This window comes from Strigops habroptila, chromosome 13 (genome assembly GCF_004027225.2).
Source record: "Strigops habroptila isolate Jane chromosome 13, bStrHab1.2.pri, whole genome shotgun sequence".
Lineage (NCBI taxonomy): Eukaryota > Metazoa > Chordata > Aves > Psittaciformes > Psittacidae > Strigops > Strigops habroptila.
The window spans coordinates 12,714,531-12,853,234 of NC_044289.2; the positions used below are offsets into that span (position 1 = coordinate 12,714,531).

Sequence of the window (138,704 nt, forward strand, 5' to 3'; positions counted from 1 at the left end):
ACTAAAAGCTTTTAAAAGCTGAGGAAAATTATATGAAGGGCTGCCTGTGTACTTAAACCCATGTTATTTAAAACCAGGAGCTATAGTCTTGCAGATCTCTCCTAACTCCTGTGGCCTTTCCAGCATATTTCTAAGCTACAACCTCTAGTGAAGAGGGAGCACAAGGCAGAGCACGCTGTGTAATAGCTTTGATTTTTCAAACATGTCTTACCCCCAACTTGCTCCTGGAAGCAGCACCTGAAGGTCAGTTTGTTGCCAACTTACCTGCCCCAGCTTTGCAGACTCTGTGCTCAGTCACTGGAGGCCAGTGGGTGTTCACATTTAGACCAACACTTGTTACAGTTCAAGGAAGGCTCTGACAATGTTTTGGCCAAAAGTCAAAGTTGTTTCTTTCCACTTAATACCATTACACAGTTTAAAAGACAGTTTGGAGTTTACAAACAATTTAAATCTTCAAGTAAGTGTCATATATGGTGTCAAGTGAGTCCATCACTTTAGCAGCTAATCTGTGGTCTCCTCATGTGGCCCAAGCCAGTGCCGGCCTGAGCACCAGTTCAATAGCAGCGATTGGTGCCTGTAGATATATTTGTCTGTGTGCAAGAAATGATCAAATTAATGATTTTTCTATTAATTTAAGAGCAGGATTAGGCCCTCACCATTGTGAATTATTATTTAAATTGCCCATAAGAGAGGGGATTAAAAAAACCCAAACCAAAAGCTAAATATTCAGCACAGAGCATCACAAAGACACCTTCTCACATTTTCACATTAATAACCAAAATAGAGTCCCTGATTATATCCTTTTCTAGTTGTGCTCCAAAATCTGTGGTTTATGTCACACCTTCTGAAGCCATCATAGTTAACAGTGTTTGAGGGAGCAGGCTGCCCTCAAGGAGAGGGTGTTTTATTAAACCTTCACTAAACAAACCCAAAATACTTTCAAAATCTCCTCAGAAACTTAAAAAACCAAACAAACCAAACCCCCTCTCCATTGATCTTAGTCCAAGACCCCTCAGACAACAATGAAATGTCAAGATTCACAAAGTTACATATCCCCAAACTGACAAAACAATATAAAAACCCCCCAAAGTGCATCTTTAGGAAACAGCATCCCCTCAGGCAGACTGATCTTTTACTGTACCAAGAAAAATAAATCCAAGAGGAGAAAAGATTTAGAGAGAAAAATACATTAGCAAATACAGATAAATTTGTTTTTAATAAAGGAGTTAATTTTCTTTCAATCCTATATAAAACAATAGCAATTAAAAACTTCATTTTTGAAAGTAAAATATTTACATATGAACAAGTAACTGTGCAAAATTTACATGAAAAAAAAAGGAAAGACAGGATTTCCTAAAAGACAAAATAAAAGGGGTGTAACAGTTGTCAGGTGTTGATAAAAATACTGATCAGCATTCAGTTTACACGCAAGAGAGTTAAATTCTACCATGAGAGTTCACACAAAGAAAGCCAAAGTATTTACAGTCATAAAAGTACTATCAATAGACAATTTAATACAATAACCTCTGAAAATATAAAGAACCAATTAGTATATTTGTAATAAAAAAATAGGTACAAAGAAGGGACTTTGCTCTGGACATCTTTAAAGTAGGCCCACAGCTTGCATACAGTCTTTTAGCAAAATAATTATAGTTTACATAGCCATTTTTATGTTATGTGCCAAAAATTATGTACAATTACTGACAAAATACACCAACCATTTTTCGACACTTGATTCACACTGAGAAACAGTCTTTTTGATGATTCCTCTCAACTTTGATTTTATTTAATCTAAGCTTTCACTTTAGCTAAAAAACACAGTGCAAGTAAAATATATTTATGCTGAAAAGGTTTCTCTTTTTTTCCTTTTTTTCCTTTTTTAACTTTACAGCTTTACAAACTATAGCAAATAAAAATGCATTTTTACAGATGCTGCTAAAACATTCAGAAGTAACCCTCCTTTATGGGATTTCAGGGCCTCTAATAAGCAATAATGTGATTAAAATTGAGGTTATGTTTAAAATTAACTGTATATCCCTCTAGATTTTGAACGTTTGGGGGGGAAAAGATAAATATTCTTAAAAATAATCAGTTTGCTTTGCTAACTGACTGTATAAAAAAAAAAAGCTAAATGAAATGAGGTCATCTGCTGTAGACATATGCCTATATAGTTGATTTAGTTGAATAAAACTGAACTAAAATGCACAATTAATGTCGAAACTGCTACAGGGCTGACAAAGGGTAGCTAGTTATTTGCTAAACGATTCCATCAGTCTTTATATATGGCTTGTTTGGCAAGAAGGCCACTCAATCAAAGAGATGAGTTAAAATTTAATTGTCCTTTTATAGTCTCCACAGGCCTTGTAAGTATCCTCACTGTTACAGAAATGTATTTCTCTGATACTGAAGAGTTTATTTATAAACAGGAATATAAAACTGTTCCATGTAAAGAGGTGGTTGTTTTTTAAACAATATCCCATTTGCTTGTTACAAAAAGGCGTAATTTGTAAATATATTAAAAAATGTCCTCAGGCGTCTCTCCATCAAAAATACCTTGATCTTTTCCATTACTTAAGGAATGCTTTATATAGCAATAGTGAATGGCTTGTCTCTCGCTCATTTTCTAAACAAAATATGAGGTCCCTGAGGTTCACCCGCGTTATCCTTTGTCGCGTAAACTGTCTGGTTGTTCCGACTCCAGAGCTGCCTGGGACTGCTGCACTTGAACCAGATCCCTGCAAAGGAGGAGAACAGGTAAATCAGAACAGTAGTGACAGGACAAGGTAATGGGTTCAAACTTAAACAGGAAAAGTTCAGTTAGATATAAAGAAGTAGTTCTTTGCTGTGAGCATGGTGAGGCACTGGAACAGGTTGCCCAAAGAAGTAGCAAATGCTCCATTCCTGGTGGTGTTCAAGGCCAGGTTGGACAGAGCCTTGGGCGACATGGTCTAGTGTGAGGTGTCCCTGCCCATGACAGGGGGTTGGAACTGGATGATCTTAAGGTCCTTTCCAACCCAAACCATTCTGTGATTCTATGTCAGTGCCCCAGGTATTCCACAACTTTGCAGAAAAGGAATGCAAGGTAAGAACTAAGGAACTACGTACGTGAATCTATCAAGCAGTATGCTGTATGCTACCAGATCAGAGATTTCTTTTTAATACTTAGTTATAAACAGCAGCTGAACAATCAGAAGTTTTCAGTAACATTTAATATAGACCCAAAAAAAACCCAACCCCAAAGCACTGCTCTTATCTTTAGGAAGGCACTAATGATAAGCAATCCAAACAACTAAAACAAACAGAAAAGACAGCATTCCTCCCAACACCAGCAGACAGATCCCAAGGGTAGCCCTGGTGTTCTGAAGTGGGAAGCAGTCCTATCCCCTGGACCCTGTCTTGAATAACATAGTAGATCCTCCCCTACTCTTTATGGTAGGTGCTATGAGCTCTCCTTTCAGTGACAACAACTGTAGCTAATCTTAGGATTATATTAAGAGGCAGCTATTCTAGACACAGTCAGACATTCTCTAATGATCTCTGAACTCTTTTCCATCACTCAGCCATCTCTGGTACACACTGGTCGTTTTCCACACAAACTGGTAAGATAAGCAAGGAGTATATTATGATATTTGTCACTTGAAAAAAAATAATTTGATATCTTTAGAGATACCCACATCCTTCAGCTGTTTAGATGTGCACTGCCTGGTAAGGGAGTTACAAAGCTCTGCTGGGCTAATGCCAATGCACTCTCACTTACAGAAAACACAGTCCTGATAGGATAAATACAATTAACACAGCTCTCTCTGCTTGCTCTGCTTTCCTTTATACAAGCAAGGAATTCCTGGAGTGCTTTAAAGTCATCAGCCATTGGAATTGGCAAAACACTCTCCAGTGGCACGGTGCCTCTTCCACTGAAGACCTGGGTTTGATCACATCCTGTGCACTTGCACAGAAACGTTGCTAGTAAGAGGGCCGCAGTCTGGCTTGAGGCCGGCAGGAGGGCACTGTTCAGCAAGGACAGCCAAAAAGCAGCCTGGCTTAGAGCAGCAGCGCCCAAACCCATTGGGAAGCAGCATCCCTGCAGCAGTAAGGCGCAGGCACCAGCAGATGGCACGCAGAGACCGGGAAGCCAGCTCCCACCTCCCGTTTGAAAGCCGGGAATCGTTTTGGCAGTTGCCTGTTGCTGCTATCTTGCTCTTTCTGTATTTATGTAAATAATGAAGGTGTTCTGAGTTATTTGGAACAGGTTATAGTTCTGCGGATTATCCAGGGATTCTTTTTTCCTCCAATTTCATTTACTAGAATAATGTTTTCTTATTTAATGGAACTTCAATACTTGGTGACACCAGAAAGTCCAAATGCGCTCCACTAGTGAATAAAGATTTATCTGCCTGAGAGTTTGAAGAATTTTAAAAGGCTGTTTTAAATATGAATAGTCCAGACTTGAGAAGAGCCAAAATCTAGAGCAGTGCAGAAGCCATGTTGAATAAGCTGCTGAGGCTCACACCAGCACAAGTGTGAGAGTAGAAAATCTATCAGTGTACATTATTGATTAAAAACCAATCTAAACTCGTGCTGGAAATTATATTCTCTTGGTTAGTAGTGCACTGTGTTCAGTGCAGATGTTCTTGCTCTACCATGCTGCTAACACTGAAGTAAGACTTTGTTTCTCTAGTAAGTAACCTGTTGAACCAGCAGCATCAAATCATTGAAATCCTGTAGCTAAGAGCAGTTTAGAGGCTGGATTTTCAAAGAGATATTTTAAGGCACAACTTAGGTGCCTAATTTCCATCAACTTCAATGGAAGTTAGAAGATGCAGGAGGGCACTGGATGCTAACTAGTTATCTCAAATACATACATATGACTGCTAACAAGACAATAGAAAAAAAATGGTTGGAAGGGATTTAGAATTCTGGGGGTTTAAATATTCTTTAGTAGAAGCTCAAGCCTGATTTTATTATATAGACCATAATACTTTAAATGCAAAGATAAATTTCAGGAGTCTTTAGAGACACAGAACTATGCTGCTCCTGTAGGCACAGAATAAGTTAAGAAGCTTTTTGGTAACCTTCAATAAAGTCACATAGACATAAACCTCAAACTGACAGCAACCTGTTCTGTTGGATTTTGAAACAAAACAGTACAATTACTACTTAGAAGTGATTTTACATGCAATTAAGGTTTAGCATTCCTAGACATCAAAAGCTTCCATTTACAAATCTGTGTCTAAGTAATGACAAACCTTATTTTCCACACTTCTTGTAATACGCCTTAACGACAAACTGCGTACAAATGGTGACAAGTGGAGCTCAATTTCTAAATGTCAAGTGACACAGCAGCAGAGGCGCAGCTGTGAGTATGAGATCAAAAGCAGCTGGTTCTTAATTTAACAGACAAAAAGATGAGATTTCCAGGGAACCTGAAGTTATTTGGTTAACCAGTAAGTGATTAATCTGGGACAACTGAATTAGCCAGATTTAGATGAAATACAACCAAGTACTCACAGAGGATGTAAAATACATTCCATAACCTAAGTGACATGGAACAGACTATTAACTTTGTACGTGCACAAGGAAGCAATGCCAACGTTAATGCTGCATGAGATACTTCAGCGTGTTCCTCAGAGATGACTTCATTTATATCCACATCTATCTTTGTAAAGTGCCACATTCAGCAATTTTTATAATTTTAAACCAGAATTATAAACCTTTAACGCAGTAATTTATCAATTTTTTTATGTCTTCTTATCAGTAAGAAGCATTTTAATAAATTTCAAACCTCAAAATTACTTTAGAAGATGCTCCAGAGGCTTGATTGTTCTTTTTGTATTTGTTAATACAAATAACAGTTACTAGTAATCACATTGTTCTCTAACATGTAATATATCAAGGACATGTAAATCATCTTTTCTAGTAATTCAGTATAAACCAAGGTGAATTCTTCTGAAACAAAAGGCTTTTCCACAGTATAAATGCTTTAGCACTGAAAATTTGGAATGCCCAGGGAGTAACAGTCAGAATTATTAAACTATTACTATCCTGTCACTTGCTGTCAGAAACAGGGAAAAAAAATCCTCAAATTCTGAAGAGAGTTTTTGTCCCTGTAAATGACGAGTTTTGAGAAGATTTTGTTCTTTTTAAACACTAGAGAAATCCTACATTTCTTCCATGCAGAAAGCAATTCTACAGCATTTCAGGTTTAGTAACTTGTTTAGAAATACAGCAGGTAGTTTACCAGTTAACCAAATAATTAACATTAAACTAACCAGATATTGAGCACACATACTTGGTCTGCAGAGAAGTTTTTTAAAGACCATATTGAACAGTAGAATATACAAAGGATATGCAAAAGCACCATTATCAGATGGAAATGGTCAAACTGATCTGTTGTAGAGATACTAAAACTAAGGCAAATCAACAGCTAAAGAAAGAAATTAGGGAAGTTCCTATGACCTGAAGCTCCTGCTGTCAAATATAGCAGTGATTCAATTCTACCACTGCACCCACTTCAGCAACATTAATTACTCTGCACTCTTATTTAAGTAGATTGACTACAAGAACAATCTCTTCCCAAAACTTATGAGAGAACAGAGATGGCTTTTCTAACATTCTTCCAGTTCAGGAGGAACCAGAGAATGACAACTCAAATTTTATTCCCCATACCACTACACAGATGCCAGATGTTGGAGCAAATATGAACACAAAATACACTTCTGCTGTTCAAAGCATCCACAACTAGGGAAAAAACTCTGAAGACAAAGGTTTTTACAGAGACTGACACAGCAAACCCAAAGATTACAATTACACTGTACCTCTGTCCCTGATCCAGATCCCGGTGAATCTACTTTCCTTTTCTTCCTGGGACCAATGGCAGCTAATGCAGTCAAGTTGGCATCCCTCTGTCTCATCTGTGCTAGCTCTTGTTGCTGCATCTGTGTGTGCCAGAAAAAGTACAGTTAATTATTTTTCTCTCAATTTCCAAGATAAAAGTTCATGTTAAGGTGAGCACTCACCTCCTTGGCCTTCTGTTTCAACCTAAGCTGTTCTGGATCTTCTTGTCGAGATCGAGACTATGTTGATAAAAGGATGAACGCGGAATGGTAAGAGAAAAAGAAAGAAAAATTAATTTGGGTACAAAAGCAGTTAAAGATTGTAAGTTTTACAAAGCATATGAAAGTTTTACTGAAATTAAAGCAGAAAATGGAGAATACCTGCCACTGCCAGAGAGGGCAACAGGGGAAAATGACTTTAGGAATTAAAAGCAGTTTTCCCTTTCTTAGTTTCAGGTATCTATGTTTAAAAAAAGCATCCCCTTTTCCAGCTGTGTTGAAAATAGCAAAGGAATAGCTAAGCATTTATACCTTAAAACCATGACAAGACATGAATTACACAGATCTGTGAATTAAAATACGCACACTCTGCATATGAAAAAAGGAATCAGACCTGTACTTTCTGGAAAAATTCCTCCCCTTGCTGTGTAACCATGAACTTACTAAGAACATCTCTTTTTGCTACATTTACACATCAGACTCCTGTTTGAACAACCCGTAGACCAACAGACCATTTTCATCGCAACCGCCCATTTCACTTTATTGTCTAACACTATTAACACATATTTGCCAATTGATTTTTTTTTGCTAAATTGACACTGAATATGTCAATTCTCTTAGTTTCTTGCCTTTTCCAAGCAGTTAAACAGAAAACAGGAAAAACTTCAAGACAGTCTTCCATCCGTACTCACATAAAGCACGACTAACTATATTTAAACAAATCCTGACTGTTAAACCCATACACTCTTTAGACCAACTACAAATTAAATTTTAATTCAATGCTCAAGTTCCTTCAGAATATTAAGCTTTCCCTAATGATTAACCTATGCCTTCCCTCCTGCGCTTTAGGTGCAGCAAACAGGATTATATGAATATGCAGAACACATTCATGAAGAATTATGCCTCACCCCAGTCTTTTCTCTTCTGAAGTAAATGGATTTACTCTCTAATCTGACTTCATAGGTCACATTTCCTAGACCTCTGAATTAATTTCCTTCTGAAGTCTACTTAGTATAGGGCCCAAATCTGGATAGAGCATTCCAGCTCAAGTCTAACAGGAGCCAATTGAAGTGAAGATATTGGTTCACAACTTACGTGACCCAACAGAACCCTTATGTTGTTTTGTGAATTATTTCTAGAGTGCTCCTGCCTAGCTAAGTCGTGTTCATCCTACATTCATGTCACTGAATAAAACCACAAAGTCTAAAGCTTATATTTGTGCTCACATCAACTGCTTCCTATTTATTGTATTTCCCCAACTTGTAAAAATCTTTCTGAATTCCATTTCTGGTCTCCAAAATACCCATAATCTCTCTATTCCACTTAAGAGTACTACCAAGCTATAAAATTCATCCTTTTCACAAAGCAAAGTGCAAAAACTAAGGTTTAAGATCTACTTTAATTGGGAACATGTAATAAGACTGGCAAAGAAGCTGTCTCACATGCTTTGCCATGAAAAGCAGAACAGAACTCTAGCTAAAGAACATACTCATCAAGCTCCACCTTTGAAGATTAGTCTTCCCCTTCATTACAAGCACTTTAGAATGAAAAGAAACTGCAGTTCTGATGTCAAAACTGACACATTGCAAACATGTGTGAAATCCAAGCACTTGCCTTTGCTGCACGCATTAAAATTTCCCTTTCTTGTTCATCTTTACGCTGCTTTTCTATTTGATCAAGTTGTTCAAAGAACTTGAGCTGTGCCCGAACGTCACTTGCTTGTTCGTATCTTTCATCATCCTGAAAACATGGCAAATATGTTTCTCATTACATTTCTTAAAGCTGTTAGCTTGTACTGTACTGTAGAACTTACATATTTAAAGCTCAAATGTTCACTTTGTCCTCTTGAAGCAAATTGGAAGTGTGTATTTACACCAGTCAAACCAGCTAGAATTCTTAAAAGCATTTTGTTCTAGTCATGAATCATCAGATTTTGACTTCTAAACTAATATCATCACAGCTTTAACTTCCTGAACGTATTTCACAGAGCTGTGTGGTTTCTTTAAACACTGTTCAGGCATTTGCACCTATTAAGAACACCCATCTGTCAGCAGTCTCTTGAGAAATCGAAGCAGCGCTGTTATCTGCCTGATTGTACAATCACTCAGACTCTCAACTTTTGACATATTAAAGGGGAGGGCACAGTTTCTCTGCATTTGTTTTTAAAATATTTTGCACATACAAGCTGAAGAGTTCTAGTAATCCATGTGTATTAATATCTTAATGTAAGACGAATCAGTCGAGAGAATAAACAACCTAAATTTAGAGAACAAAATACCTGAGCTCAGGCATTACAGCCAACACGATACTCTCCTGAATTTGTGCAATCTTGCCATTTTCTTTGTGCAATTAAATACAGTTACCTTGTAAGAAATATTCTTTTGTTGAGCAGTCTCTGATAATTTTTCCACGAGGTTTTGTAGTCTTTGTTGTGTAGCATGTGATACGTAGCTAACTACATCAGGATGGATTTCTGTAATTCCATGTTTTTTACCTGTGATCAGGACAAAAGTCAGTTGTAAAGACTTATTTTACCACACAGCTAAACATGTGGCTAACCTCAGTCATGCTCCACTGTTAATTCTAAACTAGCAACTAAATATGATTGAAGTGTTTCTGGATTTATTTTATAAAAACAAATGTTATTTCTGTTACACCTTCTCAGTTTATACAGTGAGACTTTTAACCAGGTCCAGGAATTTTGATGTTAAATTGCCATCATTTTAGAAGGCAATGGTTTCTGTTGGTTTGCTATTCCTTAATGTTCTACTTCCATAAGCTGAATGATTGTCCACAAGCATCAGAACACACAAAAGGTAATGACTCCAGCAACTCCAATCTACTCAAATCTTTTTCCTATGGAAAATGCCTTCAATTAAACCCAAGACTAATGAAATTTATTTATAATAAAGTTCAAGACAAAATCAACATACCTATTTCTAATATCCTTCTTTGTAAAGGTGCTGGGAAAAGGAAGGTTTCATCTTTACAGGACCTTGTTAATGTGCCAACTAGTTCAGAGTTTGTTGCCAATATCCGAGCACTTTCTTCTGACAGGTTGACTCCAGCCATTGATGCAACATCATTAATGTCATCGTCATCCCTTAAGAAAGGAAAACTCATTATAATCATAACAGTGCTTATCTACATCCACTTCTACAATACCACAGCTGCATATAATGAATTCCAGTAAACCTGAATACTTTATCTCATTTTTGCATTGTATTTGCTTTTATTATGTAAAAAATAAAGCTAATAATTTAATTCCAAAGAGCACTAGAAGTAGTTTTCTACTTCCTAGCTGTTCTCTCAATGTTTCTTATGTTTGAGCAACTTGAGAAGCAAGAGATCAGACACATCACTACCACAAAACAGTAACAAACTGCATTCATCACTGTAAGATAGGCTGTGCATCCGGATAACCCAAGAAGAGTTGGGAGGAGTGAAGAAATTAATTCTATTTGCTTGTCCAGGCAGGAATTGTTTGTGAGGTTTGATATTTACCCTTAGTGACAGCTAAATGCTAAAACCAGGCTGGCACAAGTATGTCCACAGCTGGTTGTCAAAGTCTTTATTAAAGTGGCAAACCTGCCCACAGAAAATCCACCTCTAGCTCTTGAGCATTCACCCAGCCCAGTCCAGCACCGCTGCAGCACAGAGAAAGGTTCCCATTGAGTTCAGCAGGCTGACCAGGCAGCACAAGCACAGACAGGCACAGGGTTCCTCACCTAAAAGAGCCTCCCCCAGGTTCTTTCAGTTTATTCTTCTGAGCAGCAGCTAGTTGTGTCGAAACAGTGGCAATAGCTTTGTTTCCAGGTAATACTGCTGGTTTTACCACAGGTACTGCAAGAAGACGACAGATAAGATTTGTACTCCATCAACCTTGTATCACAGTTCAGATTTACAAGCAGTCACAGTTAGCAATGGCAATAAATCTGGTGCAAAGACTTTTTGTCAATAGTTTCTGTCAGCATTTCACCCATCTAAAACAGGACTCTCCCACACAAGTCTGGTTCCCAAACAATTTGGCTGTAAATGCTGCCCTCACAGATGTGTATCCCCAGCCACTACGGCACTAAGCTCTGAAGATTTTAACCATCATATAGCTACAGGGCACTTAGGAACTGACATTCACAAACCAGCCTTCAGTGAATGCTATCAAATATAGCATATATTACTGAGTATCTTAACCTCCTACCTGTCTGAAGTTGATTCAGTTGAATTTGGGGAGTAGTGAGCATAATACGACTATGTGGTTGCCGCAGTGCTACCATTGGCGTCTGTGTCAACGTTACCTGTGGAGGCCTTATCAATGCCCCTGCTTTTTGAGACTGTTGGATAACCTGCAGATTATAAGGAAAATAATGGTAAGCAATCTGAGTAACAACTAAGGCTAAGAATCAGGTGGTAAGAACAAACCCTAACAATCAACTTGTGAGTTGTGATCTTAATAATGCATCTATTCACTGATCTAGAAACAGCACGTTTTAAGGTATTGAAAAGTTTCTTTAGATAAATTATACCTTAAGGAAAACTAATATTCCACTTTCTGTGATACAAAAAAGAAATAAGCAACCTGCTGAAAAAAAAATCTATAATCATAAAGGTCCAGTTAAAACTTTCCACATGTGGTTTCTACATTAGAGATCCAGAGGGAAACTGGATCTGCCTGAACAAACCCTAGAACTAAGAAGCATAATAAAGATAATCCAGCTGGCTCTGCATATGCTATTTTATCCAGAACCAGCATAAGCTATAAACCCTGTAGCCTGGTACTATTGGATTGTTAGGTTAGACTCTCAGGCAACTGTAGCCACACCACTTCTGAACCTGAACTCAGTTACATCACAATGTTACGATCGGAGCAGCTTATGCAGACTTGTCTTCTGACCTCAACTGGTTTTCAGAAACTTACTTTCAAACTGCTGTAAAGAAATCTACCACCTCTGCCTATTTTGCAAGTTCCATCTCTATAACTCTGCAAGTATTTCTTTTGCTACTATTTCATGTATTTAAAGGCCAAAGTATTTTCTTGTAAGTCCAGCACCAATCAATGTTCAGATTTTATTCCTCCCTCAGTTCCTAACCTCTTTCTATAATACCCAGGTTATAAAGGCAGTAAGACCAACATAAGCACTAGGTTTTCTCTCAAGGTAAGCAAAAAAGTATTTGTGCATTGAAAAGAGCTCTCCTTTTTGTTTTATATGAAATTTCTGGACAGAGTAGCTCAGATGAATGCTGAACGTTCTACAGGGAACACTGAAATACTAAGTAGCAAAAAGCCCCTCGTAATTTAATAATGTATATTAATTAATACACATTCTAAAAAGAGCTTACACTCAGACACCGCTTCTCTATCAGAAAGGTAAAAAGGTGCTGTACATTATACTGTTCTTATCTGGTTTATGTCCAGGCCTGAGAAAATTATTCTTTCTCCTCTTTTGGGGTAATCTGTTGTTAGACTTATAGGATAGGAAATGAAGTATCCTCCAGAACACTGCTCTCATGGATATGCGGTGATTGAGAGAAATCTGCAAATATTTCATGCTAATATAGGAAATAATGTAGTACTTTAATTAAGAATGGACTTTAAATTACACTTTTTTTTCCTTAGTTTCTCTAAAGAAGTTGAAGATCTCTGATTGAGTTAAACCACCCATTTAAAAAGTTGCAACCCCCCTGTGCAATAACAGATGATACACTTCAGCTCACATACCAGTGGTGTAGACTGCCCTTGTTTACTGACACCGACTTGTGTAGGCTGAGTTAGGCTGATGACAGGTTGTTGGAGGGTACTCGTTACAGTTGCAGTTGCCTTCCCTGCTGTGCGCTGAACTGAGGAGCTGAGCAGCACCGCTGCGGATGGAATCGTTGCTATCGTTGCTTGCGTTGTTGGCTGCTGCTGTTGGCTTTGTTGAATGAAAGCTGCAGAGTCTGGTGTTAGCTGTCTCAAGGCAGGTAAACTCCTCTGAAAAGAGGAAAGGAAAGAATTGGCTTGAGTGTTTTAATCCTAGAGCACAGAATCACAGAATCATTAGGGTTGGAAGGGAGCTCTGGAGATCACTTAGTCCAACTGTCCTGCCAAGGCAGGGCCACCTAGAGCTGGTTACACAAGAAAATGTTAACTGTAAAAAGCAATGCATTTCATTTCAGTCCATTGTATCAGTCTGTGTGCACCTGAGAAAACATGAGAGAAGTGCACACGGGAATACCATGCTACTTCCCATTTAAAGCTAGACAGAGTGACAGTCCCTTTAGCTTGGATATCATGGGCATCTAGGTTATGCAAGCCTATCTGGAACCCTGGTATGCATTTAACAATCCAAGCCCATGCTGCCTTCTACCTCTGTTCCTACATATATACCAAGCTACGTGGCTTAAAACACATACTGGAACATTGGTGAAGATTTCAGAACAGACACCACAATGTTTCACTGCATTCTTACATTAGTTGTTTTCTTATGGTAATGATTTTTGTCCTTATTAACAGTTCAAGGTTGAACAAGCATTTAAGAACTCATAAAGATCAACACACATCTAAAGCTATATCCCTTAATCATACATTAGTCCATCAGAGTTATACTCTTACCATACAGCGCTGTTGTTCTTTCTCTCATTTTCAGATGGTAAATGTTTTGGAATAAGCATTACTTTGAGATGCATCAAATTGCTATAAAATTTATGACAAATGGGATTTATTATTGAGAGGTGACATATTTCCTCTTTATCCTTCAAACAGATATACAGCACAGGCAAAACAGTTTGAGTTTGCCCAGAAGGTAGTTTTCTGTTTCACTCAATCCCTTGTTTTCTTTCCAGAACTAAAAAGAGGATAATAAATCAATTCATAGGTTTGGTGCTATGGAAAGAAACTGCTTATAAAAGTCATCTCTCAGAAGAGCTATGATGTGACACTATGGTAGAAATTACATTATTGACTGTGCCCATGAATCATACTAACAAACTCTTGGAATCAAGAGACAGAAATATTTTTTAAGGGAGCAAAAGCATAACCAGGCACTGCTTAAAACTTCCATTTATACCACTTTGGAATTCCACCTATACTGATAAAAGATGTGCTTGTGTTCATTGCCGCTGATACATAAGCAGCAAACTATATAAAGACTAGTGAAGACAAATTACCTTCAGGAAAGGCACAAGGTAAGGTTGAGGTGAAGAATTCAGTTCTCTGTACAGCCTACTGGTGAAGTCTTCTGCTTCAATTTTTCCATCCTTCAAAACAGAAAATCCAAACGAATGAACTTGTACAGATTAACTGTTACAATATTCAACACACTCAAAAAATTAGACTTATTGTAAATAAGTGGGTTTATCACTCCTCACTGGTTTTAGTTACCAATAGCTTTACAGTAGCAACTAATTTTACTACAATTTCAACCAGTAAGACCTACAGTTCCATCTTTCCTTTTCTTCTTCCTGTCTTTCAGTCACTTTAAGTAACATCTTCAGTTCTCACCATTACAGGAATGTCCTGTCCCTAGATCAAAAGCCAGGTGGAATCTACAGGAATACTTCACATTATCTGCAATCAGCCAGCAATTGCTCGGGGCAGCCCTTTCTGTGGTTTCTCTTTTCCAAATGTACTATAGCTCCTCTCTTTCAAATAACTAAAGTTGTGGCCTTGTCTCCCACAAAAGGGAGATGTCTCTCACAAAACCAAATGTATATCCCTGATTGGAAGATAGACTTCAAATGTTGGTCTTGTGATAACCTCTGGTTATCATGTGAAACATGTGGAACACACAGATCTACCTTAACTTAAAGGTTACTAACAACTAGGCTAAGCAATACTAGTACTCCTTCTATAAATACTAATTATGTCAAGCTTTTACATTAGCTTCAGATATTACTTTGTTTTTGTACAACCTTGTGATTTCCTACACTCAGCTACTGCATTGTCTTCCCTCAAACACATAATTCACCTTTTTATTCATTGTTTTATTATTAAAAAAATGCAGAATTTAAAGAGTCACCACTGACATTACTCACACTTCAATTTAACTCACATTCTCATGCATTAATACGAGCAGTAATGTGTCATTTACAAGCTTAAAGGAAAATTATGCATATATTTTAATTCTGAAGCAGCAAAGTTTCAATTTGATTTCTCTCCGATACTGTTTCTTATAACTTCTAAAGAACTTTTCTTACCAGCAGGTTCTGTACCAATTCTTTCACGTTAGCTGCAGTCTCTGAAGACTGTTTTCCAGATGATGCCAGTTTTATTAACGTGGACAGAAAGTTTTTACATTTCTTCACATTTTCCATAGTTTCCTGTTATGGGAGGAGGAAGAGTAGAAGGAAACAGTCAGAGAAGGGGAGATAAACAGTTTATAATCCATGATCTGACTGTACACTCTGAGAAATAACTCTAGTTATTTCTAGTTTGTAACCGCAGAATATTATTTATAGATTTGTGTTCGTCACCACTTCAGACAGAATCAGACTGAAATTATTATTTTGCTTCATATATACATGTATTGTACTTTGTGTCATCAAGAACTTATCCCTTTTCATTTGATTCTACTCTGCAGTGCTGAACAATTTGCTTTCCTACAAGATACAGCTACTGTGTTTAAAAAAAAAGTGTTTGAGAACTGTTACAGAAATCAAAATGAATACTTTGACAGCCATCAATATTCAAGTGTGTGTTCACACTTTGTAAATTACATGATTCTACTAAAAGTTCACCTTTTCAAGACCAATAGTTCACAGAACTTCTGCATCTTCACTCTGATCTACGTTTTTGTGTGTGTAGTATGTACATACACACATACATACATGCGCACATGTGTATGTGAATGAACAAAGGAAGATCCCAAATGCACCCAGTATCTTACTGTGGCTGCAGTGGAGGTCGCCGTCGTTCCTTGCACTGTTCTCTGAGGAGTTCCAGTTTGTACAGCCGTTGCTGTCCCCAACGTAGTTGTTTGTGCAGTACCACCCAGAACAATCTGAGGCTGCAGAGAGAATACAAACATATCATTCTTTTACTTGGAACACACCAAACGCTGTTTTCCTGAGCCATCAAACAGCAAACTGAGCCACAGGACAGTAGAACACCTTTCACAGCTGCTATAAAAAGTAGTTACTCATCTTGCAGTGGAAAGGAAGAGCCACCAGATGGCGCAAAACACTACACAGTGAAACTGAAATCCTGAGAGTTGATTTAAGAACCGCACGATTTTTGGTTACTGAATCAAACGGCAAAGTAATACCACGAACATACCCTCACACATTGTGGTTTCAGACACAATTAAAACGAGTACTAAGTTTTTGTGAATGTAATAGCTTTTTTTTTAACCTGTTCCCTTACACGCCAAAGGGAGGAATCTCTAATAAAAGCCCAAGACGCACAAGCTCAGGTCTTTCCAAGATCTTTTTGATGAACAGTGGGACAAGAAGTTTTTCTAGTTTTGTACACAAATCGGTAATTCCAAGTAGGAATAACACTTTTAAAGAATCAACACTCTAACCAAGAGCTTTTCCATGCACACAGTTCATTCACGGACTTCCTCCACAATCTAATCATTAATGACAACCCTATCAGAGGGGCAGTGATTCTCACCAAGCTAAAGCTAACTCAGAATTTTAACAACTCATTTGTAAACTTGCTCTTTCTATGAAGATGCACAAGAAAAGAGGCCGCAGTGCTGCCAAAGCGAACTTGTGTCAGTATTTGGGGAGATAGAAAAGGAGGCAAGGATTTGATTTGTCTCATTTTTCGCAATCAGGATAAATGAAGTCCATGGTATGCTCATTACAGCACAAAATATGCAGATGGAATGATTTCTTTTTGTCCAGTAGAACAGCAGTGCAAATTAAGACGACTCAGGTAAATGAACTCTTAGATCTAGAAAGATCACTGGCATAGGCAAAAGCTCTCTGAGGGGAAAAGGGTTAACTGGATGCACAGCAAAACCTGCATGTTTTAAATTAAAACTCTCTAATCCTGTCTACTCAAAGGATGAAGAAAGCACAATGAAAACAATTAGGCGACAGCGATCATATTGTATCACTGTTGCCTGGAAGCCATGTGGAGAATTTCACACTTCTGCACTGTTTTAAACTCACACCACTTGTGACTTGTGGCTACCAGTGCACTCTAGTTCGTAACTGTACATTTTGCTGCACAATTCAGAGGACTACAGGGAATCGGTGTCACTTTCTTGAGGCAGAAAGCATGAAGTTGTTTTATTTTCGTCATTTTTGTGATTATAGGAACTAATAACAGGATACCTTTAAATATGTATCATATAGGTATAGTATGAAATAATAAACGGTAGTAATAAGAATGATCGTATACATCTAAAAGATACAGTAAATTGTGATCTGCAAATGTTTTAGAAAGGGTAAGCCAGAAGATACTTGTTCCATGCACTCAGCAACTGTATTTCCTGTATTTCTGGCAGTCTCAAGCAGGTTTTCTCAAGCTCATCTTAACAACTGAGGTCTCTCATGGATACATTACTTCTCTACAAACTCACTTGCACAACCGGAGGACGCTGTAGCGTTGTTGTGGGTTGCACTGTTGTTTGAGCCTGAGACACTTGCTTAATAATAGTAGTTGGTGTCACTTGTCGTGCAATAATCGGCGTTCCTGGAGCCTGGAGAAGAGATAAAAAGCCAAACACATTAGTTCCTATATTTAAGTGTAATCTACCTTATCTAGCATTTTGTCCCTGGCTAGTTGCCATTATTACAGATACAAAGGAACACATCTGGACCACTATAAAACTGAGAGAAGGATTTTTAGTCTTGAACTTCATGCAATTGTGATGATCTCAGTGTACATTTACCCATATCCACTATTTTATTTTATAGTCTTACAAAGAATAATGATTCCTTGGGGAAAAGAGTTGTACACGTTAACCATATATGGTCTTGAACAGTCTTTGTAACAAGTGGTTTTAAACTTAATGTAATTTGGATAGGTAGAAATAGTTTTGATGAATAACAGACAAACTATAACAGAATTAGGAACAAAATGCCTATGCCATGTGGAAAAGCCTGGATAGCACCAGTTTGATCAATGGTTTCTTCAACTCACTAACATCTTGCCTTCCTTTCTCGTATATTCTTCACAGGAACAAATATCTTACTGTCTTTAACACTACAAACGACTGCACTGACCTGCACTGTGGATATCTGCACCGGAGGAGCACTGGTAGGTGTAGCAGGACGAGGAGTCATAGTATTTTGAGGCTGAGACTGGGCATGTGCCTGTGCTTGCATCTGTGCCAAGGCTTGTTGAGGGATCATCAGCAACTGCCCGTTCTCACTACGCACAAGGACCATGCCTGTTAATAAAGAAATTGGTCAAGAAACACACATCCTTCTCAAATGTGAAAGAACATCTTTTTTCAGGTTTTTTTAATCAAAGTTGGATACATATGGAACTAATGTACTGTTAAAGAACTACACAGCTAACGACAGGAGTTTAGAATAAAAGCAAAATACCCAGCTGCACCATCATATTTTGTATAGAATAGCTTAATTACAGAAATACTCTATCTCAGTATCTATCTGATGCTCTATCTTAGCATCAGAACACACAATGAGTTGTATTCACCCCAACCAAAAAATTCCATGTGACTGGAGGTTAAAATTAGCAACCATGTAAAAATCCTACCTGCTCTTTACTAAGAAACTTGGTTTATGAAACACTGCAAATAGAGGAAAATCTTGCCATTAGGCAAGATGCCTATTAGTCTGTCTTTAAGGGGGGGATATAATCAAACACAGGCTTCACCATCAACGGGAACACAATTGTCTAAGTTCTAAATTAATTTCCCATAACAAATTTAGTAATGAAAGTGGCTATAAAATCATAATCTCCCTCATGTGCATCTGCAAGAGACTGCATCATGGCATGTTACACCCCAAAAGAAAAATGAAATGGAGAGGGAAATGAGGCAGTCGTTCCCTGCTCAGTCACTCACATCAATACATTTAACCCCACTGGGTAGCTATAGGGAAGCAGATTTTAACAGGCAGAGTTTCAGATGATAGTCTCTCTTCCCTGAAGGCACAGGAAGTGTTTTCATCCAGCACGCCTCAGTGAGTCCAAGAGAGACTCAGGACCTCATCAGCTCTGAAAAAGCCACTAAGGAAACAAACCGAGCACTCGAAATTAGCCTTTCTGAGCAACAAACTACAGGAGGAAACTTAACCGTGGAAAATCAAGAGGCACTACTGGAATCACAAAGTTTTGCTGAAGTGTTGTTCAGTGAATAAAAAGCTCTAACAATATCTGGAGATGTGTTCTATGCCATCTCGGAGCGTGACTACTACAAAAGCATCACGCTTTTATTTGCTTTCCTATTCAGATGAAGTGCTGAAACGTTTACAAACAACGCTTTCAACAGTTTTCTTGGATCATTTGAAAATGAACATGAAACTTCAAGAAGTCACATACTGGTTTCTACACAAATGAGTTCAAAAGAAAACCAGATTACAGTTGATTCACCCCTAATTTCTTCCTTACATTCTCTCTCTATTAATGAAGCAGAGGCACACGTGTTACAGAGTCACACAGACACGCTGAAGTAGTTTACATCAAAAACGTGACTTTCCATTGGGATTTATTTAGAAGTGTTAAGGTGGGACTGTGATGTGCTACAGGCAAGAGTTATATCTAGAAACAAATATTCCCAAACTGGGTTTCTGTAGGATAGAAGGAGTGGGGGAAAGCTTATTTATAATCCTGCAGGCTGTTGAAATAAATACTCTTGGTTTAGCTGTCAAGTCCAAAAAAATCCCCTTTTCCAAACTGTTCCACAAAGGTCTTTTCTCCTGTAATTTATGTAAGGGGAAGCATTTTCATTAAAACACCAGATATACACCATACATCAGTAGTGAATAGAGAGCTTGATCCTGTCAGCTGCTCATCAGAACCATCACTACTTTCTCACCATCAGCCTCACCCTACAGGGAGGGGGCTACTGACCAAAAGCAGAGAAATCCAATATTTTAAGGACTAGAAAGTAACCTGCTACTATATCGAGCTCATTCCTGCACAAACAGAACTTGGCATCTTCTTCCAATATGCAAACATAAAATCTTGGGAAATGAACTCATGTTACCCTCTTTGTCATCCCTCAGAATAATCAGCTGAAGAAGTTAAACACTGAATCAGTCGAAATCTTCGATATCATTATAACTGACAGCATCAGTGCAGTGGAAAGTCTGATTAGAGGAGCTGGTTTCAAGTCTATGTCAAATATTAAGGCTTGTTGATTACCATTTAGTTCCTAGCAACTGAAAAGGCCCAATGCCACTCTATGTGCCTGTGCTTTCAGAAGCCCTTAAACATCACAGAATTACATTGACATCCCATAAGAAACTTTTTCCTTAAAATTCACCATTTTGGGGGTTCCCTGGGATATTCTAGGGCTAATGCACCATCCCAATCCTTTAGCGAGTTACATATTTTTTCCTTCCAGAAGCAACAGAGATACCAACTCTAGTTTGGCGTTTAGGGAGAAGGGGGTGTTTGGTTTTATACTTCTCTCTCAGTGCAAAAGTGACTGAAGTTACGTGAAAGAGCCAACCCAAAGCAGCTCATGTGCATGTGAGAACCTTTATAGCACCAGGCACCGGCACATAGCTTAACTACTTGTTCAGTCTCCAGCTCAATACACACATCAGGCTCAAGAACAGGTCCACGCTTCACATCAGAGTCCTGCAACAGCACAACCACCCCCTGGAACACCAGTACTGTCAGCACGTTGTTTTGCTTGCCAAAACATGAATGGGAACAGGGAGAAAAGATTGGCTATAACCACAAAGTGCAGGTTGACTACCCCTGGAGTGCAAGCACAATGTCTGAACAATGAAACATTCTCCCCGAGCTACATGCAAAATTAGAACATGCCTACACATTAACATAGCACAACTGCAGAAACAGACAGTTGAAAAGCGTATTAATGGGAGCTTTAGAAAACATATCAAGAAAGTTCAATTTTTGGCAGCAGCCAGACAAAACAACCATTTGTAATTCAAACCCTGACTCCGAGCACTAACCTGTGAGATTTGTAACTATGGGAAGTCTGATCCTTCCCTCAAGTATCAAAGTCATAATAAAGAAGTAATTCGTCCAAAGCTACATTCATATGTGTCCTTATTTAAGTAGTTCTTTCATACTGCACTCATATTTGATACACAGTTATTATCAGTTTATACAGTTTCTAATATGTCTTTAAGTTAGGGGCTACCACTGATACAAATTGCTGTGCACACTTAATGGGCTATATACAAACATAGGGACAATTAGAAACAGCAGACTAGTCTTGCATAAACTTTAATCTTGGTGTGATGATACAAGACGTTTTACCTGCTTGAAATCTACCTTGTTACTATATGGGGGATTTCAGAAAAGGTGTAAAAAGATCATGAAGTTTGTTACTGAAATACCTGTGCAGAAGTTCACCAGCAGACAGGCAGTTTTGACTCTACACTTCACACCCCCCCAGCCTTGCTGAGAGCTCTTTAATAAGGGAGATGAAGCTTCTCTCTCAGCTTCTCTCCCTCCAGCCCAACTACAGACTCTTTTCCAACCCAATTAGCTAAAAAAGAAACTCCTTAACCCAAAACTGCACCCAAGTTGGCATTAAGTGGATTTTTAGTGAAGTTCAGAGAGTTCAGTGGAGCTCACTTGATTAAGAATTAAAAAGAAAGTCCCATTTATTTCCCACTTCTAAACAAAGTCAATGTAGGACTGTAACAGCCCCCTCTCTCCATACATACATTATCCATGTCTCAGTTGATTCATTCGTTGCAATGGAAAAAGGAGGGACTGACAGCTCTATGTGCAGGAAAAAAACCAAAACCAAACAAAACCAACCCATTTCTCTCTCTTGTATTCCAAAACTTGTATTTTAAATATTTAGAGTATCATAACTCCAAACTCCAATGCAGAAGGGTGCAAATGCTGTATGAACCATATCAGAAGTGACTATGAGGTACCAGAATGCGGCTAGAATTGTACCAAGGTATTTCACTTCTCTAACTAATTATGTTGCTGCATTTAAAGTAAGGATGAGAAATACCTTTCTGTTTCAAGTTTACCATCCAGGGTTTTGTTCCAAACACAGCTGAATTGCTATTTGTGACCAAACAGCTACCAAAGATCATTGGAAATGCTCAATTAGCAAAAGGCGACACTAAAACTTGGCCATTTAAAATCTCTGCCTTCTTTTTCCTAGGCCTGATCTCGTGTACTCTAAAATCAACTTCACTATTAAGAATGCAAACATTCAAACATTCTTTCCAAGTCCCTCATTAAAAAACCTAATTAAAATTAAAATTAAAATTAATTACCATTTTTGTTAGAAGTTAGAGGCTTAGAGAATCCTGAAAGAGATTCATATTGTAGTTTGAATTAAACAATTCATCACAGCTCCAAATGAAGGATTAACAAAATTGAGTTGGATTGCTCCTCATCCCAAAAAGACTTGTGCTCCTGACTAGTGCAGCAGTCATCTCATGTTCATGTTGTGGAGACCTTCCCAGATCTCTCCTGTTTTAGAGTGTTCGGATGGAAAAGTTCATTATTACATGATGGAGCTGCCTGATTCTACACTGTGTCATCTTTGCCTCTTGCTATTTGTATTTTCATTTGCTAAAGGCATTTCGATTTACAAAGTGGTGTACTTTGGGTTGGGGTTTTTGTTTGTTGGTTGGGGTTTTTTGGTTAATAAAACTTGTAAAATCATGCTCTGGAATACAAAAAAAATGAAGAGCTCTGCCCATATGACATGTCAGAAAAACACAAACCAGGCTCGTTTCTAATGCCTTCCTCTTCCTTCTTTCTTGGCTTACCAAAGGCTAAAGAAAAAAAAAATATGAGAATAATAAAGGCAGGAGAATAATATTTTATAGCCTTTGCAGAGCACTCTGATTATCTGGGTCACTCCTGAGGTATACAGCTTTCTTGCTAGAGAAACCCAAACCAAGTGTGTCCTGTTTTGTTCCCAGTCTTTGCTGGTAAACCAAGATTAATAATATTTCTAGGAGCTGGACAGATCCAGCAACAGCCTCAGATTACTGTTCTGAGGAAATACAGAGTCCAGCCACTTGACAGCCCCGACAAGCACATACAGCAGGAAGTCACTCAAAGAGCAATGTATCAACATGTCACCCTCTCTCGTAATAATTGCTCCATTTCTCAGGGACTCGATTCATACAATAGGTGACACACTGGAAGGCTTCATCCACAGTTAGCAAGGACCAAGGTTTTATGGTCCTTTCATTTATGAGGACCATAAAAAAAAGAATGCCCATGCTTGTCACTGGGCATACCAGCAAGAATGGAACTCTTGCACCTGTGAAAGACAAAATATACAGTATCCTACCCAGTCACACGTGACAACATCTCTCTTTCTGATACAGATACTGAAGACCAGAAGGTTCAAGCTCACACATTCTGCTCATTACCCACAATGTAGCTCATGGTCTAATCCACATAAGTCCAGAACCATTACTAAGGAACATAGATTTTTAATAAGTCCTCTTTTTTAGCAGCTGAGACATGACAGAAGACTTAATGGATGTATGATCTTGAAATCACATGAAGAATCCCTTTTCCAGTCTCCTGAGGCAATTCTCTTCTTAAAGTACAAAAGTAACTGAACTTTATTTCCAGAGAAAAAACAATCAGGGTCAGAGAGAACTGTTTGGCAGCAAAGAATCACCTTCAACACACACACATGTTCAGAAAGACTGTCCAAACCTAAAACAATAACTAAGGGATTGATGCTTCAGGTGTAGGAAATCAAAGTCCTTACAAACATCTCTAGAAAACAGTTATTGATCAGAGAGTCCACCGACATCTGACAAACGTTCAAATCCTAACTAGATTTTGCAGGGAAGTTCACTAAGCGGTTATCTTAACGTCAAAGCTGTTTCTGCCTTAAGCACGTAGTCATTTGTGGCAAGATGCTGCAAACACCTGACATGACAAAAACCCTGACAGCAATCATGAGCTGCTGTGCCATATTAGCAAAAGAAAGCTTTACAATCACATCCCTTCTGTATCATCAGAAGAGATCCTGTTGCCACAAAAAGGAAAGCAAGTGTGTGTAAGGTTATGCAAGTTGCTATCGTATACACCACAAAAACCAGATAAAGCAAAGGTGATGAGTCAGTGCTCTGTACATGATTGGATCAGGCTATACAGAGACACTGGAATGACAAAACCTTTATAAAAGGACAAAGTTTCTAAGATTTTGCCAATACAAAAAAGCTGGAATACTGAAGAGACAGCTAGAGAAAAGGATAACAGCCCCTACAAACCACAGGAAGAACTCAGCGGAAGTAATGGATACGATAGGGTCCCTTACTGCAGAAAAGGAAATTATAACCTGGTTCTCACAGCAATGATGTCTGACAATCACCATTCCTCCTCTTCTGATAACTGACCTGCCTGGAAAAGTTCTCACTCTATTGGAAGAAAAGGGAAGAACCTATCAAAGTACCAGTCCACTGCAGCTCCATGAAAATCTGGGCAGTTAAGGGAATCTTGCTTTGAGCAGATTTAGAATCATTTATGTCAAAGAAGAGCACCTGTAATAAACCAGCAGACATGTAGCAGCTCATGCAGGACAACCTATAGGCCGACTCACAAGAAACAGTTACATGTCAAGAGGAACAGCACAGAAGTTTAAATTGTAACAAAGGTGGGGATTAGATGTTACTAAAGACATTACTTTGTACCCGATGAGAGTTGTGCACCACCGCTTCAGCTAAACTAAGTTTGGATGCTCAGAACCTCAGGTGATGTGTGCTTCACAACAAATCCACACAAAAACCCCAAAACACGTTTACTTGAACTTTCTTGCCAAAGTCCTTGACACTGTCAGCAATCCCGGCTCTTGAGTTTCATGCACAAATGTGTTTTGTTTGTGACTTCTACAAAGATGTCACAGCTCCACAAGGATAACCATAGTACTTACAGAGAAGTCTACACAGTGCAGGTATCAGCTCCTGCACACCAACCAGCTGAAAATGAGCCCATGACTATGTGCAACTTCACCTGCTCCACAAGTGCCTGTCCTGCACTGCCACGGGTGAGGTCAGCCTGTGCAAACATGAGCAGTAGATACATTCCATGCTGAGTAGCAGGTCTGCAGGCCCTAAACCTGGCAGCAGTTGTAGAGCTGTCCAGCACCCCGGAGCAATCTGAGGCACTGTGCCAGATTCCCTCACATCTTGTTTCAGAGCAACGGGCACCCTAAAGCAAGGAACACTGAGGATTTGCACGCTATGGTATTGAGAGCACACAGGGCATACCATGCCCAACACATCTTACAGGTGCCTGCTGAACGCTCAGCACCTGCTGAGCTTAGGATGAGCTAAACTTGGCACGAAAAAACATGACTCTCAGGTGTTGCTTCAGAGCATCTCTAGTAAAAACCACTTGGAGCCTCTCCAGATAGGCACTAAATGTTACACCATAGTGAAGACTGGTGTGGTACGGAGTTTTGGACAGTAACTTACTACAGAGCTACAAAAGCACATCAGTCCTTGCACTTTTCAACTCCTGTCACTCTGGAATAAAAACAAATATTACTCATATGCAATGCCTAAAAGTTTTGGTACTGCATTAGTTTACTACAGCATTCCACACCATTTGCCCGCCCTCACTCTCCCAAGTGCCCGATCTTCACGCACAGATCACAACTAACAGTTATGGAATGTGAAACACTAATTCTTGAACAGCTGATTTATGATTATTGCTAGCACAGATGAAAGATAAGTCCTAAAAATCATCAAGAATTGTGCCTGCAGTGCATAGCAAATGTATTTCGTACAGACCAAACACACAACTTCACATGATGAAAAAGTGCCTTTGTTTTTTTCCTACTAAAGAGTCCAAGAAACTCAAAGCTTCAGTAAGCTTTTGCTTATTCTTACTATGAAAGAATTCAGTTTCAAACTACAGAACTCAACTGTACTGTCTAAAAAGCAAAGAAGTGAATCACTGGTAAAGTATTCATTCACAAGTCTTTTAAGAATATAGTTAAAGGAACAATGTCGTGCTAGAGTGCCAAAAAGCCGCTGTTTTTAAGTGATCCCATATGGAACAAATCTTACCTGCTCAGTTGAAAAGGTGTGTAGGAAGTGCTCTGGGAAATATGTCAATTTTATACAACAACAATTGATAAACACTTCAACAACAATGTGATTTGAAACCATTCTGACTTTTCTGGAAAGCTGGATTCCTTGAAAGTGCGTGTTAACATTCCTTTCTAGTCAAGCATACGAAGCCAAAACACCAGCGTGCTCTGTCAAACTGCAACCCAGCCACCACACAAAGCTCTCTTTGGTCTGATGCAGAAAGAATTAAGAAAAACACTACAAAGAGCTAAACCTTCATTACTGATCTCGAAGTGGTTCAGATTCAGCTCTACCATTAACATCAACATACTTACATAAAACAACGCTGCAGTTATAACCAAAATCAACTTTGGTTTTGAGAAAGGAAGACATAAAATGTCACTAATTCTTTTGCTCTGTTATTCTAAATAGGAGATTTTAAAACTCAACCAGTCTTCATTTCTGGCAAACAGTTTGCCTGTACCAAGGCATATCAACATTAGTGCTGTCCAAGCACTTGAAGAAATGGGAATGGGCAAGCTACTCTGCGTTTACTACAGCCTGCACACAATACCTAATGAGGAGTAATGCATTAAACCCACATTATCTTCCTTCAAAAAGCAACACCCTATAACAACTAAGTACATCAAAACCCCCTTTAAAAATGCATTTCTTTAACTAGTCCCCACTGTGAATACCCTACTCTAGGTGTATACACTTTGTAATTTCGGCAGGGACAAAACCCTTTGCTGATATCACCATTTCACCTGGAGCTGCAGAGACCAAATGTCAGCCAGTCCCACCAAGTGACAGGGACCCAGAGCACCATCAGTGCAAATGTTCCTTTCACATCCTCCTCTGCAGAAACAGTGATTTTACCACTCTCACTGCTGATATAGAAGTTTCTCTCCTTTAAGGATAAATCGAACACTATGGCTTTGAGTTCAAACACAAACTATCAGCATAGACATGATATTACATGTCATTTGGCTGATAGCAACATTGATTCAATAGCACAGCTTTGCCAGTGAATCTGAACACAGAAATAAAAGTATTTTCACACCTGTAAGCTTGAATTCAGAAATTCAAGTCTTGTTTTGATTTTTACTAACCATCAAATGCACAATCCTGAGTAATGACTAAGCTTAATGACTGGCTATGACTAACACTTATAAATAATTAGTGCCTTCTCTCCCATTCCCCCACAGAGGAGAGGGAAGGAAAGAAAACCAAATGATACCCTGGAAAAAGGGAAGAAGGAAAGGAAACAAGAGGTTGAAGTTCAAGGCATGCACACTTGTTTCTTCTTTCACTCCACCCCTAATACTACTGCAAACATGACTGCATGTATGTTCATTAAAAACTGAAAGCTCCTCATGCTTTTCTATAGACTTCTGCACAGTCCAGCTACTCTCAGCCTTCTTACTCTGAATCTCTTCTTCTAACCTCCTCCACTGATCCCTCAGCAAACTCTTTGGTCACCACCATTGACTCGTTTGCCACAGGTGCTGCAATTCCACAGCGCTGCTCCTTGGAGTTGGTACTTCTGACTCATGTGAGTACAACTGGTCCCACTTGCCACACCACCACTTACGCTGAACGCACCTGACGTTATTACACCCTGAGAGAGGCACTAAACCCAACCCTCCCGTACAGAAATAGTTGATTAATAAAACTGAGGAAAGGTGTAAAGACAGCTCAGTGAAGCCTCAGTGCCCCCTCAAAGCATTTAAGACAGACCAGAGCACTCACCACACCTCATTGCTTAGATTCTGTTTATACTCTGATATCTAGAGCATGCATTTTCCAACTGAATCTGCACCAGTTGTTGTACAGAGTTTATTCAGCATGTGCTTTATTCCATACTAAAGTACTCTGATGGCTTTTAGTAGTTCAACTACTCTCAGAAGTATATATTAATCAAGTTTAATGGTAAGTTAGACCATTTTTACTAGAGACTTGCTTGATTCAGTACAAACCTGAGAACATGCTAGCCATGTAAAATAACATCACATATCGAGGCGAGGTTTATGTTACTAGTTATCTAGGTGCTGCTTACAACACATAAATATTTTAGTAATGCATTTTAAGGGAAAAAAGCATCAAAATTAAAAGATACAAAATGTTCATATTTACAGTTCAAATTTAGAGTTCTTCACTGATAAAAAGGTACTCAATTTTTATCAATATTCTTTTCCAAACCCCCTCAGAAAAAGCTTGGCAACAGAGTCAAACCTTGCACTAAATCCTGTATAAATACCCAGTAAAAGCACTGTCCCTGGGTGAAAGGATTTACAGCTTATTTATGCACTTTGCTGAGAATCAGCCTTTTATGTTCAAAGTGTAACTTTCCGATCACTGGTACTACAAGTGCAGAAACTCATCTTTTTAACGTGTTATTTCTAGCCTGACAACAGTTACAGAGCCAAAGATTATCCACATTTGTGCAACGCCTTCAGACAGCTCTACTGAGGTGCTGAACAGCTCTCCCTGCACAAACAGGACATGGTTGTACCAACGCCTTATAACTATCACGTCTTTCTCGATTATTGCTAATCTATACCATTATATAGGGATGATAATCAAGGTTTTGTTCTCACCAAAAAATACTCAATATTTAACCGCCCCTTAGTCAATCACAGCCTGGTCTGTGTACAGTTTTTATGCTTCTCTCAATATTCAAGCTGGAAATGGGACCATTTTGCCACAATAATTTAGTGGTACAATTACCAGTGCTGACACAACTATATCGTTGTAAGAGATGCTTATTGTATAAGCTGTTTTCCTCCTCTCATGAGGAAACAGTGTGCAAGAGAGCTGATCCAGCAAAAACTACCCAGACAAGAAAGGTTTTGCAACTTACAAGAAACCTGTACGATTATAAATACACAACTTCCTGCATCGAGGCAAGACCTTCATCAGTTTAAAAACAAATTCAAGTTCATGCACTAACAAATTATAACAGCACAAAACCAAAGCTCAAGTATGCCCACAGCCAGTGCCTCTGTTAAACAACTGTGTGCAACCTGTCAATGGGATCAAGACCTTCTGAGGCTTCAGTCCCAGAAGGGCATCAGGGAACTTTGTCGATGTTCCTGGATCACACATCTATTTGTACAGAGGAACATCCCTGTGGCTGTGCACAGAGAAAGCCCTTTGTAACTCGTGAGCACCACATACTTGCTCTAGAGTTTGGCCTTCCTTCACATACAGCTTTACAGTTCATAATATAACACATAACTGCTTACTAAGTATGACCAAAAATCCCTTTCTATCATTGTCTTCAGTTGTGAGACACAATTTTCAGAATTCTCTTTATGCTTCTACCTCTTCAAATCTTCTTTCACAGGAGATCATATGCCTGAGATAAAAAAGTTAATCTTGCTAACACTTCCTGTCTTCCAACTGGCAAAAGCCTTCTTTTTAACATCGAATTCAACGAGCAGATTCAGACAGACAAATGGAGTTATAAAGATTTATAAAGTTTCACCACAGTGAATAATCCTGAATAGTTATTTTCAGGTAAAAATGCTGATTTCAGGGACTTCTGAGAAAAACTGAATATAGTCACAAAAAAAACCCAAATATTTAACATGTTGTGTTCTTACTAAGCAGACTCTTAGTATTTGATCACAGTTTTTATGAGAACAGAGAGCCTGAAATCAAGCTTTCCCCAAGCCAGCATCTTCTCTTTGCTAAACCCCAGTTAGGTTAATATCAGTATTTTCAACTGCGTTCCTCAACTACTTCCTACATTTCTTATTTTAGGATTCTATTTACACATCATTTCCCAAAACAGAGAAGACAAACAATAGTAAGAGTTTTCATGCACCAAGACATCTCATTTGAGGAGAGTTTGTGATACCTACTAAGTTGTGTCTTATTAGTGCCCCAAACTGTTGCGTTTTCACCTCAGACTGCTAATTTTGCTGCAGCATCCTGTCATAGCGACTCAAGTCCATCAAATTTGTGGTCCTCAAACCATGATGCTGCATTTTAGAAGCGACCCACATAGACTTCCAGAGCTGGAAAACTCGTTTAGCTCACTGACCATCAAAACACCATGTAACTCCTAGAGTAGCAGAGTGCAGAATGGCTCAAAAGAAAGGACTCGCACCAGTCATTGACCAACAACTTGATCGTAAGCCTAGTGATAACCAAAAAAACCAGGAAGATCACAATTTGAAGTGTAGACAGGCATATGAAACAAATCCATACATGCTCTTCCAAAGGTATTTTCCATAGCAGAACTGAACAATATGTAGCCAAAGTTAATAGCTTTCACAGCTTAACAGAATCGCCATTATATTTCCATCACTTAAAGAGACACTCAGACGTGCAAAACATCTCATAACACTCATTTTAACAACAACAACAACCCTATTGCACATCTCCAAGTCTGAAGTCCTTTGGGGTACCAAGCTAAGCACGCAGGATTCCTCAGTCACGAAAGCTGCGGCGAGAACAAACACAACTTTCAGTCTGGTGACATATGGCAGATATGAGGTAGCAGATTTCAAATAAAGCAGAATGTTCCTTTTGCTGATGCATGATTTGAACATGAAATCCACCCCTCACCCAGAAGAGTTGTGCAGAGGAGATGCACAGTTATCTTTCAGAAGGAGAGATACCTCTTTATGCGCCAAGTATAGGACTCCCAAGCTCTAATCTTGGCAAAATATCGATTCCCTCATGGCCTTGGGCAAGTCAGAACTTCTCTAATTTGCTCTTTCCCCCAGCTCTAAAGCAGAGTTCATACTACTTTATTTACCAACCACACGGGCATGTTACAAGGATTAAGTTTTGTGAAATCCTTTGAAAGTAAAACATATTATAAGTCCTGTAAGAAGTTTCTGTTATCACTGTGTAATACAGACATTATTTTTAACCAAATAGAGCCATGCCAACACAGTTAACAGGCATAATATTGGCAGCACATACAGGATACATACAGGAAAACTATAATCAGGATCTGTTTGAACTCGCTTACTAGTCAGTGAGAAATAGAAACAACTACATTCCACTACTTCATAGTATTTCTTCTGTTCCTTTCTGTATCTCTTACATGATGGAACTCTCTAGATTTCCTCTTCTGTTAATATTCCCAGTTACTTTAGGCATTTCTGGATACATGTTTCAAGTATAAAGTAACCCAAAGAACATTGCACCCCAGCTCCTCACTGAAGGAAACTAAACTACTCCTGCGGATGTTGTTTTTCAGTGACTCCAGCCCCCAAAAGTATGACTGCTCATGTGAAAAGGACCAGAACCCATGCTGTAAAGGCAGTGTGTGCTCAGGTAGTTTTCCCAGCTTAAAGCCACTATAATCAAGGCTTAAATTAAGAATCCTTCTGGGATAGGTAACACTATCCAAGCTAAAAATCAACAGTTTCTACAGAAGTTAAGCTTCCATTTAACACCAAGTGAAGTTTGCAGCATCTAAGGCCACGAATAAACCCTTGAACATGCAAACAGATACATGTCTGCACCAGTGGATTACAGCACCAATGTTATTCCAGGTACCCTTTGCTACTAGAAAGCCCCAACAGTAAGTTTAAACCAACTGTAGAGGTCACTTGCATTAGGACTGTTCAGAACTCTGGAACATTCAATCTTTAGAGGATCCCCACTGGTTTCACAGGTGAGAATGGAACATCCTGTAGTCACCACAGAAATGGCACACGAGATGCCCTCCAGAAAGTAAGTAATAAAGCAGTCCACTCTCTTGCTCTAGCATCAGCTACTGGCAGACCCAACTGAGTTTTGTGAAAGTAATAAAGAAGTTATTAGATACAAAGCAAAACGAATGTGCGATAGGAGCTCTACTACAGCTGCACAAGCACGTTACTGCTAACGAGAATACTGGTCATGGTCACAGAAGTAAAAGACATACATAAACTCTACAGACAACCTGTCCTACCTGCTACACTCAAACAGACTCAGAGTCACAGAATCCTGTTTCTTCAGAAAAAAGTGTCTTTAGCATCAAGCTAACAAATCTTTGTAAGTACTAGAAACTTCTAGTAGAAGGCAAAAGAAAAGAGGGGGACAGTGAAGTGAAGGTTTCTGGATTTCAGTTTCACTGTCCAGACCTACCCACTGTGTATTGTTCTCACTGTACACCTACAGCACTCCCTCCAATCTGCTCCCTTCCTTAGCAGGCGCCTGCTTATGATGAGATGCTGGTACATAAAAATAAAGCAGAAGAGAGTAACAACAGAAAGCATCAGCAAGAAGAGAAAGCAAAGATATGAACCTCTAAATTGACAATACTGCTAAAGTAAGCACAAGTTCACAGACACTGGTTTTGAAACTGTATTATAGCATTGCTGGGGAAGATAAGATGTTGAAGAGCACTTCTGAAGTACACAAGTTTGTCATTTTACATGATTCTATCATGTGTCAGTGACAGCCTCTAAACACTTCATGAACTCTCACATTGCAAAAGACTTATCTCAGGGCATAATGTCAGTTATGTTTTTCTGCAGACTTTCCTGAGTGCCTGTAACAGCAGAACACTGACTTCATGCTTTAACAAACTCACCAGTTTTCCTACCTCTTACCATATTACTGTACACAACACATTCCACCTTATTGCCTGAAGTACCTGGAACTTCATACAATTTATTTTCAGTCCCACTTTCAGAAGATGTTGCATCTTTAAAGCAGTGTTGTCTAAAGAGAAAGTTGTGCTCCTGCCCCCTACAAAATCATCTGACAACATTTTAATGTCTTTGCTAAGAAGCTATAAATAAGGTTATTTTTGGACCTTCATTACACAGATCTTTCCAACTGGACCACAAAGTTCCAAACACAGGCTCCTGAAGAGTAAACACAACAGTGTCTTCCACAAAGACATCAGTAGTGGAAAACCATTTCTAATACACAGATGCTCTGAATATTCCGGTTTCTTTGGGAAGCATTATGCCAGAATCTAGTAAGGGCACAACAACTACAGCCCATTAGCTCTTCAAACAGCTCCGATTTGGTCAATGTTTGTTGCACAATTGCTTTGATGCAATACAAAGCATTATTATAAAAGTAATATATTTTAAAGAGCATTGATCGAGTCTGTTTTCACAGGCTCATTTTAAGAGACCATCTGAAACCTTTCAAGGTTTATAATTTTCAAGCCCCTGGTTAATAACACTTACTGACATTTTATATTCTGCTCTCCATGCATGTGAAACTGTAACCGTGTTGTGGAGAGCTAGAAACAGTAATCCAGGGTAAGAAAATAACTATAAAACATGTGCTGCTTATTGGCCAAACCTTCTATAAGGATTTTCTTTCCAAGTGTTTGTAAATCTTCATGTGGAAAGCAATATGTGCAGTGCAGGATCAAGCCCTGAGCCTCTCAAACTCTCATCAGCACACAGCAGCTTTTATAAACCTAAACTTGTGATGTAAATTTGATGCATGCAGTGGATGCACAGCACCCAAGTGCTGCAGTTGCAGCCTCATACTACTAAACTGCCTTTAAAAATCCAGCCTAGGATGCTGTAATTTGAAATACAGTTTCAAAAGCAGAGCCATCCATTCTCCTTTCACTCGGAATGTATGTGGGCCCTATTAAAGATTACAGCAGTTGCAAGGGCTAAGCAACTCTGACAGTAGCCACACTCACCTGCGAGATGTTTGTAAGGGCTCAGCATCCATCAGTTCTTAAGTGTTCTAAAAGAAATGCTTTATGCAAAGCACTTTCAAAGTTGGCTACTTTGGCAAAGTATGAAAATGCAAACCAAAGCAATTACAAATATGATCTGTTCCACTAAAAAAATCCATTCCAATATTAAGTCTGCCTTAGCATGCAAGAACCCACTTCCCAATTCGTATGCATTCAGTTATATTTTTTTAAGAGTCATGCTATTCTGCTGAAGTTATAAATATTTTTAAAGTGTGGGACAGACAAGAAAAGTGCTTAATAAAAACCTTCCAGTGTTTAGAACCTGTATTGTTTTACTTTGATCTACTGAGACCTCCGAAGGTGCAATTTATGGCCCAATTATGCTTAAGAACTGGCAACGCTGCTTCTAAGAGTAACACATTTCAGTGTGCTCTGGCACTTTGAAAACATCAGCTACCTGGAAAAAAGGTCCCACTAGACTCCATAGTGGTATTTTTCCCATAATCAGGTTTATAATGCAGTATTAGTGAAAATGTAGATGTACGTGGCAACAGACTGGAATGTGAAAAACCCTTTGATACACTGTGGCAGTAAATAAATAAATAAGGCTTTTCCAGCCTGTCAATTCACAAGCTTCAAACCAAGCTCTGGGATTTTAAGGTCTGAGTTTTACTGCTGGGTTTTTGTTAAATTAGCAACATGTGTCATTCAAATTACTCATAGAGGGAATAATCTTCTCTAGAAAAAAAAGTGAGGAAGATTTATGCCAGTTAGAGACACAGAATGCTTGACAGACTTCATCAAACACGGTGGCATCACATACCATAAATAGTATATTACACAAAAAGATGGTGTGGAGTAACACCGTATGGTTTGTGATGTACCTCATGTGACAGGTGCCTTGCTTCGAGGTTGCTCAGGAGTTTCAATAGGTGTATTTTTACTAAGACCAATTGAAACAGATGATACACAGCCACCACTAATTTCACTCAGTAGTAACAGTGAAATTTAACCAGCTGTTCTTTGTACACTGCCCTGAAAACAGTCGATAGTAAGAACACAGCTATTGCTATATCCTATTAAAAAGACAGGAAACTATGCGCAGGTTCACGCAAGTATTTTCAGTTAAAAATAAATCTGGATACAACGACAAGCTTGGTTTCAAATAATAGCAAATATATAACCTTAAATCTCCAAATCTAGGATATTTAAGGAGGGACACAACAGTTCTCAGAACAGAAAGGCTTCTCATACTGCTTTTTACTCACCCACTGAGTTCAGGACTAGATTCCTTGTCCAGAGATGCTCAGCACTAAGCATGAGACTAGCTACTACAAAAGCTGCAACCCTAGACACAACAGGGTGAGGTAAGGACAGAGGAAGACTGCCTTTTGTATCAGAACTCCAGTGGCTAAAAAGACGATCATAAGCTTCAACTCTGTGAGTTTTTAAGTCAGACTTTGAAGGTATTTAAAGCAAAAGAAGGTAGTTTTCTCCTGTTCTATCTGCTGCTTCTCTATTCATGAGTGCTCTGTGGTGCTGGGGGCATGCAGGGACAGAGAGGGAACTGAACAGCACGTGAAGGTTACACGAACTACTGACAAAACCGCCTTAAAAGTCAAAATGCCTTAATGTGAAAATGAAATAGCAACTTTTCCTTTGATAACATGCCATGGTCAGGCTTTGCCAGTTTACAGCTTCACCTACACTCACTCCTTGACAAAGCTACCAGGCACAATTATTCTTGAATTATTACCACAGGAAAGACTTTTTGGTCACCCAAAATCATACACCAAGTAGTGGAATGCTACTACGCTACTACTCAAAGCCAGACAATTCTCATTGTTAAACATAATGCCCTTTCCACAGCTCACAACCGAACAGCAAGAAATCTTACTTGGACCCCTTCCTCCCTGCAAGAAATACACTTTCAAAGTAAACCCCCTCAATCCTCTTGCTTACCTGGTGGTAACTGAAAATTCTGAATGTTAGTTGGATTCTGAGGTGGCTGAGGCAAACGAGGTGCTAAAACTGTAGGAGTCAAAGTTGCTCTTATTCCACTCGTAGTTGCTGTTGGAGTCCTTGGCAGACTTTGTGCCACCGTATTGGCAGTGCCTTTAGCCATTCCCGTGGGGGTGCCAGGAGCTGCAGGAGGTATCCCACCAGGATTGGGAGCAACATTGGGGAGCCCGGCTTGCATAGTTTGCCCAATAATCATGTTACCCCCTGTAGTACTGGGCTGGCCACCAGTAGCCAGCGTCTGCTGTTGGGATACTGCTTGGACTATAGCTTTAGGAGACTCAGATTTGATGACCTGCGTGGTGGGAGCTGCTGGCACAGTGGAACCAGACTGGCTGTTCACAAGTGATGTCTGGAGGGAAGCTCCAGATCCCACAGTGGCTGTAGCAACAGCAGGAAAACTCCCCACACTGATGGTTGAATTGATCACAGTATTGCTCCCATTCTGAGTGGCTGCCCCAGCTGCAGCTACTGTGGGTCCTGCTGTGTGGATCGGCGGCCGCACGAGCGTCACCGTCGGCGCCCCAGTCCCAATGCTCGGTGGTGGCTGCGAGGAGATAACTGTGGGCGAGGAGGAAGATGCAGAGGACACAGCAGTGTTAAGGAAAGAAGTCTGGATGACAGTGTTGGAAGCCGATGGCAAAACAGCATTAACAGTATTTCCCTTCCCCACAGATCCAGGTCCATTGTTAACGAGAGGGGCAACAGCAGGGGCAGGAGCAGGGTTAGCGGTCACCGGAGTCCCAGGGAAAGCAGCACTTCCTGTATGGTGAGAGTTCATCACCACGTTACTCCCATTCAAAGTTTGCACTGTCGTGGTCCCAATCTTGCCATTCCTGGTGGACAAGGCAGTTGCCATGGTGCTGATAACCACCGATTTGCCCTGACTGAGGGTCCCTGGAGCAGCAGTGACTTCAGATGCTCCTGCTGCTGCAGTGGTGGTGCTGGTGCTCGTTGTGGTGGCTCCATCCAGAGCTGAAGTCTGGGACCTGGTGTTATGGTTAATAACACCCCCTTGCACTCCTCCTGCTCCTGCAAAACAACAACAAAGTTAAACAGAGAATAAGCAAGAGGAGAAGTCCAGAAGACAGAATGTTCTCCCTCATCACCAAGTCTTCTCCATCTCCCAGGATGCCTGCCCAGAGCCAAGAAAACGGGACAGAGCATGAGCTGAAGATGATTTTGAAGCCTCTGATTTCCCATCAAAGCCTGGCAGATTCAGTATTCATTTTAACATCCCTGCTTTCAACATTACAGTAAGACAAAACAGGGAAAGCAGATTTGATATGAACCAAGAGAAGGGAGGAGAAAGATCACCTTAGACCTCTTCCCCAACCTAGAGCCTGACGCGGCACTTAGCAACAGGACTGCAACTGCAAGGAGGGAAAAACAGCACTGGAAGACACATGAATAAGACATAGTCCCTCTGCCCAGCACACGTTACCTACAGATCAAGTCAGTTAGATCAGGAGGCTCAACCACAGCACAATATGAAAAAGTGAAAGGAAAACATCAGGCTGGCAAGATAAGAAGCACTGCAAGGCCCGGAGCAGGTTACTAGAAAACCCCTCTGCTTCGTCACAGAATTTGTTCTTCCAGACCTGAAGTTCCCACAGCCTGAGATCACTTAAAAATAAATAAATAAAAAGCAAAGCCGGTTTGAGAAGGGACAAGATGATGAAGCTTCTTGTCCTGAATAATCCTCATGCCTCTTGACGAGGCCTGGTGTTACCACAAGTACAATCACACACAGTCCAGGTCCTGGCCCTACAGAGACAGAAATAGGAAAAGAACAGTGACAGACAGACACTGAGAAGCGTGTTATAAAGGTTAAGGAGATCCTCCTAGAAAAGCTTCATTAATCAGAACAGAGGGTCTGTAACATCTTCTTACACTTCAGCAACAAGAAAGCAAGCAATAAAAAAAAATGGGGGGAGGGGAGGAACTGCAGAGATTCTGGGGAGACATTTATTTTAATTCCCTGAAAACCAGCTTCCCTCCATTCCCACGTAGTGAGCCCTTATCCCAGCCTTCACACTATCCCCCTACAACCTTCAGAGCTCGAAGAGGGGGAATATTCCCAGGTAGCTACAGGGGGTGGGCGAGTGGGTGGGAGAAGACATTGTACAAGGTGGGGTGTTGTGGCCTGAATTCCCCCCCTTCCTGGGACCTGGTGTTGTGACAACCCCCCCTTGAGGGCAGAGGAGGAATGAGAGGTGTTGAATGCCCCCTCCAAGCCCCTGGAACAAGGGAGGGGGTCGGGGGGAAGGAATATCCAGGCAGGCAGATATGGGGGGGAAGCATTTTGAGGGACTTCCTCCCCTTGAAATCCCCCCTCGCTTCCTCCTCTACAGGAAATAGGTGTCATGATTAATAACACCCCCTTCCACTTCAGTAACAGAGAAGGGGGAGGGGAAGAAGCATTTACACAGACAGCTAAGGCGGCATTATTAAGAGGGAATCCCCCCCATAACCTCCACCCCTGGAAAGGGAAGGGGAGCAGTCACAGACGGCATGAGAGGCACAGCCATTACCCAGGGGGTGGGCTCTGCCTCCCTCAGCCCCCGAGATGAAGAGAACCCTCTCAGACTCCAGCAACAAGGGCAAGAAAAGCAGAGGGAACCGGCAGAGTCACGGACGGGCACTGCCGGCTTGTTCTGCGGGGAAGCTGCCCCCACACATGATAAAACACCCTCTAGTAAGCAGAAGCGAGGAGGGAAAATAAAGGGGAGGGAGCAGAGGCGCGGATACACACCGAGGGGGCATGATGAGGGGAGGCTCTCCCCCATATGATCGATACCACCCTTTGCACTCCCGCTCCTGCCACAACGAGAAGGAGGAGAGAGGGAAAAGGGGGAAAAGCAGTGAGGGAAGGAGGCAGCCGGAGCTGGGGAGTGGGGGGAGGGGAGGGCCCCTCTCCCCTCAGAGCCCCCCACCCCTGCCCATGTTACCTGCTTTTGTGATCTCTGGGGCACTCAGTCCCATCTTGCTGCTGCTGCTGCTCTCTGTTTGGGCATTAGCATTGCCTCCTACTACTACTCCTCCAGGGCTAGGGCTAGGGCTGCTGCTGCTACTGCTGCTGCTCACAACATGGTTCCCCAGCAGCCCCCCAGCGGCCCTCAGGGGCTCCTGCGCCTTGTGGTGCTGGTGGTGGTGGCCGGAGGCCGCCAGCTGAGACTCCAGGGAGCCCACCAGGTCGCTCACCACCTTCTCATCCACCTCCGTGTTCAGGAAAACCTCATCCAGCAGATCCGAGCCCGCCGCCATCTTTTTTTTGGAGGGTTCCTGTGAGCGGCTCCCTCCTCCCCCCCCTCCCCTTCCACTCCTCCCTCCCTCCCCCCACCCCACACACACACACTCACACACACTTCAACCCGCCCGAGTGCGCAGGCGCAAGCGCCCAGCCTCACATCACCGGCCGGAGAGGGATTCCGCTCGCTGCCGATTGGCCGGTGCCCGCCTATAAAAGGCCGTGCAAATGGCTGCGACGGCCGAGTTAGGAGTCGGGCGGCAGCGGCTCGGCGGCGGCGCGGCAGCGGCGCAGGGGGGCGGGCGGAGCGGGGCGCCGCGGGGCGGCCGCGGGTAAAGCCGAGCCCCGGCCCGTGGCTCGGCGGAGCGGCGGGGGAGGCCTCGGTGGCTGCGGCTCTTTGTCTGCCTCGGCCCAAAATGGCTGCATGTTTCCCCGCTGCTCCCTGCGGCCGGGTCTCCCCCGCCGCCGCGAGTCTGAAGGGCGCCCCGCACCTGTGCCAGCTGCCTGTAACTGATCCACGGCCGGCGCGGGGGGGAACCGGGGGGCGGGCGGGCGGACGGGACCCACGCCCAGCCCCGGGCGGGGGCAGCGGGCGAGGAGGAGCGCGCCGGCCCCCGCGCCTCCTTCCCTCCGTCCCTCCCTCCCTGCCTCCGCCGCTGGCAGAGGCGGGCTGCCCCGGAGCGCCCTTCGGTGCGCCCGCAGCCGGTAGCAGCCCCGCCGGCCGGGCCGCGGTTGGGCCCCGCTGTCGCTGTGTGCCAGGCGCGGTGTCGCCAGGCTCCGCTCCGCGGCCTGGGCAGCCTGACTCAGCACGCCGGGCCGCGGCGGGGCCGGGGGGAGCCCCGGGAAAGCGCGCCCGGGGAGGGAGGGCGGGCGGCGGGGATTTCAGCGCTAGGAAGGGAAACAGGGGAGGGGATGGGAGGAAAGAGAGGGAGATCCCCGCTTTAAACGGTCCAGTCGCAGCTCCGAGCCCGGCACTGCGAGGCGGGGGCCCTGCCGCGCCGGGGACCATCCCCGCCCGGTGTCAGCGCGCGTTACACCCCCGCTGCCGCTTAACCCTTGTGGGGAGAGCCGTGTCTGCCGAGCCGCGCTCGGCGGGAGCCCTGCGCCGGCTGGGGAAGCCGCTCCCGGCCGCGGCCCGACACAGCGGGCTGGGCTCGGAGCCCCGGCGGGGTGCGGCGGGGCCGGGCCGGGCGCTGGCTGCAGGTGGACGCGTCTTGCTGAGCGCCAGCGTTACGGTAGAGAGCTGCACTTTGACCTCGTTGTGCAACCATCGTGAAGGAAGTAAATATAGTTAACGTAAAAATACAACCTGCCTTTGGATAAATGCTCTCTTGTGCCAGGCACTGTTTTCACAGGAAACTGAACTATTGGAACAATATTAACTGGCTGGGGAGTAGTGGGGGTGAGCCTGGAGGGGCTACGAGAAACCTGGAGAGGGGCTTTGGAGAAGGGCCTCTAGGGGCAAGGACAAGCGGAATGGCTTTATCTTGACAGGAGAGATTGAGACGAGCTCTTAGGTTGAAGTTGTTCCCTGTGAGGGTGCTGAGGCGCTGGCACAGGGTGCCCAGAAAAGCTGTGGCTGCCCCATCCCTGGCAGTGTTCAAGGCCAGGTTGGACACAGGGGCTTGGAGCAATCTGCTCTAGTGGAAGGTGTCCCTGCCCGTGGCAGGGGTTGGAACTGGATGAGCTTTAAGGTCCCTTCTAACCCAAACCATTCTAGGAGTCCATAAACTGAAAGACAAATCATAGCATGTGGTAAGTTTTTAAGGGACACAAAGCTTAATATAGCCCCTCTTCTTTCACCATTATAAAATAAGCTTTGCTCTTACGTATTGGGAAAGGGCGGAATTGGAGGCTGGACACATGTTACAGTGGGATTGACTCAGCACCTGCTCATGCCCTGGCTGACAATGCCCAGATCTGACGGGTCTGATAGCTGCCAGAAGGCTGCAAAGGTGAAAAATGAGAGCTCTGAGTTATCTAAGAGAAGGGATTGCTTTAAATAGGTCAGAGACAAAGTATTCCCCACTTAGGGTTGCCCAAACATGGGTGTCAACGCTTCCCGTGTTACATATTTGTGGTGATCACTTCACTTGTAGTACTGTGACATGAGCTGAATTGCTCAATACTTGGCCCTGTGAGTGATGGGAACAGCACTGGAATACCGTCCTGTGTCTTGCCTTGCCCCCAGATATGCAAGCGTGTCTACAAGGGAGAAGCTCTTTGCCAGAAGTTTGCAAGGGGAAACAAAAACTGGCAGGTATTTGTTCTTAACACACAGGCCTCGAATAAGAGGGTGAGTAAATATCTTCAGATCAAAAATGTTAGAAATTCACAGGGCTATTACTGGTCTAGGTTCTGATTTCCTCGTCTCACCTGCAGTAGTCTTTGGCTGCTGGCTAAGAATGACAACACTGAGCCTTTCCCAAAGCTCCACTTGCTTCACCAGGTGGCATCACTAGGAGGGAGCACCTCAGTCCTCTGAGGAGTTTTATATTCATCTTTTATTCCCCAACATTTTGTACTCTGCATCCTTCCTCAGTCATCATTTGAAACTCGAGGGAGAGAAAGAAAAGGCCCTTTCCCTCTCCATGATTTTGAACTTCATTTTCCCAATTTTTGCCCAGTGATGGGGCTGCACAGTAGCTGCCGTGTTACAGACATTGCTGGAAGTCATGTTGCCTGTTTCCTATGAGGCAGGAATGCTGCAGCAGGCAGGGGAGTCCCAGCCACACTCAAGCACATAGCTAGTTTTAGCTGTGGGGAAATTCTACAAGCAACATACCAGGGAACTATCTAGAATAAAAGTCTGGTCTTATTCCCTAGCCAGCTACACATTCCCTAACTTGGGTACCTGAAGAGTTAATCTACATCAGCTGCTCAAGTTATTTATTAAAGGTAAAAAAGCTCAACTTAAGCTAAACCAGCTCGACAGTGTGGCTGCAGGTCTGTCTCTTGTGGCATCTTGTGGCTGATGCTGGGCTGCAGCACCCGAGGGGCAATGGAGAGGGATGACATGCATCAAGCTGCAGCAGCAGGAAAGGTCAGAGCAGCCTCTCTTCCTCTACTGCTCGTGTTCTAGGACAGCTTGAGTGTAGTTTTCAGTTGCATACAAAACTAGAAATAAAAGCATAGAAATCTTTGTGTCCTTGTTCTAACGCTCTCTTTAGTGCACCATATGGTGTATCTGCCATATTAGGTAAACAACTTTACAAAATTACAAGAGCAACTGAGATTCATTACAACTTGTGCATTATAAGTGTGTACGATCCATTACTGAATAATTTATCTTTTCATACTCTCTGCCTCTTGTTTGACATTGGAAGTCGCTTTCTAGGCTGGATTCTTCAGGACTGGGATTCCAGCTCCTCTGTGCTCCACTGCTCACCTTCCATTTTAAATGGTATAAAAGAGCTACTTGGATAAGCATTCAGGGAATGGATTACTAGTAATTATTGGTGTTTGTGTAGAAACAGACTCAACATACAGTGAATGCTATTTCACCCATCAGCAATTACATCAAAAGATCTTGAACACTACAGGCACGTATGGATGCTCTCTACTGCCAAAGAGTAAAAGCTAGGAGGAGCTATACAGCAAAAATGTAGGGCTGATAGTTCCTTTAACCTGCTTCTTTAGTATATTGTTATTTAATACTTATTTCCCCCCCTGAGAGCTAGCCTATGTAGACCATAGCATAGAGACTGTCTCAAGGTACAAGTGGTAATGCAATTCTCTTTCTGTTTGTTTCCTATGGTTAGTCTAAAATTCAGTACAGGAACATCTGACAGAGCTGACAGGAGGACGGATTACAGTGATAAGGGATGTATCAGAGAAGCCTACAGATGGCTTGTGAGAAGGAGGGTCACTTTTGGTTGGCTCTACACAGCTCCTTTGAGTCTTAACTGGCCAGTGAGAATACTGAAGTCCCATCAATAAACAGATGAAAATTTGATATTATAGTTCTGACTGGTGAGTTTTTGCTCTCCTTCCCTGCCCCTTTCTCTGCTCCTCACCGACCACTGATTTAAAATGCTGAAAGTTGGGGTTTAACCAGTGATACCTTAAATCCACAAGGTAGGTCAAACAAGATGACAGAAACCACAGAGACTTTGGTTTTAGTCAGAAAGCTTTGCTGACCTTGTAGCCAGGTCCCACCCTTCCTTTCTGCCTGGTAGCCCATTTCCAATTATTTTTGAGGAGTACAAGAGCTCAACAGACAATCTGATAAGTACAGAGTGTCAGGAGGAGACAAAGGAATGATGCAGTCCTATGTAGAAGCTCCTGGTTGGTGGATGTGAAAGTCTGTGTGCTGATTCTTCTGCAAATAGGTGTCAGTCTGCACTAACAAGTGTTCGGCAAAACCAGCAAGAATTCCTATGCATCTGGAATACAAGTGTTTGACAATCCAGAGGGAAAATATCCCTGGTTTAAGTATTTTACTTTGAATTTAGGGGCAAATGCAGTCTTACTACAGATGTGTGCCTGCAGATAAACTTCAATGGCTCTTTGCAGTCTATGCACTTTACTGTCTTCTCCTTGGAACCTCAAAATACTGCTTATTGGCCTTAAAATCATCCTGGTTACTTCAGCTGTCCTTAGGTGAACCCCTGAAGAAGTCTAATGCCTCCAGTAGTCAGGGATTAGTATTGGAAATGAAGTATGCTGTGCTCCAGGAAAATGACTTAATCCTTACATTGTAAAACAGAGAGAAATGAACAGTAGATTTGGAAAGCAACTGTGCAGTCCCTATGTAGTTGATGGTAATCACACCTACCTACTCTCCTGTTTCCACTTCAGGACAGTGTCTACCCTGATGTGTACTAGACTGTCTCTGACAGCTACAGAAGCACCAACGCTTTGACTGCAATTCAGTGTTGCAGACAGAACACCTAACACAGTGCTGCTATGGAAGAGTGGCAAACCCACCCACCTTTTGAAGTGTTTGTAGCTGCCTAACATTACTGGAGCTCCAGAAGTGAGGCAGAAACCCAAGCAACTCTTCTTTTCATCAAATATATTTAATTATATTGAGATACGATGGAATAAATATGTTATGTGACAGCTTACCCTTGTTTTAAAAGCAAGGTATTTAACAATACCTGGTCACTAATTGGGAAATACATAGAAAATACCTATTAGAGACTACTTAAGAGCTTGATTTTCAAAAAGCAAAGTTACTTGAGCACACAACTGCCTTGGCAATGTCTCAGTTTTATGAGCCAGTTAGAAGACTGTCACTAACACATGCTACATGCAGTGCACATGGGAGTTATTTAAGTATGGCTATACTGAGGCATGCCAAAGGCCATGCAACTCAACATCCTGCACCCAAAAGAAGATGCCCAGAGAATACACTGTGGGATAAAGGATTATTGTTTAAAGGCCTTCAAGGCTTTACAGTCTAAAAGCACTGTGGAATACTCTTTTTCCTTCCCAACTGCTCTTAATCTAACTCGTCATGCTTGGTACTGCCTGCCAAGATGGGAAGTATCAATATCCAGACTCATCTGTGAGGGAAGAGCTGGAGAACTGTACTAAGAAAAAGGAGCACTTGTAGAAGAAGATGGAAGTTTCCAACTACTCAGCCCAGCAGCTAGCAGTTCTTTAAGCAAATCTGAATGGAGATGACTAGCAAACATCCAGAATGATGGCTGTGAAGGCCATCAGAAGCAGGCATGTCTACAAAGATTTATACTTTATCTGTGCTGAGAGATTTCTTGTGCAAGTCCACATGATTCATGGGGGAAACAAAATATTATTGAAAGATTAGTCTCCTGGTCACTACAAGGCACTTTAGTAACTTCACATTAGTTTGAATTTAGCAAGTTATTAGAACTGACTGAGCAAACTGAACATGCTTTCCCCTCTCAGCAAATGAGAGTAACTTTTGCAATATTGAGTCACTATTTCCAAGTGATACTTTGATAGAATATGTCAAGAAAATGTGCCTACTGATGGGGCTCATTACTGGAAATCCAATTTGCACATTTTACAGTCAGGGCTTGTTAGAATATGTTTGAAATCCTTCTTTCTAGTGAGAGGTGAATTCAGCAGGTTTTGCTTCAAGTGTTCTGTGATTCTTTGTGAGCAAAGCATTCCCCTGCCAGGATGTTTTATCAACAATATACCCTCAACAAACAACCTAAAAGGTGATACACGGATATTCCAGTTCTGGACTCTTTGATTCAGAGCTGTCCTAGTTCTTCCCTGAGCTTTCCAGCATCACTCAATATCTAACATTCTCTCCACCAGTTCTCACTGTTTACTCTTTGAGCAGTGCAGATCACTCATCCTCTTCTTCCTTTACTTCTCTTCTAGATTCCAATCCTGCACTTCCCAGCAATTCAAAAACAGTGGACAAATTGGTCTGTTGCCTCCAGACACAGGCTTGGTAGCCTGCTATGGTCAGAGGTGGCTTCTTCACTCTTAAAACTCCTCAAAGAATTGAAGCTTGCTTGATTTTTTCCAGTCGATACCATGATACAGCATTCTTAGATCATTACTTTTTGCCACATCAAAAAGAGTTTTAGAATCATAGAATGGTTTGGGTTGGAAAGGACCTAAAGATCATCTAGTTCCAAACCCCTGCCATGTGCAGGGATGCCTCACACTAGACCATGTTGCCCAAGGCTCTGTCCAACCTGGCCTTGAACACTGCCAGGGATGAGGCATTTAGCATTTCTTAGGGCAACCTGCTCCAGTGCCTCCCCACCCTCACAGAAAAGAACTTCTTCCTTATATCTAACCTGAACTTCCCCTCTTTAAGTTTGAACCCATCACCCCTTGTCCTGTCGCTACAGTCCCCGAAGAAGAGTCCCTCCCCAGCATCCTTACAGGCCCCCTTCAGACACTGAAAGCTGCTCTGAGGTCTCCACGCAGCTTCTCTTCTCCAGGCTGAACAGCCCCAACTCTCTCAGCCTGTCTTCATACGGGAGGTGCTCCAGCCCCTGATCATCCTCGTGGCCTCCTCTGGACTTGCTCCAACAGGTCTCTGTCCTTCTTATGCTGAGGACACCAGAACCGCACACAGTGCTGCAAGTGGGGTCTCACGAGAGCAGAGCAGAGGGGCAGGATCACCTCCTTCGACCTGCTGGTCACGCTCCTTTTGATGCAGCCCGGGATACGGTTGGTTTCTGGGCTCAAGTGAGCACTGAAGGCAGCTCATGTTCAGTTTCTCGGGGACCGGCACCCCCAAGTCCTTCTCCTCAGGGCTGCTCTGAATCACTTCTCCACCCAATGTGTAGCTGTGCCTGGGATTGCCCTTATCTAAATCATTCAATAGTCCCATGGCACCCTCTGTTAAAATAGCAGAGTTATATAAGCTGAATATACACTTTTTAGCTCAACAATAAGAATTACCAAATGAAACAGACAAAAAAGTTGGTCAAACTTTCAGTGTAGGTATAAAAAAGGTCAAAATCCAGATACTTGTCTATTTGAACTGAAAGAATAATCACATGTGCAAGTATTTCTGCAAGTTGTCTTCAGATGACAAACACACTAAATCTTTTTCCCCACTCCATTTCTAGTTCTGCCAAATGCTCTTACCAAGCCCAGTGAGGTGATAGGATTCCTCAGAGCAACGTTACTAATCTTAGTGCCATTATAAGGAAACCAGACACAAATACACTGAGCTGGAAAGCCAGCGTAGACAGAAGAGGTGTGGAAACATCATCATTTAAAGAAAAAAATGAAAGACATCTAGTAAAGAATGTTTGTTTTGGTTGTAATGAAATGAGATTGTATCTAAGCATTTTGTGGATTTGGAATGCTAGAAGTATGTAAGCAGGATTTTGCCAAGTTTTATTTTTTTAATGACTTCTCTGTAGGAACTGATTAAAATAAATCATGTTGTAGCTTCTTTATTGAGCTGCCTCAGACTTTAGGAAAACACAGCTCGAAAGGCTTTTATACAAAGGTGGTTTTCCCTGAATTCTCCAGCAGTCTAAAATAGTTAGGGATGTGTTTTCAGACTACAGGATACTTTCTTACTCTACCTAAAATATATTCTCACTATTGGAGACAGAGTTCAAGGACTTGCCCCTATTCCTTTAATGAGCTTTTGCTTGTTTTTGAAACTCCAGACAAGTCCAATAATTCAGTTTAAAAATGGGATGTTCTCCCACAGCTGACAGAAGTTTTGAAGCAAGTCAGACAAATATTTTATCTCTTAAATACAAGATGGGGAAAACTTCCAACCCAAAGGAAATGACACACCCGGATGGAAGGCCAAGATTTTTATGTTAAATTGTTCCTTATTGTCAGTTTTGTCTGTATGGGGTTACTTGCATTGTTCTTCCACAGAAGTCTATGAAGTATAACACCACTATTACTTAATTTTCTAGCAAGGACAATAAACCCATCCATCTGTGCACACCAACCATTTATTACTGGCCAGTCAAAATGGCAGGTAACAAACACAACTTGTATAGGGAAGATGATTACTTAGGGAAGCAATAGACAATTTGTTCTTGTATAAGAAAGTCAAATTGTTCTTGTGCAACGATAAAACTTGTTTCTCTTCATTATTTCCAGCAGACCAAAAGAGGGAGCTAGTTTTGCTGCTCTGTACAGTTTAGTGGGCTGCTCTGTACACTATGTTTACTCATTCATTACTATTTCTTGATATGAAGCCATCTAAGTAGAACTATACAACTTGGCAGCCTGAAGCTGTCCCTGCTACACCCTCATCTCCAGCAAGAACCCGTGAAATGTAACATCCTTGTGACTTTGAAAGCTGTGTGAAGTTGCATTCTGGTACATGTGTTGGTATGATCATACAACATGCTAGCTCTTACCCTGCACTATTACCAGCACTTCCACTGAAATTTCCACAGTTGCCCCCTTCCTAAAGTTTTCCTGTCTTTAAAAAGGATTCACAGAAAACAGAACCCTTAAACCTCTTGCAGTTTGACTGCTTTTAGTTGTTCTAAATTCAAACTTCTCAGTTGAGAAGGATCATCTGTCCTACAGGAGCCACACCATCCTCTTTTATATGTGGGTGGAGTAGGAGCCACCTGCATCACAAGAGAGACTGAATCACTAACTGTTGCCCTGTAAAGAGTTAGTGCATTATTATGTCATTGCAGCTCAGATAGTTATTTGAAAAGTTATTCTCTACTGTGTCACTTTGGGCTGCCAGTTCTTTCTCTTGCAGATGCAAATACCAGATTTCTTTCCATTTAGAATAACAGAAGATATTTTTTTCTAGCTCCCAACCTCACTCTCAACTCTACTTCTGCTTCATCAACAACAATTCAGATTCTTCAGAACAGTTTATGCTCTGAGTTATACTTGCACAAACCTTTTGCCTTCAGAATGTCTTACTAGCAAGTGTGTGTCCCAGAGAGCCTTTAGAAGTTTCTCACAGGTGATGTCTCGGGCACAGTAAATGCTGAGGATGCTGCTGAGTAAAGTGAAGAATCCAAATGAAGCTGTGACGCTCTCTGGAAAGAAAAAGAGGGTGTTAGGATGAATTAAGTGAGAAAACTGAACTGGCAAATCTCAACTGTTATTACAAGGGCTTCTTTACAGAACAAAAATGTGGTTTAAAAGTGCACTTGTCATACATCAAGTAACAGCGAAATGAGGTTTGAAGTACAAGTGACACAAAGGCTTTGGAATAGTAAATGTCAGCATTTTCAGGTGGTTGTGGAAAGTGTGTGCACAAATACTACAACAGTGAGGAGAAGCATGAGTTATGAGTTAGAACTGACCAGGCAGAGGGACACTGCTGTCTTTTGTGAAGACTGATTTACAGTTTAGCTTCTAAAATGTGCAGGAGATTAAATGCCAGTTTATTGTAATGCAAAAAGAAATTACTTTCTGAAAGTGCACTAACATCGTGTTGCTATGAATTACCTTTCTTGGTATCCATAACCAAAACCTGAATTAGAACCTATAAACTTTAAACCCCAAAGCCTGTTTAGTCTTAATTTAAAAAGTAAAATAACAAACATAAACGAAGAACACCCTAAAACAGTGACTAACAATTCACATGCTCAAAGGCATTTCTGAAACATGCTTTTTAAAACAAGTCCAAGAGCAATTGGAGCTATGAAACTGCAGCAGATGTCATGCAGGGAAGGAACAGCACAGTGCTGGGTCCAGGTAAAACAATACGTTCCCTACCTGAACAGGAAGAAGTCGAATCTACTGCTCATTTGCAAAACAGGTATAGTGAGGCAGATTAATTTCTTTGGCTCAAGAACAGAGTCCACTGTAGAGAGTTAATTCAAATGAGGTCTCTGAATTAAAACACATAATAAGGGAGCTCTTTCCTTCATGTTCTCAGCCCAATAGTGTATGTTGTCTGATGATTTAATTTGCACTAGCAAGAACTGGGCAGCAGAGTCTTGGTTCAGCCCCATTGCAACCCCAGTGTCAATGAAATAGTGCTCAATACTGACAGCCTGAATGTGTTCAATAATTTGTAGAGAGACAAAGAAGTACAGAGAGAGGAGGAGGAGCTCTTAAGGAAACACTGCTATTGAGCTGTCTGGAATTTTAGCCAAACCCAATTAGTAAAGATAGATTTCTGTACAGGGAATAGTGAAATTCGCTTGTCTGCAACACCCAGACAATCTGAAGTATGCAGTGAATATAACTCGTACTCTCCAAAACACATGATTTTGTTCTGGAAAGACTGTCCACAGAGCAATGTGTCATCTGCTCCTTAGTCCCTCCACTGACACCCCTGTCAAGTGTACTGAGTAGGTCAGTTGTGATAGTCTAGTTGTAACTTGGCCTCTTCTCAGCCTACAAGTGGATTTAGATGACTGGTTATCTCTGCAGCTCTTGAACCTCTTGGAAAGTTGGGCATGAAGCTAAATACACAGATTCTTATTCTCCTACTTAATGCATGAACCTGAAACCCTACAAAATCTTGATTTGCAGACTAATCCTCTGCAGCATTTCATCCCTCAAAGACAACTTTTTGCCTCCTTTCTCCATTTAGGAGAATTATCTCCTACTTGCCCTTCAGCACGCTCTTCACTCCACCTTTTGCTCACTTCATGCCTGAAAAAGCTTGATGAAACCCCACTTTGATGCTATGCCCTCACAGCAGTGCATCTGTGAGGAGAATGCACAGTTGCAATTCACTTCAGTGCAACACTACCCAAGAACAAGCAGCCTGTGCAACAAAACAAAGTCAGAGATTTTTCCTACTGGAACTTGGTATTTTAGGCAATGTTCAGTGCTCCCCACTGCCCTACATAGACAACTACCTCTCTTTATGCCCTAATTATTTCTAAACTTAGGTCTGAATCCTCTTACTCATTTGAATGGGAGATAGATGCCTAAACACCTTTTTTAGAATCTAGGTCTGGTTTGTAAGACTTCACCCTTCAATTTTTGTGACCAGACTGCAAACTTCAGCTTTGTCAACCTTTTTTTGTAGCATGTTCATTGTCCATTTAGCTGTCTTCATAAAAGGATCTTTTAAATTTATCTCCAGCTTCCACATCCGTGAACAAATGACCCCCTTCGTTAGCCAGGATAACTTCACCTTGCCCTTTATGATTCAGAAAGCCTTAGCATGAAAGGTATTTGCACTTCTCAAACTGCTCCACCCCCCCATGCTTCAATGATGAAATGAATCACAAGAGCAGATAGGATTTTGGCTTGTGTTCTTGGTCTCATGTCTAATACTGAGTGTGGTTTTTTAGTCTCATATTCACAGCCTTTAAAGCAGAGCCTGTAGCGTAGTGATGTGAGCAGGAAAAGTCTGGAATAGCAGTTCATTCTAACAAAAGATGTTATGCATGTCCAAGATATTTCAGTTTTATAAAATGAATGAATGTGTGTTCCCCCCTTACTCTGTTGCATCAAAAGTGTCCCAGTAACTTCTAACCTCTGTAGGTTCAGGTAATCAAACACAACCTTTATAAGCAGACCCTGTAGATTCCTGAGGTGCAAACAGCAAAGACTGGGCAGTCAGGATGGCACTGTTGGCTTAGCCCCCAGATTTAAGTGGATATATTGAACCTGACTTAAACAGCTGAAGAGTTTAGACGCCAAACTGGTAATCTGAGTCCCCACTTGGGAATTCGAACCATCCACATGGAAGTGCTACACAAATAGAAAAACTCTCCAGCATTTCTTTGTAATTTTAGCACTGGATTTCACAAATTTCCAGAAGAAATGATCATTTTGCATCACAGCAAAGAACTGACTTTCCCTATAGAAAATAACTGATTTAGCATGGAAGAGAGTGAACTGACTACAGTCTGAAAAGTGGTATTGAATGCACATATCAACAAGAAAACAAAGATACACTATTATAATGTGAGTGTATTTATAGTCAAGCTGGTTACAAAGTATGGATAAAGAGCCTGTTAAATCTAGTGGGCAATTCAAACTGCTACTTTTTTGACCATGTAGGTAAAGCTTAAGCTCAGATAGTGACACCTTGTAAAGACTGTGTATCTATTTGTATTTCATACAGATACAGCATTGAAATAATAAGCAACGCCCAAACTGGGGTCTTGCTTTGACACTGACAAACTTTGTGGGTCTGGAAAAGAAGTTTAAGCTCTGCCGTCGCATCCTTACTGGTAAAGGATGTTTTGTCTTGACTGTGCAATGCACTTGGACTGCTCAGAAATGCAATGGAATGATGCAGAGTTATGCCAGTTCCACTGGTACCCAGTGGAGGAGCTGATTAAGACAGTGAATCCCACACAAGCCTAAAAGTATGACACTTTATAAAATATTTCATTTAAATCCAGGAGTTAAAACCTGACTTTAAATTTGATATATGGGGGTGGAAGGAAAGATGTCAAAATTGAAATGTCTGAGGCAGACTCAAAACTGAGAAGAGAGGGGAGAGAGAACAGAGCAGTATTACAGGTATTACAAACTCTGTACTTATTTGTGGAATAAAAAAGAAACCAACACCTATTGATTTGGGTTTTTTTCTTCCAGAAGAGATCCCCTTTTCCTGAGCTGCCAGACAAACCAGGGTACTGAAGCACTATTTCCTACATAGGCCATTGTAGCTCTTTTTCTTAGACTGTGGGAAATGGAGAAACTAATTGGATGAAGCACACATCTAAACAAAAGTTACTGTTTTCTTTTTTCCCCCCTACTTATTCGTGTTTGTTTCTTTTCCTATTCCATTCTCCTTCCCTCTCTTTTCCCTCTATTCGAGTTTCCTTCAGTTGACTTTACATGTTGGGGTTTTTTCTTTATTCTACTTCCTCTGCTTTTCTTTATTTAGCATAAAAATACCTACATAGATGGATCATTTTTTCCCTTCTCACCTGAAAAATCTTTTAAGTTCTCCATCTTTTTCTAATCCTCCTTCATTCCTGGGCTCTTTTCTACTGCCCATTCCCCACATCACTACAGAATCATGCTCTGTACTTGGTGACCTTACCCTCTTTCCCTGCAGCTACCACATTTTTCTTTGGAATTACCTGTTTGTTTCTAACTTTTCTTCCTTAAGGGCTTAAATGTTTCTCCCTTCCTTTGTATCATCCGTTTCATTTGGCACACCCAAATTCAAATCTCTTCCACTTTCACCTCTCCATGCTAGTCTCTTTTCTCTTCTTTGCCACCAGCTGCAAGCATATCTCACTGTCCCCCAGTGATGCTGCAGCAGCCACTGCCTGCCTCACTTCTTCCAGCAGTCAGAGCTTGTTACAGATGTTTCCAACAGCTGCCCCCTGCCATTAACTCTGCCAGCTGTGTCCCTTCAGCTCACATTGCCATGGCCATGGCCATGAGCCGCCACATAAGTGCTCTCTCAACCATCATACACCACACAAATTTTCGTCACTGCTGTAAATCACAGGTTCCTTTTAACTGGTATGAAATGTCATTACATTGTGTGACCATCCCAAATGCTACTAGTTGCATTGCAACTGCCGTGGGTGTCTCCTCGATTTTGGCAACATAGGTTTTCCTGTAAGTGAACTAGCTATGTAGTTACATACTGTGTACCCAAAGACCACAGTGGTCTAAAATGCTGTTCTGTGAAAGCTGTGCCTGCTGCTATCATGAGGTGTCACTCTGCTACATTTCTTCCTAGTACCATGATGAACTGCAATCGGCTTCTTCATATGAAGCCGAATATTCCCTCTTCATATGAGGGATGCCCGGGACTGCACTCTTGTCATGAATTCACCCAGTGAAAGATGCTCTTTCATTCCCCTTTTTCAGCACTTAATGGATGAAGAACTATTTTTTAGCAGAATAAATAACAGTAAGAGGACATTTAAAATGTCAGGAGTCATATTTCTTCTTGCTGATCACTTGTTATCTCTGACTGTTGTCAAACAAAAGATACTGAGGAAATTCATTACAAGAATCTCTTCCAGAAGCAGGTCGATTTATGGCCATGATGATTATAACAAAAATTCCATACGTTTGCATATCTTACCAGTGTATAGCTCATGCCACTTTGGAGTATTCTTTTTCCACATTGCTTTACCGAGTCTTCTTGCAGGCTCCACATTGCTATACTGGTGTGTGGGGTTGTCCCTTTGTCTTTCCTGATATTAGAAAACCCAGAAAGAATAAAACAATAAAATACCTTTTGCTAAATACAGAACAAAACCCTGTAACTAGAGGTGCTTATGAGTTAGTGGCGTTTTGGTGTGCATGAAGAAACAAACGAGTTGAACTGAAAAACCCATTTACCACTTCTGAAAAATATTTGAAGAGTGGAAATAAGGAACATCAGGTGAAATCTATTGTGGAATTGGAGAATATAAACTAAAAGTGCTGCTTCACTACCTTTGTTGCATTGCCTATACTGATATTGCTTTTCCCATTCAAAGTAATTGTTTGCAACTGCCCCAAACTGAATAGTAGTTTTGAGGGTTTTTTCCCCCCCTATTTTTTCTCCATTTGAACTTTTCCACATGTTTAAACTAGATATTCCTCAGACAGGGGAGCTACGTGAGTTTTTTCATCAGGGAAGTTTCTAACCATTAATTTGCCCGCTAAAGGGCACTGTTTACTGCAGTAGAAAAGGAATTCTTTCTTGCTCTGGAGAGCTTATGCTTCAGGCTGAGCTAAATACCTAAAAAGATTTACTTTAAGGGATGACCTTCTTATTCAGAAATACTGTTTTCCCAATTAATGCATATGAAATAATTTACCCTGGGGTTTTTTAGCAGCTCCCTCCATGTTAGAACGATGAAAATTTAACAAGAGAAAGACTGCACACATGTGTCTGTAAGAGCAAGAAGGAAGGACTCTTCCCTGCTCAGACAGGGAGATCTGCTCCCTGGGCTGTGTAAACAGCATAAAGGGTAGCACCATGAAATGATTAAGGTCACAGGGCGGACAGCTTGGGGCATTTGGAAAACAGGTCTCTGAGTAACGGTGTGCAAGGAAGCAGGTTGTTATGACATGAGGATAAACCTGTGGACTGCATACGACCAGGTCGCTGCTATATCACTGATGGACGACGTGCAATGAAGGCGCACGCAGCTCAGCGAACCTCTTCACACTCAGACAATGGCTCCTGCTGCATTGTCTCCAGCTGCTGGGTTTGAATGTTACTGATTATTGTCACACAAATTAGTGAGATTTGCACACTCTGACCTGCTGCCCTGTATGGAGCTGCCTCACCCTCATCCACCCTCACGCTGGTTCCTGGCTTCATCTCCCGCCACTCTGCCTGCCAGACACTACCGGTTGTGTCTCATTGACCCGCAGATGGCTTCGGAGCCGCAGAAATCCCAAGGGACGCTGCACTGAGCGCCTCGTCCTCCAGCTGCGGCCTAGCATTGTGGTGCCTCTGCCAGGCTGTCACTCGCCGCCATCAGCGCACCGGGCACATCCCGCCTCGCCCGCTGAACAAAGGCACGGTGTGCGCCTCACGGTGTGCGCCTCACGGTGTGTGCCCTGACGTGCACCGAGGGCTCTTCCAGCACCAAACCAAGGCTCCTCCACCGAGGGAGGAGAAGGGGCTCGGGGACTGCCATCCCTATTCCTCCTCAGAGCGCTGCTGCGGCGTGAGGCAGCGGGAAGCCTCAGAGCGGGGCTGGTGGGCGGCGGCGTGAGGTGAGGGGGGAACAGCTCCCGTCAGAGCCCGGCTCGGCGGGGGGAGGGAAGGCGATCCCCCTCCTCTTATCTTCCCTTCCGCGGTGTGTGACTAAAGCTCCGCCGCACGGGTGAGAGCGGGCAGCGACACGGGGCTGCGGCAGGAGCAGGGGCTGCGGCCGGGGCAGGAGCAGGAGCTGGAGCAGGCGCTGGGGCAGGGGAAGGAGAAGGGGCAGGAGCAGGCACTGGGGCAGGGGCAGGAGCTGGGACAGGGGCTGAGGCAGGAGCGGGGGCAGGTCTGGGGCAGGGGCTGGAGCAGGGGCAGAGGCAGGGGGCTGGGGCGGCGGCAGGAGCTGGAGAAGGGGCAGGGGCTGGAGCTGGGGCAGGAGCAGCGGCTGGGGCAGGGGCTGGGGCAGGGGCTAGAGCAGGGGCAGGATCAGGGGCAGAGGCAGGGGGAGGAGCGGGGGCAGGAGCTGGGGCCGGGGCAGGAGCAGGGGCAGGAGCAGGGGCAGGAGCAGGGGCCGGGGCTGGAGCTGGGGCAGAGTCTGGGGCAGGAGCAGGGGGCAGGAGCAGGGGGCAGGAGCAGGGGGCAGGAGCAGGGGGCAGGGGGCAGGGGGCAGGGGCAGGGGTCGGAGCAGAGCACGACCCGCCCCGGCCATGCCCTCTGCCGCTCCGCTCAGCCGCCGCAGCGCGGGAAGCGCGCTCGCTCCCGCCTCTCCCCTCCCCTCCCCTCCTGGCCCCGCCCCTCCCGCGGCGCACGTGGCACCCTCGCCTGTGACGGTCACGTGACGCGGGTTTCCCTCCCCTCCCCTCCTGACCCCGTCTCCCGTCTGGTCAATAGCAGGCGGTGGCGGCGGCGCATGCGCAGCAGGGCCGCAGCACGCCCCGGCTCTGCCCCCTCCGCAGCCCGTCTCCCTCCGCCCTACATAAGGCGGCGCGGCGGGGTCCCGGCTGCCCACGGTGCGCGGCGGCTCCGCGCGGCCTCCTCCCGCCTCATACACACCCCCCACCCCGGTCCTGGCTCTGGTCCCGGCCGCGCCGCCGCCGCCACCATGAGCTCGGGGACGCCGTACATCGGCAGTAAGATCAGCCTGATCTCCAAGGCGCAGATCCGCTATGAGGGCATCCTCTACACCATCGACACCGAGAACTCCACCGTGGCGCTGGCCAAGGGTGAGGCGGCGAGGGAGGGGGCGCGCTGAAGGGGGGTGCGGGCAGGCCTAGGCTGGCTCTGCTGCCGCCGCGGCCCGCTGAGGGGACGCGGGGAGCCCCCCCCTTCCCCTTCGCCTTGCTTGCTGTCTCCGTGCCCTGAACAATGAGCCTGGCCTGAGCGAGCGGCGGCTGGAGCCCGCTCGCATTGAGAGGCTGCGGCGGGGCCCGTGGCTCATCCGCGCTTGCGGCCCGAGCTTAGGGGGTGGTGGGGCCGGAGCCCCGCGCTTTCGGCGCTGCTGGCTTTCCGTGAGTCAGCATCTGCGAGGCCGCTCCGCGATGCGGGGCCGGGCTCGGGCTGTGGCGGGGGCTCGCTGTGCCTCGCAGGGCCCGGGGTGCTGCGGGGCTCTCGGTTGTCACGGGCAGTTAGCAGCCCCCTGATGAAGAAGGGCTGCCAGCGACGCTGGCTCCTCTTGCTATTGTCAGGGCCAGGAGGGTGATGGTCTCGGTTTAGCTCCCCTTCCCTGTCTGTACGTGGATGCCCGGCAGTGTGCCGGTGCTCGGCTCCAGCAGGGCCCCAGCGCTGGGGGAAGACAGAGTTGCTGTCGATGTGCTTTTGTTCCTTTCGGGATCAATAACTGGACTCTGCTCCGGTGAAGAGGCCGAGAGCTGGTGTGCAGAGCTCTGTGGGCATCCGCACGTGGGTCTGGCTCTTCCTACCCTGCAGGCTGCTCATCAGAGCTCTACATCTTGTTTCCCTATAGAAATGGTGATCCTTATCTTCTGCTTAAATGGTGTCATTTGGATTCAGTTGTCACCTGTGTTGAGAACTGCTATATTTACTCTCAGGAAAACCTGCCCTATCTTGTTTAGTCTCTCAGATAAGATCTTATTTCTGCACTGCTTTTAATGTCCAGCTTGGCTACTCCAGCTAATAATGTTCATCAGCGTTCTCCCTGTGTTTTATTCTTCTCTGTTCTGCAAAGTTCACACCTTCGTCATTGCCTTCAGCAACCCATCAGGATTGTCCACAAACAAAGAAAGCATCTTTGTTTTGAAAGACTATCTGTTGTCAGCAGACATTGACTTGCCTGATGCTCAGCTATCCTCAAGGCAGCCTGTGCCGTAGTATTTATTCAGTATAATGACATTTATGTGATGCAGGACATTATCTGACACCTATTAGTGTATATTCTCAAGTTAAAAATGTGAGGTTTAACAAATTCCCTTCTTTTCTAAGGGCATAGCTGTTTATTTAACTGTACAAACAGAGCTATTTATGTTAGCGTTCCACTCAGAGCAAGTGGGAAGTTGCAATTCCTCTACTCTATGTGCAAGGAGGTCTTCACCTTTACCCAGCAGCAAGTAGAAATGGTTTCTTGCATAGTTTCAGCTCTTGCTACTTCAGAGCTTGAGTGGTGTGTTTCAAAGGCAAATGTGATTTAAGTACATGCTCTGTGTAAGATTTCTGCTAGTTTTTGTGTTTATTGCTCTGTTAGCGTTCAGTTTGGATGAACTGGAGTGCCTAAGAAGTAGTTACAAACAGATGCAGAATACATTGTTTTCCTCACTTAAAGTGCTGCTCTAAACTTCACAGTACAAACACTGCTTTTCACTTTAGCTCAGAGGGTTTTTTAATTTTGATTAATGGTCAGAATTAGGAACAGTGTTGAAGGTGGTGACAGCAAGATTAACTCTGTGCTTAGGGGGGGACAGTGGTTTAACACACTTGATCTCTGAAGGATTAGAAGAACCATGGATTGCTGACATGCAGTTGAAGTTGTCCAGATAGCTAGTAAATTATTATTAAGCCCTAGTTGCAACTGTTTAAGGCTCAGACAACTACATTGTGTAATGTCAGTGCTATTCTCTTCACTTCTATCATCCAAGTGATACAAAGTAAAAATTAGGTTGAAAGAGACATCAGGAAGGAGTCTGGTTCAGCCTTTTGCTAGAAGCAGGGCTAACTTCAGTTGATTTGTGTTTGGTTTCTGTTAAATCTCAACACATGCACAATGTCTTAAACACTGGAGAAGGAGATTCCATGTGCTTAATTAAGCACTGCAAGAAATGTGTGTCTTGTGAAATGCTGAACTTAAATTGCAAACAAAGGAGGTCTAAGCCCATTACTGTCCTATTGGCAGTGAACACCAGAAACTTCCTCCCCCTTCTGTAGAAGTCTGAAGAATCTAGAGCTTTTTGAGAAATAACCACGTAAGCTCTGCTTTCTAGATAGCCAGTTGCCTTTGTTATGCTTCCTGACCCTTCAGAGGTCTCCTCAACAGAGCCCTACACATGAGCACAAACTGTAGGATAAAACATGAGCTGCAGCGTGGTGTGGGATTGATTTCCTGCTCATCTGTAAACAATAGTGGCTGTAACTCTTCATGGGATACAGCCCTTCAGACCCCCACAGGAACTTAAAGCTCTACTTTGTGATGTGCCAGGAACAGTCAAACCCTTCAAATGCAGGGGCAGGCATGCTCAACTCCTCCAGCCATCTGAAATGCCCTCACTGTTGTTTTGCCTACAACAAGGACATAGTTATCCACCTTGTTAGTTAGAAACCTTGGAACCAGACAACTGAGAGGCTGCCTGGACAGCTTTGGGCTCTGCCAGTCGTGTATTTCTCTGTGTGGAAGCTGACAGGCTTATCCCAGTGCTCAGAGAAGATGTGGTGCTTCCCAAACTAGCCATGAGATTCTGCAGTAGTCCCTGCACAGCTTTAGTAGTCTTGCCATGAGCTGTATGCTGTAAGAATCTAATCTTGAGCAGTGGTGTCAGTGGTACGGTTCATGTTTAAAAGGCCACAGCATTGCTGTCAGTGTATAATCTGCTTTTGGTTGACTAGGTTACAGCTGTAATATGATCAAACAACAGCTGGAGATCTAAAATAACTTGGAGAGGTTCTATACCCTAGGAACCAAAGGAAGACAGTCATTCAGAGGAAGTGACTGACAGCTTGTCCTTGTACCAGTTACGATTCCCTTCCAGTTAGATATAAGCTGAGGTGCTAAACAGCATCAGCATGATAGGGACAAAGTTTAGCATTGATCTGCTGTCCCTGGAGCTTGCTGTTGCTTGGGAGCTCGCAGATATGTGGCACAGAGGTGAAGACTACTTGCAGCACTGACTGCTGCCTGGTGGGGATACAGCTTTTCATCTGAGAACAGGGCTCTTGATGAGTAGCCCTGACCACAACTGTTAACACTCCTAGTAAGTTAATAATGGTATAGTATACTGGGGGTGCTCAGCACAGGAACTGAGTGGATCCACTTTTTGTTGCCCTTTTTCTGGGGAGGCTGTGATGCCCCCTGTCCCCTTTAATATCCCAGTCCATGTGACAGGGCTGTCCCATGTCTGCAGTGGAAGCTGTGGCAGGCTGGCACATCAGACTGACATGGCAGGGGGCTGTGAAAGGTCTGTAATTGATAAAGGTACTGCAGGAATTGGGGCATGTCCTGGCAGAGAGGGTGAGCGCTGTGGTAACCTGGTAGAAGCAATTGATGCAACTCCAATACAGAATTCTTTTGTTGGCAGAAAACATACATCAAAACAATGTGCTGGTGCTTATCTGAACTGGCAAAGCCTCCTGAAGACAGAAGACAACTAGATTAGTAACCTTGAGCTTCTATAACTTGTGACTGAAATTTCAAGCTTCCATATGTCAGTGTCTCCTGTAACTGCTACCTGTTCTCCTGCACTAACAACCTAGTGAGTCTGACCTTTTTAATGGCTCAGATTAATTGAAGCTTCTACCTGGTAGCTGCCACACAGTCAATTGCAGCTTTTTTTCCCACTCTAATGTGTAGCATCACTGGTTAGTACCTGGTCAGGCATTCTGATAGCTGGGACTCAGTAAAGCCTTGGTAGGCACTGAGGGTTTAGATTTATCACTGAGCTTGCTTTGTAGTGGCTGTTGATCATAAAACCAGTGGCATGGGGTAGAGAGAGAATGTGAATAGGAAATTCTTGTTATTGATAAAACTCTATCACTGTCTGTATAATAAATATGTGAAACCAAAGGTGCAAATTTGAGCTCTAAAGCCCTTCAAGGTTTTTCCCCTCCTGCTTCAGGGGTCTCTCCCATGGTCTGTTGTAGTGGCAGTTGTCTGGGGCTGAATGCCTGCATGGGGCGGGTGCTGGGGAGGGCAGGGGAATGTGGAGTGCAGTGCTGTGGGGAAGCCCTCGGTTCTGGAGCAGGATACTTCACTCCAGTGGTCTCTGGTCTTTACCTTCAGAGCTTGGTGTAAACAAGGCTGTTTATACAGGCTGCTGGGAGAGTCGGTGTTTGAGGGAACAGATGTGTGTGATGAGGAGATTGGGGGTTCTGGAGGTAACCTTTTTGTTGTTGCAATTGGCAAATGTTACAAGAGTACTACTTAATTGTGTAAATCTTCACTTACACAATGCTGTGATGGTGATACTGGACTAACAGTGATCTTCTTACCGCTCAAGTGCGATCCTTCGGTACTGAAGACCGGCCCACAGACAGACCTGCTCCTCCCAGAGAAGAAATCTATGAATACATCATTTTTCGAGGCAGTGACATCAAAGACATCACTGTCTGTGAACCTCCAAAAGCTCAGCATACTCTGCCACAAGATCCTGCCATTGTTCAAGTAAGTTAGCTGAAGTGTTGATAGAAAGTTGTGATAAAACGTTGGTGCTGAAGGACTGGATTTTGGTATAAACTGATTAAAAATGAAGGCCAGTAAGTGTCTCCAGGAATCTTCAGATTGTTTGAAGCACCCTGAATTTCACTGTAATGTTTAAAATAGCAGCAGCATTAAAGACTTCAGTCAACAAAAGGCAGAGCTAGCTGAGAATGCAGAAAAATCATAAAGAGGTAAACTAACGCTTCTCAGTATTTACTTAAGCTTTAGTAATGCTGTGTGCAAAGTAGAGAATCACTGCCAAAGCAAGTTGACTTCTGGACACTGTAAATGGAAATGTACTTTGTCTTGTTACAGTCTTCACTGGGCTCTGCCTCTACATCATCCTTTCAGCCACATGTGCCTTACAGCCCGTTTAGAGGTATGCCACCTTACAGCCAGCTTGCAGCCAGCTCTTTACTTAGCCAGCAGTATGCAGCTTCATTAGGTTTAGGTAAGTAAAAACTTTACTTACTAGAATAAAGGTCTGATCCTTGTGTGCAGCTACTGTGAAACTAAATAAAACTAATCCAAACTTCGTGCCAAGTGTTAGGCTGTAACCAGCAGTGAATAAGTAGTTAACTTTGTGCAATGATCTTCCTGCATGGAGGCCTGCGTTTCACTTACACCTGCATGTACAAACACACACACAAGAAACAAACTAAATAGCTCAACTTTCTGTGGGTAACGTGAACACCTAACAGTTGAGGCCAGCTCATTTCTAACCTACCATACCTTTCATATCCATCACATGTGAAAAGAACTTGAATTCCCAGAGAGGACTGTAAATAAGCCACTCTAATGCTGTTCTAGAGATTCTTGTATCTCTTTCCAAGTCCTTCGGATGTTTCACTACCTGGTATCTTATCCATGTATCTTTGCTTTCTCTTCTTCCCTCTATCTCTTTAGAGAAATTGGTAAGCCCTCCAGCATCAGCAGCTGCTTCCAGTCCTAGTTCTTCTCCGTCTCCACAACCTGTCTCAGAGCCTGACATGTCTTCAGAGCCCCATCAGCTCTCTTCCAAGGGTAACAGCAGTTTGAGGACTCCAAATATTTGGAAGAACTGCATGGCACTTGCAAACACTCTGTTCTTGTTAACCCCTCCTAGAATGATAGTGTTTGTGTGGGTAATGCTAGCGGAACTAGTTTGTTCTCAGCTTTTTTTTGCCTTTCATTACGTGAAGTATTCCTCCTGTCCAGGAGTATCAATTAGACAGGAGAAAGTACAGGACAGTGGATCCTCTTGTGTAAGTATGAGGAGGGGGCTGAGGTTCAGGGATGTTAATATGCTGCATCCTACTCAGGAACATGTGTAACCCTAGGGATTGGGTGAGGAATTGCCCTTTGCTTAGAAGACAAACACTGCTGAAGTTGTGGGTGGCCTTTCTGTTTGAGACCTAGGTTAATAGAAGGTTCAGGAGTATTGCTGTAGTTGATGAAACATCAGGATAGATTTCATGCATGGTGGGGCATTGTACCTTATCAAGACTCCTGATTAGCAAAGCATGACTAACAGTAAGCAGTTTGAGTTGTGGTAAGGCTGAGATAACAGTTCTGGGTGCTTGCTTCTATGTATGAGAACATAAAGGAAGTTGAGTAGAGATACTAGACTGACCATCCTCAGAGCAGAGAGACCAGGTGCAGCCTGCATTTAAACATGGTAATGAGTTTCATCTGTTTTTAACTCAAGCATGTATGCTCGTGTTGGCATGGAACTGTTTTTGCTTCCTCCCTGGTTTTGCTCATCTCTCTGTACATCCTTCCTCAGTATTCTGGCTAAGCTTTGAAACTTTCTCATGTTAAACTTGCACAGCAGCTTTCTCCTCTTGAATAATCCTTAGGACATGCCTGTCTTCCTTGCAAGTTTTCCAGATGTACATTAACTGGGAACCTGCATGATGTTAACTGCTGGGTATATCTCATGAGGACTCGAGTGACCCAGCAGTGTCAGTGGCTTGGTTTGTGTGTACTCCTCAGCTTTTCACTTTTCTTGCTTTAAGTATAATTCAGAGTTCGCTTCCAAACAGCTCTTATGCATAACTACATAAACCTGTAGTATTTCAGAACTTCTAATTAAACCTAGACTGCAGTGTTTCTTCTGAGTACTGAAGACTGTCACTTTTTAATATAATTGGTGTAAGGTATACCAAACCATGAAAAGTATTTACATGTTTTGTAGTGTGAATAAATAAGCCTGGATGGAAGAGCAACAGAAGTCTTGGTAACACTTTGGCCTTGACCAAGAAGGAATTTAAAAGGGTAACTTTGAGATCCTGGTCTGGTTTCAGGTTTTCTTTGTCTGAAAGCTAACAATAAGCAATGAAGTTGAAGAACTTCTAAAAGCAGCTTCCAAAATGGGATATAGTTGAGGTGGTTGAGCTTTTGCTGCAAAACTTTCTTGACAAAGCAGAGCAGCTTTCTTGAGCAGTTTCAAAACGGTGCATTTTTTGCCAAGATTTAAAGTATTGTGTAAAGTAAAATCCTACATAACCAAAGATACACCTAGGAATTAGATTTTGGTATAAATTGTCAAGGAGACTGACCTGGCTTGCTTGTCTAATGCTCGTCTAACTTTGCTGAAGAAATAAATTGGTAGATTTCCTGGTTTTTAAGGCTCTGGATTGAGAGCCACAACTTGTAGTGCCTTCCCTAGTGTATATGCCACTTAAACATAGCATGTAATGATGAACACTCGAGGCTTTGAGTAAGTCTTGACAAAACTGTTTCTCCGTAGCAGTGGGTAGGGTTTGAAGAAGCGTTGGCACGTGCTCTGAGAGGCACTTGGTCACTGGGATCTTTTCCAGGTGCTGGTTTTCCTTCTGTTCACCCGGTCCGCAAGAGCCCCATGGTGGAACAGGCTGTTCAGACCGGGCCGGTTGACAACATGAATTCACAAAAGCCACCCCCAGTGAAAGTAAATCCCGGGGTTCAGCGCAACGGGCGGCAGGTTCCACAGGGCAGCAGTAAGGCCAATGGTACGTACCCACCGCTGCTTCCTTCTGGTGCTGTTCTCAAACAGCCTCCAAAGGTGCAGGACTGAACAGTTTGGGGGTTGTTCTTGTGTTCCTTCATTGAGTTTATCCTTCTTGTTCAGTAGATACAGTTCAGGCAGCACCTGTGCAAACCCAAGGACAGGTGAATGATGAGAACAGAAGACCTCAAAGGAGAAGATCGGGTAGGTTAACCTGGCACTGAACAGTTGCGTTGGCCTCTGAAGGCAAGTATGGTGAGCTTCAGTCGAGGGTTATTGGGCAGAAGATTGAGAGCAAAGCAAAGCTTGATAAGACCTTGGGCATCCAGAGGCGCTTCCCTAACAAAATAGGTTCTGGAGTCACAGAGGTTCAGAACATTCCAGGGGCAGAATCTAGTGTCTTTCCAGAAATTTGAAGGTACATTATAAAACCTGATGCTACAAGTTGGCAGCAACAACTGGATCTCTCTGAATCCCGAAGTGTTTTTACTGGGAAGGGGCAGCCTGTTTGAGACTTTCCAGAGCTGTTGGAAGTGAGAGGAACTACGGAGCCCTTGCTTCCATCAAGGCTGCAGTTTAAGCACGGGTCAAAAGAAAGTGGAATTGAGTTCAAATAGATATTTCTGCCCAAGCAATGTGAGGAAAATAAAGGGGGGGGGGAGGTGGAAGGCAGAAAACAAAACTTCAGGCTGAGGTCTTCAAATTAGTTTGCCCAAGGGCAGTGGTGTAGAAAGGGGTTGTAGCTTTTCCAGGAAGGAGTTGATGGTCTCAGCTGGAAACCACCAACTCTACAGAGCACAAGCTCCCTTTGTGGGTAGGTGAGTCTTGGGTGGATTTTCCAAAACCAGTGACCTGCTCCTCTTTGCCATCGTGACAGGTTTGTAGAGTACTGACAGTGCCCTGCTTGCAGATGAGTAGCAGGCAGGAAGGGCAGTTTTCCCTCCTTCCCTCAGCTTTTCTTGGTAGAGTGTTTGTTCTTATTTCCCCTCCTCACACTGGAAGGAGAATTGGGTATGTTCTGTCTTACCATTAAGACTGACATCCAGGAATGCTTTTCGGACAGTTAAAGTTTTGCTGTAATGTGTCTCCTACAGCCAAGTTGAGAAGTTGCTTTCAAAGAGGTGTGGCCTAACCACAGGACTGGAAGCCAGAAACTCCTGAGTTCTAACCCAGGTTTCCTCTGGTCTTGAGCAAGTCATTTAACCTCCCTGTGCATTACCCAGTGTTTAAACTCTCCTGCTTTCAGGAAACAGGAGAACCAGAAACCGTTCTAGAGGACAAAACAGACCAACTACTGTGAAGGAAAATACAATAAAGTTTGAAGGTGACTTTGACTTTGAAAGTGCAAATGCACAATTCAACAGAGAGGAACTTGATAAAGAATTCAAGAAGAAACTGAACTTTAAAGGTTTGTGACTTCATTAAATATGAATTGCTGAGCTAGTAGTAAACACTGCATAGACAAACTCGTGCTGAGAAACTGCATGGTTACATCTGAAATGTTGTTTGAGGGAGCAAGAGAACAGATGGCTCTTCAGTATGCACCAAGGAAGTGTAATACCCTGCTTTATCTTCAGATGACAAAGCAGAGACGGGGGAAGAAAAAGGGGACCCTGGAGTGGCAACTCAAAACAATGATGGCAGTGCAGAGGAGGACCTTCTGGGACCCAACTGCTACTATGATAAATCCAAGTCTTTCTTTGACAACATTTCCTCAGAACTGAAGTCTAGGTGAGTGTTCCCTAAAAGGCTGCTGGGTTTTAAACCTATTTATGTCTACAATTCTATGCCTAAATCTATGTCACTTGGTTTAACTCTTTAAGAAGTGTAGAATGCAAGGAAATGAGCAAAACAGTCTTCAGAAGGGAGTACTGCTGTGCATTTTGTGGCTTACAAGTGACAGTAACCAAGCTTCATGCTGTGGGATCAAACAAAAAGCAATGATTTCAACTGATACACTTGCCTAAACTCCGATACAGGAATTTTCAGTTCTGTTTCCCAGTTCTGCCTTTGAACCTGTTGGTTTTTAAACAAATTTCTTATCTCTGTTGTGGGAGGAGGTGTCAGGGTCATGCTGTGCTGGAGATGGAGCAGCTTGCAGACAGGAGCTGAGCCTGGAGCTGGGGCAGGGAGGAGGTCAGGTCTGTCTGTGGAGATGCATTAAGTTAGATGTTGGGGATATTAAAAGAAAGCTTCGTCTTTGGCTGCTGATGTTATCACTTGCCTGGTGAAGTCAGGCATCCCTGTGGTGGCAGGATGTGGAATTCCCTTGGTAAGGCTTGGCAAAGCTGCCTTCTGAGTGTGTGCTCTAAGGTGTTGAGGGCAGGGTGGCCTCTGCTGAGGTAGAAACACACCAGTGCTATGGGAGTGCCTCAGTAGCCGTCAGCTGAAATGCTGGAAATCATGTTCAACCCTTTCCTAGGCCCATCTGTAGTTTTCCAGTAGGAAAGGGGCTTACAAAAGCCAATAGCTGTCACCTTCAAATCCATGCTTTGCGGAGGAATCGAGTTAGTGTGTGTATGTTAATGGGGGGGTGTGTGTATGTTGGGGAGTATGGTTCTTGTTGCAGTTCAGTTGAGCAAAACGGGGTGTGAGAGGCTTCCTGCTGGGTTGTGGCTGTTCGCTGTCAGTGTCAGAGCTGACCACGGTGGGGTTCAGTTCCAGGCGCACCACGTGGGCTGAGGAGAGGAAGCTCAACACAGAGACGTTCGGAGTGTCCGGCCGGTTCCTCCGTGGCCGCAGCTTTCGCGGTGGGTTCCGAGGTGGAAGGGGCAGCGGCGCCGCGAGGCGGAACCAACCCACTCACAGAGCTGGTACCGGCAGAGTGTAACTTGAGGCAAGTTCTTTAGCAAGATTAAAACTGTGTCTGAGCCAGGTTTGTCTCTTATTCCTTGTCTGAACTGTCTGTGCAACCTCTTTTTGCTCTCCAGCCTCACAGATACGCCAAGAGTTGTTCCTTATTGTATCTGATTGATCCCTCTAAGTGGTAGAAGGAAATAGGAGTGGTTTCAGTGTGTTATTTATCATGTTGAATGTGCTGTTGGCTTCTTGGACTGGCCTTCTGTCTGGGGAAGCAAGAGCTGCTTGTTTGAGCAGAGCCTTTGTAGCCGAGCATTTCAGTTGAAACACAGGAGTGAACTTTGCTGTCTCCTGGGAGCAGATCCCCACGGAATCAAATCTAATCCTACCCTTTTTCCTGAATAGGTTCTAACATCTCCCCTGAGAGGATGAAAGTGTATATAGAAAGAAACCAACCAACTGCTGCACTAATGTGGGAAAATGGTTCATATTGTTTACTGTCTCAGCTCAAGTGACAGAACTTCATGTACTACTGCTTATATTCTGGACTTATTTTGGACCAGCAACTGTCAGCTGGAATATTCTTTAGAAGAGGGAATGTGTTCAGGGGTACCTTCTTCAGGGTGTCTTTTTTTTTTGTGTATTTTTTTTTTTAAGTGCAGACTAACTTACATGGTTCTTCTTTCTGGGTCTCTCAAAGGCTGCTATAGTCTAAGCTGAAAGTCAGACTCCTTTTCTGAACCCTGAAGAAGAGAAATCATGCTATTTTAACATGGAACCAAAGTTCACTTGAAATAAACCAGCTATAATTTCTTTGTTCTGAGTAACCAAATGGATTCTTTGGTGCTGCTGGTCTCACTGGTCTCAGCAGCAGGTGTGAAGCAGCACTTGGTATCTGGCAGGATGGATTCCTGGTGCTGAGGAGTTGTGTATATTGTCACTTGGGAATACTGGATTGTTGATCATGTAGTAGTGTAAATGACTGTACAACTGTTTGGCTGGTACTAGTGTGGAGGTACTACAGGTTTACACAGAGCCGTGGCTCTCCCTTGAGCTCAAGGGCACCGTGTGTTCCTCAGGCTCGGAGCTCCTTGCAGTGTGTGTGTTGTGTCCTGGTGGGACGTGTCTCTCCTGCGCTCAGCACGAGGAGGTTTTGGCAGTGTCTGACTGTCTGGGATGGAATCCGAAGCTCCGACTTCTTGCCTCCGTTTGTACCTTGCTCCTGGGTAGTACCGAACCCGAACAGTTCTCTGTACACTCGTAGGCTGTGGTGGAACACTATGGAATGTTTTCATTAAACTGGGGATGGGAGTCCATATCGTGAAGCTTAACCGATGGGCATGTTTAATTTGTTTCCTCTGTACCCCCCCTACTGTAAATAGTTTAGTTGGGTTTTTTCTCTTTTTGTTTTTAACAAGCTGTATGTGGGGAAGGGTTTGGGAGGGGGGAACCTTTGTTTGCATGAATAAGTGGGTTAAATTGCTGTAGGCATGTGTCCCTTTTCAGTTGGTAGGGAATTCTGTTGGAAAAGCACCTTGATGACTGAACCCCTTACGTAGCTAGAGTTTTAGTTACGCGCTGACCTAGGTTACTGTAAAAGCTTGGATTTATTTTTGTAGGACTTTATTGCTAAGGATTAGAACATAGCAGTGGGGCTGCTCTTTGGAGTAATGTAAATTGTAATTATAATAAACATGTAAATGTTTCATGTTTCCCTCCCGCTTTGTTCTGGATGTAGCCGGGTACCATCGATCCATACAGCTCAGTCCTTGCAGGGCTCAAACCCGAGTTGGAGAGGATGGTGCTGCAGAGCTCTGTGCAGCCTTACACAGCCTTTAGACAGGGCTTAAAACCCTAAATCCAGGCACAGCCCCCTGATCCCTGCTCCCTTCTGTTCCACTCCTGTTGAGTATCCCCCAGCAGTGTTGTGTTGCCCACACATTGTCCTGGCCCTGGGGCTGGTGGGGCTCAGCTGGGGCTTGTTTTGGGTGGCAGCACTGCTGGTCAGTGGCCATGGATGGGTTCAGTGGCTGGGCTTGTACCAGCACAACAGGGCTGTGCCTGAGCAGCTGCCCTGGAAGCTGCTCTGAGCCTCCTCTTTCTCTTCTGTGAGGTTAAGTGTAAGGGTGGAGCTGGACTGACAGAAGCAACTGGCTTGTCTGAGGTGGCTGTGGCAAAATGAAATCCATGTAGTGAGGCCCTTTACTTGTTTTCAAGGCAGTTGTTCCCCTTGTTTCTACGGCACAGGAGAGACAGGCACTGTTTCTGATGCTGTGGAAGCTGCTGTGGCTGTGTCCAAGCTGGGCTGTACCTGGGTCACTGGTGCACAGGAGCAGTGAGGGGACTTGTGGCTGTAGCTCAGCCCTTCTGCTCCCATGACTGGGAGCCCTTCTCCACTGGGAATGCTGCTGGTGGCCCCAGGGCTCTGCTGCAGCACTGCAGCCTCCAAGCACATTCCCCAGAATTCCTGGCTGGAGGCTGGTGAATGGGACAAGGCTGTATTCCACCAGCTTGCTCTCTGTAGCTGATGCCTAATGCTTTCCCCAGCAGCTCCTGCCCTGCAGGGCTTTGGAGCATGGGGCAGGTGGCCCCTGGTCACCCAATTACCAGGACAGGGACTGTGCCCAGAAACAGAGTGAAATCCAGCTCCTGGGGTGGGGGGTACAGTACAGAGGCAGCAAGGTGAGGGCAAATACAAGAGCAGGAGCAGAGCTTTATGGCTCAACAGTGGTGTACATTGTGGTTGTATTTAGCTTTGGGAAGCCACCAGTCTGTCACTCCCCAGTGGGCAACTGCACCAGCAACCCCTCATTGTGAACCAGAGGAGTCAGGCAGCCAATACCAGGTCCTGCCCCATGCTGTGCAGATGGACCTGTGCAGCCAGTCCTTATGCTGACCCCTCAAAACATGATCCCATTGCCCCTGTGCTGCCCTCCAGAGCTAAACCACCACCACCCCCTGGCACAGGGCTTATGGCCAGAGCCTCACTATTTATATCTGAAGATGCTTTAGGGGGGAAAAAATGCAGAATTCCATATTCGTTCTGTTCTGCTGAGGCTTTAACCCAACCCTTGAGACAGCCACTGACAGCTGGGATGGGGCAGGGAACCACCATTAACAGAGTGAAGTGTCCCAGGAAAAAACTGCAACCGAAGGCTCTGTCCTTTAATGGGTCACTGGTGCTGGGCTGCAGCCACCAACCGCTCCCAGGTAAGGAAAATCCAAGGAATGGACAATTTCAGACTAACAGCTTTAAAAAAAAACACTAAGTAGGTTTATTGTAGGTCTCCCGAGGGGCAGAGTATGGACAAATGGAATGCCTACACGTGGTCTATACAGAATAACCCATCGCTTCAGTTAAAAAGCAGCAGCTGAGCCATTGCCTTTCATTCATCATGTTGTTTTCTTCTGCTTTTTCTTCTCATTTTCTTCCTTTTCTTTTTCAATTTCAGCAACATACTTCTCAATCTCCTCAGGGTTCAGGATCTAGAACAGGAATACAGGAGCCCCTCAGGATCCTACCACAGCTCAGAGGTTTTTGTTTCAGCACAGAGCGAGGGTTAGCTGGGATTTATCCAGACCCAGGTATCTTGTGCAGACACAACAACATTCCTTGGCCTCCACCAAGGAACACAAGCTCTGGCCAGGACAGGATGTGAGATGAGGGGGTGGAGGTTAACGCAGCTCAACAAGGACAGTGGGAAGGGAGAAGAGCAAAACAAGGGCCTCACTCACCTTCAGCGGCTGCTCCCGCCTCATCACGGCCAGCTCGATGTTCTTCCCTCCAGACTGCACCACCTTAGAGAGTGGGTCAGTGTCACAGTTACTGAATGGACACGCTCCCAACAACCCCCTTCAGGTCATGACGGGTACAGAAGGGAGTATTCCCCTCCCTGGCTCTATGCTCTGCTACAGCAGCAGTGCAACAGCTCAAAAATAAGGGTTTTCCTCCTGGGAGCAAGCCCCATGGCCACCATCAGCCTCCTGATATTTGCTGTTTCTTAAACTTCAGAAGTAAAACGCTCTGCCTGGGGTGCAGCACCTCTGTGGTGTGTTTGTTTTAATGCCCAGAACTGCCACTAAATTCCGTGTAAGCTACAGAAACAGTTCCTCAAATACTCTGAAGCTTGAATTTAATCCCACAAGGAACAGCTTCACAGACCCTGTCACAGGTCTCTCCTGTGACATGCACAGAGGTTTCCCCACTGAAGAAGTCAGTGCAGCCATAAGGGAGGAGTCACTGAAGGGATGTACCTCAAGAAGCGCCTTGATGACGAGTTTGATGGTGAGATCATCTGTTTCAATGGCTTCATCAGTGTAGTTTTTCTCCAGGAATTCACGCACGGATTTGGCTCCTCTGCCAATGGCATTGGCCTGGAAACATTGCGGGGCAGGGGGAAAGACAATGGAGGTTCAGAAAAGCCTCATTGACAGAGTAAGCAAGAAATAAGAGTTGTACAATTACATGGTCTGAAGCCGTTCTGTGATTCCCCATCTGTTTTTCAGGAGAGTGAACGTGTTAGTTCCAATGTGTCACACAGAGACACTTGTGCTGGGTTTGGGGTTTTTCTGTTGCAAACAGGACAAGATCTCCCAAGTAAAGCTCAACTGCAGCTGCCATTCACAGCAAATCTGCTCATTAAGGATTTCTCCAGCTGTGAGCCACCTCCATCTGGTCAGTGACATCTCCTTCCTACACCAGTCCCTCTGTAAAGGGGACAGTAACTCACAAATACTCCATCCCATCTCTGCAGAGGCAGAACCAACTCACCTTCCAGGCATGGTATGTGCCAGAGGGATCGGTCTGGTACAGCCGCGGAGTCCCGTCGAAGTCAAAGCCCACGATGAGAGCAGAGATACCAAAGGGCCTACGCCCGTTGCTCTGTGTGTATCTCTGAGCAGAGAGAGGAGAGACTTATTTCAGAAGCAGTTCTAAATCATTTTGAGAGTAGAAAGCAGACAACTTGTTACAACAAGAAAAAACACTAGAAATATTTTTAGTGGGCTCTTACCAACCTACCTGCTAAAGTTAGATCCACAGACTGGTTTGGGTTGGAAGGGACCTTAAAGCTCACCCAGTTCCAACCCCTGCCACGGGCAGGGACACCTTCCACTAGAGCAGGTTGCTCCAAGCCCCTGTGTCCAACCTGGCCTTGAACACTGCCAGGGATGGGGCAGCCACAGCTTCTCTGGGCACCCTGTGCCAGCGCCTCAGCACCCTCACAGGGAAGAACTTCTGCCCAAGAGCTCATCTCAATCTCCCCTCTCAATGGCAGGTTAAAGCCATTCCCCTTGTTGTGTCCCTACAGGCCCTTGTCCAAAGCCCCTCTCCAGTTTCCTGTAGCCCCTTTAGGCACTGGAGCTGCTCTAAGGTCCCTTCAGGAGCCTTCTCTTCTCTGGGCTGACCCAGCCCAGCTCTCTCAGCCTGTCCCCACAGGAGACACCTTACAGAAGACCCTACACAAAGCAGGTAAGAGGTGGTTATTGTTCAATCCCTGTTCCCAATATCTCTGAAGTGTGCTGCCCGAGCATAGCTCGCAGGAGGAGCTCCCCTAACTGCTGGGTGATGCTGAGGGGCAGAGAGCTAAGCCTGTGGTTTAATACATGCTAAATGCACAAGTCTGTCACAGAGCGCAGTTGGGCATGTTTTGATGCTATAGTTAAATGAATATGAAACATAAACCATATTCAGTACTGCACTGATCTGCTCCCCTCTTATCCCTCCCTGCAATGGCTTAGTAGGACAAGAAGTGAAGAGGAGCCATGAAGACATTTTGACTATAACAAAGCACTGTTGTTGTGAGGACAAGTTAGAGCTGTGGATCAGCAGAGTGATGATATCACAAAAGTCATTATGCAGCACTCGCAAGTGCTAATTAATTTCTTCATCTTGGAAGAAAACCCAAACAGTCATCACCCCCCCGTTCTATTACTACATCCCTACTTCCAATAAACGTGGTTTGTTGCACCGATTTTGACCAGCTGAGTAGAACACGGCTGGGACAGACATACTTAAGTCTGGAGTTCTGTTCATCAGGATGTATCTTCAAGCATCTCTGTGGGGTCCAACGTACCTGTTTCAGACTGGCAATGTAGCGTGTGATGTACTCCACGGTGACAGGATCCTCCACGGTCAGCCTGTGGCTCTGACACTCCACCCGAGCTCTATTTATAACTATTCTGGCATCAGCTGTCAGCCCTGGAATGACAGAGAATTCTCAGACTCATCCTGCACAAACACCACAACCAGTGTTGCCTCAAAAGGCCCACGAGGCCAGTGTGACAGCAATGGAAAAAGCAAATGAGATCACACTTCCTCAGGTTTGCTGCATTTTTAAGGCAACAGAAAGAACCCAACGTACCCAAAAACAAGCAGGGGGGTTAGTTTACAGCTTTCATGTTTGTTAGTTTTAGGGAACACAGGCAATTCCGAGCCAGGTGATGGGAATGTTACTGACAGGGTGACAGCACTCAGCTAACAGCAACTTAGCAAAGCAATCTCAGTTCTCATGCACTGGGTTTATTTCTTATGCAGTGCCACAACTACAAGGCAGCTTTATGTGCACAGCAAAGCTTGTCCAGTTGAACTTTAATATGGATTTCCCCTCATTAGATCATTATTTCTCTGTATATATTCACCCATAGAGCAGGCTACTCTTCTTTTACAAAGAATAAGCAACTGTGGAGCCATATTCCCTCCCACAGTTCTCAGCCTCTTATGGTAAGTATTTTATGTTCTCTGAATCCAAATGTGCTCCAGCCATTGCCAAACCCTGAGGGAAGCATGTACCTGCAAAAGCCATGCAGACATTGTCATCCAGAGCACAGATCTTCCGTACGGTCCTTTCATCCTGCAGTTTGGCCACAGACTTCTTTTCCACACCAAGAACAACAATATCCTTCCCTCGTACTCCAACCTTCGATGCATTAAAAGAAGAAGAAAAAGTTAAGCTTTTAAGGCCCCAAAACTCGCTGAGCTTTCAGAGTGCACTGAAATTAGTAGGAAAAACCAGAACACACAAACCCCCCTCCCCGTAAATGTTATTTCAGCTTGAAATCAGGATTTTATTTCCTATTGCCACAGCGTGGGGGAAGGGCTGATGTAACAAAACCTGCAGCAGATTCCAGGGTGCAGTTTCACAATCAACTAACACCAATCTAAATCCCTGTGGCTCCCAAGAGACACATTCCCACTTCTGTCACCAGCCCTGTTTTCCCCAGTCTCCCCAGTACCAGCAGGAGTGTTTGTGCAGCCACAGAAGTGGGATCAACAACAAAACTCCCACCACAGCTGTTCCACTGGTACTGCTCAAGGCAGAACCCAGAACACTGAAGGTTAGAGCAAGTAAAACTTGATGAGTCAGGAGGCTGCTGCCTTCATGTCCTCATTCATACTTTGAATACACCTTTTCCAGCACCACGGACAAAAGAAACCTTTGGCCTTTCTCACTCATTCCCACTGGTTCTTTAAGGGTGATGGGAATCATTTTTCCTTACGGAGTGACCCTGCTGTCAGCATCGCAGACATTTCCAAAAACATTAAACTCAACCAACTACTCAACGAGAGAGAGACCGAGGTTGATTCTGATGTTTGCTCCACTTTTACACTGTTTTTAGTATCTGTGAGGAAAAAAAAAGCCCACCTATTTGGTACTAAATCTTGTTACGTTTATCCCCACCCCAAAGGCAATAGATTTTCTTCCAGGTATGTTGTTATTTGGAAATTAATACCTCTTTTTCTCCCCCAAATGGAAAAAAAAACCCTTCATTGAGCAAAACCTTGAGACAAGCGAAACCTGGGAGCCAGAAAGTTACTTCTATGGACTTTTACTGACAGGTTTCCCAGTGCACCGCTGATCCGCGTGTGCACAAGCACAGAACGCTACCACTGCCAGCACACAGAGCAGGATCAGCGCTCTCCTGGGGTCCGCAGCACCTTCGCTCTCTCAGGGGCAGCTCGGCCCTCCCGGGCTGACGGGGCACGACGCGGTGCCCGCCCCGAGCCTCACATTTTGCGTTGAGTGCACAAAACCTCCGCCTTTCCCCCCAAAACCCGCAGTCACGGCCTGAGCCGGAGCCTGACACACACCACGGCACCCGCTGAGGAAAACGGCGATGTCTGAGGCAGCTCCATCCCCAGAATCCAGCCCGAACGCCTCAGGGCACCCCCTGGGCTGCCTCACGCCCCGCAGCCCGCTCGGTGACGGGCGAGGCGCAGGCCCCACCGCCGGCCTTCCCTCAGCGAGCGGCCCGGCGCACCCGCCGCTCTCACTCACCGCCGTGGAGCCTTTCTTCACCGCCTCCTGCGCGTACTCCACCTGGAAGAGGTGCCCATCCGGGGAGAAGACGGTGATGGCCCGGTCGTAGCTCATGGCTGCGGCCCGTGCGTCCCGCGGGGCCGGAACCTGCCGCTCCCTCAAAACCGCACACTCATCCCCCGCCCCGCCCGCCGCTTCCTGCGCACGCCGCCGGCGCCCCCTGCGCCAGCTCCGTACGCTGCGCCCGCCAGCCCAGCCCAGCCCAGCCCAGTCCAGCCCGGAGAGAGGCGGGGTCTCGGCTGCGCTCCTGGCGTACGGAGCGCAGCGCTACGCATCCAGCGTAGGCGGCCGCCTCGGCTCGCCTCATCGCTGCGCTGGCGCATTTGGCGTACAGGGAGTCCGTCCTACGCAGTTGGCGCAGGCGGCGGCTGCCGGCGGAGGCAGGGAGCTGCTGCTCGCCTGCGACAGGAAGCCCGGCAGCAGGGACGCACCATGTGCGGCCGGCGGGGAGGCGGCGGCGGGGCGGCGGCGGGCGCTTCCCGCCCCTTCCCCAAATCCCCGCCGGTTCTCCCCCGCCCCGAGCCGGCGGCGCGGGCAGCGAGGCGAGGGCGGTGCGGGCCGCTGGCGGTGCGGTGCCGGTGGCTCTTTGCGAGGCGCAGATCGTACCATCTGCGGCGGCCCCCCCCCTCCCCGTGCACTGCGGAGAATCCCTGCACGGCAATAGCGGCCAGATAATAACAATATTATTAGAGCCTGGAACAGATATATTATAGCCACATAAAAAAACCCCACCATGTCGGTTGCCTTTGCTTCTGCTCGCCCAAGAGGCAAAGGGGAGGTCACCCAGCAAACTATCCAGAAGGTAAAAAAGCATGCTTTTGTACAGCGGATTTTAGACATTTATTGCGCCCGTGCTCCTGGAGCTGAGGAAGGAGGCGTATTGCTGGGGCGATCAGGAGAACCAGGGAATTTGCGAGGGCTGCAGAGATGGACAGCTGGAGAGAGAGGTGGGGGAAGGAGGAGGAGGAGGAGGTGGAACAAAGCAAAGGTGTTCAGATCGCTGCAAAGAGAGAGCCGGAGGAGGACTTAGGAATAAAATCGGGATGGCACGTTATCTCTGCTGCTCCTAAGGGGGAAAAGGCTGCCAATAATACATTGGGAGATGGCAATGCAATTCGCAAGTATATGATTAATTTAGGACGGTGTGTCAGCTTCTGCTCCCCCCCCCCAAATCCAACCTAGAAAAAAATTGAATTAAAATAAATTAGTGAATTTGCAAAGGTTTTCTTTTGTATTTGGATGCGGAATGTTAATCTCTCTGAAGATAGAGGGAGCACCGATCGCTGGCATCCTTCACATACCGTTATTTGCGATGTGTTTATGGACATTTCGTGACAGACAAAGGTTTAGGAAAGATTTTCTCTGGAGAGGAGCTCTCCGCATGGGTGTCATGTGGCGGCCGGAGCCGAAGGTTCCTAGTTGGGAAGTTATTGTCTCCTGTTCGGCGGGGCTGCAGCAGGGTCTGCACGCACATGCCCGGCGCCCCTTCCTCCCGCAGCCGGTCACGGTCAGTGCCGAAGAGGCTGGAAATGTCAGCGAAGAACGTGCGTGTTTTCCCTGTGGCCGCTGTTTGCCAGCTGTACGCGTGCCCCGCACGGGGGTGGTGCGGTTCCGCGGAGCTGTGTAACGCGGTCGGAGCGAGGTGCGTGTGTGCCCCGAGCGGTGCAGGCGTGAGCAGGGACCAGGGGTGAAGCGCCATTGCTCCTCCAGCGGTGACCGGGCACCGGCGGGTTTTGGTGTCAAGTTATGACTTCTAGGGAAAAACCCAAACCCCTCAGTAGAAACCTGTGGCAGGGCAGAGGTGAAGGCAGAGAAACTGCCTCAAGAGAGGCTGAAGAGGTGACTTCACTCTCTGGAGGCTGTTTGGAAACTCATCCCGTTTGTGCAGCTCTTGCAGCACATGTGGGATGGTGAAGTGATTGATTTTAAATACTAAAATGTTTTGGACTTGGTGGATAAGTTTCTCTCTAACCTCCACATTGGTTGGGGCAGAATTTCATAATTCAGATAGTTTGCACTTAAACTCATGCCTGTAGCCACAGACAAAGGGCAGCCGAAGTATCTTCAGCTGGATTTTCAAACCCTTTCCTTTTGCATATTCATAAACTTCATGGAAGTTTCAAAATGTTGTTTCTTTACAAATAATGTGTAAAAACGTTTCATGTCTCAGGTACAGTTGCTGGTATGTTACTTCAGGACTGTTGGTCGATGTTGGGCTGTTGGCAGTGGTTTGTGGCAAGTGGTGGTGCTGAGGAAGAGACTTGGAGGCACAGAAGTGGGATGGGCTTTATAGTCATGTATAGAAATGGGCAGTAAGAGAAGAGTACAGAAAAGGAGCAGATGCTCTGCTAGGAGCTCAAAAAATGTATTAAAGTGAGCTTTGTAGAACACATACCTATTTAATTGAAAGATTCTTATTTGCATTTGTGATATATAAGTATCTTATTTTTATTTATTAACTCAATTGCAACAGTCTTTCAAAGCTGTTATTATTCCAGTACCAACAACTCCTAAAATCAATTTCACATGGAGGAAGTCAGAGCCTTTGGCAATAGAGCAGTGATGGTGGTGCTTTAAAATTGTTCCTCTAACAGCATTTGCAGGGCAGTAAACTTCAGTTTCTCCTGTGTAATGGAGATCAGAACTCGGTTCTTTTTTCCTAGTGAGTCAGGAAAGAGCTATTCCTGATTCCTTTATTGGCAAGGAAGATGTTCTTCAGCTAATTGTAGAAGCAGAGTCCTGAAGATATCTGTAATATTGCTTGGACTCTTGCTGTTGAATATGTATTTTAACTAAATGTGAGAACGTTGTCAGTGGTATTTGTTGTGGAAACTGAAAAGGACACGTTTATATTCTTTGCTGATTCTATATGCAGAGGTTCCACTGACACGGGTGAAAATTCTGCATGACAGCGAGTACAGAGCACGAAACAAAGAGCTGCACTGGGAACCAGGCAGGAGTATTTTCCCTTAAAATTCCAGGCTGCACCTGGGTTGCCATGTGAGCACGGGCACACGTGCAGGAGGAACATGGATCCTTGGCTGACGGGGTTCGGATGTTCCCTGTCAGCGTGCGAGGTGCAGCCTGCAGACCACAGCAGCGCCCCTGCTCCTCACCCCTCGCTGGTGAGCTCCAGGGTGTCACTGCAAGCCCAACAGTCTGTGATGGACAAGGGGGGTCCAGCCAGGTTCAGACCAACTTGCAAATTACAAGCAAGCACCAGGACAAGCCACACTCCCTAAGGGAGTGATTGAGAGTGCACCAGAAAGACTCTTTGCTCATTTTCCTATAATCTGACTCTTTGCCTCTGAATGGGTCAAGAACTGGTTCTCATCAGAAACATACCTACATGGATTAAATCACATCTACAAAACCATCTTATTCTTTCCTCAAGAGTTCTTCTGTCCTGATGACACTGTGGGTCAAAAGCCCAATCTTGCAAGCACTTAGCAGCAGTGGTACCTACAATCTGTATGACGTAGTGAGTTTTTGCCAGAAGTGAATCTGAATTTGTAAATGCTGTTGTCATTTTTCCAATCATTCACCCTCAGAAAGCTCCCCACATGCACAGGAAAGCTGGGGGAAAGAGACAAACTATTGTATTTGAAATTTTAAAACAAATTAAAGGGTATTTTAAGCTTTTAATTGCATTATAAGTTCATTACATAAAGGTCAGTGGTCATTCTGTCCAGCAGCTCTGATCTTGGATGAAGCCTGTCACTAGAATTTAGTGTATGAAGCTAAGCTAGCAGCCGCTGATAAACATAAATTAACTCATATATAATTACTCTGTTTTCATTGCAAGTTCTCCCTGCATTAGAACTGAACTGAACCCCACAGGACATGTTGGGATGTAATTCTCTTAAACGTGGTTTCAGTAGATCCAGTAATGTGTATTCTATACTTCCTCAGGCTCAGTAGTCTGCACATGGTAATCCCATGCAGGAAAACTAGTGGGTTCAAATTGTTTGAAAGTACGTTTCACACTTGCAAGTAGACATGGCAGTAAAATCTGCAGTTTTGGAAAGGGTGGGTGATGTTTTAGAATGAGGCAGAGGTGTTTCATAGTGAAAGCGTTTTCCTTCTTCAGCATTAAAATCCATCTGCCAATGAAGGAGCAAAAAAAGGTAAGTCCCTTAACTCATCTGTGTTGGGTATTTCAACTAACTCCTTTAAAGAGAACTGTTCATAAATGAATGATTTGAAAAGCACAACCTTGTGGCTCAATAAAGTCACGTGTAAGCACTTTTTAACACCGCAAGGCAACAGAACTGACAAACCACCACCCACTGCCAAGAAGGGTGGATGTGGAGCATCACAAAACCACGGGACTTCAGTATGATTCTCATAGTAACGTGTTTTGATCATATTTCTTTTATGCAGATGCTAGATGAAAATCACCACCTAATACAATGTATTATGGATTATCAGAGCAAGGGGAAAACTGCAGAGTGTACTCAGTGAGTATTATGAGTTTTGGAGCATGTTAGAAATTTTGGGTGTGTTTTTTCTGAAGAATAGTCCTATGAACAGTTCTGATCACTGAGAAAACAGTTGGGCTGTTTGTTTAGATTCACTTATATTTATAAATGTGTATCGTTCTTGGAAGGGAGGGCTTTTTCTGAAGAAAAAGATTTGATTATGTAGTATTTGCAATGTTTTTAACAGGTCATTTATTAAAATAATTATAAATAATTATGGTTATTGGACCATTTGCTCTATGCAAGTTCATTAAATACATTTATATATACAATATAATATAAATGCATTAAATAAAGTAGAATCACGTACAAAGTGAATAACACTTTTTCATCAGAAAGTGATTAAATGTTAAAGATCAGCCATGTGGTTACCTGTGGCTAAAACGATGTGCACATAGAGGCACCCTCCTCCCTGTTTCCAGAGGTTTGACTCCTCACTTTGCTCAGTGGCACAGCAATTAGTTTGCTTTCGGATGCCCTCCTGTTCTTTACTATGAGCTTTTCCAGTTCATCGAGAGCTGTGAAGAAGCATCAATGGTTGAGGTGGTGCTTACGTGAGTAAACACTCCAGTTGGAGCACTCTTGAAACAACTCTTGTTCTTCTCAGCTTGCTGGCAGGGCAAAGAGGTTTTGGTTTTTGGAGTTCTGGAATTTCATTGCTACTAGAGCCTTGTTAAACAGAGGAAGAAGAAGTGGCTAATTGTTACAGCAGCTGCCCGGGTGTCAGTACTCAAAGACTGAGGTCCCAGCTTCAAAGTGCTTTCAATGGAGAGTGTTTTACCTCTCCCCTCCTCCAGGTTTACCCATTTGTAGAAGAGGTGTTGAACACACTGATGCTTGATGAAAAGCATGACAGCGCAGATATAGGTCATTACTGTAGCTATGTATTATGGCAGATGAAAAGTGGGATAACATAGTTTAAATAATCAGTTGTAAATGGCAAAAAAAAAAAAGTTTGGAATTTTCTGTATTGTTAACCCTTTCCAAATGAGCTTTACTTCTTATTCTGTAGATACCAACAAATCTTGCACAGAAACCTGGTTTACTTGGCAACAATAGCAGATTCTAACCAGAATATGCAGTCCTTGCTTCCTGCAGTAAGTACCAGTGCTACCATCAGATACCGTTACTATGCCAGACGGAAATGTTCTTTGATTCTGTTACTGATCCATGTCAATAACCTTTTTTTTTAGTATTTTTCCAGCTACAAGTTTTGAAGTGGTCAAGTAGACCCTGCAACAAATCAAAAGTTACTTTTACTGTGTTTAAAACGCATTCTTTGGGACATTTGTGTTAATCTCTGTCTCCACAGCTGAAGTTCTATATACTATAAATGGTGCAGTGGTGCAGGCCTGAACAGCCTCCATGTGTTCCAGATTCATTATTCTTTACCTATTCTTACTGTATTCTTTACTCAGGAAAAAAAAAAAGCCACTATTTTATGTCAAAAACCTAATTCAGCAATTGGGCATGGGTTTGTCTTTAAACATTGTGTTATTCTGGCTAAATGGATTGATTTTGGAGGTATAACTCAAAATACAGCATAGCTTTATGCTTGACAAAGGTCAACTTGTCAACACGCTTCTGTATCATCTTTGCTAATGCATCTCCCCTCTGCAGTTATGTTCTGACCAGCACAAAATGAAATTCATGTAAGTGCAGGAGGGTTGAAACCAGATGATCTTTAAGGTCCCTTCCAATCCAAATCGTTCTATGATTCTATGATAAGCACAGAAGAATGGGCACAGAAGCCAGACTCTATTATAAGCACAGTTTTAAGGTTTTCCCTGTGCTGCCTGCTGGCTTCTCTGTGTCGTGCTGAATGTCATTCACACATAGTAGTCAAATGAAGAAAGGTTTACGCAAGGAAGCCCAGAAAGTGAAGGAAACACATATTTAATTGAGGCAGTTTTTAGTCATAGTCAGGCTAATTTGGGGGCTATTATTTTTTCTAATTAAAAACCTAACCAAAAGTTTGCTTCTCTTCCTTGTTATTTGCAGCCACCAACGCAAAACATAAACTTGGGCCCAGGAGGAATGACTCAGAGTGCATCCAACCAATCTCTCCATTCACAGAGCAATCTCAGTGATGCAATCGGGACGGGCCTTCCTCCTTCCTCCCTCATGCAGAGCCAGATTAGCAATGGTGAGCTTTGGTCCCCTTTGTGCTGCTTTGCTGTTGCTTGGCAACAAAATCATTAATGCAGAATATACTTACAGAGCTGTAAAAGATCTCTCCTAACTCACCTTTCAGGCATATGGGGGTTTCAGGCACATGCTGAAATCATCACAAAATGGCTACAGTCAATAATGATGCTGGCTTCTGCAAGGACTCCAGTCTGCTTTGTGTTTCTATAGGGGAAATTAAAACCATCTTTTTAATGAAATGCCTAATGAAAATCACTAAGTAAAGATACAGCCAAGTTTTTAGTCAGAAAAATTATATCCTGTGGTATTTTTCTCTTGAAAGTGGAGGGGTTGGCCAGGGTGAAATGGAATTGCTTGCATGACTAACCACACAACCAAGCCTTTAGATTGCAAAGACCTTCCAGGATACATGCCCTCCTAACAATAACTTGGTGTTGCATCAGTCTTTGTCCTCTGCAGAAGCTTGCAGAGATTGTACTACACAGCCAAAGAGTTTGCACAGACATTTCATATGAATAAGAGAATATACTTTGTCTATTTGTGTTTGTTTGTGAAACTGAAATTAATTGAAAGACAAACCAATTTTTTTTCACTCTGTGCATTTTATGTTATGAATAATCTGTTTATTTATTTTGTAGTTCATAGTTTTTTAGTCAGTTCTTGATTCTGTGGGTCTTTCCCAAAGTGACAGAGAGAAAAACCAGTTTCTGTAAATAGAAATATCTGATTATAAAATCATAGATCTTGGAAGGGGGACTCGGGAGCAGATGCAGGCCATGAAATGACTTCTGAGTTCTTAAAAATCCATTTGTGGTCAAGCTGATACTACCTTTTACATTAATGGATGACGTGCCTACTTTAAACAGTTACAGCTTGTAAAGTGAACTTATTGAATTTATCTGGGCCTTCTTTTTTGGGAGATTTATTACCTAGTATAAGTACTATAATAAGTCAGTCGAAACATTGTTTTATGTTACTAAGAATCTACATTTTCAGTGTTATTGTTGCTGGTTTTTCTTATTTGCCCCCAGTTCTTTATAGTAATTTAGTGCTGATTGAAAGAACCAGCCTCAGGACAGAAGCAGCCAGGACAGTTTACCTCATGTTGCAGGTCTGCCTCATGCTGCAGGTTTACCTCATGTTGCCCAAGCCTGGTACTAAAACCCAGGCTGAGTTGTGGGGGGCTCAGGGTAGGTACTTTACTGTCTGTCCAGTCACAGAGACTCCATCACTTGGGCAGTGGTAGCTATTCCATCAGGGACATATCAGCCCTGGGAACCAGACTGAGGACACAGCTACACTTCAGAACAGAGGTGTGACTGGGGATGTGGGTAACAGCAGCAGTGCTGGCATGTGCTCTGCTGTGAGAACAGGGCCCTCACACCCTTGGGCTTGGGGGCACTCCCCTGGGTTGCCAGTCTCTCCTCTGCTGTCTCTGTGCCAGCTAGAACTGAGTCAGCACAGTGGTGCTGCGTGACACAGCATTCTTGAGGTGTAGGCTGACTTTGAGACTGAGCGATTCGCATCGGTCAACAATTGTTGGGCAGCATTTTGGGGAAATTAGGGATAAATATGCAGAAATAATTCCAATATATGGGCTCTAGCACTTGTGACAATTTTTCAACTAATGGCAGTAGAGATGAAAGTCTGCCATGAAGAGGTACAGCACTGTAAGAGAGGGAAGAAAAGGGAAGAAGCCACAGAAGCTGCTACCTTTTATTCTTTACTGCCCTCAGTCAGGACTTTACAGGAATCACCTCTGCAGGACAGTCACCAGGTAACTACACGCATGGTGACTGCGCAGTGGCAGCCAGGTCAATTGTAATGATAATTCTGTCAATGGGGACAAGCTAAAAAACAACCCACCAGGACTTCAAATAATCCCCAAATCAGTGATTCTTCATGCCATAGCCATGCTCTCCTGTTTTCCCTTACAATCACAAACTAGCCAAACCTTTGGGTTTTTTTGCTTTAAAGGCCAAGATTCTCTAAGTTTTCCCATGCATGTAGGGCAAGGTTTACCAACGCTTGCTTCACTCCATCTCTCACACAAAACAACTCTAGCCCTGGTCAGACACCATGTGGCTTTGTGTTGCACAAGTAGAAGTAGCAGCTCTACAAAACCTGGAGCAAAACACAAGCTAGAGCTTGACTTATCTCCATCAATCTCAGTAGAGCTGTCTGTCTCATGTTGAAAATACTGCTTGCATCTCTCCACAAGAGGAAAATATAATAATTACAGCAAATTTGCCCATTTTGATGTCTACAAAAACCATTCAGAGTAATTAATGAGGTTTGTACTAGGAGAATTAAACACATTTTTCAGAGGCTGTAGATACACTAAATAACTGTGAATTAACATATCAGTATCTAACCACTACAACAGAATTCTGTCTCTTCTGGGGATTCTGCATGTCTTCCATTCTACTTAAATTAACTTCGATTGACAACAATACAGCTGAATTTAGATAGACAACAATACACACTATCACAATTTAGATAGTAACAATGCACAATGAAAACAACTTCCCAAAACTCATTCATACAAGTATTTACAGCACCAAAACAAAAAAATAAGAATCAGCTTTCACCCAATTTTAGTTACCCAACAGCAATAGAATTTTTAAAACTAAGCATAGTGCCAGGTAAGGAGGATGATCAAACCCAGGACATAACTGGAGCAGTCTGATGGTTCCATACAATGAATAACTGGAGCAGTCTGATGGTTCCATACAATGAATAACTGGAGCAGTCTGATGGTTCCATACAATGATGCTAGAAAGGGAATACTGTAATGACAGGGATTATTATGGTGACTTGGGAAATTTATCTTCTGAAAGTCTGTGGTACTTTCAGTCAGACTTCAGGACAGGGAGAGACAGGTTTGTCCTCTGAGGAGAGGGTCCCTCGGTGTTTCCTACACCCCAGCTAAGAGGGTTGGCTGGTAACGGAGGAACTGGACAGAAGCAGCAATGTGCAAAGTGTTTCTCAGCCACTCCTGTGCCTTCCCATTGTCACCATCTGTGTGAAGGGGAAGAGGAATCAACAGCAGGACAGGAGGAAGGAAAGGACAAATTTCAGAGGGCTGGGATGTATCCAGAGTCCACGTGTTTTCTGAAGTATCTGCAATTACTGGTTTAGGGCATTGCTGCTGGTTTTGTCCTTCCTGTCTGCAGTTCTGTACTGGATTTGGCTGCCAGGAGGAGGAGGATTATTCTAACTGTGCAGTTTTATTGTCTAGAGGTAACAGGGAATTTTAATAACAAGGAGTTTTTTGTTTGGTTTTGCCTTATTGTAAGGTATTTCAGAAAGGCCATGAGGGCTTTGATGCTCACTGTACATTGCCAATAATAGCACAGATTTTTCTTGTTGCTCTCTCTAATTTTTCTAGGTCCTAATCACGTGTCTATGCAGCAGTCAGGCCAGAACACCATGCCCACGACCTCTCTGAGTATGACTGTCAGCAGTCATGGAACTGGGCCTGGTTATAGCCATACAGTGCCTGCATCTCAGAATGTGCCAATGCAAGGCCAGGGGTCAATAGGCAATTATGTCTCTCGAACAAACATCAACATGCAATCTAATCCAGGTAAACTCCCTCTTCCTCCTTCTGGGCCAGCTTGCCTTTTCAGTGACCTCAGAGGTTTACCGCACTGGAATTTGTTCTGTAAATAGTTTCTGTACACGGTGACAAACATACAAGAGGAAAAGACAGCTTTAACATCTCTGAATTTCTGGGTGTCAGGCGCCAGCACACGTCAGAACAGTTTCAGACTTGCTTTAACTCACAGTGACTTGCTATGGTTAGCAGGGAGTTGGGGGCAGCGAATCCCACAACTGTGGGAGGGATCTAAGCCCCTTTATCCTAGCTGAAAGAGCCTGCCAAAGAGTATTGCACATTTACTGTTTTTATTACTTTCCCAATACTTCACACTGCTTGCAGGGCATAGAGAGACTAGCGGACAACTCAGAGTGAATCTCTTAATTTGCAAAGTGTTTGCTACTGACTATTGAGTGGCATGTCCAATGCTTAAGAATTCTTACTGGCAATACGAAATTTAGAGATCAAATAAATGCTAGAATGTCAGTTTATTTAAACTGTATAATCATCAGGTATATAGTAAGATGGAAGTAGGGGAAAGAGTTGATCAGAAATGCAGCAATGATTAGTCAGGGAGTAGAGAGGAACAAGCATCAGATCTTATTTCTTTCTTTAATCCTACTGTAATAATGATTACATTCTTTTAAATAAACTAATAATAATCAAGGCTAGATGTATTTTTAAATACCTGACTGAAGCAAATGGCAAGAAGTGGCCATGTAATAACATCCTTCCTGGATTACAGTGCAGAAGAGTTACACACATGGAGTAGGAAAACATCTGCCCCTGTGGAAAATTCACGACTTTAGCAGGATGCATGTTAGCGAAAGGTTTTTAACTTGCTTCTGAAGAGATTGTCACATCCCTTTAGAAAACAGTATTTTCCATGTACATTGTAGTGTCCATGATGCACCAGCAAGCAGCAACGTCACATTACAACTCGGCGCAAGGAGGGAGCCAGCACTACCAGGGGCAGTCCTCCATTGCCATGATGAGCCAGAGCAACCAAGGCAACAGCATGATGGGTCAGCGGCCGATGGGCCCCTACAGAGCTTCCCAGCAAGGTGAACTCTGTTACTGGGGTATTGATGGAGTTGTTATAACATTGATGATATTCAGTGCGTCCTGTGGGGTAGGCAAGTCACCAAAATTTCCACGTCACATTTCTGAACAGGGAATCCCATCCGGGAACACAGGAAATCTCAAACAGTGGAAGTATGGTGTCAATCAGATGAACTTGAATCTATTTTCAAGATGTATCTATTTAATTATTTCAGGTCTTTAGAAAAATAATTCTGTCTAAAAGGGATCATATATCTCTAAAGAAAAGATGAACAATTTGCTATACAGCTCCCTCAAGCCACTGGGAATCTTGTCAGTTCTTTCAAATGGTATTGGATCAGCCGTAACGTGGCACATTAACAAGGACACATTTCTGCAAAGAAGACATAGTTTGCCAGCAATTAGTACGAAAAATTAGGCCAAGGAAAGGAAAACCCCAGAGGATAACTGCCATGCTCTAAGACCTCTCTGGAAAAAGTTCTAAGAGGTAATAAAGCTGCTAGACTGATTCTAACATAAAGCGAATTCTGCTAAGAAACAAATTAATACATTAATTCAAATCTATTTAATCCTGACTGTTTTCTTGAGCATGGAATAAATTCTTGTGCTTTCTAATAAGTCAAATTAGTAGATGAAATGTAGCTCTTCCTGTTGCCACAGAAGTGAGTGGGTTTAGGATGTGGTACTGACCGTTGCGTGATTTCAATTTCAACAGCTTTTATGGAGAATACAAATTCATTTCCTTTTTCTAATGAGCATAACACCTTTATAACTGTTCTGAACATACACAGCTTGTTTACTTCTCTAGTTGTGAACACTGTTTTCTTTATTAAGAACAGAAAAGAAGAGATAAGATAGATAAGAACATTCCTTAGGAGCCCCCGGGCTCACTCAGTTTGCTCTCTGTGTCTCTGCTTTGCAGGTTCCTCGCAGCAGTACATGGGTCAGGAAGAATATTACAGTGAGCAGTACAGCCATGGACAAGGCTCATCAGAACCTATGAATCAGCAATACTACCCAGATGGTAACTCCTCTGAGCTGTAGTACCAAGACTGCCACATCTAAGGATGTGGCAAACCCATTATGACTCATTCCCAAGTGAAATGCTAGAAAATTCTAATCCCAGGGCATGGCAGCTTGGTGCACAAACATACACATCAGCACACCCTGCTATCCAAGCTGCTTCAAAAGCAGCATGAAGCCGAGTTTGGATTAGTAAATGCAAGAGATTTATCCATAGATGTGACTTTCCTTCCCACACATTTGACCTCCTACCTAAGGAGTCTGTATTTCTTCTCAGCCTCATCCTTGTGCAGCTTCATGATACATCATTCAATAATATATATGTACTTATTTTAACAGTGTATCTGATAAATCTTTGCAATTCCTTGTAGGACATGGTGATTATGCCTATCAGCAGTCATCCTATACTGAGCAGAGCTATGACAGGTCATTTGACGACTCTACACAACACTATTACGAAGGAGGTAGGAAAATATATTGGCAATCTTTGTAAAGCAAGCTCTAATCCCCTAAAATACTAATGAAATACTTATAAAAATGTAAAATAGGACCTGCAGTTTTTGCATCACTAACTGCTATTCCTTAAGGAGTGTCCAGGAAATGGAATTCAGCACTTTTTATACCAAGACCTACATCAGACTGTCCACACGTCAGTACCCGTGTTGTGGGGCAGTCACACTATGCAGCGTTGTGGGATCACTACAACTAGTGTGTAGCCTCATATTCATCAGAAAAATGATCCTTGTTTGTAGCTGAGCAAGGTGGAATTAGAGCTACGGATACTGACCTTTTCTTGCAGTAAAACACTTCCAGGATATCAGTATCCTCTCTTACACAATATTTAACAAACATTTCATGTAATGCAAATAAAAATGGTTGTATGAAAGTAAACGGTTATGCTGACAAAGGTAAATTAATGTGCTGCAGTTAGAAATGGGGTCAGAGCTGGAAAAAATTGGCAGTCATGAATGGAAATTTCTCTGGAGTAAGAAAGCCCAGTGGTTAATTCCAGGACCAACTGGTTTTAATCTCACTTAATTCACCTACAAATGGTGAAGAACAATGGGTTAAATGAAACTAGTCTTTGAAAAGCAATACTATGAGTTTACAATTTTACCACTAAAACCTCCCAACAGTCGTATGTCAGTAACTTCAGTGATACTGTTAAAATATCTGAACTCTAAACTAGCTGCAAAATATTAACCTAATTATGAGACAGCGAGGGGACATTCAGGGAAAGCAGTGTTGTCTGTGTAGTCTCTGTGCATTGTTTCAGGGTACTGCAATTGGGATTTCTATCAAAGGTATTTCAAAACATACCAATTAATGTTGGTATGTTTACATAAGTAACAATTAGATAAGTGGTCTTTTGGGATATGGGAATAAGCATCATCATCTGGCAGAAAATGCAGTGGGAGGGCTTCTTGAGAAACCAGCTCTTTACCTTGGCTCCCTTATCTTTGGGACTCTGTGGTTTTCTTCTGAAACATTTCTGGGGTAAAAAAATCATTTGGGGAGCAGGTTGTTTGTATAGTAATGTATAGAAAGAATCACCTCTCTCCTGCTCAAATGAACTAAAACTCACTGAAGAAATAGACATCTTGATTGGCCAAATCCGATCGTCTGTTTCAGAAGAGTATTTGAGTTCCAGACCAAGGCTATTTCTGCCTTCATCTTCCTTATGACTTGCATGTACAGTGAAACACCCACCTCATCTCTAACCCAACTCTTTCAATGTTTCCCTCTTTAGGAAATTCTCAGTACAGCCAGCAGCAGGCAGGATACCAACAGGGAGCTGCACAACAGCAAACATACTCCCAGCAGCAATACCCAAACCAACAAAGTTACCCAGGACAGCAGCAAGGATACGGTAAGGAAACAGTCACTGACTGCCCAACTGTTTGCAATACTTCATCCTGACACATCTTAAACTAACATATGCTGAAAACTATTTCCTTGATTAACCTCGGACACTGCATGTGAAGGGATTCTGGACAGTAACATACATGAGTATAGCACCACATTCCATGAATCCATCCTGAATCCCTCTCTTTTGAAATAAAGTTAGAAAATACAGGTTTGCCTCATGTTGTCTTGCTGGTAAGTGTGGGCAGGAGGACACTGCCTGGATTCTCAGGCCTCCTACACACCTCAGCTCTGCAGCTGACAGGAAAAAATAACATCAACAGTCTGGAGAGTCACTACTCCCTCGCTTAGAATCTTTCTTGCGGCATCATAGGGGTTTTATTCCTTGGTGAGGGATTGAGGGGAAAGGAGAACAGTGGAAGAGCCTTGAGAATGCAGCGGACACTGGTGTGGGGCTTTCAAACCCATCAAGTCACCAGTGCGGAGTCTCTCACTGTCATTGAAAGAATCAGAGTTTGATGTCTTTGAGCTTTCTGATCAGTTAGAGGCATCTTGTATGTATCCTGTCTTCATGAGAAAGAAACCATCAGGTTATTTAGAACAAAAACAAGGTCCAAGGAGATCAGAATAATCTAAATCCCAGCTTCGAGGCAGGGGATTTTTGGTGGCTCTCCCAGATGTGATGGGACTTGACTTTGAACTGGCAATGTTAACCAGACTGGGACTAGATCATTACTAGTATTAACACTTTCTAGTGTAAAGCCAGAGGGGACGTCTAGGCAGAATCTGCTCACAGAGCTTACCATCATGTGTTACATTATGTTAACCATAAGAACTCCCCCTCAAGCCTTAGTAGCAGCTTTTACTGTCTTCTCAGGTCCTGCACAAGGAGCCTCTTCACAGTATTCCAGCTACCAACAGGGACAGGGGCAGCAATATGGGAGTTACAGAGCTTCCCAGACCGGCCCATCCGCTCAGCAACAGAGGCCTTATGGCTATGAGCAGGTAAATGTTCTAAATCTCTGCTATGAAAAAGCAGATGTAGCTGTTAGCTCCATTACAAACCTATCTGATAATCTGGGGCAGGCATATTGGTGATACTTCAGTGGGTCTTTCAAAATTCATAGACCAAAAGAAAGTGCCTAACTTGCTATTTGTAAACCTCTGATATATTATTCTCCAACATTTTTATTTCTCTTCTTTATAGGGACAATATGGAAATTACCAGCAATAAAAGAACACGTTCCTGTGTCAGATTCATTTCAATAGTATCTCCATCTTTTGAACTGGATGTACAGGCAGTTTTGATTAATTGTAATACGTTGGTTACCCCTTAGCACAAAGCAGCGTCTGTATGTGAACAGTGTTCATTTCATGCTGGATATGAAGCAGTGCACTACTGGTAACACGACAACGCTTTAATGGTTTGATATTTGGTGCTGTGTATAGTACTGTATGTTGATACAATGCAGAAGTTTTTCATTTACCCCCCTCCCTCTCTCCATTCTTGATGTTTCCAAATAGCTTTAGGATCATTTGATCACAGTTGTGTCCCATTCTGGAAAACAGCCAGGTTATTCTGCGGTTTGGCTCAATACGGAGCCATTCAGTCATGTCTCAGTCCAGAAAGTATCCTGTGGCAGGTTATTGATCTTTTTCTAACTGAATGCATTGAAGATTACCTGCTGGCCTCTGAAATCCATGGCGCTTTACTTCCTAAGAATAAGGAGATGGATACACTCCTTATGTGAAGACAGTTCTATACTATATGATAAAGTAAAATTAACTGCAACTTCTGTAACACCTACCCAAGTCTTACAATTTGGTAATCTGCATAAGTCCACATTTCTGTTGTAAAAGGTACAGAAAGAGGATCCAAACCTATATTTAAGGAAATGTTAATCACTAGAGGCACCTTTTCTATATCAATGTAAACTAAGGTACTTCTACTGGGGAAAGAAAACCAGAAGGGAGCTCCGAGATTTGCAGCATCAGCCTCCTAGACATCAGTATTGCTTCATATTGTGCTTAGCTGAGAAAAACACCTGGCAAAACTCCAGTCTTAAATACACCACTCCAAATTCTGTAACTCCCATATCCATTTTCATGCCAACTTTTGCAAGCAGGTGGCTGGCATCCTTCTTTAGTTCTGATTCTTCCATTGCCCTTGCTCAGATTTTCCAGCAAGTATTATGACCATATAGTCACATTATTTGGTCTGTTGTTCTTACAGTTCACCATCACTTTTATTTTTCTCTGGTATTTTGATGGAAATAGTTCAGAAGTAAAAGAAAAAAAAAAATCTTTATTGCAGATAAGCAGCTAAATTCAGCTTTAATTGTGAACCAGTATTATGCATCTAGAGAGGGGAACTATTAATGGGATCAACCAGTGAGAGAGTATCTATAGAGGGAGAATTTAGGAATAAAGACTAATGGTATGTAAAAGCCAGTATGGACAATGTGAGTCACTTCTAGGCAGTTTTATATGTTCTTATGAAGTGTTGATAAAAAGCACTTATAAAGTGCTAATATAAGTGCTGAAGGAAATACCATGGCAAAGTTCTCTGGGGTGGGAGGCCGTGAGCAATTTTAATATGAGATTAACTGCAAATTTACAATATAGAGTAAATACACCCTCTGTAGGTTTTTCTCCTTTTCTTTGCCTGAACTGATGTATTTATGGGGTTTGGGGTTTGAAAAACCAAGACCACAAGCAAAAGAAGAGATCTCTCAATTCACTGCTTTTAATTTTTCTCTATAAAGTCTTTAACTGGACAACTAAAGAGTTTACTATTAAATGTTGTCCAAGCACTGCCCAGGCTACATTAATAATTTTAATTACTGATTAAATAGTGGGTCCTCATTTCTCTCATCTTTCCTGCTGGTGTTTTCATACAAATAAGTACGCTCAAATAGCAAGGAACAGCAAGGAAGATTGCTTTCTTTACAGTATGTTAATATTACAAGTAGCCAGAAGAATGCAATATTGCTCTTTGCCAGCTTGGAAATATGCCTTTTATATGGTTTTTTGAAAGTGCTGAAATACTTTTGAGAGAATATGAACAACACTTCAAATGAAACAGCAACATTACATCAATCTGAAATGTCTTACATTAAGAACTCCGTGAATGTTGTGTATATAATGTATTTGAAAGAGCACTTTGGAAATAGTTTGTACATTTATTTCCTAATTTATACATGATTTTTGGTGTTAATATTTTTATTGTTAATAACAAAATGTTTATTTAATGTGTTGTCCATTTTTATGTATTAATGTGGAAACAAAGTGATGCCAGCATTTGGACTTCTTCCATTAATTGTATCATTTTCTGTTTTGTAATACAGAATGCTTGAAAATTGTTTAGGTTAAATATTATCTGAGAATGAAGTTGGTGGTACTTTTCTTATGACACAGAGTTTTGAATGGAAACAACAGATAAAGGGACATTCTTTTGAGCCGCACCTTCTCCCCTACTTCTCTGGTATAATTACATGGATGATTATAGATGACAAACGCTTGCCCCAAATTCACATTATTCGGTATGTGAAGCTCAGACGTTCTGCGTGTGCCAAGTGGATGTGGGAATTCACAGAATGGTTTGGGTTGGAAGGGACCTTAAAGCTCATCCAGTTCCAACCCCCTGCCAGGGCAGGGACACCTTCCACTAGAGCAGGTTGCTCCAAGCCCCTGTGTCCAAACCTGGCCTCGAACACTGCCAGGGATGGGGCAGCCACAGCTTCTCTGGGCACCCTGTGCCAGCGCCTCAGCACCCTCACAGGGAAGAACTTCTGCCTAAAGCTCATCTCAATCTCCCCTCTGGCAGGTTAAAGCCATTCCCCTTGTCCTGTCACTCACACCAAGCCCCTTTCACAGCTCACCTCGCAGGTAGGGCAGAGCAGGGGCACTGTGCCACGCTCACCGACGGCGCAGGAGGGCTCCTCAAGGCGCCGGGACACCCGCAAGTCACCCCGCAGCGCCACGGGCAGCGCCTCCACACGCGTTATCGCCGCTACCGCTGCCCGCGCCGGGCTCGCTGGGGGGACAGCGACTTCTAGCGCCCTAAAACGGGCAGGACACCCAGCGCGCCCCTGGAGGGAAGGGATCCCAACACCGAGCCTTGAGGTCTGTGGAGCACCGCGCTGCGGGGCACGGCGCGCTGAGGCTTTCACCTAACGGGTGCGTGAGGGGAAGCCGCGGGCTGTGGCGGGGACGGCTGAAGAGCACTGCGGCGCTATGGACGCCGCTTCCCGCGCTTTCTCCACAGCAGCGCGCCTGCGTGCGGCCGTGGGGCGGGCCGGGCCCTCAGCGCCGGGGCGGGTCGCGGCTGCGCTCCGGACGGGCTGTCCCGGCGGCTGCCGGAGCCGTCCCGTCCCGTCCCGTCCCGTCCCGTCCCATCCCATCCCATCCCGGACCCCAGCCATGCTGGCGCGGTGCTGGGCCGTGCTGCGCAGCCGGCCGCTGTGGAAGCCAGTCCTCCTGAGCCCGGTGCCGCTGCCGGCGGGAGGCCGGCCGGTGACTTTCTCCACAACGTGCGTGAGGTGCTCAAAGAACCGGCGGCTGAGGCAAAAAAGAATCATTTCGGAAAGGAAACTGGTGAGTCCTGAAGGGAATCGGCTGTTAGTTTGCGGTGTGTGCACAGGTCGAGGAAGCAAAAAGCCTTACATGGCTTTAAAGCTAAGAGACTGGTCTGTGTCTCCCTGTTTTTGTAGCCTTGCACAGTAGTCAGCTGCCAAACACAGCGGTTTGTGTCAGAGAGACTGCAGGGCCCTGGAACGTTTTTCTTCTAATTAAGAGTCTATGGAAAATCTTGTTTTCTAATGCTCAGTACATCGCTTCCCATTTAAAGCAATAATTTCCTGTGTCGCCGTGTGGTGGTGCCAAATGCTTTTATAAAAGGCTTTTTAAGAAATCACCGGTCGCAGTATAAGTAATTATCAAAAGTTATGGGGGTTTGTCAGTTGCTTTTCTTGGTATAATAACATGAAGACGACTTTTCCTCCCTCAAATGCTCTTTGGCCTATTTAAGGTGACCCTTATTGCTCATTCTCATTATGAAGTCCCTTAGGAACGGGCAGAATTTGGATGTTACCACAATCAAGGTCATGCTTTCTCTTTTCATCCCCATTATAAGCAAATTCACTTGTCTGTATGAATGTACTTCTCTAGTGTTTTCCCTTGGGGGTTTCACTCTGCTTCCTGGGGGAAGATCAGTATCATCAAACCTATTTTGCTGGCACAAAAGCTGAAACTTCGTACAGTGTATTTAGTCAAATGCTAATGGCAGAAATAGAGCCAAGATATGTAATTCTCTTTATATATTTTTAGCAACTGATTGGGCATGTATTAAGATTTCCTCTGCTTGTGTTCGCAGTTGCTTTTTATTCTTTGTCTTTTACACTTTTCTTAGTTGTTACAAGATTGAAGTCTGCCTTAATTTCATCACCTGGTGTAGAAAGCAGTGAATCAGTCTGAGAATATCCCTCCCACACCCATACTGTGTCTCTTTTGTAGCTTTCAGTTCAATTTCAAGAAGTAAAAAGTTCATGTATATATTTTGTTTGTTTGAATAGGGACACAGTTACTGAGTGAGTTTTATTTGTAGTGTGGTACCTTCCTTGAGCTACTTGTCAGCATTATATGTCTGTATTAAAAGGATGCTGTCCCTGTTATTAGTTCCCTTAATGTGAATTTTATATCTCTGGCATCTGAGCTGCTGCATTGGTTATATCAACATAGCCTCAGGTATGTACTTTTAAGAGGGTTCTTAAAAATACTTAAAAAATAAACTCTGTTTTTTGTATTAGCGTGCTGTATTTGGTTGATCTGTGAATAGCAGCACAGTCCCAATTTCTTACTGTTGAATGGACCCCATCATGACTAAAAATAGCAGGTCTGTATATTACTGAGTTTTGCAGAACATTAACTTCTTAGCAGATGACTCTGATAACCTGTACTTCTGTTACAGACACGTTACTTTGTGGATCACCGGAAAGTGCGTGTGGTTGGAGGACAAGGAGGAGGAGGGGGCCATTCTTTTTATAGTGAACCCAGAAAAGTATTTGGAGGTCCTGATGGTGGAAATGGAGGTGATGGGGGTCATGTCATTTTGAAAGGTAAAGCTCAGTAAATCTAGTTTGTGTTGTCTTATCACTTAACACCCTCCCACTGCCCCAGCAAAAACAACTCTACATGTATGGTAGGAAATAGTAAATGTCAAAAATGTTAAAGTGGGTGTTTCTGGATGTTTTTGCTTTTTAAGCTTTGTCCTGAGCTGTGGTAACAGGGACATAAATGCCTTAGAAAGCATTTTGAAAATCATTTTGCAGACGTTTTGGTGGCTGGTGCCTGATTGTGTTATGATAAGGCTGGGATCTGATCAGATATTAAGATGGATAAAGCTGCTTCTGCCACCACCCTGCTGCAAAATCAGCTAATCTAGAAAATGAATTTCCCAGAGCATTTTGTAATGATTGATTTTTGGAATGACCACTTTATTAAGTGCATGGTTAATAAACAAATAGTAAAGGCAGTTAAACTTCATCACAACTTTCATTAATATTAGTCTTCCCTGATATGTTGAGACAGTAAATAGGATATTCATTCATGCAGTATTCTAAAGGGAAAAAACAGGCAAGAGGTTGCTCTTCTGTGCCTGTTCTGGTGTTTAAAATACGTGCGTTTTGCTTTGCAGCTGACCAGCAAATGAAATCACTTTCTTCAGTCCTCCCCTTTTATCAGGGTTTTCATGGAGAGAGAGGAGGAAATAAAAACTGTTACGGATCTAACGGTGCATGTTTGTATGTTAAAGTAAGTAAATGAAGGTTGCATGCTGTTGTGTTAGCTTTGTCTTGCTGGTTTTCAAGGTTACTGTGAGAGAATCTCGTGTGTGTTTTTGGGAGCTGTGTGTGCTGCCTCTGCTAAGACAGGGCTGGTTGGCACAAAGGCAGATCAAGCTGCTTGTAAAGGTGTTTGTAAAAATTAGACTCCTTCGGAAGGTACATCTGGCCAAAACAGATACTGTCCTGATTTGCTTTACTTCTATAGGTCATATGCCTAAAGGAGTTGTAACACAGAATTCTTAAACAGGAGCAGAATTTTTCTTTCATACTTTATTTCTTTAACATGCCTGTTTTGGTCATGAGAAGCAGTATGTTTCTCAGCTCACTACTGTGCTTAGGCTCCTTTTCTCCTTTCTTAAAAGGAAAGAAGGAGGGTTTTGGTTCTGTTAACATGTTAATGGACTGTAAATGCCTCACAGTGCTGTTTGGATTCAGAAGGTGCCTTGTGAAGTCCACTTCTCTTTTTGGATTCCTCATGTTGAGAATACGGAGGAATGATTTTCAGCAAATCTGAAGTCAGCTGATAAGGGATCTGCTGAAGACAGTTCTGCTGCAGACTTCCAGTTCAGTTTAACACTTGGCATCTCTCTTCTCTTTAAGGTACCCGTAGGTACATTGGTTAAGGAGGATGGGAAAGTCGTGGCTGACCTCACTCGACATGGTGAAGAGTATGTTGCAGCTTATGGAGGAGCTGGAGGGAAAGGTAATCGCTTTTTTCTTTCCAATGAAAACCGAGCTCCAACAACATTTACTCCAGGAGAACCAGGGCAGGAAAGGGTCCTCCATCTGGAACTCAAGACAACAGCTCATGCAGGACTGGTGAGTGTTGCTTTTGGTTCTTCAACTTCCTTATCATTGTAGGATGACACTTGACTGACTGAAGAAATAATGTTTGATAACATTGTTGTTAGCCACTTGGCTTGCTTGTTTAGAGATGCAACTCGATTTTTTCTTGCTGTTGCTTGGTAGAAGGGTGTCCAGAGTGATTTGCAGAGCTGTCACTCTCTTGATCCTTGACGTCATCCTGCTTCTGCTCAAACCAACGTTATGTATAGAAAAGCAATGTGTGAGACTGATCAGTGGTTAACAGGCTTTCTGCTGGTGTGCAGGAGGCTTTGTCTGCTGATTCTGCAGGTGAACATCACAGTATGGAGAGTGCTTCTAAATTAGTTTCTGCTTTCATGTGGGATTTTTTTAAACCAAAATTGATAAATTTCAAATCATCTTCTATTTCATCCCTATGTTTTTCTTTTTACAGATATTAGGTGTTTGACTTTGTTAGTTCCAGGGTTAGCGTCCCCTGAAATAAAAAATACTATTTAGACATGAATGTGAAGTCAGTTTAGGGCTTAAGCAGTTTTCCTATCTGAGCATGTAAATGTTTTAAGGCCAGCTGGTAAAGCTGTTAAAATGATGCTTTGCTGCATAACAGCAGTTCAACAACTGCAGAATAACTGTCTGGTGTAGCAGAATTTTGTAAATTTAGAGACTAAGCAAAGAGTTGGCATTGGTGGGTCAATATGTATAATTCTCTGACTGGTTGGACAGTCTGGTCCGCTTCTCATGTTTTTGGCTCTAGTTTGGAAATCTGAGATTAATCTGCTTTGTACTTTACTTCCTCTGACAAGTGTCCGACATCAGCAAATAGGAGAATTTAGGATTTAATTTACTTTCATCTGGGATTATTATCCACCTGCATAGATAACATTTAACAACTGTAAGATATCCCAATGTCTTAATTTCTGGGGTAGGTTTGTTTAAATTCTTGCCTTCTCCCTGGAAGGCCAAGTTTCAATTTAATTTTTTGATGTTGAGTCCATGAAGAGCTGTGAAATCCCAAACTTGTGTGTTACTTATAGGCCAAACTGTGTTACTGAGGCAAGGACAAAGCCAATTCTGAATTCTTTTGGAAAATAACAAATAAGAGATAGAAAACACAGATAAAATGGAAAGTGCTGGATGAAGTGTCACAATGTAAAAGAGGTCTCATGGTTTATACCCTCTTGGCTCTGGACAAAGTAAATACTTAAGATGGCACCGAAAAAGTTAAGTGGATCCTTCAGTGTTTGATCTGTTTCATGTTCATGAGAAAGTACACTTATTCACAAACCAGGCTTTAGGAGCAAACAAAACAGGAAAACCAGGATGCTTTTCAGAACTTAGTATGCAAAATTAATGTTATATTCATCCTGGAAGAACCTTGCCACATCTGCCGAAGCTTACGGTTGGTTTTTATCAGGATTACCCCAGAACCGTGGCTTTAATAAGTGTTTGTGTTCCAGGTGGGCTTTCCCAATGCTGGTAAATCATCACTCTTGAGAGCAATCTCCCGTGCCAGGCCAGCAGTGGCTGCCTACCCCTTCACAACCCTCAACCCCCACGTTGGCATCGTCCACTATCAGGACTATGAGCAAGTAGCAGGTTGGAACTGTAGTACGCTGTGTGTGTCTTGATAGCATTTTGGGTCACTGGGGTGGTTGTTTGCAGTGCTGCAGAAGTGAGGTTAGCAGTTCTGTAGAAATCGTGCTAGTTCTAAAGAACTTCAAACAAAACAATGCTGAAAACCTATTTCACATTCACTTATATGTGCCCTTAATAACAAACTAGCAATGTGTGTTCTCTCTTCTCTGGAATAAACTGAATTTAGGTGTTTTAAAAGATAAGAGCAGCTATACTTAACGTGAGATATTGATGCATTAAGGTGTAATTCTGGAAGTACTTGTACTGGCCAGTAAAAGGCTGGCTTGGGGTTTTTTGGGGTTTTTTTGACCTTTTGTTGTTGTTGTTGGATATGTTGGATTCACTGTGGAATTTCTCTCATTGTAGTTGCTGACATTCCTGGCCTAATAAAGGGTGCTCATCAAAACAGGGGCCTCGGCGTGGCCTTCCTAAGGCATATTGAACGCTGCCGCTTTCTCTTGTATGTGGTGGATCTCTCTGTGTCTCAGCCATGGATTCAGCTGGAAGACTTAAAATATGAACTGGAACAATATCAAAAAGGATTGTCTGAGAGGCCTTGTGTTGTCATTGGGAATAAGATTGACCTTGCTCAGTCCAGGATCAATCTGCCACTCCTTAAAGAACAGATAGCTGACCGGGTCATTGCGTTGTCTGCGTTGACAGGAGACAACCTAGAGGAACTGTTGTTCTGTTTGAGAGAACTGTATGATGCTTATGTGAAGACAGAACAATCACGTGGGCAAAGCCCAGTCAAGTGGTAGGAACCAGAACTGGGAACTATACTAGAAGGAGGGAAAAAACCCCATGATTTGATTAGATTGCATCTGCGTGGTTTGGTTTTTTTAAATGCAAGGACACAGCATCTGGAGTTGTTCTGGACTGTGCATTGGGAAGATATTTGTTTGTTCCCCTTTGAGGTGTCTCAGGTGTTTTACAACAAAATTGGAGAATTGTAATCATGTTGGGTGTTGAATTGGAAACCTGGATCTTGTTTGGCATTGGATGGTTAATTGTGGAATGAAGAGAGTGCTGTCTAGTGGAAACGACTGAAGCTTAGGATCTGCAGGAGCTGCTGCCTTGCTTTCTGGATCAGGGTGAAGTGACTTCTCATTTTCACTAGTCAAAAAGTCTAAAATAAAAATAACGTGGACCCATAACACTTTCAGTCATCCATTAAACTCTTCTGTTCTGTTTTGTGTTCTCAAAGGAAGCGCAGCTGCTCTGTGTCTTAGGGAGAAGTGTGAAACAGTTGCAATTAATCATTAAAATTATTTCCTCCTTAATATGAATAAATAACTGTCTTTAAATGCTGGTAGCAGCTACTTGGCTCTATAAACTAACCAGGGACAGTCATTTGAGACTCAATTCTGAGTTCTCCAATTTCTCTTTCTTCCAGATTCCTCGAGGAATCTCAAGCAATGTTCTGAGAAGTAGGCTGAAATATTCCAAATTAAAGAAAAATACAGTTCTCTGCCTCCTGCCCCCCCCTTTTCTTTTACTATGTCATTTTGTGGACAGTATTCTTAAATGTTGTTCTCTAGGAATTCAGTAATCTTTATTATTAGAGTGGGTCTTTGCCCTCTCCTCATGCTAAAAGAAGAGCTGCTTCTGTATACTCACATTGTGTTCTGTGTAAAATACTATCATCTTGCTAATGAAAAGTCAATATTGATCAAAGCCTTTTTGTAAGGGACCCTGCCAGGCTTGTCACTACTGAGACACAAATACTGAAGTAGCCAAGAGAAACAATTGTTCATGAGCTTTTACTTATGTTTCTTGATTTTTAAAGCAGGGTAACTTTGCCTTCCACACCAGCAGTCTGGAATTACAGACCTTGCAGGTACTTCGTTGCACCAGTGAAGTACCAAGTAAACTTGTTGACACCATCGTAAAACAGGAAGAGGTTTGTGGGCTTGGCTTTGGGATTTGTTTTTCAGGAAATACGGTAGTTTTAAGGACAGACTGGTACATAATAAAACATGCACCTATCCCTTATCTTTGATGGAGCTTTGTTGGCTTGCAAATAAGGATTTCATTATGTTTAAACTCAAATTGGCTATTTTCTACTCTATCAGCAGTAGTGGGAATTCCTGAGTGGGTTTAAAAAAGCAATCAGCTGCAGTCTCTAACTTCTTTCTCTACACTACAGTGAAGGAGATAATTCTCTCTATCACTTTGCACACTTTGATTTCATCTGGTACTCTAATGCTTCTGAATGGTGCATCCTTGACAGACTGGCTTTCTGGATTCCATGGATGATGGGCTTTTTCTCCTGCCTGCTTCTGGCTGGGAAGGGGCAGTCTTGTTCAATCTCTGAATTAAAGCTCAGCCTGCACCCTCCTGCTTGTATCAGTGTTGGGATCAGCTCTGTGATTATGGTTATGAATTAGAGCTGACTGCCTGTATAAGAAAGAAGGTGCAGAAGGTGCATAATCCTGCTTATTCTTAAGAGCAGCAGGGTTTTATTCTGAAAAAGCACAAGGTTAATTCAAACCCCTGAATTATTAAATAGAAACATGGGCAAAAAAGGCTATTACCTCTCCTGAATTCACATTCTGAGTATTTGTGATCAGGTGTGGAAAGTAATCTATGCATTATAAGCAGTGATATTGGTATAAACACGACCAGGAAAAAATAGAAACTAATACTAAATCCCAAAGTCACTCATGTTTTGTTTCATGCTTGCTTCATCCCTGGGATTTTACCAAACTGAATTAGGCAGAGGTTAACATTCAGTTCTGTCCTGTTTGGTTTTGTGCAGCATTTTGAGGCTTCACTGTTGTTTTTCCTTCTATTGCTACATGTTTTTCAGCCACATTTAATAAAGCTAGGAGAAGATGGCCTGAACACAAAAGCTGGTGCAGCTTCTTTGCAGAACATTTGACACCTTTGTGTTCTCTCTGGCTGTATTTTAGTATTTGGCAGTCCAAAAATGATAGAGGCTCTTGTAAATGCCTCTGTACTCACAGGAGCTTTCACCTTTCTTAGTGCTCATGCAACCTCAGTTTGTTGAGTGGAGAGTATTTTGTGTACTGATGTGCAAAAAGCACAGCAGGTTGTTAGACAGCTCCAATTGATCGTGTAATTGGTTTCTTTGTGAACATTTCAGCCACCTGTTCTGAGATAACAGCACCAAGTTCCTAACCACATGCTTACAGGGTTCGGAGGAGCTTTACAGGAGGACACACTCCTTCGTCTGTCAATGAAAAGTGCCAAACAGCTCGAGCTTTAGTGTTGGAACAACTCTTTGTAGAAGCTTGAACTTGCTGTAGTTGATCTACAGCTATACCAAATGAAGTGACCTCCTGCTGGAGGTCCCTGTGGTTATGCCAAACAGCAGTGGCTGTGTGCTGCTCAGCACAACCCGGAGTTGATAGCTTGGGTCACATTTCTCCACTGTGCTCCTTTGGTCTTAGCATGAAGATCTCTTGCATCCCGTTCTAATGGTGAGGTACGGTACTGAGGAGTAACCTCTGGTTCTGCTGAAGATGAGGTATTTACAAAGGAAACTGATGTCTAGGAACAGAGAATAAAAAATAACCAGGTTAAGGGAGAGAATGATGAACTGTTTCAGAGAAGAATGATGTTCTGTAGGATTTCCTCCCACTATTTTCTTGGTTGAGGTGCGTGGACTGGTTTTGTTTCAGGCTTTGGGGAGGTTTTCGTGGCTTTCTTCTGCATGGCTTTCCTTAAGGGGCTTTTGCTTTCCTCTGCTGAAACCTTTGATGCTGTCCTTGCTTTTCAAGCTGACAAAAGAGGTGGAGGATTTTATTTCTCATTCTGACAATAAGCCTTATTTTAATGTGAATTGAAGTCCAGTCTATTTTAGATTTCCTAGTGAAGCTTGAGCCATAATTTTATTTAGTGCTTTACAGTTCTAGGACTCACCTTTTCAATACATTTTTTAGTACATGATCATAACAGTATTTTAGTGCTGACTGTGGGGTTTTTTACATTTATTTGCAATCCTCTCCCTCTTTGTAAGTTCATGGAAAGTGTGGGTGGTATCAATTGAGCAGAAAAAGAAAATGTTAATGTAAAACAAGCAATTAGAAAGGGCCACACTTTTTAAACATACAGATATTGAGGACTCACCCCAGTACATTAACTAAAACACTCAATCAGTGTGTTTAAGCATGGTGTATTTTGCAATCTGCTCTATTTATGGTTTCGTGAAGCCCTTTTATTTTGGCTTACAGAATATGTTTAAAAGTGAATCAGAAGGTGTTTGCAAGGAATTGAGCTGACAGCAATGAAAAGGAGACTCTTTCTGAGCTTGCACTTGGTGGTTCAAGCTCGAAGTGCAACAAGGTGCTGGGAGGAGAGCACGGCCTGACACCACCACCCCCCCCGCCTGCTTTCAGGGCGGGTAACACAAGTGTCACATCTCACTTGGTTTCTTTTCCCATTGTAAGTGAAATCTCTTTCACTGTGGTATGTGTATTTATTAAGCCCCTTCATAGTGATTCTTAGTTTTAAGTCAATTGGTGGAAAGGGAATAGGGACTCTGACCTGAACACGGTTAAAAACTCATAACCTGTTGTTTTAAAACATCGATTCAAATTGCAGGCATGGCTCTGAACCAGAGGTGCTGGTGCTGAGAGATGGGACCTTGCCATAGTTTGCATATGTTTGTGCAGGCTGCTGGGTACAGAACACCAACCTAATGTCTTTGCTGTCTTGTCTTCCACTGGATACTGCTAACTGGGCTCGCTGGGTGGCATCTGTACTGTAAGGTTAATGTTGGATGAGAGGTTAGGTGTGTCGCAGGTGTGCAACTTCAGTTATTAATTGAATGGCAAGTGGAACATAAATAGAGAGGAGACAAGCTGCTGGAACACTTGTGTTAACTGTGAACTCTGCAATGGAAGTTAAAAGACAAGGAATGTTGATACTCTACAACGATCGTTGTGTAAAATGCACTTTCACTGGTAGCAAGATTGCCACTGTGAAAATGGCTTTGATATAGATTAAAACTTCATCCTGATACTGCCAGACTTCATCCTAATGTTGGTAAGTGCCTGGCCTTTAAAGAACAGCTTAGTTCTCTTCTGGTCTTCCATACTGCAGTTTCCAGTGCTGTGCCCCATTAACAAGTTCCCCCTAATTGTGCCTGCACTGCAGAGGTCTGGAAAAACTGGAGTTGTTAATATTTGGAGGGGAGGTTGCAAATGTGTGCCAGTAACGATAAGGGATGATTCTGCAGCTCTTGATAATGGAACAAATCTACTTTCAGGCTGCACTCTTGATTTTTCTCTGTGCAGCTCTGAAATTTATGATGTGGTATGTGCCCATTTTTCTGAGACATAAAACCAAGCTGGCAGGACAAAGGCACAGAGATTTTTATCAGCCTTGTTTTAATATTGAGATTGTGTTTGTCCTTGATTTTCCCCCTGAGAATAATTTTTCATCTCCTCTTTCCTGATGAAAATAGAATTGTCTGAGGAGGCCTTAACAACATCTCATTTCTTATCCACAGGGTTGTGGGGTTTTTTTTCTCTGACCTTCTTTATATGAAATCTCGCTTTGACTCCTTGAAGTGTGCATTCCTTCTGTTCCTTGCTCATTGCTATAGTTATGTCACCAAGGTATAACTCTTTTGTATTACAGATATATCTCCAGAATGATGAGTTTAGTCTTTTTGAAAAGACCATCCATACTACTACACCATATAATCATGGTTTAATAACTAACTCATGTCTGCATGCTGCAGTTCAGTAAGAGGTAATGGCTGTGGCTGGTTACTTTGTTAGAATCCCTTTTATTCTGATAACATTCCATTAATTTTAATTGGAGTGACTCTGGCATAATGCAGTGGTGACCCAGGCCCAGGTTGTTGGGGTTTTTATAACCTGAATGTAGCATTGCAGTATACTGAAATGCTGTTATTTGATGTTGTGACTATTGGGTAAAATAGGGCACAAACTATGAAGAGCCTTGTGCCTATTCACAAATGCTGAAAATGTTTTATACAGACAAAATCACCTTTTAAAATGCACGCTTTAGAAATGCACTTAGATCCAGGCTTATTAGCACAGAGTGAAAAGCAGGACTAGAACTAACTGCAGAACAAATTCTCTTTTGTTATTCAAATCCTCAGTTGGTGCCTTTTCTGTCTCTCTAACTGGAGAAATCGATACTCAATTAATGTGGAGGTAAGAGTCAATATATGTACAAAACATCTATGGCTTGGGATCAATTCCAGCATATGGAAAAGCTCGGGCTAAGATTGGAAGATTTCTCATTTGAACCTCGACATTCAGTTCCTTGGTGCTTGGTTACCATTGAGATTGGAGCATCGCTGTTTTCCCAAGGCATGTGAATCCGCACCCCACACATCCTTTGTACACACACTAATCAGCCATTGATGGAAGCTGGCTATTCACTGGCGAAATCTAGAGGAATTAATCTTCCACTAAAAGTGGAAAATGCTTATGAAGAAAAGCATTTGCATGAGGCAATGTAATTGCTAAAACACTGGTTGTCCAGAAGACATCTGTGATATTACGGATGAAGTATCCATATTTTGATTATCTTATTCATGAAATCATACTGGTTTGTGGCTATTCATTTCCTGTTGTTTTCCTCTGTTACAAATCAGGAAGATGAGTTTAGGCAGCTACTTTGCTTTGTCCAGACAGGACACACATTTATCACATTTAGAAAAGAACCTGGTAAAGGTCACTCTATTAAATCAGTAATTTTTTACTGCATTATTTTAGAAAATGATTATTTTATTCACTTACCCACCCCCACAGCAGACATGGAATGGAAGTTTCAAAGAGTTGTACAGCAATTAGTAGGACAGGAAAACAAAACCTGGTAACATCCAGTAACTTCAGTGCCTGGCAGTGTTCAAGGCCAGGTTGGACACAGGGGCTTGGAGCAACCTGCTCTAGTGGAAGGTGTCCCTGCCCGTGGCAGGGGGTTGGAGCTGGATGAGCTTTAAGGTCCCTTCCACCCCAAACCAGTCTGTGGTTCTGGGAAGCTGTGGGTTTGAAGTGTGATGGGTTAAGTCCCATCCAGCCGTGCGAGGTCCTTATGGCCCCTGGAGCTGTAGGTGTAAAAACGTGTGTTTTATTTTGCTAAGCTAACTCATTGCTGTTTCTATCTCAACAGACATTTTCTAGCTTCATTAACTAATTTACCACCATTAGCAAAATGGCTTTGGGGGTTGAAAATGTGTTTTACATCCTATCTTCTTTTTAATTTGTTTTTTTAACGTACTGTGCCTTCTGTTACATTTATTCGCCTTCTTTCACTGGTGGAAACTGAATCACAGGGTAAGGTCCAAATTTCTCCAGGCTGGAAAAGCCACATCCCACTGGATTTTAGGAATTTTGAGTCTAATGTTGTTTTGGAAGGTGTTGAGGATTTATTTCACAGTAAATAAAACTTGATTTGTAGACAGGTACCAAATTGCCACGTGAAACGTGTGCAGTTTATTAACTGGTGTTACTAATCCATGTAAATGATGATCACTCGTTAAATGTTCTGACGACAGGGATTTTTAAATGCTTCCTAAATGTGCTGAAGTGGTTTCTGAAACTGAGCAACACAGAACAGTTCTAGAATTGAATATTAAGACTAAATTAAGTTAGTGCTGCAGAAGTTAATTTCCTGATGTGTTTAGTCTGGAACAAAACCAATCCTACATTTAACTAACCAGGTCAATGAACGAGTGCACAGTTGGGAATCTGCTTTTAGTGAACAGTCGAGCTCAAAAATAGATGGATGCCCCCTTTCATGCTGGTAAAGGCTGAGTGCTTATCTATTAATGGAGAAAATAATTGCAGAGGGTCATAAATGTAACTGAATAAAGAAGGGAACTTGTTCAGATTTTCTCAGAAAACATTTTATGCTTGTTCTTGTCTTTGCTAGTTGATGTGTCTGTTTTTCTGAGGCAGTTTGGTAGATCCTGCCAGCACACAGATACCTTGTCAGAGCTTGTTGTACAGGTGATGTTTAAGCTAACTAAAGTTTGTGGTTTGTGTTGCTTTGGTGTGGAGGAGGCAATTCTATTGTTGTTTTACCCGCTGATTTGAGAGTTTGTCAAGCCACAGTTGTGATTAATATTGATTAGCAACTGCTCCTATTTCCAAATGGTGATTGAAAGGCACTCTGCTCAAGTGGTGTGTAGTGATGGTACTCCGGGAATTAATTGCTGAGTGAAAACATGGTTATTGAGTTGATCATAATAACCATAAATAGTTGATTTCCCAGTTCTTAGCCTTCTGTTCAGTACTCTCTTCCTTCCTCAAGAGAGGAAGGAAGGTTGGAATTCTATGTTTTTCAAAGGAAATTCTTATAAAACCCATGTTCTGGGAAACCATTTTTGAGATGGTCACTTTTTAGCAGAGGTCAGGGGCATGTGGGATTTCTGAAGAGGAGGTTCTAAGGGATTTCAGCTCTTTACCTGTGTGAAATAGGTGAACAGTTCTGCTTACTTCACTCTGCTGAGTTATTCTCAGTGAGAACTTCGTAAAGGATTTGTTCAGCATTTTTGTCCTCTGCTGAGGTTTTAGAATCCCAGACTGGTTTGTGCTGGAAGGGACCTTAAAGCTCACCCAGCTCCAACTCCCTGCCACGGGCAGGGACACCTTCCACTAGAGCAGGTTGCTCCAAGCCCCTGTGTCCAACCTGGCCTTGAACACTGCCAGGGATGGGGCAGCCACAGCTTCTCTGGGCACCCTGTGCCAGCGCCTCAGCACCCTCACAGGGAAGAGCTTCTGCCTCAGAGCTCATCTCAGTCTCCCCTCTGGCAGGTTAAAGCCATTCCCCTTGGCCTGTCCCTACAGGCCCTTGTCCAAAGCCCCTCTCCAGGTTTCCTGTAGCCCCTTTAGGCACTGGAGCTGCTCTAAGGCCTCCCCTTCAGGAGCCTTCTCTTCTCCAGGCTGCCCCAGCCCAGCTCTCTCAGCCTGGCTCCAGAGCAGAGCTGCTCCAGCCCTCGCAGCAGCTCTGGGGCCTCCTCTGGCCTCGCTCCAGCAGCTCCACGTCCCTCTTGTGCTGTTGCCCCAGAGCTGGATCAGGACTGCAGGGAGGATCTCCCCAGAGCACAGCAGAGGGGCAGGATCCCCTCCCTGACCTGCTGCTCACGCTCTGGGGGTGCAGTGCAGGACACGGTTGGTTTCTGGGCAGCAAGTGCACACTGAAGCCGGGTCATGTTGAGCTTCAATAGTAACTATTTTAATTGAAATTATATATATTTACCTTGTTGCTGTATTCTTGCAATTGCAGACATCCGTGCTTGTTTGACTTCAGTCTTTCCCTTACTCTAGATTTACTGTGTATCTGCATTCTTTTGTCTACATAGTTCTGTAAAGTACTTTGCAGCCTTCATTTTGATTAAAAGTATTAACAACAGCAACGAAGAATCATCTTACTTATAACTTTCATGAAAGCTCTTGAATAACAGCTTAATTCCTGGTTCTCAGAGCGCTTCACACGGGCTTCATGCAGGTATTATCCACATTATGTTATCCCTGTATATTTTGAATACAAACTGTATTGGAGATACTCAACAGCGCTTTAGCTGTAATGGTCTATTAAATTTGTGCTTCTTAGAGTGTAGATTATTTTCATAATGAAGGGTGATTGCTCTGCTTTGTCAGTGCACCACCAATTGACGAACACTGCAGGGTGTACGTGCAACCTCATGTTCAAGGAATGATATATGCAACTCCCATTGTTGTTTGTTGTTCAATAACCAGCTTCTAATGACTGAAGCTGTGTGTGAGCTGCCACTTACCAGCTAAAACACTTGCTGGAACTGTCACTGCCCTTCTAGCAGAGAACTGTTGTTTGTGAGTGCTCGGAGATGCCTCGAGTGAGATTATGAACTACTTTACAATCAGTTTTCCTTCAGTGTTAATTGTGTTGCTAAATCCTAGGATATTGGGTTTAAAATCATTTAAAAGTCAGGTGCATTTCTGTGCTTAAAAGAACAGATGCCTCAGTTGTGGGCACAGCCTGCCTATAAACACTATTTTTATCATGAATTGTGCGTTTACGTGCACAGGAGGGATACTTGTGGTATTTGTACACACATACCCCCCTACATACCTTCATACCCTTTCCTTGCCATCCTTAATATATAATCATTGCATGTTATGGCAGGAGGTCCTAGGAGTTATTGACAAGTGTTTGAGGTATAAGAAAAGCCTTCACAACACAACAGAAAGTCCAGCTTGGTGCATCTGAGTCATTTAAAAAAACATTTCAGGTTGTAGAATTGTACAAATGGGAAAATAACAGTGTTCTTCTTCCCCCACAAAGGTGCATGTGTGGCTCTACCTCCAATGTTTGTTAATTAGATTAAATAGTAGTTCTCTTTTGTACCCAGACTGTGCAGGCAGCTCGTAAATTATGGAGTAAAAATGGGGGGCTTGTAAATACCTAGGAATAAGTAATGCTTATGCATCTTAGACTATAGCAGTAAAAATGGTGCTGATTCAGTGAGTCATCAGCATTCCTGAGCTCACAACAAGAGGTTTAGAGGCAGATCTGGGCTTTCTTACCTTTGAGGTGTGATTACGAGTTTTCCTCTTCCAGGTAGCAGTGGGTTTGCTGAAGTGAATGCCAATGATAGCTTCATAGCTCAACAAAATGATGCTACCAGGTTATAGACAATACCTCTTGCCCTGCAGAATTCCTAGTTACTTTTCAAAGCCCCTTAATTCTGCAAATACAACTGATTGGCAAGAAAGTACATTGTGCAAGGAGGAAAGGAGGAGATTGAAGTCAAGGTTAAGGGAACACAGGAGTGCTGTGAGTTCCCTGCTATCCACAAGGGCATCAGTGACATCTTGCATGAGACTGGCTCTGTGGCATTAGAAATCAAGAGAGCTTTTCCCTTTTGTGGCGCTGAGCCAGGGCAGCTAGCAAAGTGGTTTTGTTCTTGTCTGTAATTCCCCCATCAGAAGTAAGGATAATAATGCTCCTTATTGTGTCTCATCTATTTGCAGAATGAGTTCTTCTCTTTCAAGACCAAGTCCGTACCACAAAGTTGTGCTGGTGTCACTGCATGGGAGCTGGGGTTGTGAAAAATTAATCCTCCCTCATCAAAATCATGTTGTTAAGCTTCCTTCTAGCAAGGGTACTATTGTCCTTCCATCCTAGTTCTGCTGTGAAAATGAATGTTGATTTACAAACATGGAATGAAAAACATGAGCATTCTTTCAAATCAAAATATAATCACATCTTCCTGATTTCTAAGCCCATCCCTCTTGGCAAATCCATGAATTATCCCAGACAGGTGTTTTTCAACAAAAGCTCCTTCTTGTGTTCTCTCTCCATCTCTAGCCTTCTACTTGAGCTAATGAAGCTTCAGTGATGACTCTGAAACAATGGAGCAATTTATATAACTGCAGGTTGGAGAGAAAACTAAGGAACGGTAATTGAGGAAGGGCACTGAGAGAAGCTGTGGGAGCAAAGTCCCTCTATGTGTGTAAAGAGATCTCTCATTACTGGTGATTAGGGAGGAAGCATTACTATAGCTGTGCTGAAAAATGTTCTTTGATAGTTTATTGATATGCAGATGCTGCTCAGTGAAAGGACCACAGACCTCATTTTGGTGGCCTTTACATCCTCTGAGTTAATGGAGTGTGGGTCTGTATGAAGAGGAGGGAACTGGCATCACCTCTGCACAGGTCTTGTGGGAAATCACAAGCCTCTTTCTTTTAAAAAGCTCCTGGGTACAATTTAGAGCTGCATGAACATTGTTTGCCAACACTCCCTGCATAAATTGTGTACTTCTCCCTGGCAATAGCTGGGGTTCTCCTCTGTGTGGAAGCCTATATGCCTCCACAAATATTTGGTGCATATTCATAATTACAGCAAGTCTTCTTCCATGGATTTGGAGAGCAGGTCGTGCCTGCTCCCTGTATGTCTGGGCAATAGGAATGAGGCATTTTTTTAGCAGGTGTGATAGCAAAAACGTATAGATAGACTAGTTGCCAAGAAGCCCTGCCTTGTCTAATGGTAATGCATTTTCACAGCTCATATGTGATTATGCCTAGAAGCTCCCCAGTCCCTGCCTCTTCCAAATGCATATAGATATTTATATTCTGAACACTAAAAATGAGCGGAATTCAAGTAGTCTTCTAAGCATATTTGAATTAGTCATCAACTACTCTAAAACTTCAAACCAGCTCGTAACATTTTCAGTATGAAAACCAGGCTCCGGTGTGACCTCATGGCCAGGCATAAGTAGTTATTTTTCTTCTTGGCAAGGCAAAAGCACTTATTTCAAGAAGGAATAGAAGTACGTTCCCTGCAAAAGCACCCGTGAATAAAATTACTTTTGGGCAAGTTGGGGTAATTCTGCCCATATGGAGGTCAGAGACCATAAAAACACTGTAAAAAGCTATCACGTATCCATTTCTTCACTCTGGGAAAGGACTTTAAGACCAAAAGCGCATTTTGAAAGCTCAGAGGCAAGTATCATTAGGACTTTAAATTGTACAGAAGTATATTGCTGTCACTAGTGGGACTCTAAGGAAGCACGGTGCTTGTATGGCTGGCATGTGCACATCAGTACAGGTACATCCAGGTCTTATGCATCACTGAAAGCAAAACCACTCTCCAGCAACTCCCTGTGAATATTATGAATGTTATGAGGCTTTTAAAACTGGGTATTTTGCTTCCAACTTCAGCTTATTGACTGTGTGAACATGTGAAAGGAATTCCTAGTCCCTGTACTTGCAATGTCACCTTGACATTCAAAGCTGGTCTCATTACTTTTGAACAAAGTTACTACTAATAGACGTAGGGGAAAACCTGTTGTTTGCCTTCAGTACATAAATGCTTCATCATAAGCTAAGAATTTGAGATGGGAGGCTCAGGCCACTGGAAAAAAGGCATGTTCAGAATTTGAACAGTCGCAATTCCCTTTTTAAATGCCTGCTTGCTCAGCCCATCGTGTGCAGGAAAACTGGTTCTGGAGGTAGGAATGTTAATGTGTTTTGTAAAGATTGGACTTGATGATCTTAAAGGTCTTTTCCGACATAGTTGATTCCACGATTCTGTAGGAACAGGAAATTTATAGAAAGAGGGGGAAAAAAGCCTACTAAAATAACTTGTTACATGTTCCCTGGTGCTTGGCTCTGCTCTTCTTGCGCAGTTTTATATCCTGGACATGTACTGGAATGTGGAGGAAATAGGAAAACCCAAACTACCCCCTCTGCATCTTCCTATTTTATTCTAGTATTAAGCCCAATTACCAGTCCCTGCTCAGGCAAATCTCTCGTACAGGGTAAATTCTTTGTTCATTCATTTGTTTAGTCAGAACTAACAAACCCAGCGTGTGGAAGGTATTCTCAGGTCTGGTCTGTCCGAGATTCAGCTGGTAACCACAGAAAGCAGTGAGAGTTTGCTTAGGTGAACCTTTATCATAGAACCATAGAATCATCTTTCCTGTTAAGTTTTCTCTCTCCCTTAAAGTAGCAGAAATGTCTGTGCTAAGAAGATTCCTGAGCTTTGGGTTATGTTTTAGGGTATTTCTGTGAAAAACCAATCCCCCCAGAAAGGGAGAAGGGAAGGAAGCCAGCAAGGTGCATTATCCTGTAATCTCACACAGTTTTGTTAAACAACTGGTACCCGGTTTGCCTTTTCAGTAGTTATCTGTAGTATTATAATGATTCTGGAGGCAGTGGTTGGCAACCAACATTTCTTTGCAAGCGTGCTGAGGGCTGGTGAGCAGAAATCAGGATGTCAAAGGGGTATGTGCTCTGTAGGTACAAGAAACAGGCTTTTGTGTCATTAGGGGCAAAAGACGTGGTACAGGGGAAAAGACATGGTACAGGAGCAAGAGTTGTGGGCATGACTTCAGAAGCTAATGAAACCTCCAGCTGGAGAAAGCTGGCTCTTTGAATGATGGAAGAGCACATACGAAATGGAGCCTATTTTGCAACCAATTTACTATCATTTTTACAGTTATTTGGCCTCTACTGTATTTCAAAGACCTTCCACTGATCCAGTGAAGGTCATGCAGGAGAGTCTTTAAAAGAAGAAAACCAAATCCTTTTTCTAAAGGATGAGAATGTGAAGTAGGCGACCACTGTTTAATACCAGGTGAAAAAAGAAATAAAATAAAAAGACAGAGAACAATTTCTCTACCCTTTTGTTCAGGTGTAACACAGTCAGTAGCTTTTCATCAGACTGAATGATCTGGTGCTGCTTCTCTTTATGAACAAATGAAGAGAACCACAGCTGGAAACTGGGACCTTGTTCACATTATGGCTTTGTCATTTGTAGGCAGGTCAGTGGATTTGCTAAGTCACAGGAAGAGTTGGTGTTGATGTAACCTTTCCAGATCCAAGTTGCATGTATCATGCTCTGGAAAAGAGCTAAAGGTGGAAAGGATTAAGTGATGTGCACTCACCACTCCCTTAGTGTGCAGTCAGGAATCTGCTCATCAGAGGTCTGAGAACTCAGCTGTTTCAGAAACTATTTGTTAGCAAAATGTATAGGCTTTAAGTGTTTCCTCAGGCAAACCCATAGATGTTTTGCCTTCAGTGGGATTGTATCATTTCCACCCTGTTTACCACAAAATATTTGACAAGCTTTGTATAAAAATACTTTATTGGGGTTTTCAGAAGGTAGAAGACACAAGGAAGGGTACAAGCAGGCTCAGCAGTACAGAATGTCAATTCTTAGTACACTTACACTTCAAAGGATATATTTTAACCCATATATAACGGTCTGACTGAACATGTCACAAGACTGAAATGTCACATACACAAGACATCTTTTAAAACCTGACTTCAGGTGACAGTACTGGTCAATACTCAACACATATCACTGGAAGAAAGCTGGATAGCATTTTCTTTTATTCCTAGCAGCAGCCAAAAAGCAGTTTGCTTACAACAGCGAAGTGTAAATGGCGATCACGACACCATAAGCTTTTGGGTGCTACTTTACAGCATTTGGGTTTCCATTTGTAAATGTGGTTTTCAGGCTTCAGATCTTGAGCTTCCCTGTATGGTACTGTTAAATATGAGGCTTTGCCATGGCAACTAATTACGTATTTGTATTACTATATCACTGAGCAGTGCCAACAGAGATGGGCAGTTGAAGTCTTTTGCTTTATGATCATACAACCTCTGTCCCCAAAGAGGTTACAGGATAAATGGGCAAGTGTGATGAAACAGGAGGTGGGAAGCAGAGATAAAACACCCAAGATTTTCTGTTAAGACTGAGGCTAAAACATTGATCTCTTGGATGTGGTGCTCAACCTGTGGAATTAGTTGACTGCTTTAAAAGTGTTAAAAATAAAGAAACTAGTGCGTATGTTGCCTGGGTCAGCTCAACCCAGCTCTCTGTTCAAATAATGTGTTTTAAAAGGAAATGTGCAAGAGTTCTGGAACTTGCTAAAATGATGAGGTCTGACACTAACTGAAAAGAAGCACAAGATTCACTTCCCTCAGTACTTGTCAGTCTCTACCACATTGCCAAGAGAGTACTTTTAGGATCCTGCAGAAGAGGTTTTGAAACGTCTTTGGGGGATCATGAAGGAGCCTCTGGAGAAGGTGATACCCTGCTGGCACCTTTCATGTAGGTGCAGTAGCCCTCTTCCTCGGGGCTCCTGCGGCGCCAGAGACCAGGCGTGCTCCTGCTGCACAGCTCCCCGCGTGCTGGGAAGCACTGGTCGATGTGTGGCTGGATGCAAAGAAATCAGAGCAGTTTGGAAGCAGGGAATGCCAGCAGGGTGCTTCGGAATGCTTGGTGCCTCGGAGTGCCTGTGAACTCCTTAGAGCAGAGGTTGGGCCCTTCTTGGGGAGTGGAAGGGACATGTATTGCACCACAAGCGCAGGGATCTAGATGACAGCTGTAGCTGCTGTAGCAATGATGATAAATGAGGTGTTTTCTTTCCGAGGTTCATTCTTCTCTTTCTGTATCATCACATCCGTGTAATATCAAAAGTGCAAGGAAAAAACCCTCCCGTTTATGGGGAAAAAGTCAGGTCTGCAAACAGGTGAACTGTAGTTATGTCCAGGAGGTTTAGGTTACATACTTCTTTTTGATAGCTTTTATGTTTCAGGGTTTGTCTTTATTTTAGCCAAATGCTAGTGCGGCTCTGGCTGACTAGGTGGCAGCAGAACTCTTCTGTGGCACCTACAAGCGGAGGACAGAGATTTCAGTGCCTGTGGCTAATACCATACCCCCCTTACCCTTCTATTCTGTGTGATTTTGTTGTTGATGAACTGGAATGAATTAATAGTGGTCTCACTGCCGCCTTCCTCACATGTGCCAGACCAGTGCTCCCAGGTTCTTCCAAGGCAGCAAGCTACAGTACTTTTCCATGACGCGGGTGTATTAAACCAAGGCTCTTATCCACACAAAGGGCTGGCTTCACTTCCAACAGTTCTGAAGGGGATCATGAGGTTGAATCTTGAGCTTCTTGGGACAGAGGAGTTTAATAAAAGCTCTTCTGAAGCTGTAGTGGCAGAGCGGGTACAGGACAGGGTTAACAGCCGAGTTGATCCACAGCAGCCAAAAGGAAGTCTCGTACCAGAAGTCGGAGATGCAGTGGCCATGGCAGCCAGCACGGATGATCATCAGGAGGGTGTATGGTGCCCAGCAAATCCCAAAAATCCCCACAATGATTGCCAGTGATTTAGCCACTTTCTTGTCTCTAGAGAGCCTGAAGCGTTGGGTCATGCTCTGGGACACTATCTTCATCCGTTTCTCTAAGGACAGAGTGGATGCTGAGTTTTCACAGCTCTTTTTGTTGCAACACTTGGGTTTCCCAGCGCTCTCAGAGCTTGTTGACAGCAGCTCTTTGGCACCCAGGTTGGTCGTGGAGTCTGCTGCTTGAGCTTTGCTCTTGGAGAGGGCGAGGGTTTCAGCTGGCTGCTTCTGCTCCCACTTACAGCATTTCAAAGAAAGCTTTGCTTCTGGGCTCGTTTCCATCTCCTCAGTGAAGGGCTGGTTGTGCACCTCGTGGAAAATATCCAGGCGTATTTTGGTACGTTTCTGTATGTTCAGGTAGATGCTCAGGTTGAAAAACATCACACTGATGAAGGGGGTGAAGAACTCCAGTGTGGAGGCTGTCATGAGAAAATACCAGTTGTAGAAGAACTCAGCATAGCACTCCCCAGTGGGTATGATGCTCCGGCCTGAGATATACTCCCAGCTGATAATGGCAGGTCCGTAAAGCAGGAACGCCAGTACCCACACCAGCACCATCTTCAGCACCGCCTGCTTGGTGTTGCCTTGCTGGGCTCTGTAGGCGACCTGCAATGGGGGAAACCTTTCCTTAACCATGGTCACACACCCCAGCTGGTTGAGGCTCTTCACAAATGAACTGTTAGCTTTCCTGGTAAAGTTGCTAGGCAATATCCCAGCAGTCTTAACAAATTCATATGCCATAGGCGACAGGAGCAATTGCTAGATAAATCACACTCCCGCAGGGAAGACTCGGAACCCTCATATTGCAGCTCCAAAACCTGGCGTCCGCTCAGTGCAAATGCGCTGCCTTAGCTGGAGCCCAGCGCTCTGCTGCACCCCACTGCTTGTGTCCCCAGCTACTCCCTGTACCTCCCGGGGAGAGGCAGGCACTGAGCTCCCCGGCCAGGCAAGCATCTGCCTCTGGCTCTCGCTGAGCCTTGGAGCTAATCCGTGTTGTAGTTGGAGTCAGGGAACAAGCAAACAGCACTGGATCTCATCTGCCTGTGAACTGCGTGCTACCTCCTGTGAAAGGCTGAGCTTTTTCATCTCACCACGTACTCAAAGAGCTGCGGGCTGTGCCCTGCTGAAGTTGGTGCTGCAATCTACTGCCTGGGTAGCCAGGGAGAAGCTGGGAGCCCGGCTGCAATCCCCTCCTTTGTCCTGGAGATAAGAAGTGCCTGCAAGTTGGTGGCAGGTCTGCTTACCTCGCTGCCTGGCTCGTACGCTGCTATCCTGTCATCAGGGAAGGGATCAAACACCTGCACAATAGAGTCTGAACATGAAATGATTTAATTATGCCACAAATACTAATCTAAAACCACAGCTGAATTATGTATTTGTGGATAATTATTGCTTTCCGTCACCAGGCTGAAACATTCATAATTTCTGGAGGATTCAAAGAGCTTTTAATTATTGCAGAGAGTTTGGAGAATAAAGCAGGATGAGAGTTATTCCCCCCGTAGCTGCCATGACAGGACTCACCGCTCTTGTCACCGAGAGGAACCTGTCATAGCTAATCAGCACGATGTTGAAGACCGAAGAGGTGCAGAGCAGGTAATCAACGACCAGCCAGAGTTTGCAGAGGCTCCTCCCGAAGATCCATCTCCCCGTCAGCACATAGGGCACGTACAAGGGAATGCAGAAGGCACCTGCAACCGGAGCGGTCCTTTTCCATCGGGATGCGGGAGTCCGGCTCCTTCTGCCGCCCCGCACGAACCCCCCACACCGCCCCCCGCGGGACCGGCCGGGACGTCGGGAGAGACCCCGGGACTGCGGAAGGTGTCGAGGGGGGCAGGAGCTGGCCCCGCCAGAGCAGACCGGGAGGGGACCCCGAGGGCAGGAGGCGGCCCCGCCGCGAAGTTTCCTCCGGGCCGGGCCGGGGACTGCACTTTACCTACTAGGAAATCCGAGATGGCCAGGTTGAGGAGGAAGAAGTTGTTCTGGGTGCGCAGGCTGGAGTCCGCCACGAACGCCAGCATCACCAGCGCATTGCCGGCCACGGTGACCGCGATCAGCAGAGCCATCAGCGCGCCCAGCGCGGCCGTGCCCGCGGCGGCGAAGCGCCCGGCGGCGGCGGCGGAGCCGTTCAGCGCCCCGCCGCTCTCCATGGCCCGCGCCGCTCCGCGCCGCTCCGCGGGGCCGCCGCCCCGCCCCGCCCCGGCCCGCCCCGCATCCCCGCCCCGCCGGGGGCCGCAGCCCCGCGCTGCCCTGCGGGCGGTGGGACCGGCACCCGGGCTCTCAGCATCCCTGCATCCCTCAGAGCATTCCCGAATTCTCCAGAGCATTCCTGATTCTCTACCAAGCATCCCTACATTCCCCCTTCCTCTCAACTCGGGAGCACCCCTGCATTATCCCAGAACATCCCTGTATCCCTTCAAAGCATCCCCAAATCACCTCTGAGCATCCCTACATCCCCCTTTCACCTCTCAACCCAGGAGCATCCCTGCACCCCCTAGAACACCTCTACATTACTCATTTCCCCTCAACCTGGGAGCATCCTTGAGAGTATCCTCACATTCCCTACAGGAACATTCCTGCATTTCCCCAAAGCATCCCGCCCAGGACAAAGGCCGTGGGGAACACTCATGGTTCCTGCCTCAGTGGAGAGGAATAGAGGTCAAGGCTCAACTTGTCTGTTTATCAGAGATCAACTAGGAGAGCTTTTGGGCAGGCTGAGCATGGAGGGTGATGCCCAAGGAAACACTGTCAGGAGCAGGCAACTCTACCGAGTGTCCCTGCCACTCTGTCTGCAAACCAAGGAGTCCTTCCTGCAGCCCCAGCTCCAGGGAGGTGATTATTGCTCCCTGCTCCCTCCTCTCCCTTTGCTTTTCATAGCTGAAGAGAATAACTTTTGTTTGAAGGCTTTCTGCAGCTGGTGGTACGCCAGGATGAAGTCACCTACCACTGTGGTTACAGTGTGTAACCTCCTGTGTGCAGTGTCTGCTCCACACCTTGGGATTGGGAACGTCTTCATGTCCCAGGACAGGGTCAGCTCACCCCAGTCACTGCCTTTGGAGGGTGACACAGGGACATGCAGAGCAGCGACACCAGGAACAAGAGAAGGACGCTGGCTGGAGATGCTGGCCAAGCAGTGTTCTTTCTGGGAAAGCCTGATGAGTTGTGAACATCTTTGAAGAACAGAGATCAAAAAAGCAAAGCAGGAAAATTGTGCAAACCCAGAAACATGCATGAAGATAAAGCCCAGGGGGTTTGTCACCTTCTGATTACTCCGAAAGCTATTTGCACATCAGGAACTCTTACAGCCTCACAGAACTCCTCTTCAAACCCACCATCACAGCCACTGTCCTGAGAGCGGGTGCCGATCCTGCTGAGAGGAGCCTGAAAGGGGTCTTTTAAATCATGGTGAATCACTTGCAACCTGCAGAGCCCGGAGGTGAGAGCACCTCTCAGCCAGCGCAGGCAGGGACCCTGCCAAACCCTCCCACAGCAGTGGCCTTTGGTGGCACCCACCATGAGGCCTGCAGCTGCCTGACATGGTGTGTCCCTTCCTCAGGGAGCCAAGTGTCCCCAAGCCCCTCCACTCCCTGGAGGGCTCGGTCCCCGCTGCTCCTGCATCCCGACGGAGGATGTCACTGTGGGCTCGTGGGAGCTGTGGGTGGGAGAGATGCTGCAGAGGATGCTGCGTGTGCCAGAAACTCCTGGTCAGTGGGATAAATGGCTGGAGGCTTCGCGGAACTTCATGCATGGCTTCAGCGCTGCTTTGAGGAAGATCAGATTCAACAGCACACCCGAGTGAATTCCCAGCAGGGCAGTGAGCAGCCCGGCTGTGCGGCTGCAGTGTGGCCACGGCAGATAGGACCTGATTTTGTGTGATCTTCTCAGATGTCATAGACAAAAAGGGCTTTTTTTCCTCCCTCATGATGTTTAATGAACCCACAGACCACTTCCATTCTGACTGCTTGTGCCCTGCTGTGGTTGGTAATCTCTATTCAGATGATCATCAGTATTCGTTGACATGTTTACAAATTCCAAATGATCGTGTGCGTGTTGCAGCGTTGTCTCTAGGAGCTGTTTGCTGTTTGTTTGCTTGTCATTCTTATTCAGAGTTTTCATCATCCAGACAGAAAGCAGAAACCACACTTTGTGCCCAAGGTAATTTATAAAGTGATTTGCAAAATGTAACATGGATAAATTATTGTTTATCCAGCGCAATTTGCCAGGAGTATTAGATAATAAGAGAGGACAGAGCTTAGCAGACTATGGTTTTCCTTGTCCTGAGGTTTCTCTCTTGCTTCAGAAGGATAAATATATTTCTAAGATAGGCCAGGAAACGTGCAGTCTTGGTAATTGTCGGAAATAAAGGAAAACCAAAGGAAATCATCCAGCCTAGAAGGAGTAGTTAAAGCAGATTACACACAGACGTGGAAGCAGATGGTACGATAGCTAACGTTTTGACCTGGCTTACGCAGTACATATGCCACGTGTAGATATCCCATGTGTTCATAACTGCTTATAGGTGTTCATCTACGGTGTATTGATCACCCTGCAGTCACGCTATGGGGTCCTCTTCTGGGCTAGGAATGCTACAGAGACTCAGTGTCTGAATACTGCCCAGTCCTTGTGTAGATACAGGAGCAAAAGTGGTACTTTCTGGAGGGTCAGAGCTATAGCTCAGCTATAAGCTCTCCTGAGCCTGGTTTATTCTAAGGTTGTGGCTGAGAAGCAGGGACTGCCATGGGGATGGCAGATGCAGAGATCCCAGCCCAGAGCTTTCTCCCAAACCCATTTTCAAGGGCTTCTGCCCCAGCTCGAGCCGCAGCTCACAGCCCGGGTGCTGAGGCAATGCAGTGTTTCCTGGATGCACTCTCAGAGCTCAGCTACATGAGCAGACAAGCCCTAGAAGCCCCCAGGAAGGTTGAAGAGCTCAGGGCAGCCGTGCTGCCGCTGCCTGCAAGGCAATTCCTCTCCTGAGGAGCTCCTGAGCAAGGAGCTGGGAGCTCTCTTCCCCTCTCTGCTTCCTTCCCTACTTTATTTTTGAGAAGCGTTTAGCCTGAGCATGAATTCTGCAGAACTTCCATATTTTTAAAGAGAACCAAGGGAAATATGTGGCCTTTTTAAGGCTGCTTTGTACTTGGAAGAGAAGTCTGCACTTGAAAGTTGTTTCACATTCAAGCAGAGAGTGAGAAGTGAATAAGCCTCTTGTAAGATAGCTGTTCTGGGGAGTTTCTCTATGAAGTGAAGCCTTCAGGCTAAGAGACAAAGAGCTTCTGCAGCCTCCTGGTGTTTAGGGAGCTCAAGTTTTGGATGTAATTTAGCTGTTGGTTCTATCCTGGATTTTGGGCACTGCAAAGTCTGTGTATTGCCACATAAGAGGGCAGTGCCTGAGGACCATCAAGTGCTTTTGCTTTGCTAAAAGCCTGTGGTGCTGGTGACCATCACCACTCTGCTTGGTGCTAGTTACTGTGGAGAAACAGGCCATTGGTGTGATCTATGGGGTGTTTTATACTTGCTTTGTATGCATGTGGCTTAGTGCCACTTGCTTCTGTGTTCATTTTAATTTGGAGGTCCTAAAGGGACCAATTTGGAGTTTCCTTTGCATAGATGTATTTCCTCTCTTTAGCATCTCATCTGTATTTTCTCCTGTGACTTGCAGAATTGCACATAGATTTACACAGGAAGTGGGGGGGAAGTTCTGTCTTCTCCCAGAACTCACATCCAAATAAATACAATTCCCATGTGGACTGATGATGCTGTGAAGACACAGGGCTGGAACCCACTCTTCCTGGTGGGACACCTTCTACAGGCCAGGTTTAATTGTCCTTCTTTCTAAAATTCAGCGTCCTGTAGTTTTATTAGATCCCCATCATTCCCATATTATAAACCCCCTATGGTTTTATTAAACACCCATTCAAGATGTTTTCACTGTAACACTCCAGGGATTCCTTGAGGCATATGCTATAGTCCGTGTCAAACCAAAGCCTATTACACATGCATCTGTTTTGTCTTGGACCTCTGTCACCGGTTACCTCATGCATTTATTTGCAATTCATGAAGAACTCCAGATGACATATGCCAAAACACTGGATGTGCAGGACCAAGCTACAGAACCTGTTTTCAGCTTCTTAGGAGTGCCGTAGAGATGCTGACATTTTGTTAGCTGCTTGCTCAGGTTCTTAGATTTTGTTAGATGCTCCTTATCTTTCTATTGAACCAAGAAATCCAGATGCGAGGATTTGGATTGGTCCCTGCTCTGGGAGGCTTGTCACTGGGGCTGTGATGAGAAAAAATGGTCTTGCTTTGTCATTTTTAGCCAATCCACTTAAGTTTTATTGCATGAAAGGTCTTCTTAGCTCTGAGGAGCCCAACATAAGGATGTGGGCTTGTTGGAGCGAATCCAGAGGAGGCCACAAAGATGGGGCACCTCTCCTGTGGGGACAGACTGAGAGAGCTGCGCTTGTTCAGCCTGGAGAAGAGAAGGGTCCTTAAGGGGAGACCTTAGAGCAGCTCCAGTGCCTAAAGGGGCTACAGGAAACCTGGAGAGGGGCTTTGGACAAGGGCCTGTAGGGACAGGACAAGGGGAATGGCTTTAACCTGCCAGAGGGGAGATTGAGATGAGCTCTGAGGCAGAAGCTCTTCCCTGTGAGGGTGCTGAGGCGCTGGCACAGGGTGCCCAGAGAAGCTGTGGCTGCCCCATCCCTGGCAGTGTTCAAGGCCAGGTTGGACACAGGGGCTTGGAGCAACCTGCTCTAGTGGAAGGTGTCCCTGCCCTGGCAGGGGGTTGGAACTGGATGAGCTTTAAGGTCCCTTCAACCCAAACCATTCTGGGATTCGATGATTGATGAGTTTCTTAAAGGCGGCACCATCTTGCCTGAGGTAGCTCTTCTACACAGTAAACCTGGAGCTAGGAGGATATTCCTTTTTAGCTGGTTGAGTAAATATTGCTATATAATTGACAGCACCTCTCATCTTCAGAGACTGTGATCTCTGACAAATGACAAAGTGATAATCATGCCTGAGTCATTAAAACAAACCCAAATTTATTCTTAATACACACTGTTTCCCTGTGATTTGTCACAGAGAGTACATTCACACACATTGCAGTCCAAAACAGCTGAGATAGTCACAGCCAAATTCTGTGTCAAAGACCCTCGACTCCATGAGGCAGCAGATGGCTTCAGAGTTGTCAAGCTCAGACATTTCCTGCCCCTCTTCTCCGGGCACATCTATAATTCAGTGCTTGCACTGACGTGCTTGGCTCCAGCTCTGGAATCATACAGTGCTCTGACAGCAGTAGAAGGGCCTCTGTCACAGGGCACAGATGTGTGGGCAAAGCGTCCACCCGTGGGAGAGCTCAGCTGCACCGGGACACACGTGTGTTCTCGCTTCTTCACAAAGGGGAAAGATGGAAGCTGTCATTTCTCCTGGAATAAATCAAATAAACCCAGTAAATTAGGTGCTAACGGCAAGGGGGGTATTTGTAATCCATAGGGACAGAAGTAACGTTGCCTGGATGTTGATCAGGCTCCTTCCGTCCTCCCACAGAGGAATTTGCACTTTGGTACTGGTTTAGATACGCCTCATTGCAATTACACAGCGAGGACAGCTGTGTCCTGAAATCAGGAGTTATGAAAATCAGAAGGCACATTAGCATCAGTAACATTTAACAGGGAAATGAGAGCTTTCTGGACACCTTCCCTTTGATGTCTGTCTGACTTTGCATTTCCACAGAGGCAGAGCTTCCACTCCGAGGAGTTTGTTCTTGCAGGTGGCAGTGAGGATGCGCAGGGCTGGAGGCAGAGCAAGCTCTGAACCTCCAGGAGAGGTGCTGTTACTGCTATGCATGAAGTGTAGTTTTTCCATTGCTTGTTTCTGTCCCATGGAGCCAGCTCGTCTGTGAAACAAACTTTAAAGAGGAAAAAGATTAAAAACCCCTCTTTGTGTTCATGTCTTTACTGGTGAGAGTTGAAAATGCTCTGGCATTCACACAAGTATCTGCCATTAGAAACCCATCCCTTTGTTTTATTTCCTTTTCTTCTGCCTTTATCATGGGAAGTGTTTATTCAGCTTGGAAAATTCCCTTTTTTGAGATGCCCTTCCAAGTTAGCAGCACACGTGGGTGAGGGTAAGGGCAAAGTGGCAGAGAAAAGAGATTCCAGAGCAGCTGAGAATGAAGTCTCCAGAGGAGCCCTTGAGCTCCTGCTTTGACCACTGAGCTACTGCACAAACAGGGCAACCAACCCTCAACATCAATTTTTAACATGTAGCATCAGAGGAGAGGACACAGAAAATGCCGAGGGAGCATTTTGCATTCTAGAGATGCATGATCAAAGAGTGTATTTCTCTTTTAAAAACAAACCCAACGTCACCTTATCTGTCAAATTTGGAGAGCTATCAGGACTGAAAAATACCATAGAAATCCAAACCTGGATGGCACAGCTGGAAATCCGTTGCTGGGTGTGCTTCATCCTGCTGCTCAAGCAGATGTCAGAATGGCTTCTGCTGGTGGCAGAAGGTCTTTTCCTTACTGTACTGCAAGGGACTTAATTGGGCAAGCTTGATATTGGATAAAGATGATGATGATGACAGGAATAGTCCTCAGAAATGCTGACACATACCCTGTGAACCAGCTTTCAAAAAGGGAACACTAATGTCTCTACTCTCACAGCAGCATGTGCTGGGAGCTGCACTGCACAGCACCAATGGCAGCAGAGCCACTGCATCTCTGAGAAAGACCAAACACTGGAGGGGAATTGTCCCTGGCCTGGACATGGCATGTGTCCATCTGCGTTCAGAACAAGTCCTACACCTTTTCACTTCTTTCTTTTCCTTCCTTCTTTCCTCTCCTTCCTTCCCTTTTTTTCTCTATGTTGTAGCTGTAACCTGCAAATCCAAACTCACACCGTCCAAAAACTTACCCTTTAATGCAGGGAGACTGTTCATAGTTGGACCTGTCCCAAACAAGCTTCTTGTTTGTGGCTTCTTGGGAACTAACTCCTTAGAATTACAAATCACCTTGTCATCAAAGAAAGTCACATTTCTGGTGTTGTGCAAAGCAACCATGCTCATGCTTTTGTGAGCATGAAAATGCTGAGTTTAGCTACTCTGGGGGAGGAAAGCACAGCAGAGCAGGATGAGTAACACAGTGATGAAGTAACTGTCTGATCAGAGTTAACACCTGGTCCTTGTTGAGGCCAATTCGAGATCGCATTTTGAAATGAAAATTTCAGGGCACAAGGGGAATAAACCCAAAACTCATCCTGCACCTGTCAGCTTGGACCGAATTGGCAGCTGCTTTTAAGACCAATGGATGTTTTCAGAGAGGGACAGCAGAGTCTGAGTACCAAGACATGATATCCACATCCAGCTGCTTCCAGTGATGCCAGAGGCATTTTGCCATGTGCAGGAGTAAACGTTAAAGCTCTGTTGAAGAAGTATCATTAAATTTGGTATTCCATCAGGGGATGCTTTAAGAAGAGGATTGGGCTTTGTTCTTCATACTCTTTAATGACAGTAAGTAGGTTGGGAGTGACATGAGAACATTTGGGAAGGACTAAATAGTCTCTAATTGAAGCTAGAGCTGTTCCAAGGCAGTTGGAAAACCAACTGTAGAGAAATGAGCTGAGTTTCCCTGGGCTTTGGTGCAAGTGCAGCACAGTGGGCTCATTAATGCGCCATCAAACTTTATAGAACTTCATGACAGTAAGCAATTAGAGGGGTAGAGTTTCAGCCACTTCTGGAGTCCATGGTGTTCTTCAGAGCTACCACCAGGTTCTCATGGGAGGAGACCTACAAATGTCAGCTCCTTCGCTTCCTGCAGGGGCCCGGAAACAGGGAACTCACGGGTAACCTCATGTAATATTTAACAAACTTCCTGGGCTAATTAAGTATATTGCTTTATATAGTAACTAACATTGCTCTAATATCTATCAAAATTTAATTCATTACCGCCACTCAACATGGGCCCAATTCTCTGCTCCCTTACAAAGATGCAACCACGTGAATTCATTGTGTGCACCAAGGAGGTGCACCAGGACGTAGCCCTCTTTCTGCCAGATCGTTTCCAAGCAGAAATATAAAGACAACTTTGCTCTTGGCTCTGCACAACTTGGCTGAACCAAGAGTTCCTTCAGAGTCATGCCAGTGTAGTTGAGAGCAGAAGCTGTCCCCAGACTCTCTCCCTCAATATCTTACAAGCTGGAGGGTCCTTCATGCACAATATTTGAGGGGCTTTTCTGTAAATCAAAGCTTGGGTTTGCTGTCTGGTACTTATTTCCCAAGTGCAGGCAATTGTAAAAGCAACACAGCATCAAAGGAAAGGTATTTCTCTGAAGAGCAGAAGGCAAACAAGATCTTTGTTGCTGAGATTAGGAAAATCAGCAGTCTAGCTAGCTGGAACTTGTTTATTTGACCATTTGACTTCTGCAAAGCCCCTGATAATGAAGCCTGGTGTCTCCAGGCTGCTGGACAATGTTAAGCCAAGAGGGACTAAAGCTTCTTGTTACTTTCTCTGTCTCTGGTGGCTCCTGTGAAATGATGCAGTGGCATCTGTCCAGGTCCTATGGGCAGCATTCTCATTCACCAGGACATCCTCTTCAGGAGAAGTCCCTCTCCCCATGCAGACAGGGCAATCTCTGCTGTTCCAGGCTGGGCTGCACCTCTTTAAGGTAGGGGATGCTTCAACTGAGCCAGCCATGACAAACAGAAGAGCCTCCTCTCTGCATGCAGCCCCTGAGAACAGCCTGACACGGCACTCACAGAGCCCTGGGATGGGAACACGGCTTCTCACCAGTGACCTCTTGCCAGCTGGAGACCTCATGTCAAGGGTGCAGGTTGTCCCTGAGAGGGGAGGACAGAACAACTCTGCTCTGCTGCCCAGGAGGGCAGTGAGGAGATGCTGGGGATGTACAGGCAGAGATGCAGGCAGAACTGGCTTGCCTAGATTGAAACTGCCTGTCCAAGCAGTCGCTGTATAGTTACAGGCTGTGACCAGCACCTTTGTCAGACAGGCACCCTGGTCTGACCCACAGATGTGTGTCCCAAGGGATCCCAGGGGTGAAGGTCAGGCAAAAGTTAACAGAGATGCTGCTATTGTCACTTTTAGCAGGAATTTCAAGTGCCCGTGTCTCTAAAAGCACTCTCAAGGGCACTCTGTGTAAGGTCCAGCAGCTTCACACTCAGTTGTCAAGCGCATTTTCTCTGGAGGAAAGGCACCCTTCCTGGGGAGAGGGGACACATCCTTCTGTCCTTCCAGCCTTCATCAGCAGTGGCAGTTCCCTGTCCCAGCCCTGTGAGCCACTGTGACCCTTCTTTTCCATGTCTGAAGAGGCCAGATCCTGCTCAGCTCCCAGATTACAGGTTAGCTAGCAGGGGGATGCTGCTCCCCCTGCCTGCCCGTTGCCTTCCAAAGCCTCACCCACAGTTACCCACAATCTCCAGATGAGTCTGATTTAGACAGATCTTCATCTGTACAAGGATTTCCCGATTCCTGGCTTTTCTCATAAAACCCCCTGTCTCAACCCCATCTCTGGCTGCTTATGGCAGCGCCAGGCCTGCCCTTCGATCTGCCTAGCAAAGGCAGACAGAAAACATATTTCATCTTGAGCCTTGGTGTGTGTAATGTATTCTCTTCTATTAGCTATTGCTCTAGGTCCTGATCTTTGATTCATTGTCGTCTTTTTCCTGACAGCGTCTCCTCAGAAACCAAAGCTGTAAATGAAAGAGAATGACACTATGTTGAAAAACACAGAAATGAGAAAAAGCAAGGCTGTGGTACTGGGCATCCCAGTAGCAAATCATCACGCCAGGGTGGGACAAGTAGGTACAAAAGGATGTGCAAGACACATCACGCTGCCTGTCAGCATCATCATTCACAGATGAGGTTATTGCTATTTAGGGTCCAGGTGCTTTTGGAAGAGTAGTGGAACGCATTGATCACAAAGTCTTTAATACAAGTAATTTTTCATATTCTGACAGTGCCAAGAGAGTAGGGGCAGCCGTGAGGGGAGATCGTGAGGGGAGAGCAAAGGCGGCCATTAGGGGAGATCATGAGGGGAGAGCAAGGGCGGCCATTAGGGGAGATGATGAGGGGAGAGGTGGGGCGGTCATGAGGGGAGATCGTGAAGAGAGAGCAGGGACAGTCATGAAGGGACAGGAGGGGCAGCCATGAGGGGTGAGGAGAGATCATGAGAGGAGAGCAGGGGCGGCCATGAGGGGAAATCATGAGGGGAGAGGTGGGGCGGTTGTGAGGGGAGCTCGTGAGGCAAGAGCAGGGGCAGGCATGGGGCGTGAGGGGCGGCCATGAGGAGAGATCTTGCAGGGAGATGAGGGGTGGCCATGAGGGGTAGGGGCAGCAGCTATATAGCGTGGGCCACTCTGAGGGAGCAGATGAGGGGTGGCTGTGGCTGGAAATCGTGAAGGGCAGCCATGAGGGGAGATCAGTTTGCCCTCAGTGACAGGGATTAGTGGTGGGCTTGACAGTCCCGGACTGACGGTTGGGCTCGATGATCTTAAAGGTCTTTTCCAACCTAGTTGATTCTATGATTCTGTGATTGCTTTTGATGTTCGTTGTGAGGCAGCAGAGACTAATAGAGGTATGTCAGGCATCTGACTACAAAAGCATGGGGAAGAGGGATTCAAAGGAACACAGTGACAGGAGGAAGACAAAGCCTTTAGGGAGTATCAGCCCACTGCTGGTGAAGCTGAAACGATGATTGGGATGTTTTTGCCTATGCTGCTGTCCACCGTCCTCCTCTTCCAAGCCCAAATCTTCATTCCTGGAGCTGCTTTGGCCTCTAGGCAAGTCATATAGAGTAAGACTTCTGCAGCGAGAAATAGCATGGGGCAAAGGAACCAGAGTCCTCCTGAGAGGAGCTGAAACCTTCAGCAGGTCTGGTCATTGGGCTGGCTTGCAGCAAACAGTGTTTTAGTAACAAAATCCATCTCACCACCCAGCCTGGTGTTTGTTTGGTGTTTCTGGCCTGTTCCTCTAAAGAGAGGCAGTTTGCTGCTGCTGTAAGTAACAGGGATTTCATTTTCCTGTCTGTTTATGAGACTCCTCTTCTTTCTCAGTTAAGTCTCGGGGGACTCCAAATGCTGCATAGCTGCTATTGAATGTAACAGTCACTGTGATCTTAGCAGAGTTCAGAACATGCTGGAACAAATAATGGGAGAAAAGGAAAACTGAAATTCCTCCCTTCTGCAATCAGTAATCACGTCTTGCCAGTGCTGACTTCCACCTAACCAGGCTGCAGCCGTGTTGGAGGTGGGAGGTGGGTGCTTGGGGAAGCCGAGGACAAGCAATAACATTAGACACCTCCAGAGTGAATTAAGGGACTGAATCACACCAGAGCTGTTGGAAAACAAGATGTGCAGGAGCTGGGTCTTCCTTCTGGAGGATATTTGCTGTCATCCCTGTGGTTGTTCTCTGCCTCAGCATGGCAGGTCACTGATGGATCCTGCACCTCCGGGGGATGATGGTCAATCAGTGATTTTCCTACATGGTGTGGTGCAGAAGTTGGGGGATGCTGGGAGCCGGGTCTCCTTTTAGCCTGCACAATAAACCCTCCCTGCTTACCCCAAAACCAACGGCCACAGAAGCTCCTCTTACCCTGTCACTTCCCACTCCTCTCTGCGGCACGGAGGCTGTGAAACATCACTTGTTGGCAGGGAAGGGGAGAAATACTCCTCACCTGTCTCTCTTGTTCTTCTTTCCTTTCTTTCACAGGGCCTCTGAGACATTGGGAAGCTTGAAAATGAATGTCAACCAGGCACAGAACTCTGTTGTGCAGTTTTTGCAGGTGCTATTAGCTGGTGAAGGCTGGGTTGGTGTTAGGTGGGTGGTGGATTCCTCAGTAATTGGCTTGGAAAACAGAGGAGAGCAGCAAAAATAGGAATGAGATGCAGACCTGGAGTGAGGGTGCTGAGGTTTCCTGTGGTTATTCAGCTCCCACAGGGGCTCAGGGTGTCCCTCTGGTCGTTTGTGGTTTTCCTATTTCTCAACTGGATGCTGAAGAAGAGGAAAAGCAACAATTCCTCCTGGGCACAGGGGATCCCTGCTAGTGCTGGGGACGGCTGGAGAAGCACAGTGAGGGCAGCAGAGGACAGGACCAAACTGGGACCAGTTGCCTTTAGTCCCTGGTGTCTACAAGCTTTGGGGTATTCCCCTTCCGCAGCTCTCAGTGGGATCCAGCTCCCACCATCCTGCCACCACCTCCCAGCCAGGACCCCAGTGCAATTTCTCTTTTCATTTCCCCTTGCCTTGCTCCACTTTAACTCTGTGAATAAGGTGGTTTGTGAGGAAGACTCTGCCTGTCACTCTAGATGCTATTTCCCCTTCTCTTTGCTTTCTGCTCACTGTCAGTGTTGTCTGATGGCGTGACATGGTGTGATAAAAAAAGGGAGGGATCGCAGAGCACGGCGCTAAATGAAGTTAATTGCATTTGCTCAGGTACAAGATGAATTGTCCAAATAATTTGGCAAACAATCTTTTTGTAGAGGCACAGAACCATTCTCTGAAGCTGAGTTAATAATTCCAGTTGTTAATAATGCATCACAGGCAGCTGATGCTCTTCCCAGTGCCCACAGCCGGGCTTTGCAGATCCCACTTGTTTATCAGCAGGTTGGGAAGGAGAGGGAAGTGTTTTGGAATAACATTTCATGTGATGGCTGGCATTTAAGAATATTATGGCATTGTTTTAAGGCATTCACCACTTTCAAGGCATGTATAAACATGTATAAACGTGTGCTTATTTGTTCACACGTATCACTGGTGTCGCTGTGATCTCCCCAGCCTGTCACAGCCCTTTTTGGAGCATCAGCACACACGGGCAGGCTTTCACATCCAGATTAAATGTGTAACTGTTTGAAAAGCAGTTCCTAAAGAGATACTCAGTATTGAACAAGAAATGAAAGCGATTGGGAAAGCACTTTTACAGATTTCAGAACACTTTAGCAAGTAACAGGCCCTCTTGAGAACAAGCAGGAAATATTCCATAATATTCCTTTAATTCAATTAAGACTTTTTAATATATAATGATGGGAATTTTAGTAGCTCAGACCAGCCAAAGTCAACCTCCCACTCCCTGCCCTGGCCGTGCAGTCCTGCAGAAGCATGCTGTGAAGAGATGATCAGGGCTGATGGAGCTTCAGATGAGCTTCAAAGAGCTTTTCTATTGCTCTGCTCATCATCTCCACAGTTCCAGTTGCTGTGTCAGGCTCATAGCAAGTGCAAAAAGTGGTGTGAGGACACGGAGGAGAGAGGACTGTGTCTGTAATTGCTCGCCTGTGATTACCTCACATCGTGCGCTCCGAGAACTCTTCTTGCCTCTCATTAGCATAGAGAGGGGGAAATATTTAATTGCAACACTGCTCTATGGCACTATCTGCAAGCAAAGCAGATCAAATCTGCCTGCCTCGTGGGGCCAAGGGGTGATCAGCTTCTCCAGGGCGGTGGGGTACAGCTGATGGAGATCAAGAGGCAGAATACAAATTGCACCAGTCTGCAATTACACAAGTGCTGCCTTGAGCAGGCTTTTCTCTTCTTTCCGCTGATCACTTGGTGGTGGCAGAGTCCCACATCCCAGTCAAGATCCCAAAGCATTTTGCAATGTGAGGCTGATTTTCCAAAGCATCCGCTTCAGCTTTCGCGCTCTCTGTCAGCAGGACACAGCTGACAGCGGGGACAGGGAATTGCATTGCAGCGGCTGTTAGAAACCTGGGTTTGAGGTGGGCACACACCGTTGTGCCTTGTCACCATGGCCTGTGTGTGGTCATTGCACGCTGGCATGAAAATGCAATCCTGTGTGAGGCTGTGAGAAGTGAGATTGAAGAATGCACCAAAATACAGTTGTATCTTGCAAGAAAAAGGCTCTGTAACAGTGAAATGCAGCTGGTCACAGACTCTAATTTCAATTAATGTGCATGTGAAAGTGCAGGAATCTGAGCTGCTGCACGCACAGGAACCACAGTGGAGGCAAAAATCCCCCCATGTGAGCTGGTTTCCAGCACAGGAAGAGATGCTAAAGCTGCTCCTTTCACCCATGTGGGAAGCTTTCGGCTGGGCACGGACCATCAGTTGCCCATGTGCACAGGGCACATGTAAGTGTGGCTTCGAGCTGAGCTGGCTCCATGCTGTGGGCAGACATCCTGGTATGAGGGGGCTTCAGAGGGGGCTTTGGTGGCACTTTTCCCCATGATTTGTGCCATAAGTGAGGAGTTGGATTTCAAACCAACGCTCCCTGCTCCTGCCACCCTCTTCCCTGCAGACAGAGGAATTTTCCTACGGCCTGGCCAGATCTGTGCTCATCTGATCAGCGAGGGTAGTAATATTGACACTATTATATCTGGCATATTAGCTTGAACATCTAAATCATCCCACAGCTCCGCAGCCACCTGATCTCCTGCGCTGATTCCCACAGCCTCTGCGCTGCTGCCCTGAAACGCTGCCACCAGCGTTAGACATACCAGCAGCCTTAATTACAGGGTGGCAGCCTGCCAGCACCCAAGAGGCAGAGCTGAGCTGCCTGCGCCACTTGCAAGGGGGGAGTGAAAAACCAACACTGGGAAACAGCAGGACAAGCCCTGCAGTGCTGATGTCAGGGGGGGTCAAGCATCTGCTTTGCCTCAGGTTCATCCCCTGGGAAGAAGCGTTGTGCGGGAGCTTGGCTGGTCCCCAAGCCTGTGCCTGACCCATCTCCCAGGATGCTCACAGGCACCCATCCCAGTGGGGTGCACAGCACTTCAGACTAGATATTAGGAACAATTTCTTCACCAAAAGGGTGCTCAGGCATTGGAACAAGCTGCCAGGGCAGTGGTTGAATCGCCATCCCTGGAAGTGTTCACAAACTGGGTAGATGAGGCCCGTAGTGACACGGTTGAGTGGTGGACTTGGTGGTCCTGGGGAAATGGTTGAACTTGATGATCTTAAAGGTCTTTTCCAACCTAGCTGATTCTGTGATTCTATGGTGTTGAGTCCCATGTCCATCCCAACCCACTGGAGAGGGTGATAGAAAAGCAGCATCCCCCCATTTCTGCTCTGGAGAGTTCTGGGCTTTTCCCCTGTGTTGCTCCATGTGTGACAAGGGGTTGCAGGCAGTGGGCTGTGGCCTTGTACTCCATATGAGCACTGGCAGAGAGCTGAACACACAGACCTGCTTCCCTGCCCAGCTCCCTGCATCAGCCCCAAGGCAGTCTTGCTAATTCCTCACTTTTTGGAGCTTTAAGTTTATTCAATTCTGTGAAAAACCGAGATGAAGCGACATAGTTCCATGGCTATCGGGGATCTAAACATCTCCTCCCCAGAGACCCCAGCAGGAGTGAAGGATGGTGACATCCTGACTTAGCTCCCAGCTCTGCTATGGAGCTGTCATGGCATCTGCTCCTCTGGGCCCTTCCCGAGGCCATGCACCATCTGATAGTGTCAGTGCAATCTTGATGCTGGAGCATCCCTATGGATGAACACTTCCTGCCTCTCCTCGGAGGACAAAAGTGTTTTACATCTGGAACTGAGCTCAAGCAGCTGCTCAAAAGCAGGACAGGGATGAACCAAGGTAAAATCCTTGGGTACCACTTTGAAGCAAACAGATCCCTGTGGCACCTGTGCTTCACAGCTCTAGGCAGATAACAGACAATAGCCTGATTATGGGAATGCATTTAGCATTGTGCACCAAGTTGTGTGAATGCCTGGTTAAAGGATAGCTATTCCAGCCAAAAAAGATGGCCAGGGAAAAAGAAATCAGCCTTTGGGTTCTGAGTCATTGCTTTGCTTCGCGCTCAGGATTTGGTCCACTGTGTGTCCAGAATAATTATTAAGCAAGTTCTGATGGAAGAATTTTATTTACCCAGCCTCAAAAAGGAAGAAAAGAATCCTTAATAGTTGATTAGATCAAAAAAAAGCATAGTTTATTTTTCAATAAGTGCTTTAGATGTAAGATCAATGGCTTGAGGTTGATTGATAGGAGCTGTTTGCAAAGACCTCAGATCTAATTGTACTCAGGCAATCACACGGATGCTTTCTTTGACTAATACTAGGCACCATCCCCTTGTACAGATGGGCGAGGTACCAGAAAAGAGCAATACTTTGCACTGGAGAGTTGCTCAGCAACTGCCCCATATTATTTTTGAGTTGTCCCTGAGTACAGCCGCCTTCTCTTTGATCTTTGCATAATTTTTGTTGCTGCTGCCTCTCAAAAAAGAAAACATTTTAAAGGAATTGCATCTCCATTTGCCACAATCTCTTTTTTTTTCCTCTTTTTCCCAACCTCAAGCACAGCTGGAGCCTGATGACACCAGGGAAAGCAGCTCATTTCTTTTCAGAGAGGAGGAAATTAAGGTCCATCTATTCTGCTAGAGCCTTTCACGGGGTGTTGGGGAACCTGGACTCCTACAGGGATTTAGTATCTCTTTCTATACACGGTCCATATATGATATTCAAAGGCACACAGAGCAGCCATACAGCTGGGTTTGGCAGATAAGCTGGTATTAGCACTCCCATTTGGCAGCATTTTATTAAGCAATGGCAATGGGGTGATTTGTCTGGAGAAGAGAGTGCCAGGGCTGGGATTTCTCACCCTGCTGTAATCCAGAATGAGTTTGGCATGAAGGCATTACTGGGATTTGGAAGGAGCATCGCATCTCGCCAACGAGTTATTACCAGCCCTGCTGATAAATGCCTTTATGAGCTGCTCATCCTGAATCAGTGCTTATTCCATGCTCTGGATGAAACAGACCCCTTGTGGGGCCCAGCAGAAAGGAGCTTCTGGTTGTTGCAGTGTATCTGGTCCTTTTTTCTCTCTCATTTATTTTCTGCCACGCACAAGTGGGTAACAAAAGGTTTGCATTGTGCTTTGGTCTCTCCTGGGTAACACACATAGAAGAAGAGCAACAAGTAAAACACCACGTCCCTGCAATATGGAAAAAAAACCCCAAAAACTAAAAAGAAAAGAAAAAATAGAGAAGAAAATAACCCATAAATTTAGAAATTTGAATCAGGAATATGAGTCAGGAGCATCTTTCCTGAAATCTCTAGACAGCAGCATTGTACAATTACAGGGACCAAAAGGGGGGTGATTGGGCGAGGGTTAGCACAGCCCCTGCTCGAGGAGGACACACACGACTCCTGAGCCAGGCTACAGCCCAGCTGGAGGAGGTCACCAGGGGAAACAACCAATTTCATCACGTCTCTGTGGTCTCACAGTAACCCCATGGGGCACCCAAACAGCCCGCAGAGCCGCAGAGCCATGAGCCGAGGTTCCTTCTTGTGCTCCTTCCCCAGTGCTGGGGAAATGAAAATCCTGGAACTTTTAATGCTAATTAAGAGCCAGGCAGCAGAAGGAAGGAGATTTCTACATCTAGTAAAAATTTCAGCTTGAAAGGTGTAAAAATAGACTTTTCTTGCCTCGGGAATTCTAGCCCTGCCTTGTAACTTGTGGTGCTGCAGATGATTGCATTCATAATTTAAATGTTGGATGGGTATAAAATTACTCGTGTGGGAGTTATTCAATTTCTGGTAAGTACATTTACATTAAATAGCGGCTGCACACACAAAAGAGAGGAAAAAGCCCTTCCACTTCTGCGTGCCTGGAGCGGTGAGAACATGTGCAGCCCCACAAGGCTGCTCTTGTGAGCAGATTGCCTCTTCTTCCTACTGAAAACCTCATAAAGTTCACCGTGGCTGAACGGGCACTTGTGTCTCCTCCCTGACACTTGGCATAGGGCACCCAGTGCTCATCTGAGCACTGCTGGGAATGGCTGTTTGCCTGTTTCCAACCATTACATTTTGTCACCTCAGTGCTTGTGAATCTGGAAAGCCCAAGTTCAGTGTCCCTCTCCTGGAAGTGTGTCTATTCCCCTCTATCTATTCCCAGATAGAGGGTTGAGCTTGCTGGGCATCATCAGTTTGTAATGAATAGATGGGAAGAGGAACAGGCTGGGAAAGCGATCCACCTCGCAGCAGGCCCTGCATGAGTGGAGGGTTTGGACAAGGCAGGTAATGGTTAGTCACAAAGCTCAGCCCAGCCTTTAATGTTGAGGCAGGAGTTGGGGTTCCCTTTAGGTCCATCCTTCCCACTGCCTGAGATCCTCCCAGGTCTCTGCTCTGTGCTTCCAGAGTAGGTGCTCTGTGTTTATAAGCAGCTGAGGGTTGGGGTTGTTCAGCCTGGAGAAGAGAATGCTCCAGGGAGTGTTCGTTCTGGCCTTTCAATACTTTAAGGAGGCTTTATAGAGAAAGATGGGGACAGACTTTTTTAGTGCCTGTAGCAATAGGACAAGGGGTAATGTTTTCATACTAAAAAAGGGTTGACTCAGACTAGTTATAAGGAAGAAATTGTTTTTACAACAAGGGTGGTGAAACACTGGCACAGGGTGCCCAGGGAGGTGGTAGATAGCCCATCCCTGGCAGTGCTCCAAGCCCCAGGTTGGACACAGGGGCTTGGAGCAACCTGCTCTAGTGAAGGTGTCCCTGCCTTACTGCAGGGGGTTGGAACTAGATGGCTTTTAAAGGTCTCTTCCAACCTAAACCATTCCATGGTTAATTTGAGGAAACTGGAGGCTCATTGGTCATCGTTCCTTCCTCACCCCACTCCTTCCTGCCTCAGTCTTCATTCCCTCTGCCTCCATGCTCTCAGAAAAGGGCTTTTTCTGATCTGTGCAAAGCCACTGCCAAAAATCAAGTGGCTGCATCTGGAAAGCCATTGAGGAAGGATGGTTCAGCTGGACCCAGCTGGAGCTGCACCATCAGCAGACCCCAGCTCTGCATCTGAGGGGCTGCAGCAGCTCCGGCACCTCAGCAGCCTCCAAGAAGTCCCAGCTTTCCCGCACCAGCACGTCAGGGTTACGGGGACACTGGCTTGCCAGACAGCCTGGGGCTTTCAGTGATTGATTTTTTTTGGATGCTGTTTTAATTCAGACAGTGCAGCCTCCTAATGAATCACATCTTGGTCAGTTAGAAGTTTCCTGTGAGTCGTGTCTTCTTGGACATCATTCACAACAGTGTCAATGCCATGCTTGGAGCCAAAATTGAGCTCTGTCAGCCAGGGAGAAATCCTCCCTATGTGAAAAAGAGGAGAGATCACCTGCAAAGTCTACTTGTGAATGACAGGGCTTGAAAAATACAAGTGTGCTTTGCAGCCTGAGCGGCCGAGCACAGGTAAAGCGGCTTCTCCTCCTTCCCTCCCCACCAAGGTTCTCATCCAGGGATGAGGAATCAGTCAAAATGGGAAGGGAGCCCTGGGCAGGGATGCAGGCAGTTTTCTCACCGCTGGAAACCCTTCGAGGCAGCCAGCTGGCAGGGCTCCTTCCTGCCTGCATGCAGGCCCGGATGGCTGGGAATGCCGGCGTTCGTGCTCGGAGCTTGGGAAGCGTCGGCTCCGCCAACCCGGCCAGGCAGACACCCAGGGCTGAGTTCTCTCTTTCCAAAGCTGTGTTTTCACCCGTGCTGAACACCTACCCTCAGCACAGCACCCTGGGCTGGAGCAGGGTTATGCTCTGGTTCAGGGCATTGTTTATTTTGTGTGGACATAGGGAAAAGGGAGCATTTTAACCTTCTTTCACCATCAGGGGGAAGGAACTGTTATTTGCCAGCTGCAATTTCAACCAACCTGCCTTCATCATCAGAGACGTCTAATTTTGACATTTAGCTTAGTTCAGGTAAAAAACTGTTCTTTGACTGTGCCCAGGCTGAGTCCACCTTAGTTTTCTGTTACCAAATATACACACAGCGATCAAAATGATTCATGGTACTTTAATACACGGAGTAATACAGCTCCTTCCTCCACAACAGGGTTCTTTCTTCACTTCTGATGGCCATTCTTCCACCTAATCACTTGTTTTCTCTCATTTTCTGAAAGAGTTCCCTTGGACAAAAATAATGCTGGACATGTAAGACATCATTGTGAATATCAATGAAGGGGTTTTTCTTTTCCTTCTGCTCCCAGTTCCTCCTCTGGCTAAAAGTAAATAGAGTCAGCTGTAGCTGACACAGAAGCTGATGAGGGAGGCACATTAGTTTGTCTGCCTGTCGGGGATTGCTTCTATAGCAGGCTTCAGATCCCGAGCCAAACTTCCCAATTCCATCTGGGACAGGATCTGATTTTTTTCTCTTTATTCATGCTCGAATATCCTATCTATTTTATTACTTTTTGTGTGTCTCTGTGCGATTTCATGACAAGACCCTTTTTATACTTGTTTTCAAAACCAATCTGTAAATGAGTATGATTTGTTTGGGGAAAGCTCAGGTGCTAATTGTCAAGCACAGAAGACACATAAAATTAACCTGGATCTTATGTTGATGGATATATGTGAATTTGTAGTTACTAATTAGTTTGTTCTAGTGGTTGCCTAGGGAGCACTGAACAGGACTTTGTTACATTCAGTAGAGGAGACTGTCCCAGCAAGTGATATGTGCATATAAATATTTGCTGGACCGAAGGTGCTAAATTTTACAAGCTGAAGAAAAATGACGTGCTGAATTGGTTCGGAACAGGCTGTAGTGTACCAGTAAAAAAAAGCTTAAAGTCTGCTCTGCCCACTGGGGTTTGGTTTGGGGGTTTTTTGGTTTGGTTTTGCTGCCAACCACAAGTGGTAGGGTTAAAATCCAGGGATTTTATACCAAATTGCAGGGCTGAACTGACCTGAGCCCATTCCCAGAGTCAGTAGATGCTTCAGCTCGGCGCTGCATCGTGATGAGGTGGTACCCTGGGTGTGAGGGCAGTTGTCCTTGTGCTGGGACCCCTGCCAGCCCTGGTAGCTCTCCTGATGCTGTGGGCACATGGAAGATATGTCATCAGGAACACTTGGAAAATATCTGTGCATGCCACAGGAAACACTCCTCTGCTGTCCATTATCCATAAAGCTAGCAAAACGGAGAGGGAAGGGGGGAAACACCATACTACTGAATTAATAGTATCTAATTCAATAAATAACTTAATGAAATTAATTTACCCTACATCAGCAATACCCTCATGTTACCTGGGCAATAGAAAACTGACTTCTGACTTCATGGGGAGCATCCAAAGGAAAATATCCCTTGTATTGTGGGCTGTGGGGAGCATCCCCTCACCCTGCCTCGTGCACCCCATCCCACACCCAGCTGCTTCTGCCTGGTGAGATCCTGGAGACAGAGGTAAGTTACCAAGGAAGCACTCAGGTTAAATTCTACTCACACGTCAATTCTGATCTTGCATCAAGAAGTATAATTAGCTTCTATTGACTTGAATTTCCAGAAAGCAAGCGTACGAGACATCAAATTAACCTTTGATGTAAGTACTGCCATCCAGAGACAGAAATTTGGTCTGAAGAGTACAAGGGTAACTTGCCATGCTGCCTTCCAACGTAACTAAACCCAGACATTGTAATTAGTTCTAAAGAAGACGCTCCTTGTGGGCCAAGTTTGACAATAAACCTCTATTAGGGTATAAAGCATCATTGATTGTTTGGCAGATCAACTGGAGGCGGCGTGATAGTTCATGGGCACTGGGAAAAGAGAGAGTCTTCAGATCTGCTCCTGAAACAGAGGCAGCTGAAGTCTTGGGTACCCAGCCCTCAGCGTATCCCACTGTGGTGCTTCCCTATATGAGTGTCGGGGGATTGAAGCCGTGAATCAAAGCTGATCTATCCCCATTCTCCTTGCTATGGAGATGC

The 138,704-nt window shown here is 44.2% G+C and overlaps 6 protein-coding genes across 11 annotated transcripts; 3 read left to right on the top strand and 3 right to left on the bottom strand.

Moving 5' to 3' along the window:
* Nucleotides 1-1,197: 1,197 nt before the first annotated feature.
* TAF4 (TATA-box binding protein associated factor 4) lies at nucleotides 1,198-39,104 on the bottom strand. 2 transcript variants are annotated; one of them, XM_030503158.1, is made up of 16 exons: nucleotides 38,766-39,104; nucleotides 35,758-36,846; nucleotides 18,204-18,370; nucleotides 17,558-17,677; nucleotides 15,911-16,030; nucleotides 15,222-15,344; nucleotides 14,193-14,282; nucleotides 12,766-13,017; nucleotides 11,248-11,392; nucleotides 10,778-10,892; nucleotides 9,983-10,152; nucleotides 9,413-9,543; nucleotides 8,664-8,789; nucleotides 7,014-7,070; nucleotides 6,813-6,932; nucleotides 1,198-2,735 (listed from the first exon to the last, which is right to left on the bottom strand). In XM_030503158.1, exons 1-16 carry the CDS (start codon nucleotides 39,079-39,081, stop codon nucleotides 2,568-2,570), a joined length of 3,309 nt encoding a protein of 1,102 aa, XP_030359018.1. In that variant the 5' UTR covers nucleotides 39,082-39,104; the 3' UTR covers nucleotides 1,198-2,567. The 2 variants fall into 2 exon arrangements, with proteins under 2 accessions (XP_030359018.1, XP_030359019.1); XM_030503159.1 differs by lacking the exons at nucleotides 1,198-2,735; nucleotides 6,813-6,932; nucleotides 7,014-7,070; nucleotides 8,664-8,789 and having other exon boundaries at nucleotides 9,420-9,541; nucleotides 9,980-10,152.
* Nucleotides 39,105-55,832: 16,728 nt separating this feature from the next.
* On the top strand, nucleotides 55,833-68,348 carry LSM14B (LSM family member 14B). Of its 4 annotated transcripts, none has more exons than XM_030503215.1 (10): nucleotides 55,833-56,239; nucleotides 60,674-60,837; nucleotides 61,189-61,324; nucleotides 61,780-61,896; nucleotides 63,675-63,845; nucleotides 63,965-64,045; nucleotides 65,088-65,249; nucleotides 65,419-65,572; nucleotides 66,500-66,677; nucleotides 67,046-68,348. In XM_030503215.1, the coding sequence occupies exons 1-9, from the start codon at nucleotides 55,927-55,929 to the stop codon at nucleotides 66,669-66,671; spliced, it is 1,470 nt and encodes a 489-aa protein (XP_030359075.1). In that variant the 5' UTR covers nucleotides 55,833-55,926; the 3' UTR covers nucleotides 66,672-66,677; nucleotides 67,046-68,348. The 4 variants fall into 4 exon arrangements, with proteins under 4 accessions (XP_030359075.1, XP_030359076.1, XP_030359077.1 ...); XM_030503216.1 differs by having other exon boundaries at nucleotides 67,720-68,348; XM_030503217.1 differs by having other exon boundaries at nucleotides 63,968-64,045.
* A 1,542-nt stretch (nucleotides 68,349-69,890) lies between these two features.
* PSMA7 (proteasome 20S subunit alpha 7) lies at nucleotides 69,891-75,166 on the bottom strand. Its single transcript, XM_030502759.1, has 7 exons — nucleotides 74,917-75,166; nucleotides 73,431-73,557; nucleotides 72,715-72,839; nucleotides 71,412-71,534; nucleotides 70,895-71,014; nucleotides 70,376-70,438; nucleotides 69,891-70,126 (listed from the first exon to the last, which is right to left on the bottom strand). Exons 1-7 carry the CDS (start codon nucleotides 75,010-75,012, stop codon nucleotides 70,034-70,036), a joined length of 747 nt encoding a protein of 248 aa, XP_030358619.1. The 5' UTR covers nucleotides 75,013-75,166; the 3' UTR covers nucleotides 69,891-70,033.
* Nucleotides 75,167-75,363: 197 nt separating this feature from the next.
* Nucleotides 75,364-92,527, top strand: SS18L1 (SS18L1 subunit of BAF chromatin remodeling complex). Its single transcript, XM_030502758.1, has 11 exons — nucleotides 75,364-75,760; nucleotides 79,342-79,418; nucleotides 80,452-80,536; nucleotides 81,441-81,585; nucleotides 84,979-85,176; nucleotides 86,088-86,252; nucleotides 87,173-87,274; nucleotides 87,645-87,737; nucleotides 89,024-89,143; nucleotides 90,017-90,144; nucleotides 90,347-92,527. Exons 1-11 carry the CDS (start codon nucleotides 75,692-75,694, stop codon nucleotides 90,371-90,373), a joined length of 1,209 nt encoding a protein of 402 aa, XP_030358618.1. The 5' UTR covers nucleotides 75,364-75,691; the 3' UTR covers nucleotides 90,374-92,527.
* Nucleotides 92,528-93,463: 936 nt separating this feature from the next.
* MTG2 (mitochondrial ribosome associated GTPase 2) lies at nucleotides 93,464-100,436 on the top strand. The gene is made up of 6 exons (XM_030502760.1): nucleotides 93,464-93,735; nucleotides 95,108-95,255; nucleotides 95,834-95,949; nucleotides 96,582-96,800; nucleotides 98,264-98,402; nucleotides 98,808-100,436. The coding sequence occupies exons 1-6, from the start codon at nucleotides 93,562-93,564 to the stop codon at nucleotides 99,200-99,202; spliced, it is 1,191 nt and encodes a 396-aa protein (XP_030358620.1). The 5' UTR covers nucleotides 93,464-93,561; the 3' UTR covers nucleotides 99,203-100,436.
* Nucleotides 100,437-113,003: 12,567 nt separating this feature from the next.
* On the bottom strand, nucleotides 113,004-117,217 carry HRH3 (histamine receptor H3). 2 transcript variants are annotated; one of them, XM_030502761.1, is made up of 3 exons: nucleotides 117,004-117,217; nucleotides 116,592-116,758; nucleotides 113,004-115,676 (listed from the first exon to the last, which is right to left on the bottom strand). In XM_030502761.1, exons 1-3 carry the CDS (start codon nucleotides 117,215-117,217, stop codon nucleotides 114,792-114,794), a joined length of 1,266 nt encoding a protein of 421 aa, XP_030358621.1. In that variant the 3' UTR covers nucleotides 113,004-114,791. The 2 variants fall into 2 exon arrangements, with proteins under 2 accessions (XP_030358621.1, XP_030358622.1); XM_030502762.1 differs by lacking the exon at nucleotides 117,004-117,217 and having other exon boundaries at nucleotides 113,010-116,270; nucleotides 116,592-116,673.
* Between the last annotated feature and the right edge of the window lie 21,487 nt (nucleotides 117,218-138,704).

What these genes read in the sequence shown, in the direction of transcription:
- MTG2 (XM_030502760.1), top strand. Translation starts at nt 93,562, where the DNA reads ATGCTGGCGCGGTGCTGGGCCGTGCTGCGCAGCCGGCCGCTGTGGAAG. An exon ending in TCATTTCGGAAAGGAAACTG is followed by an intron (nt 93,736 to 95,107) that starts GTGAGTCCTGAA and finishes CTTCTGTTACAG; the next exon opens with ACACGTTACTTTGTGGATCA. An exon ending in GTGCATGTTTGTATGTTAAA is followed by an intron (nt 95,950 to 96,581) that starts GTAAGTAAATGA and finishes CTTCTCTTTAAG; the next exon opens with GTACCCGTAGGTACATTGGT.
- LSM14B (XM_030503215.1), top strand. Translation starts at nt 55,927, where the DNA reads ATGCGCAGCAGGGCCGCAGCACGCCCCGGCTCTGCCCCCTCCGCAGCC. An exon ending in CACCGTGGCGCTGGCCAAGG is followed by an intron (nt 56,240 to 60,673) that starts GTGAGGCGGCGA and finishes TTACCGCTCAAG; the next exon opens with TGCGATCCTTCGGTACTGAA. An exon ending in TCCTCAGAACTGAAGTCTAG is followed by an intron (nt 65,573 to 66,499) that starts GTGAGTGTTCCC and finishes GGTGGGGTTCAG; the next exon opens with TTCCAGGCGCACCACGTGGG.
- SS18L1 (XM_030502758.1), top strand. Translation starts at nt 75,692, where the DNA reads ATGTCGGTTGCCTTTGCTTCTGCTCGCCCAAGAGGCAAAGGGGAGGTC. An exon ending in CTACAGAGCTTCCCAGCAAG is followed by an intron (nt 86,253 to 87,172) that starts GTGAACTCTGTT and finishes TCTGCTTTGCAG; the next exon opens with GTTCCTCGCAGCAGTACATG. An exon ending in AGGACAGCAGCAAGGATACG is followed by an intron (nt 89,144 to 90,016) that starts GTAAGGAAACAG and finishes CTGTCTTCTCAG; the next exon opens with GTCCTGCACAAGGAGCCTCT.
- PSMA7 (XM_030502759.1), bottom strand. Translation starts at nt 75,012, where the DNA reads ATGAGCTACGACCGGGCCATCACCGTCTTCTCCCCGGATGGGCACCTC. An exon ending in GCACATACCATGCCTGGAAG is followed by an intron (nt 71,015 to 71,411) that starts GTGAGTTGGTTC and finishes CAATGTTTCCAG; the next exon opens with GCCAATGCCATTGGCAGAGG. An exon ending in TCATCAAGGCGCTTCTTGAG is followed by an intron (nt 70,439 to 70,894) that starts GTACATCCCTTC and finishes CCACTCTCTAAG; the next exon opens with GTGGTGCAGTCTGGAGGGAA.
- HRH3 (XM_030502761.1), bottom strand. Translation starts at nt 117,217, where the DNA reads ATGGAGAGCGGCGGGGCGCTGAACGGCTCCGCCGCCGCCGCCGGGCGC. An exon ending in CATCTCGGATTTCCTAGTAG is followed by an intron (nt 116,759 to 117,003) that starts GTAAAGTGCAGT and finishes CTCCGGTTGCAG; the next exon opens with GTGCCTTCTGCATTCCCTTG. An exon ending in TCCTCTCGGTGACAAGAGCG is followed by an intron (nt 115,677 to 116,591) that starts GTGAGTCCTGTC and finishes CCCCCATTGCAG; the next exon opens with GTCGCCTACAGAGCCCAGCA.
- TAF4 (XM_030503158.1), bottom strand. Translation starts at nt 39,081, where the DNA reads ATGGCGGCGGGCTCGGATCTGCTGGATGAGGTTTTCCTGAACACGGAG. An exon ending in CCCAGAGATCACAAAAGCAG is followed by an intron (nt 36,847 to 38,765) that starts GTAACATGGGCA and finishes GTTGTTTTGCAG; the next exon opens with GAGCAGGAGGAGTGCAAGGG. An exon ending in AAGGGCAGTCTACACCACTG is followed by an intron (nt 11,393 to 12,765) that starts GTATGTGAGCTG and finishes TATAATCTGCAG; the next exon opens with GTTATCCAACAGTCTCAAAA.